At 41.3% G+C, this 144,179-nt stretch overlaps 1 protein-coding gene across 1 annotated transcript; it reads left to right on the forward strand.

The window, feature by feature from the left end:
- Positions 1-3,012: 3,012 nt before the first annotated feature.
- On the forward strand, positions 3,013-105,935 carry mrps5 (mitochondrial ribosomal protein S5). The gene is made up of 11 exons (XM_052024785.1): positions 3,013-3,239; positions 16,993-17,136; positions 29,950-30,075; positions 31,886-32,119; positions 52,369-52,403; positions 89,927-90,017; positions 98,410-98,456; positions 100,440-100,497; positions 101,876-101,938; positions 103,360-103,496; positions 105,426-105,935. Exons 1-11 carry the CDS (start codon positions 3,200-3,202, stop codon positions 105,648-105,650), a joined length of 1,200 nt encoding a protein of 399 aa, XP_051880745.1. The 5' UTR covers positions 3,013-3,199; the 3' UTR covers positions 105,651-105,935.
- Positions 105,936-144,179: the final 38,244 nt, after the last annotated feature.

The raw sequence follows: 144,179 nt of genomic DNA on the forward strand, positions 1-144,179 counted from the left end.
CATGCAGACTTTCCAAGATAATGGGCCTTGTGTTGCCATGGAGAATCTACAGGCCTTGAGGTGATAGGTAATAAGCATTCAAAATGTGAATAATTTACTAAATGTTAAAACTTTGTTTTACTTGCAACAAAATATGACTGTGTTTAAACTAATTCAGTTTCCTTTTAATGGGATTGCTACAAGGCTTTAAAAGTTGGATTAAAAGTAAACAAGATCATTTTCGTTTGAAGGAATTCCAGGAAAGATGTTTACATGATTCATGTGAGATCATTAAACTGTAATAACTAAAAATCATAATGAGGATTTTGCCACCAGAGGAAACTTGATTTTGTAATCTGTGAAAAGAAAATATTTTCAATAAATATGATTTTACAAAGCAATCAGTCTTTGTCAATAGCTTTCATCCATGCTGTCCCAACTAGAATTATACATTTCAATCAGCTCCTGTTCAAGTCTATAATTATAGCATGATGCTTCATTTACTAAGTTTGTCTGGTTTGGACTATGTAGCTAAAACACACTGCTCTGCTTGAGTATGGAAGCCATGGAAATACAAGTCTTGAAAGGGAGATAAATGTTGTTCCTAATGACTATTTTATTTGCTATCACACTGGAAAAGTAAAGTAGATGTTTAAAAAGATTAAGTGTGAATTTAAAAATAAAAGTACAGTGATTCTCCTAAAACTGTTCTTTACCTTTGGAGAGTTGGGGCCATTTTTACCATGTTTTTGAGGCTGCCTTCATCAGGACTACCTCAAGAGGCAATAAAACCAGGAGGACATTACTGCTGATAGCTATGTTTTACATGCACCAGACTTGGGAATACTTCAAAACATGAATCACCCAGATATCTGAATGCTGACATGTTTCAATCTTTTACTATTTAAAAAGTACCCTGCCATTCTATTCTTGCTAGCCAAGTGGATGATGTCACATTTCTCCCTACCCATACATTTAGTGCATCTACATCCTTCTGAAGCCTCTCTGGATCCTCCTCATAGTTCACATGGCCACTTAGCTTTAAATCAGCAAACTTGGCAATAATGCAATTGATAATCTCATCCAAATCTTTGATACAGATAAAGAACAGCTGGGGGCCCAGTACCAGTCCCTGCAGTACCTCACCAGTCACACCCTCCCAAACTGAAATTGTATTCTCTTTCCAGTCCACTAACCAATCCTCAATCCACACCAGTTCATTACCCAACTACCATACAGACTAATTTTATTTAATAAAATCTTAAGTGACACATTATCAAAGACCTGCTGAAGGCCCAAGTACACTGCATCAACAAGGTCCATCCTTGTCTATAATTCTTGAATTCATTTTTTCAGGACTAGAACATTCCTGACAAGGCCAGCATTTATTGTCCATTCCTAATTGCCCCAGCTAAAACTATTCAAATCTCTGACCTGAAACATTAATTCTATTTTGCTTTCCATAGATGCTGCCTGACCTGCTGAGTGTTTCCAGTATTCTCCATTTTTTTTATTAAACAGGATGCTGGGGAAACTCAGCAGGACAGGCGGCATTCATGGAGGGAAATGGACAATGTTTCGGGCTGAGACCCTTCATCTGGACTGAAAGATACGAGGGGAGATGGTCAGTATAAAGAGGTGAGGGGAAGAGCTGGCAAGCAAGAATTAGAATTTGATTTATCACTGACTTGTACATCGTGAAGTTTGTTGTTTTGCGGCAGCAGTACAATATAAAGACAAAATTACTATAAATTACAAAATAAATAGTGCAAAAAAAAAGTAGAGGTGGATCCGGGTGAGGAGGGGTGACTGGCAGAGGGAGGAGAGAAGTGTGGAAATACTGACAGAATCTGGGAGGTGATAGCTGGCAGTTAAGGATCAACCACATTGCTGGCGGTCCAGAGTCATAAATAGACCAGACTAGACAAGGATGGCATTGGGTTTTTACAATGATCTAGTAGCCTTACTAGATCGTCATTACTAAGATTCGTAATCGTAATCGTCATTACTAAGATTAATTGTAATTGAACTCGGGTCTCTGGATTGTTTGTCCAGGCTTTTGGATTACTAGTCTAGCAACTTAACCACTCCACCACAACTAACATGGAGACACAAGAAATTCTGCAGATGCTGGAATCTGGAGCAATACACAAAAAGTGCGGGAGGAACTCAGCAGGTCAGGCAGCATCTATGGAAGGAAATAAACAGTCAACGTTTTGGTACAAGACCCTTCATCAGGACTGGAAAGGAAGAGGACAGGAGCACTAACGCCAGGCTAATTGATCCTGATCTATAACTCCCAATTTTCTCTCTCCCTTTTCTTAAGTAGCAAGGTTACATTTGCTATCTCTAAACATGAGGGAGATATTTTACAATTGACATAATTTTGGAATATGAAAACTTTCTTTGCTGCCTCCTTCAAAATCCTCGGTTGTAGGTCATCAGGTCCTGGGGGTTTATTGGCTTTCAGTCCCAATAATTATTTTACTAACAACAAAATGCTAGATGAACCCAGCAGGTCAGGCAGCATCCGTGGAGGGAAATGGACAGTCAACATTTCGGATCAATGCCGCTTCATCTGGACTAAAAGATAGAGGGGAGATAGCCACTGTAAAAAGGTAGAGGGAGGGATGGAGCAAGAGCTGGCAAGCGACAGGTGGATCCAGGTGAGGAGGGGTGACTACCAGATGGAGGAGGGAAGAGTGGAAATACTGACAGAGGCTGAGAGGTGATGGGTGGAGGCAACAAAGGGCTGCAGATGATGGAATCTGATAGGAGAGGAAGGTGAATGCTCAGTCATTTCCTTATTCCCCAATATAATTTCTCCTGTCTCAGTTTGCAATTGCATTATTAACTTTAACTATTTTTTTTCATATTTGCATATCTATTGATGCTCTTGATATCTGTTTTGTGCTTCTATCCTATTCTCCTATTGTAATTTTCCTTTGCTAAATCATTGAAAATAACTTCATCAGACATTTATTCACAGGCACTGCGCCTTTAAGTAGCTCTGGGACTAGCCAGCAGGTCCCGGCATGGAGGTGGCTCCATAACTGCCGGAACAGAATTCACTTTTATTTTTAACGTGAACTTTAGATTTGCGAACGTTATTTGATGTTATTGTGTGACTAAGTGAACGGTGTAAGAGGGAAGGTAGGAGCGGTCCGGCTGAGCGTTGATCCGAGAGCGGGAGCTGCGGGTCCTCGGCCTCCGGCGGGACATGGCGGCGGTGGCGGCGCGGGGCCTGTGGAGAGGCTGCGGTGAGTGAAGGGGGGGGGGGGCGGTGAGTGAAGGGGGGGAGGGGTGAGTGAAGGAGGGGGGGGTGAGTGAAGGAGGGGGGGGTGTGAGTGAAGGAGGGGGGAGGGGGTGAGTGAAGGGGGCGGTGAGTGAAGGGGGGAGGGGTGCGAAGGGGGGTGAGTGAGTGAGGGGGAGGGGGTGAGTGAAGGGGGGGTGAGTGAAGGGGTGAGTGAAGGAGGGGGGGGTGAGTGAAGGAGGGGGGAGGGGGTGAGTGAAGGAGACGAGGGGTGAGTGAAGGAGGGGGAGGGGTGTGAGTGAAGGGGGGTGAGGGGGAGGAAGAGTGTGAAGTGGGGGAGGGGGGTGAGTGGAGGGGGGTGAGTGGAGGAGGGGGTGAGTGAAGGAGGGGGGAGGGGGTGAGGGGAGGGGGGAGGGAGCCGGTGAGTGAAGGAGGAGGAGAGGGGGGGGGATGGGGAAGAGAGGGGGATGGGGAGGTGAGGGGGCGAGAGGGGAGGGAGTGAGGGGCGAGAGGGGGAGGGTGTGAGGGGAGGGGGAGGGAGGCGGAAAGAGGGGGAGGGAGGGAGAGAGGAGGGGGTTAGAGAAAGGGAGGGGAGAGAGGGAAGAGAAAGGGAGAGGAGGGGGAGAAAGAGGGATGGGGTGAGAGGGAGGGGAGAGTGAAGGTGAAAGGGAGGGAGAGAGAAAGGGAGGGGGAAAGTGAAGGGGGTTAGAAAGGAGACAGAAAGGGAGGGGGTAGAGGAGGAGAAAGAAGGGGAGACGAATTAGAGGGTAGGGAGAGAGAGTGGTGTGTCAAGAGGGAGAGGAGATAAGGGTGTAGTGAGAGGGTGAGGTAGTGAGATGGTAGTGGGGAGAGAGACGGGAATGAGTGAGTGAGGAGAGGATGGAGGTGGGAGGGAGGAGAGTGAAGAGGAGGAGATGGGGAAGGAAAGTGAATGAAAGTGGAGAAAGGAATGTGAGAGGCAGAGAATGAATGTAGTGTGGGGAGGGGTTAGAGGTGTAGGCAAGAGATGGAAAGCAGAGGCTGGGGAAAGGAATATAGGAGGCTGGGGCTGCGGAGAGGAGTTGAGGGTTGGGACATGATCTTCTCTGACACTGGAAGCCATGTGCCGGTGACCCACACTTGTGGTCCTATGTCTGTGACCCAAACACCAGCATACACTTGCCTTTGATTGACATGCTCCTGACTTAGATGTCCATGATGTGGATTTAGGCTCTCACATAGCAGACTCCTGTGTTCCAGGCACTTGTGGCATTGACTGGTATGCTCATGTCCCAGATGCTGGTGGTCACAAGCCAGTGGCCTGGCAACCTGATGCTGGTGGCTGAGTAACAGGATCATTGACTGGTGCCATGTGCATGAAACTACAAGAAAGAGGGTGTGAGAGGGTTGCTGTGCTGCCTTGGATTTTAGGGTGATGGATGAAAGTGAATGCACACAAATCTTGCACTAAAGACTTCCCATCCTTGGGATCATCTTACAGAATCTATTCTGCAGCTTCTCTCAGATCTTTGATTCTGTTTTTCCTGGAGTACTACATTCAGATTAGTCCTTGCTATCAGAATTTTGTTTAGTTTTAGCAACTTGTCTTCTCACTTCTAAAATTTAATCCGTATCAATTCTTATGCCTTTGCTTTTTAAAATTTTAATATACCTTCTCAATGTACATTGCCATTATTAAATTTCATGTGTTAATCATCTATCCATTTTTACTATTCTGTCCTTTTAACTGTTCATTCTATTTTTTGTGACAGTTGTAAATTATGTTGTCATCTTTTGATGTGCATGCATGAGGTATTCAAGAAGTGCACCAGGGATAAGCCAGGAAATTACCAGCCTGTCAGTCTAAACTCAGTGGTAGGGAAATTATTTGGAAAAAAATTCTGATTGTCAGGAGTATTCTGATGGTTTTAAAAGGCGGGGATTAATCAAAGATAATCAGCATGGCTTTGTTAGGGGCAGATCTGGTTTACCCAATTTGACTGTATTTTTTTGTAGAGAACAAAATGTATTGATCAGGGCCTGTTTCTCCAGAGTTACAGAATAACTCTGTAACTCCATGACCTTAGAACTGACTACTTGGCCCTTCGGGCCTGTATCTTCTCTTTTAAGGATTGGCCATTTTAATTCTGCACTCAAACCTTGCCTCAAATCTTGTAGATTTATTCTTTCCACCTGTATTTGTTCTCTTGCCTTTTGAAGATTCCTATAGAATCTACTTGCTTAACTTTTACAGATGGCACATTCCAGACTTGACAACCCTCTGGCGGGGGAGGAATAAAAATTTCTCCCTTTCAGATGTACTTTTCATTTCATGTTGCTGATCTGCACAATAAAATAGAAACAAAGCATTGGGCTCCTCAGCTTCATTTCCTTATTAATGATCCGTGTGACTTTCTTCCCTCCTTTCTTCATCTCCCTCTGTCAAGGTATTGTATTCTCTTCTCCCTAATGTGCTTACCTAGATTCTTCTTAATTGAATCTGCCTTATTTGTGTCACGCTGCTCCAGGTGGTAGCATGTTCCATATTCTCAGCTCTCTCGGTAAAGAAGTTTTCCCTGAGTACTCATTGCATTTATTAATACTTCATATTTTTGCCCAGTTTGAACCCCATAAGACCACAGCACATAATTTTAAAGACTTTTATCAGGCCACCTCCCATCCTCTTCCTAGACAATAAAATTCTACCCCATTCAGTCCTGCAAAATCTAATTTCAAGGAGTGATAATTTGCTTTCACTTATTCCTAGACGTCATCTATGAAGGTCTGTTCTGTTTAGTATGTACGCATTGACTTAATGAGCATAATTTGCCATGAGCTCAGTTATTCAGCACAAAAAGATAATAACAGTTTGGAACACACTTACCCCAAAGGCTTGTTGTGCTGAATTACTAGGAGCTTTTAAAAGTATGCTCAGTAGTAAAGTCAGGGTAAAGTTTCTGGGTGTTGCAACAAATGCAAGAAAATGTTGAAGTCCAAGCTAGATGTGATTTAATTCCCCTCCCCATTCTCCTCCTCTCCCCTCATGATGTTCTTACTCAGAGTCATCCTGTCCAGTTGCTCTCTCCCATCTTGGACCTTTTATTCCCTCTGCCAGTCCAAAGCTGAAGTGTACAATCTGCAGTTCATTTGCCACAATTTCTTTCTTTAATTATTATCACCTTGGTGACCCTTCGAGTGCAGCAGGTTCATGTCAATGTAAATGATCCTCAGCAATCTTGTATATTTTTATTCTTTTACCCTCGTATTCTCTGGCTTTGTCTTAAATCCATCTATGCTGTTCATAGCAGTCGCTCTTTGTAGTACATATTACTTCTAAATTCCTTGATTAGTGTCTGTCTTAAATTTATGGCTCTTACTTTAGGTCATCTTTTAACTTGATTCTCAAACATCTTATTCTTGCACCTTCTCCAATGCAGTTTTGTCATTTTTATAATACCATAAATCATAAAGACCCTAATTTTATTTGTGTTTGGCATAACCTCAGTTTTTCAATTCAATCCCTCTATCAATGATCCTCTTTTAATGAACTTATTAACCTTCTCCATATTCCTAAATTGCTTTATCTCAATGACTGTTTAATACTTTCAGATGTTTTGAAAGGGATGTGTAAGGCTCTATACAAATGCAAATGTTTTTGGTTTTTCAAGGAATGTGGTCTTTATATTCCTATATTCTCTCTATTCCTACTAAAATATACTACCTCACATTTATCTATAATGGTTAATTTCTGAATTATACAGATATTCTGCTATATTTTGTTGCAGTCTTAAGTATTAACTGCACCCTTTCAATTTGTCATGCACAGATTTTGAAATTGTACTTAAATCCCTGAGTCAAAATTGTTTATATAAATGGTCAACAACAGTGGTCCCAGCACTAATCCTTCCTGCCATTTGCCAAGCTGAGTAATCACCCTTAAACCCAACATTCTGTGTTTTGCTAACTTGCTATCAATCCTGCTACTTAACCCCTAAAAGCACTTAGTCTGACCATAGCCTTCAATCTACTTTGGTATATTATCAAAGTCTTTTTTGGAAATCCAGATAATCATGTCTACCACTTTATCTTTGCTGTTATTTCCTCAAAAGAATTTAATAGTTGGCCAAGCATACCTTTGCCTTTCAAAATTCTTGCTGCTCTTTTCCTACTGTAAACCTAACAGGTCTTTACTCCTTGTAGTTGGTCTATCTCCATTTTTATGTGTGAACGTCACGATTAGTTCACCACTAGCCTCTGGCACTGTCCCTTTTTCAATTGTAATTGTTTTATGCTAATAGTTTAGATTAGGGGACTGTGTAGAATATATCCAGGTTAGCTACTGATACAAAAGCTGCAAAGCAACTAAGGGATATAGTGAAGAGGCAAGATGGAGCCAGATGAAGATATTGTACAGAAATGTGGTTATCCATATTAGTAGGAATATTAGAACAATAGAATATTTTTGAATAGTGAGAGACTGGGGAAATTCTGGTACTCAGATAAACTTGGATGACCTTTTATACATCAAAATTTCCATGCACTTTTGGAAAGCAATTCTCAAATCAAAATTATTTCAGGAGGATTGGAAATTGGGTATAAAGGAGTTTTACCACACTTATTTTGGATTTGGTGAGATCATATCTACAATACCATTTATGGTTTTGATCTCCTTGTATGAGACAGATATAATTGGCTTAAAGAATTATAGCAGCACAGGAAGAAGCCATGGATTGCATCCATGCCAGCTCTTTGTAGAACAATCCATTCAGACGATTTCTCCCATTCTTTAACCCTACTAATTGTTTTCTTCATGTTTAACCTCTGGAAGTGTTGCTGTGATTGAAGGGGCTACAGTTTGTCACTGGAGCGTGGTGACTCGTTGCAAGCTGCTCTTCGCAAATCTACTCATTACTTCTATTATGTAAGAAGATGAGAAAGGGCGGGGAACCTGTTAGCTTAGTGTCAATGGTGGGGAGTGTGCTGATGTCTATAATGAAGGATGTGACAAATAGAATATGTTGAAAAGAATAATAGAATTGAGCAGAGTCAGCTTGTATTTATGAAAGGAAAATCATGTGACTAATCCACTGGTGATCTTTCGAGTGAATAAGTAGATAAGGGGGGGGGAACTGGTGGATGGGGGTGTATTTGGAATTTGGTTGTATTTTCAAGCAGATTCCACATTGGAGATCAGTTGACAAAGTTACAGCACATGGAGTTGGGGATAATATATACTAACATGTATTGTGCGTTGGCTATCAGTGTGTAAAGTGTGGGAATAAATTGATTGTTCTTAGGTTGGCAGGCTGTGACTAGGGAAGGTACCACAGGGGTCAGTACTTGGACCCAGCTATTAGATATCTGTATCAATGATTTGGTCTGCAGTGCCCAAACCTGTATTTTAAAATGGTTAAACCATACAGCACAAAACAGGCCCTTCAGCCCACCATACAGGCCCTTCGGCCCACCATAACATTGTGTTCTGATGGAAGGTCTTCAACTCAAAATGTTAACTCTTTTCTCTTTCTACAGATGCTGCTTTACTGGCTTCGTTCTTCCAGCATTTCTGATTTTATTTTCAACATAACCTTGCTTTTTTTTTATTCTGCATTTCTGTTAATGAATCCCAAGATACCCCATGCTTTATTCTTGCATTCTTAACCTGTCTTCACACTTCCAAAGATAAATTATGCACATACATCCAGGTCTCTCTGTTCTTGTATATCCTATAGAACTTTGTCGTAGCTTTATATATTTTTCTTTGCTGAAATGCATCATTTCAGATTTTTCAGTGTTAACTTTCATTTGCCACCTGACTGTCCATCCTGCCAGACTTTCCATGTCCTCATAAATAATTTTCCACCACACTGTTCACCACATCTTTAAACTTTGTGTCTTCACAACTTTTGAAATTTTGTCCCTATATACCTATTTTATCCATATTATTACCTTTATCAAAGTTACTAACAAATACCTCAAACAAAAAAAGCAGTGTTTCTGGCACTAACCCCAGAGGAACCCTGCTGGTGTACCATTCTCCAGTCTGAAAAACAACCACTTATCACAACTGCTGACCTTAAGCCAATTTGCCAAGATGCTACCATTGAGCCTTTTGTTCCATGAGGATATAGTGTGCTAACCAGCCTTTTAGCTGGGGCTGTTTCATATGTCTTCTGAAAACCTGCATGGATGAAATCTACAGCAGTCAATTTGTGAACCTTCTCTTTATTTCATCAGAAAAATTCAGTTACGTTAGTCCAACAAATGTCTGTTACTATTCCTTTTATTTATTGAAAACTCTAACTGCCAATTGATTTATTCCCTGATTAATGTTTCTTGATTGAATTGAATTCTGAGATAGGAGGGATTATTGTATGGAAAGGTTTGAGTAGATGTAGCCTGTGTTCCAGAGACTTTAGAAGGAGAGTTGATTAGCTGACGTATAAAATCCTTAAGAGGCATAAGCATTGCAGAGAATAGGAGAGTGTTTTCCCTTGACTTGGCTTAGAAGAATGAGGAGGTCACAGGGGACTGAGATTAGGAGAAATTTCTTTACTCTGAAACTTAGTGAATCTAGAATTTTCCACTCCAGAAGGCTTTGAATGCTCAAAGTGTTGTTGATAATCTTTAAGATCAAAATCTCTTCAGAGTTGTTCAATCAAATGAAAAGGAATTGGTCATATTGTCTTTTAAGACTGTGGAATATACAGAAGTAAAGAACCATTGAAAATTTCCTGGCAGCAGTGAACCTTTCCTGCTTGCCAATCCCCAGCTCAGTTGGTGCATACTTATCTGAAGCAGATGGAAAGGCTTTGGGGTGTTAGGAGGTGAGACTCTTGTTGTAGGATACCCAGCCTGTGATCTGCTCTTAGAGCCATTGTATGTATGTGGCTGGTCCAGATGCGTTCCTAGTCACTGGTCATTCCCAGGATATTGATGGTGGGAGATTTGCTGATGGCAATGCCATTGAATGTCAAGGGTAGGTGGTTAGACTCTGATACATTTGTCACAGGAATGCTACTTGCCACTTAAGATAACTTACCTTTATTAGTCAAATGTACATCGAAGCACACAGTGAAATGCATCCTTTTTGTGTAGAGTGTTCTGGGGACAGCCCTCAAGTGTTGCCACGCTTCCGGCGCCAACATAGCGTGCCCACAACTTCCTAACCCATACGTCTTTGGAATGTGGGAGGAAACTGGAGCACCCAGAGGAAACCCACACAGACATGGGGAGAACATACAAGCTCCTTACAGACAGCGGCCAGAATTGAACCCAGGTCACTGGCACTGTAAAGCATTATGCTAACTGCTACACTATCGTGCCTTGTTAGGTTTTGCTGCGTTAAGGCATTGACTGCTTTGTTTGCTGAGGTGTTGCAAGTGGAGTTGATCATTGTGCAATCATCAGCGAACATTTCCACTTCTGACTTTATAATGGAAGGATTGTCATTGATGAAACAGCAGAAGATGGTTGGCTCTAGGACACTTCCCTGAGGAACTTCTACAGTGATGTCCTGGGACTGGAATGATCAATCTCCAACAACCACAACCATCTTTGTGTTTTGGAGGTGTGACTCCACCCATTGGAGTATTTTACCTTGATGGGCACTGATTTCAGTTTTACCAGGGTTCCTTGATGCAACACTCAGTCAATGCTGCCTTGATGTTAAGGGCAGTGACTCTTGCCTCACCTCTGGGACTTGTCCCTTTAACAATGCTTAGAACAAGGTATTGATGAAGTCTGATGCCATGTACAACATCGTGGGCCGAAGGAACTGTTCCTGTGCTGTACTGTTCTATGTTCTAAGTCTGAGCAATACCAAACCCAAAATGGGCATCAGCAAGCAGGTTATTGGTGAGTAACTGCCGCTACGAGCTCTTCTGTCACTTGCTGATGATTAAGAGCAGGCTGATTGGGCAGAAATTAGTCGTTGGACTAATCTTTTTGTAAACAGAAGATTCCTCAGCAACTTTTCACATTGTCAAATAGATGCTAGCATTGTAACTTGTGAAACACGTTAGCTGGAGGTGTAGCTAGTTCTGGAGCGCAAGAGTTCAGTACTACAGTTGGGGTATCGTCTGATCTTGTAGCTATTGCTGTATTCAATGCTGTCAGCCATTTCATTTCTTAATAGCATGTGGAGTGAATCCAATGAGATGAAAAGTGGTCTTTGTGAAGGTGAAGATTTCAGGAGTTTGTGATGTTGGTTGAGAGAGAAATATTATCAAGAAGAACCATCAGTGCTATTTCATTTCGTTCCAATGCAAAAATTCTGTGAAGTCTACGTGGACCTGCTTCTCAGCTGTAGTAAGGGTCAGCTTTTTACTCCACTATTAATGCTTGTTGAATAGGTGAGTTAGTTCTTACCCAATAGATTTTTTCAATGTCAAATTAAAACAATTTTCTTCAAAGGTCAGTTGAGGCATCCTTAAGCAGCATGAACACTCCTTTCTTTGCATGGAAATATAGCACAGATAACCAAAAAGCAGTTTCAGCTTTCCTCTCATTTTTACACGACCTTTGCTGCCCCTGTAGGTGTGAACAATAGCAGAAGGCATTTGCCATTGCAAATTCGCAGCAAAGCCTCATCCCACAGGCACAAAACATTTGTTCAAAATATTTTTGAGAAGCTTAAATAATTGCACAGACTACTTTGCATTGATTTTGTTATTTAAAAATAATTTATGCATAAATGCTAAGATATTGAATATTCTACCTTTTTTTGATAATTTAAATGTATTCTGAACTTTATTCATGGAGTTTTTTTGCCAGCTCTTATGGGGTAGGTGAAGCTCATTTTCAAAGGTTTATTCTGCTTGAGATGTCTCCCATCAGAATAGCCAGCTGACTTTCAAGTTACAGTTCTATTGTTGTTTTAGTTACAATTTATATTGTGAGCATCTGTTCAGTGCTGCTCGTGGCGACACACAATGATAAATAAACCTAGACCTGGTGAGCATGTTGCAAGAAAAATTCCCACATGCTGTATAAATATTGCATCTGTTGGGTTGATCTGTAACTCACTATGCCACAACTCTTTCTCCTAACTATATTAAATCAAAGATAAGGACTTGCCCCACCCTGGTTAGTGAACGAAAAGAGAGATTAGAAAGAGATAAGTTATATGCCTCTTGAATTCATCACAGCATATGTGTTTTATCTGCCTGTAAGACTGACATTGAATTAATGAGCATCGAGTATATTTCAGGCATTCTGATACCATACTAGATAAAATGATCTTGGTAATAAAATATACCACATCCTATTGAGGCAAAACTCTCCACATTTGCAGATAAGCTATTTTATTATCTGTGTTCCTGGGAAAAATTAAACCTGTTTTTTTTGACATCCTCACCATGACCTATTTTATCTGAAAGATTAAATATAGTAACGTATGTAGCTAATGAGAGACTGTTTATTCGTGTGTTGTTTGGATTGTGGTGTCACTTGTATTGATTTAAACATTTTCTAAACACCTGCCAAAAATCTGTTAGTGAAATACAGGATCCCTCATGCTTAAGGCAGCCAACGGCATAAGTAGAGCACTTCAGAGGACATGAAGAGTTAGCCACAAAATATGGGCTGCAGTAGCACAATACTGAGATACAGTATGTAGTGGTGACTTATTCCCTTCAAGGTAAATCAATGGACCAAGATCCATCAGTTTTTCTTCTCTCAGTTCTAGTTTCTTCAAAATAGTCATTTATCACATTGCTCATTTGGGTTTTAAGTTTATATTGGGATACAAATCCGGTCCCATGACTTCTCATTATTTAACTTCTGTGTATGCACTATTTAAATTTAGATTTGAACTAATAACCCCCACTAGTCTAGTACTGTGATTGCTGTGGTGAAGTCTGCATTTATGTTCACACTAATTTGTTATTAAATATTTATATTTCAGAAACTTAATGGCCAAACCTCTGCAGTAAAAATAAGGTATCACTGGATGGCCATTCTTTAAATATTCACTAAAACAAATTGACATTAATGGTTTGCTATTTATTTTTTCTGCTCTCTAACCACTTTAATGTCTCTGTCCACACATCTCGTAAAATTGGCAGACTTGGACCCAGGTGGGACCTTATGCTGGACAGCTCTTTGCAACCCTATACTTGAACATGGAGCTCAACTTGAAAGTTGCAGGCAGATCAAAAGAATCTGCATTCTGATGACTCGGCCCCTCATTTTTCTTTCATGCCAGCACTTGCTATTCCCTGCTCTTTCACTCCTTGTCTCTTGTGACTAAAGGCAAATAATAAAAGGGAAAGAAAGGAATGTAACCTAGGGAAAGGATTAATAGATTAGTAGAAACAAGGACAGATTAGTAGATTCTTCTTGTAAAAGGATAATAAAAATGGGAAGCAGAAGCAAGAAAGTAAATGACACCGAAATACATTGATTAAAAGAAGGAACAGCACTTGGGTAATTGAAATGGGCATGTAGCGATCCACGGTTGTTCTTGCGGTTGGGGTGAAATCTCATGAGGTAGACAAACTGGCAGCACAGTCAACCTTGGCAACCACGCAGTCATAATCCAAAAATCAACGCACCACCGGCAGCACTTGTGAACCAGTCTGATCTCAGACTATGAGGCTCAAATCGTGTTTCCAAATGTGTATTGCTGATAAAACTTCTGAGGGATTAATTTGATACCTCAGTCATAAGCATAACAGCATCATTCTATCATCCCAAGTAATCTGTAAAGAGCAGTGCCCCATGAGTAACAGCACAGAAGACTGGCTGTTGATGTAGCATCAGGGATGATAACTATGCCATCAACTAGTATGGGGAAAAATGCTGATTACAAGCGAGGTTGGAAGTTCATGGATAAATTAAATGCTCTTGTGATATTGTTCAAACTTGTAGTCTGTTTAAATGTCACAGTTTATAATTTCTGAATGTCTGAATAAAATTGGTCATCTCAATCCTTCCCTCGCACTGGTTTCTCTAAACAACCTCATAACAACAATCCAGCTTTGGTCATTGAAAGTCAGATTTTCGATAATGGATCTTAACAGTATAAATTGCAAAAAATATATTCCAAAGTGTTAACTATGTTAATGCAAAATTAACATTTTAATTTATTGTAACTTGTGTTAAGATAATTTTATTTTTTGCAAATGTCAAAGATCTTTTTGCAATCCTATGTTGTCTTGATTATTTTACAAAGAAGCTCATCATTGTATCATTGATACATAGTCTATTTTTCATTCTGCACTGGACCCATCTTGTATAATGGTGTAAGATAGTATTGAACTGCTTTCCAGATTCCCACAGTGCTTGCCTGCCACAGTTGGTGCTTGCTTGCTAGCATTTGTCAGAGATATTTCTAAATTTCTAAAAATTTGAAAGTATGTACCTTAATGTTCAACAATGGATGAGTTATTTTCTTGGAGACATTAGTGAAAGATGTCCATTTATTGCTTTCCCTTGTGTGTGGATTTCTGGACAATGATATGCAGAACTCAGAAATGAGGCTACATTAGCTCGCTAGGCCAACTCTTCTGCCTTTTTAAGTAAATATATTGAGGTTAAAATAGTAAAAGAACCAAACAAATAAGCTGAAGGATGTTTTTGTAGAAACAAACCAACAGGTCAAAGATTCAGATAATAAACCAAAATGAGTCAATCTGAAAATCAGTGGTAAGCACAGCAGATCTCATTATCTGACCCTGGAAGTAATTTCTGCAGAATATAACTGAATAAAAGATGTTCCATTTATTGAAAGCTGTATCATTTCAGCACCTACCATCATTACTGTACATTGTTATTAACTGAATAAATAGCTCTTGTGGGCTCCCTTGGCCTGTAAGGAAACCATTAGAAATTTCATATCATCACTGCATGGCAGTACAGGCTTGAAGAGCTAAGTGGCCTAATCCTTAAGGTCTGAACTAAATTGCTGAATAAACTTCAAAAAAACTGCAGCTGAGTTGCAACAAGACAGACAAAAATTGTGCCAAAGTAATATTTACTTTTATTAATTGCAGTATAAAGTCAGATATATTTGCTTCTGGGAGGGAAAATGCTTAAACTACACAAATGCTTTTTGTACCTTTTTTTAAAAAAAATTATCCTATTATGCTGATAGCCCATATTCAACTGGCTCATTTTGCCCTGCAGGGACACCGACCTCTATCTTGTCCATTCCCTCGATTTGGGACAGGTTCCTTTAGATTGGAAAATAGCAAATGTATTCCCTTTATTCAAAAAGGGAGGCAGAACGCAGCAAGCTAGTGGCCAGGTAGCTTATCACTCATAGAGAAAATGTTAGAAGTAGTTATTAAATATGTTACGGCAGAGCACTTAGAAAAATTCGAGGTAATTAGATGAAAGTCAGCATAATTTTCTGAACACACAATTATGTATGACCAATTTATTGGAGTTCTTTGAAAATGAAGGTCAGAGTCTCTCGTAACAGAAATGAGTCAGTTTTTATGTTGGGCTTTACTAATCCTGTTCGTTTGCTACTTTGACAGAATGCATGCCCTAAATATTAACATAAATAAAACCTCAAATATCACTAGAAAGCAGTCACATTGCATTAATTTTGGCTTTCTATTCTATCGCCTGTCATTAGTAACATAGGAAATAGAAGCAAGAATAGGCAGTTTGATCCCTTATGCCTGCTTCACCAAATACCTGATCTTACTCCTGCAATAACCACATATCCCTTTATTCCCTTAAAAACTATTAATCTATGGATCAGTAACTGAGCCTCTACAACCTGGGCAGAGGATTCCAAAGATTCACTACCAATGGGCGAAGAGATTTGTTTTCATCCCTGTGCTGAATGTTGACCACTTATTTTGAGACAGTAATGCTGGTTCCAGACACTCTTGCCAGGGGAAGCATCATCCCTACATCTACTCTTGTCAAGGCCAATATGAATGTCGTACATTTTAATGAAATCCCCTTTCATTATTCTAAACTTGAGGGTGTTTAGGCCCAGCTTGCTTAACCTGTCCTCATAAGTCAAGCCTGTCATTCCAGAGAATCAGTCTGAAGTATTAATGTGGTGAATTGTTGCTGGCCCAATGCAGAACCTTGTGGGACAGTATTAGTCACAATCTGCTAATTAAAGTGCCTGCCAACTATTCCTTCACTCTGTTTCTTGCTGCTCAGCTAATTTCCTAGCCTGATCAATAATTTGTCTTCAGTTCCATCATTGAGTTTCATCATTAGCTAAAAATCTCTTATGAGGGAACTTTAATGAATTTTCTGGAAATCCATATTGGTAGAATCTACTGTCACTCCTCTGTTCACTAATTTTAGTTACTCTTAAATATTCGATCAGGTTTGTCAGCCATGATCTGGCTCTCTGATCAACTACAAAAGTTCAAAGAGGTAATCACTCTACCTTTTGATCATAGTATTTTCCTGTTCACATTAGGTGAACTGGACTGCAAAACCCTCACTCTTACCCCTTCATCTTTCTTAATAGAAAATGATATGCATGATATTTCAATCTTGAGGAAAACTTTCTGAGGCAAGAGAACTTTGAAAGATTATAGTTGGGGTGATGTTCTCACGTACTTCCACGAAAACATTGGCACAGATTCATATTCAGTACCTAGGTGCCACTGGCATTCCATAGCAATCCATCACCTGGGGATTTGTCAGCCCTTAGTGCTCTCTTTTTGTTATTTTGTTTGTCAACTTTGCTAGATTATTTCCCAAGGCTTCTTTTGTATTTTATACTTGCCACTAATGTGTCATTTTATTGTTGTTTCTTATTTGTCTTTCATAGAATTGGCTTTTTCCACTCTTTGCAGGAAGCATTTTTGCGAGCACTGCCTGGAATCGGACTGGCTGGCCTTTTCTCCACTGTACCTCAGCCCTGCAGACTGGATTATCCACATCCACACCACTCCCTTCTGTGCTCCATCAGTATAGGCACAGCAGTTTCTTTAACAAATGTAAGTTTGCTCTTCTGGTTCTAAAAGTGACCTGAAGCATTTTCATTTTTGTGTCATTTTGTTTTAAGATATTGAGGTGTTCAAGCTCTCTAAGTTATAACCACTCCACTATTGAACAGCACATGTTTTTTTTGATTAGTTATTGAGCAACTTTTGTAATAGCATTTTCACGTGAAGCTGAAAAGCAGGTGTTGTGCATGTACTTTGAAATATTGTAGCCTCAGTTCATTCTGGCTAACCTGATATAGTCTGATTTATGGTGTGCTGATACTCAGCATGCACAATGGTTTGAGCATCTTGTTGAATCATAAATTCTTAATGCTGAAGGCTTTTCAATCTGACTCTACCATCTGTGCTGTATGCCATGGGCGGAAGAAGTCTTTGAGAAGAGAGGCAAAGAAGTTTAACATGTCCACAGAGGACAAGGTTCTTTTACTTTTAAACATTTAGGGATAATTTTATTTTTGCCAAAAAATAATTTTGTTGGCACTTAAGGATTTATTAAAACTATGCAATGGACCTCATAAGTTTGGGTTTGTCAAGAATGCATATTTGGATTCTGAGCCTTAACAGATCTGAACAGCTCACTGTGTGGGCACTTACTATCACACGCCCATATCTACATCAGCATTCCCTGAGGATATAACATGGAATCACAGAAGATTTATGACATAGAAGGAGGCTATTCAGCCCGTTGTGTTTGTGCCAGCTTACTCCCACTTTCTGGCACTTGGTCTGTAGCCCTGCAGGTCACAGCCCTTCAGGTTTCTTCCAAGTATGTTTTAAATATGATGAAGGATTTTGTCTCCACCATCCTTTCAGGCATTGACCGCCAGATCTCTACCACCCCTTGTGTGAATTTTTTTCTCATATTTTATATTTCCCTTGCAGCACAGGAGGAGGCCATTCAGCCCTTTGAGTGTAAGCTAGCTCTCAGACCATTCCAGTCAATCCCATTTCCCCACTTACTTTCCTGTAACCTATCCTCTGCCACATGTCCGTCAACTCCACCTTGATTCTCCTACCACCATCCTCACTAGGCATAATTTGCAGTAGCCTACCAAAGAGCAAGTCCTAGGAATATGCGAGCAAAATGGAGCAAACAAGGAAACCCAGGCTGTCAGAGAGGAACGTACATACTCCATAGAGACAACACCCATGATCAGAATCAAACATGGGTGCTGGAGCTGTGAGATAACAGCTCTACCTGAGCACTGCTGTGCCACATCTCCCTCTAATCCTCCTACCATTTACTTTTAATTTATACTCCCTGGCTTTTAACTCCCCTGAAAGGGATAATAGTCCTTCTTACTTAAGCTAGCTATGCCCCTTATAATTTAGTACATCCCAAATAAGTCTTCCCACAACCTCCAAAGAGAATAACCATTTCTTTTTGAAAAGGAGAAAAAAATGCATCAGTGGAGAGAGAAATATAGTTGATGTTTCAAGTTGTTAACCTTTCATCAGAACTGAGTAAAGTTAGAAATCAAACCCATTTTAACTTGTAGAGGAGGGTCATGCCTGTGATAGGATGGAGACCAAAGGAGACTGAATGAAACAGGTGGTGCTGGTGCCAGCTGAGAGTAGTCGGTAGGCTTGTTAATGACAAATGACCTGTTCGAGAAAAGATGCAGATAGAAAGAGGAATGAAAATTGAGGATTAGAGAGCTTATCCAATCCAATATAAGCATCCAGTCTCTCCTTGTGGCTAGAATTTTTGAGTGCTGACAATATCCATGTTAGTCTCCTTTGCACCTACTCCAGTACATTATTCATCCTTCCTGTATGGCGATGACTAAGGCCATGTGCAGAATTCAAGCTATGGACTAATTAGTATTGTTGAAGCATAACCTTCTGCAACAACCCTCCCTCCTACCATACCCCCACCCCAACCACTGCCACCAATGCTTTAGTGCATAAAGGATACACTCACTTATGCCCTTTACCTACCCATCCTGCGACCTTCACAGATCTGCGGACATAACTCCAAAATCCCTTCATCTTCGACCTGAAACCTTAGCTCTGTTTCTCTTCCCACAGATGCGTCCTGAACAGCTGACTATTTCCAGTGCCTTCTGTTTTTATTTCAGATTTCCAGCATCTGCATTTTTTTTATTTTGATTTTCACTCCAAGGTCTCTCTGTTCTTTCAAGCCAGTCAATAGTCTGCTATTTACTGTTTATTCCCGTGCCCATTTGGACCTTTCCAAATGTCTTAAGCTTCTCTGGGTCAAATTCCATTTGCCATTTTTCTGCCCAAATAATCAGACTATCGATGTCTTCCCAGTCCAGATGAAGGGTCTCGACCCAAAACGTAAACTGTCCATTTCCCTCCATAGATGTTTCCTGACCTGCTGAGTTCCTACAGCAGTTTGTATGTTGCGTATGTCTTCCCATAGTTTGTTCTCCTCCTTATGTAAATCTTATTCCCAATGTTTGCAACAGTTGCAAACATTGGCTTTCACTGAGAGCATTTCTTTGCTCTTGATGCAGGATAAACTCAGTGAGGTTTGAGTCATTACACATCTTCATTCCACATTCAAGGTGAGACGTATAAAGTAGGTATGAAGGGAGTCGTGTAATTCAATCAGTGCAGCTTCCTTCAAGAAAAGAAAAAGTACACACAGAAATTTCACATTGCTGGGGAACCTAAACAAATCCTCCTCTATTTCCATCTATTTCATCTCAGCAAAGGTCCTCACAGATTTCTCCTCAGTAGAAATTGATTGCATTAGCAGAACCTCTTGCCTGCTAAGACAGGAATTTCAGAGAGTTGCCATACAGAGTAGCCAATCAAACCTACTGTGATATTTCTTATCCTTTCTCCTCTGAAGTTGGCTCATCGTAAAGTCCAAAAAAAGATCAGGTATTCAAATTCCTGAATGTTTCCTCCAAAATATTTAAGGTGTCATTACTGAGGTTTACTTGCCAGTTGCTTTATCTTACTACTGATTTGCACCCAGCTTTGGGCTTTCCTTAAAATAATATCCTTTAAACGGATACTTTAATTTGGCAAAGAAAACTTGATTTTTTGAAATATATTTTATCCTTCCATGGAAAACTGAAAAGAGAAAGTTAGAAAAGAGAAAAATCAGAATGGAGTACAGAAAAATCAAACGCAAATGTAAGGTTACTAGATTCTAAAAGGACAATGAGCGTCAGGGCATTGTACTGTATCTGAATGTCATAGTATTCAAAACAAGGTCAGTGAACTTGTGGCATGCATCAGTACAAAAGGGGTATGATTTAGTGGCCATTACAGAAACGTGATTGCAAGGTGGAGATGATTGGGAATTAAATATCTAAGGGTATCAGGTAATACTGAAGGATAGGCAGGAAGGTAAGGGAGGTGGGGTAGCACTCTTAATTCAGAATGAAATCAGGGCGATAGTGAGAGATGATATAAGACCTAGGGAGCAGAATGTTGAGTCCATCTGGGTAGAAATTAGTGATAGTAAAAGGAAAAAAAGTCACTGGGGGGAGTTGTCTATAGGCCACCGAATAATAACATTACAGTGGCACAGGCAATAAACCAAGAAATGTTTGATGCATGTAAGAATGGAATGGCAGTTGTCATGGGGGACTTTAACTTCTACATAGATTGGGTGAATCAAGTTGGTCAAGGCAGTCTTGAGGAGGACTTCATGGAATGCATCCGTGATAGCTTTCCTGAACAGCATGTTAGTGAGCCTACAAGGGAAAATGCAATCTTAGATCTGGTTCTGTGAAATGAGACAGATAAAATTACTAGTCTTGTAGTTGGGGATCCTCTTGGAAAGAGTGATCATAGTATGATTGAATTCCTCATACAAATGGAGGCTGCAATAGTTCGATCTGAAACCAGTGTATTAGGCCTAAACAAGGGAGACTACTACAGGATGAGGGAGGAGTTGGCTAGCGTAGACTGGGAACACAGTTTATATGGTGGACAGTTGAGGAGCAGTGGAAGATTTTCGAAGAGATTTTTCACAGTGCACAACAAAAGTATATTCCAGTTAGAAGCAAGGACAGTAAGGGTGGGGAGAGCCAGCCTTGGATAACTAAGGAAGTAAAAGAAGGCATCAAGCTAAAAGCTCATGCATACAAAGTCGCCAGGAGCAATGGGAAACTGGAAGATTGGGAAAACTTTAAAAAGCAACAAAGAACCACTAAGCAAGCAATAAGGAAAGGGAAGAAAGGTTATGAAAATAAACTTGCACAAAATAAAAACATATAGTAAAAGTTTTTATAATTATATGAAGTGGAAAAGGGTGGCTAAAGTGAATGTAGGTCCCTTGGAAGATGAGAAGGGGGAATTAATATTGGGTAATGTGGAAATGGCCAAGGCCTTGAATGACAATTTTGTGTTGGAGTTCATGGTGGAGGACGCGTTTAACATGCCAAAGAGAGATGTTATGGATGCGATGGGAGGTGAGGACCTCGATACAATCACTATCACTAAAGAGGTAGTGATGAGCAAACTAGTGGCCCTATAGGTAGACAAGTCCCCTGGTCCTGATGGGATGCATCCCAGGGTACTGAAGGAAATGGCAGAAGTTATAGTAGAGGCGTTTGTGATAATTTTCCAAAATTCTCTGGACTCTGGGCAGGTCCCGGTGGATTGGAAGACAGCAAATGTCACGCCACTGTTTAAAAAAGGATATAGGCAAAAGGCTGGTAACTATAGGTCAGTTAGCTTAACATCTGTAGTCGGGAAAATGCTTGAAGCTATCATTAAGGAAGAAATAGCGAGACATCTGGATAGAAGTGGTTCCATCAGGCAGACACAGCATGGATTCAGGAAGGGCAGGTCCTGTTTGACAAACTTACTGAAGTTCTTTGAGGATATAATGAACGCAGTGGATAGAGGGGAAGAGGTGGATGTTGTATACTTGGATTTCCAGAAGGCATTTGATAAGGTGCCACATAAAAGACTTATCCATAAGATAAGGATGCATGGAGTTGGGGGTAATGTATCAGCATGGATAGAGGATTGGTTAATCAATAGAAGGCAGAGAGTTGGGATTAATGGGTGTTCCTCTGGTTGGCAATCAGTGATGAACAGGGCGCCGCAGGGGTCGGTGCTGGGCCCGCAACTGTTCACGATATACATTAACGATTTGGAAGAGGGGACCGAGTGTAGCGTATCTAAATTTGCTGATGATACTAAATTGACTGGAAAAGCAAATTGTGCAGAGGATGCGGAGAGTCTGCAGAGAGATATAAATAGGTTAAATGAGTGGGCAAGGGTCTGGCAGATGGAGTACAGCATTGGTAAGTGCAAGGTCATCCACTTTGGAAGGAAAAATAGAAGATCAGATTATTATTTAAATGGTGACAGATTGCAGTATGCTGTTGTGCAGAGGTACTTGGGAGTGTTTGTGCATGAATCGCAAAAAGTTGGTTTGCAGGTGCAACAGGTTATCAAGAAGGCAAATGGAATGTTGGCCTTCGTTGCTAGAGGGATTGAATTTAAGAGCAGGGTTATGCTGCAACTGTACAGGGTACTGATGAGGCCACACCTGGAGTACTACGTGCAGTTCTGGTCTCCTTACTTGAGAAAAGATGTACTGGCTTTAGAGACAGTGCAGAGGAGGTTCATCGGGTTGATTCTGGAGATGAGGGGGTTACCCTATGAGGAGAGATTGAGTCGCCTGGGACTGTACTCACTGGAATTCAGAAGAAGAGAGGGGATCTTATAGAAACATATAAAATTATCAAAGGGATATATAAGATAGAGGCAGGAAGGTTGCTTCCACTGGTAGGTGAGACTAGAACTAGGGGACATAGCCTCAAGATTCGGGGGAATAGATTTAGGAGGGAATGAGGAGAAACTGCTTTTCCCAGAGAGTAGTTAATCTGTGGAATTCTCTGCCCAGGGAAGCAGTAGAGGCTACCTCATTAAATATATTAAGACACAGTTAGATAGATTTTTGCACAGTAGTGGAGTTAAGGGTTATGGGGAAAAGGCAAGTAGGTGGATCTGAGTCCACAGCCACATCAGCCATGATCTTATTAAATGGCGGAGCAAGCTCGACGGGCCGGATGGCCCACTCCTGCTCCTATTTCTTATGTTGATAAGGAAATTATGTATTATGTAGTATGATGAGCCACTTTCTTCAGGATTCATTAATTACATTAACTCTACAGTTACTGTTGTACAAATTGTGGAAGTGAGGAGCTACTAACTTCAGACCTGTGAAGACTCCTGATTATATTTATGGAAATATTATTGACCTATGTTCATGAAATCCATATTTTAACTCGGTTGTCACTAAAAAGTTGCAGTTTGGCTGTACAGCCTTCTGGGAAAAAATGATGACCTTATTGTGGAAGGCATTAGGGGTGTGACAATATTTTTAAAAATCACAAAATCCCAGGAGGGTACAGCTCAGAAGGAGGCTGTTTGGCCAATCCTGCTCATAGGATCAAGAGTTGACTATGTTGCTGCTAGTCTGAAGTCTCAAATAGGTTATGTAGTCAAGGTAACAAATTTCCTACATCCTAGAGGGCATGAATGAGCTGGATCTGGTGTTTTCATGGTCACATTACTATCTTTTTAATTCATAGATTTATTTAATTAAGTGACTGATCTTAAAGACCAGAGCTGCAGTAATGGGATTTGAACATATCTGGTGATCATTGATCAAGGCCATGATTATTACTTTGACAGTAATAAGCAGGATGCTGTTACACCTCATATCTTTTAGTCATTCTATAAAGAGGACTGTCACAAGGCTGAGACTGTGATCTATGAACCTGTTAATTGATGTGCTTAAATAACAGCAAAAGATCAGCACAGAAAATTAAATACAATTACAGTGTACAAGTTACAACTCCTCAACGTATTGGGATGAGTGTTCTTATAAGTTATCTAGCAATATTGAACCTGCAGCAGTATCCATAGTACAGAACTAATGCATGAGGTTGAGTGCATGCCCCAGAGCCTTCACTTGCTCATCACAAAACAGACTGAAATATGCTTGGACAGGAAGAACTGCTGAGCAGACCAAAAGTTCTCAGATATTTCATTTTCAATTAGCACTTTCAAAACAGCCTAGTGAACATGCCAATCACAGGAAACCTGCCTTCCCTCCTACACCCTTTGGCAGGTTGGCAGTTAGCTGTATCACTCCTCTTTGCCTTTGAAAGCGACTTCCCAAACATTGATAATTTTGTTTTCTGACTGGGCATAAAAATGTCACTGATCTCACTCGGTCATTGGATAATGGTATCAATTTGAGTGTTAACTTTCTGAACCTTTATGATATTTTAGCACCAATCAAAAGTGATGCCCTTTCAAATTTTAGTAATTTAAAAGGTAAGTATATGAATAATCTTATGACACTAATTTATCATCCTAGGGCCTCTTAAAGGTGCAAAACATGCTGCTTGCTTTGAATACATAACTGATTCTTTAGGGCTACAAAAAATTTACTGCAACTGCTTACACACGAATGAATAAAAGCCTTTTCCACCATTTAATAGGATCATAGTGATCCACATTAACTCATTTTTTCTACTATACACCTTCACTCTCTAGAGTTGAGAATCTATCTACTTCTGCCTTTAAAATATTCAAAGCTTCCACTGACACAATGGTGCAGCAGTTGGAGCAGCTGCCTCACAACTCCAGGGACCCTAGTTCGATCCTGATCTCGGGTTCTATCAATGTGGAGTTTGCACTTGTTCGGTGTGGTCGCAAATGTTTCCTCTGGATGCTCTGGTTTCCACCCTCATCCCAAAGAGGTGTTGGGAGGATAATTGGCTACTGTAATTTACTCCTTGGTATTGGTTAATGACAAAAAACTTCAGAGTAGAAGGGCGTGTGAGAGAAAGAATAAATTGCAAGAGTACAGTGAAATAAGCGGAGGGGGAATGGAAATAATGGGTAAGGAGAGGGAAAATGGGATAATTGGGATTGCTCCCCTATGAGGCAGCATGGACCTAATGGGTTGAATGGTTTCCCCTGTGTTATTTCTAAGAATAAGATTTCATTCAGCATACCTGTAGAAAATCATGATGTATTCCAGTATTAATTGTCATTGCCCTTTGAGGAAGAGAGTTCCAAAGATTCCCAACCCCGTTAGAGGGTTCTGAAAGGACAAATAAATGCCTCATCTCCACCTTAAATTGGTGACCCCTTACTTTGACTTACATTGACTTCTAGTTCTAGGTTCTCCCAAAGGGTGACAGATACTCTCTAGATCCATCCCTGCAGGATCTTGTGACACTTCAATTACTCTTCTGAACTCCCAATAAGTGTGCCTAACCTGTCTAACCTTTCCTCGGAAGGCACACCTTGGAAGTCTAAAAGCCAGGTGCAGCAATGAATATCTTTTGTTCATCCCTCCAATCTTCAGAAATATTCACCCAATTTCCCTTTAAGTTTTTGCGCATCGTCTTCTAGGAAGCTACCCCTCCACCACCCTCTGAGCAAAGTGCTTCTATTGTCAACCTTGTGGTAGCATTCTCACCTCTTCAATTAGAAGGGCACAAAATCTTGTCCTGCTTCGCCTCTTATAATACTACATTGAACTTTCAATATGAATTGAGGGAATGCTGAGTCATTGGAGTTGCTACCTTTAGATGTGATAGTAACCTGAAATTCTATCTCCCAAGTATGTCAAAGTTTCTATGGCACCATCTGAAGAAGCACAAGGTCTGCCCAACCACTTAAGCTTTGAACCAACACCGTTAAACCAGATTACCTGCCCACTTATTCCACAGTTGCCGGTTGAATTTGCTGTGTTCAAATTGGCAGATACATTTCCCTACACCAGGCCAGTAAGTGTATTTGAAAGGAACTTATTTGGCTGTGAAGTGATTTAGAATATCATGAGAGTGTGAAAAGTATTATCTAAATCAAGTTCTTTCCTTGTCTTTTTGTTTTGTTCGTGGCCATCCTGAGCATATCATCATGGTGCAATTCATCAGTTTAGTGAATGGTTGATGGATGAATACCTTCACCTAAAATTGGAAAAAAGGGCCAGCATTTGCATCATGTTGTATTGCCATTGATGGGGAGAATCTGACGATGTAAGTTTTGTGAGCAGCAGTTACATGAATCTGAAATTGAGTGCTCTGAGTCTTTGATAGAAGAAGATAAACACATTAAGACTCCAGCATTTTTATTTTCTCTGATGTACAGTGTCTTTATTTCTCCCTGGATATATTGCTTCTGATGGAAACCAATTGTGTTTCTTTCAAAATTATTGGTTGACAACTCCAGAATATTTGTTGTTCAATATAAACAAAATTTTTATCCCTTCATTCTTTCTACCCTTGCGGATTCCTGAGCTGAAAGCCCATACCCTGCAGAAAGTTCCACCCTCTCAAAGAAATCCAGTTGTTTAAATATATATGAACTTTATTTCTAAATTTTTAAGACATGAATTTTATGGGTAAAATAAATTAAATTTTGGAATATGTTATATGGAGGAAATGAATTCTGCCCTGCAAACTGTTAATATTCTTTATGAAAATCTGTGTTGTTATCCTGGGAGGCATTTGATTAACATTCACAAATGTGGTCTATTCAACATCTTGGTTCAACCTCCGTCTTTTCTGAAAGACCATCTGAATTCATTTAAACTGTACCATTGTTACTAAATAATGATAGGCGTACTGAAGGATGGACTTAGAGTGTTAGAAATGTCATAACACAGTTGGTATTTGAATTTGGATGCATCTGAATGAAATACCACTGTGTATATATTAATTCCTTAAATGCTATATTTCTTTTTACAAAAGTACAAACGTTAAAAATTTTATTTTAAGTTTCTTTTCTTTGGGAATGTAAGATTTTTGAATAAGAAGACCCAGAACCAGGCAACATGATATATAACATCACAGACCTGTTTAGGGGCACAGTTGCATCATTTCAACAGCCTGTTTGTCCCTTACCTCAGGATTTTTATTGTATTTAACAAATGAAACTTCAAAGAAAATGGGGTGAGGGTGAGAGTGAGAGCACCCAGTAATTTTTTTTTCTCCCTTGTTGCTTGTGATAGTGTCCAGGGAATGAATCATTAATGATTGGAGACTCCAGTCTTTCAATCCTGGAGGATTGGAAGCGCTATTCAGGGCAATGCAGAAAGGGGTAAAAGAGGCAGGAAAGAATTGGGGTGAAGGATTAGGAAAGTCAGTTCAGCTACAGGAATACTTCTGTTATAGAGTCATACCACACAAAAACAGGCCTTTCAGCCCGTCATTTCCATGTCGACTATCACATCCACATTCATACATATCCCATTTTTCAGTATTTGGCCTGTATCCTTTTATGCCTTCGTGATTCAAGTGATAAATATCGTGAGCATCTCTGGCTCCACCACCCCCTCAGCCAGTTAGTTCCACATTTCAAACACCCTCTGGCTGAAAAATTCTTCTGCAGATCCCCTCTTAACTTCCCGTCATTTACCTTAGAATGTATGCCCCTAGTTTTAGACACCTCTCCTAAGTGGAAGCATTTTTCACTATCTACTCTACGCCCCTCATAATTTTGTATGACCTCAATCAGATACCTCCTCAGCCTTTCCTACTCGAAGGAAAACAAATCCAGCCTCATGCAGGCAACATCCTGGCAAATCTCCTCCACCCCCTCTCCTGTGCAATTATGTCCTCTCTGTAGTTTGGTTACCAGAACTGCACAAGATTTCCCAGCTGTGGCCTGACTGATGTTTAGTTGTGTCATAACCTCCCTGTTGTGTTCTATGACCCAGCTAATGAAGGCAAGTATCCTGTATGCCTTCATAACTATCTTATTTACCCATGTTCCAGACTTGACAGTGCATGTACTGTATTGACATAAAGCTTAAATAAATCCCAATCTGACGCACATTTTTTAAATAAAGTTTTCATTAAACAAGATTACTGATTTAGTTCCTAATGTTTCTTCTGATTTTCCAGTAATCTGGAGTCAAGTAGCGACATTCAATATAAAACCCACAGAAGGAAGTAATTAGTCTCCTAACTAATGTCTGGAAGAGACAGGGAGATTGTTACACCAAGGCTCAGCAACACAATTCGAGCCACTTCAGGATTTGGTTAAAGGTCAGTAGCTTGAAAATGGGCTACTTCTCCATTCAGACATACAGCAACTTACTAGTGGGATGAGCACTGTCAATGAAATGTACTTGATTTTCAAAAATAACTGAGTTCTCAGTAGGGAACAAGATTATTTGACAGGGAGAAAAAATCAACTCTGGGCTTCCCGCTTTGCCACCAGATAATTGGCACCAGACCTAATTTAACAATGTGACCTGATGTTCCTGAGCTGCAACGGAACTGTACTGGAAGTGTTAGCTTGCTTGATTTGCTGGATCACCCCGTTTAAATAGAATAAGCCGATTCTTCGATTTATTTAAACTGGTGTTATATGTGAGTTACCAGGAAACTTCTTCCCCCATTCCCTTCCTAGCTCTGCTCATCCCCTTTGGGTGTCGAAGTGTTGGGCATGGAGGGTTTGGCTCAGACTTTGGGGGCACTTGCCAACTTGCGGATTGTTTATTCATCCAGCCAAATTTCTTGGTAGTGGAGCCCCAATAGGAACAACATCCATTCCTAATCATAGGGAATCGTAGAAAGGACAAAAGGAGATCATTGAATCACGGCTACTGATGCTTTTGATAGGATTTGTCCCAAGTATCCTCCAGCACTGCAAATCCCATTTGGTGGTGGATAGGATCAAGATTAGGATTAAACAGACCATCTTTGAATTGGGAGGCTGTGACCAGTGACGTGCTGAGGCCTCAGAGGTTCACCATCTATATTAGTAATTAAGATGAGGGTGTCGTGAGTAATGTGTCCAGATTTGCTGATGATACAAAGCTGGATGGCTGTGCAGGTTCTTAGGAGGGTCCACATTAGTATCAGGTAGACGTGGAGAGGTTATATAAATGATCGAGGACGTGGCAGTTTAATAATCTGCAGCCCTTTGTTGTCTCCACCAATCATCTCCCAGCCTCTATCACTATCTCCACCCTTCCCTTCCCCACCTGACTCCATCTGCCAATCAACCCCTCCTCACCTGGATCCACCTATCACTTGCCGGCTCTTGCCCCACTCACCTCTTTACACTGGCTTTCTCCCCTCTACTCTCAGTCCAGATGAAGGGTTGTGACCTGAAATCTCGACTCTCCATTTCCCTCTACGGATGCTGCCTGACCTGCTGAGTTCTCCAGCAGTTTATTTTTTTATGTCAGATGGCATGCAATTAGTTGCTTTTAGAAATATGAACAGAACTATTATGAAAGGAAACTTTTGGCCAATATGACACCACATAATGATGAATATTGCTACTTTGGAGATCACAAGAGACTGCAGATGCTAGAATCTGGAACCAAAAAAATGAACTGCTGGAGGAACTCGGCGGGTCGAGCAGCATCTGTAGTGGCAAAGGGATGGTTGACGTATTCCCTTTACCTCCACAGATGCTACTTGACCCACTGAATTCCTCCAGCAGTTTTTTTTTGCTACTTTAGCAATAAAAAATGTATGATATGTCATAAAGAGTCCATCATTTTATTTCCTTTACACTGTCTACAATAAGACCACCTGAAACTCTGTTGGGTCATAAACACTGATGAATTGTCCAATTCCTATCCATATAGTCACACATCAAATCGGACACCGAGTTATTTATGTCTTAAGCTCTTGAGTCCCCTTATTGCTAATATTTTGCACAACTTCTGTATGGAGAGAGAGAGGGTGGAATTTTAAAAATGATCTGAGTGAAGTGTTATTTCCAATCTGACACTACTAAAGATAGAGTGAATCAATTTCAAATGATACTTTTGTGGTATTCTTCACATTGAAAATATTTTTGTCTCAACAGTGACAGCAGATGAATTATGGCGGGGCGTACTAGCAGAATCTGGTGCCGGAGCACGAAAGGGGAGGGGTAAACGAACTAAGAGGAAGATAAAAAAAGATTTGAACAGAGGACAGATGGTTGGTGAAGGTAAGTGACAATAACATTTAATGCAGTTTAAAATTTGTGAAACCCCATTCCAATAAAGGTAATTCAGCACAACAATACTTCTCCACATCTTCATTCCAGTTGCTGGGTTTAATGTCATTTGAATATTATCGGTATTGGTTTATTATTGTCACTTGTACCGAGGTACAGTGAAAAGCTTGTCTTACAAACCAATCGTACAGGTTAATTCATTACACGGTGCAGTTACATTGGGTTAGTACAGAGTGCATTGATGTAGTACAGGTAAAAACAGTAACAGTACAGAGTAAAATATCACAGTTACAGAGAAAGTGCAGTGCAATAAGGTGCAAAGTCACAACAAGGTAGATCATGAGGTCATAGTCCATCTCATTGAATAAAGGAACCGTTCAGTAGTCTTATCACAGTGGGGTAGAAGCTGTCCTTAAGTCTGGTGGTACGTGCTCTCAGGCTCCTGTATCTTCTACCCGATGGAAGGGGAGAGAAGAGAGAATGTCCCAGGTGGGTGGGGTCTTTGATTATGCTGGCTGCTTCACCAAGACAACAAGAGGTAAAGACAGAGTCCAAGGAGGGGAGGCTGGTGTCTGTGATGCACTGGGCTGCGTCCACAACTCTCTGCAGTTTCTTGCGGTCCTGGGTAGAGCAGTTGCCGTACCAAGCCGTGATACATCCAGATAGGATGCTTTCTATGGTGCATTGGTAAAAGTTGGTGAGAGTCAAAGGGGACAAACCAAATTTCTTTAGCCTCCTGAGGAAGTAGAGGCACTGGTGAGCTTTCTTGGCCGTGGCATCTACGTGATTTGACCAGGACAGACTGTTGGTGATGTTCACTCGCAGGAACTTGAAGCTCTCGACCCTCTGGACCTCAGCACCATTGATGTAGACAGGTACATGTACACCACCCCCTTTCCTGAAGTCAATGATCAGCTCTTTTGTTTTGTTGACATTGAAGGAAAGGTTGTTGTCATGACATCATTCCACTAAGCTCTCTATCTCCTTCCTGTACTCGGACTCATCGCTGTTTGAGATACGGCCTACAACGGTGGTATCATCTACAAACTTGTAGATGGAGTTAGAGCAGAATCTGGCCACGCAGTCATGAGTGTATAGGTAGCTTTCTGTGCTATTTGCAGCATATATGACAAAGGGGAATAGTTACATAGTGGTTCAGTTTCTCATAACCTAGAAGCCTGGACCACAGATCTGAAGAGATGGCTATGTCACAGAATGGCAATATTAACTGAAGTAAAATTTCTTTATTTTTAATCTAAATTCACTTCAATAAGTTATTAATTCCACCAAGTTAGGGGTGAAGAATAGAAGGTAAAAGGAGATGTAAACCTCATCATTTGGTTACTTGTGGAAGTGAAAGAAAGACTAGTGTGAAAGATTTTTTAAAAATGCTGGAAATACTCAGCAGGCAAATGAGCACTTGTGGAGAAAGAAATAGAGTTAACATTTCAGACTGATGACCTTTCCAGAAAACAGGTTTATAAATCAAACATTATAAGTTAAGGAGAAGGTGCTGCCTGATCTGAGTATTTCGGGAAAATTTTTCCTTTATTTCAGATTCCCAGCATCTGCAGTTTTCTTTTCAACAGGTGTGAGAAAATGGGAAATAGAATGGTGTAGTACTAACAGCTTTGCAATTTGAATGATTTATGCTCCTTACTGGGGAATGTAATTTCCAGAGGGAGTATAGTATGGGAGTACATGACTTGAATTTCCTATGTTTAGAGTGTTCTGCTGATGTATAGATGTTATTAACCTTGGCTGAACGCGTTTTAAGCAGATCTCTTGAATTGTTTTTTAGGACGAGCTGGCTTCCTCTGGCCTGGATTAAACGCTCCTGTTGTGAAAAGTGGAACCATTCAATCAATCGGAAAGCGTGACCAAAAGCAGCAGGAAGACCTGCAGGCACAAGCCCTTCGACAGCAGGAGGAATGGGACAAGAAAAGGAAGATGAAAGTTAAAAGAGAAAGAGGCTGGACTGGTAGCTCCTGGGGTGGCATCAGCCTGGGTCCCCCTGACCCTGGTCCTAATGGAGGTAGGGGAAAGTTCCTCTAACCAGTAAGCTCAAGCAAATGCTTCCAAAGTATAGAAAAATAGTTCACAGCACTGAATTCTCTACAATTGTTGTTTGCTATAATGTACATTACTTCTTCATCGGTAAGCTGCACCTTCCATGTGTCCTTAACCCAGAAGTGAAGTGTTTCATTTAACAACTGTGTAGCTTTTTAGGATCTACTAGCCTGTATTAATGGAGTTCCTGTATCACTCAAGGCTGAGCATTTACCTTGGGTGAATAGTTCTGAGTTCAATAATCCACTGCTCTAGCTGCCAAGACATTTCAGCTTTCAAGTTGATTGCCAGAGAAAATAAGTTTCTTTTGTTGAGGAGAAGCTTTAACTGCAATGATTGTTATCATAGAACATCTACAGCTCAAAGGGAAGCCAGTTAGTCCATTGGGTCTGTGTTGGCTCCTAGTAGATTAATTTCATCAATTCTCTTGCGCTGTTTTTCCCTGTAGCCCTACTCATTATTTTCTTACAGGTGTCTATCCAATTGACTTTTGAAATCCCTAATTGATTCTGTTTCTTTTTAAGGGATGTGCGCTTTGCAAGCTGAGCCAGCATTTAATTGCCTGTCCCTAGTTGCCCTGGAGAAGGCGGTGGTGAGCCGCTTTCTCAAACCGCTGCAGTCCTTGAGGTGTGGGAATACCCACATTTCTGTTAGGGAGGGAGTTGTAGGATTTTGACCCTGTGACAGTGAGATAGATTTCCAAGTCAGGTTGATGTATGGCTTGGTGGTGTTCCCTTGTTTTTGCTGGCCTTGTCCTTCTAGCTGGTAGAGGTTGTGATTTGGAAGGTGCTGTTTCAGGAGGCTTGGTGAGTTGCTGCAGTGCATCCTGTAGATGGTACAAACTGCTGCTACTGCACATCGGTGGTGGAGTGAGTGAATGGTTGTGGCTGGGGTGCCTGTCAAGCAAGTTGCTGTGTCCTGTATGGTGTCAAGCTTCTTGAGTGCTGTTGAAGTCACAAGATTCTGCTCTTGTAGACTGTGTGTTCTGGACTATAACTGCTTTATGTTTAAAATCATTTGGTGTAGGTGGGCCAATACCAGATAAGGCTTTTGTAACTGTGAACACCAGGTGACTGCTTCAAGGTGAAATTAGCACTGGTTGAATCAATAATCCATATTTGAATAGATGTGGAACTTGAAACGTGTGAAATATTTGCAATGATTTCTCCATGGAGAGCTGAAGTAAATAGAGTATTCTCTGGAATCTTCAACCACTTTGCTGAAGTTTACACAAGCCAAATAATTTGAAATTGGAAGTTCCATTCACTGCCTCTATACTGTCTAAGACTGCACATTTTTCATTGGCCTGTATGCCTTTTGCTCTACTGAAAACGCTTTACTTTCACCTGAATCACTGCTTGATTGGAAATCATCCTGTTCAGTCTTTATTCCTTGCCCTTGCATCACCCCTGCAGTTTGCACTATGATGTTCAATTTTTAGGATGTCAGGAGATTATTATTAAAGCAGAGTGCCAGACTCCTTTCTTATAGTGTGCTGTGGTTCCCTTTTGGCTCAAGTGCAGGAGTGCATTTTACTTTGATCAGGAGCTCTTAGCACACAGCAGATTCAAGCCTTGAATGCAGTCAAAGGCACAAAATTTACTACTTGCACTGTGGGGCATTGTTGGCAGCAGAAGCACCATTTCAGCAGCTTTTAACCAAGTAAAACTACTGTTGCTGGTGTGGTAGCCTGTAGCTAAATAGGGCATGTGTATATGCTTTCAAAAAAATAGGAAATGAAATTTATCTTTGATTGTAGTTCGAAATGGGCAAAAGTGACAGATTTCATGCAAAGGAAAATCATGCAAGCTGCAAAATAGGGTGCCAATTCACTCATCTGCTGAAGTAAGTTTCTCAACAGTAGAACTTGTAACATTAATCTAGTGATGCTGTAGGAATATTTACGGTTAGCTTGGCAGGGATTGAAGTTTGAATCAGTACAATAAATCTGAACTAGGCTTAATGAAATTTGAGTAGGTGGGAGCTGTTTCACATAGGAACTGAATCACTGAACTGCAGCAGTAAGTTTTGTTAAACGTTTTTTTTCTGACTTCATTTATTTTATTATTGGCATTGCACTGGTCAGCTCTGTTGATCTTTTCCTACGGAGGGGAAGTTATATACTTCTTACCTCTCTATTTACAGAGACATAGTACAGCACAGCACAGGAGCAGGCCCTTCAGCCCACAATGTCTGTGCCGACCGTGATGCCAAATTAAACTAAACCTATATCCCTGCACATAATCTATGTCCCTCCATTCCCTGTTGACATTGTGTAGGTTTTTGGTTTTGCAGATAGCCCACATGTAATTTCTCTTTAAATTGTTTGCACACGGTGCTTGAAGGTGGGTGAACTATTTTCATACTTCCATATTCTTTATAATTATACATCTGAAAATTTATTGGCATTTATTAAAATTGTATCTTTCAATAACTTTTGAACATTGTTGAATGATGTGCTTCTTGTGTATAGATTGTCCTTCAGCTGGGGACCTATACTATGCAGGATTTCTATCCTCTAAGTGAAGTAATGTTGGTAGTAATGTAACAGTCTCTCAAATGCCTCTACAATTCTCAAGTTGAAGGCCCCTTTTCCATCACTCGTGCACCTAGTGAAAATCCAGATCATAAGTTGCACCCGTGCTTCTGGGGGGAGAAAAAGCTTATTTTCACATCCTCCCAAAAACATATTATAATGTGGTATCTTCCCAAAGTGGGGTTTGAACACTTGGAATTGTTGGTGCAGATTACAATTAGCGTAACCTTCAACTTCAGAAGACCCCATTGAATTGAAATTCCCTGTGTTAAGATTGAACTCCTGTCCCCAGATTGGTTGGGCAGCCTTCTAGATACTAAATTACTATGTCACCCTGTCTCAGTTTCTTTTATTGCCTCCCAAACATAATCGCTTACAGGGAACAGTTACAGTAAGTACCACATTGCTGGTCTGATATCATATAAGCCAAGCCTGGAAATGTTCCCCAACGGATTTTTAAAACAATCCAGGAGATCCATTTAATTGTTTTAATTTTAATTCCTCAACTGCTCCTGTGGGATTCACACTAATGTCTTGCAATTGCAGTTCAGGCCTCTAGATTCTAGCCACCATAGTACTGTATACTGAAAAAGGATGATCTCAATTCTGACTGCCCTTTTTGTTAGATGATATTCAGTACTCCCAATTGAGACTTTTCTCTATAACTGTCTCTTCAACTCGACTTTTGGCCACCTGTCCTAGTTTTCCCATTTGTCTGATTCAGGCTCCTGTGAAGTGCCTTGGGACCCTCACTATATTGAAGATATGCATTAATGTCCTAGTTTACTTGCATAGTCAGCATTTCAGTTACAAAGAGTAGAACAGCTTCAACTCTGTACGTAGCCAGCTTGTCAGTGTGATACAGGGACGTGTACAGAATTTTAAATTCGCCAGCTTTTGAAGGAGCAGGTGAATGTGCCTTTAATGTAATCAGGTGAACATCTGCAGGGGTGTTCATGACCTCATCAGATTAACTGAGGGATGGAGGGGTAGATGAGTGGAGGAGACACTCATGCTGTTCCTCCTTGCTGCACACCCCTGTTGCCGTACTAATAAAATTGGTACAGTATTTACTTTCCTAATGTTACTTGCAGTTTTATTAAATAGATCTTTTTGTTATATTTAGAACTTGTATCACACTTACTATTGTTTCTCATTAGATTTCTCGTAACTCGCAAGATTCAAAATAGATTCACAGTTTAAAATATCCTAGAATTAGCTTTGTCCTTGTTTTTTAAATTTTAATCTTACATAGCTTTAGGCATTTCCTGCATCATATCAGTCCCAAAATATTTGTCATGTGAAGGATGAGCTAAATTGAATTCCATCTTCCAAAGACTAAACAAGAAAGAAAACCTAAGGGGTTTCATTTTAACACAAAATGCATCCCATCTGTAGAATTGTTAAAAAAATATAATTTATTAACAGTTTCACACGCATGGTAATTCACCCTTGCAAAGGTGTGATTAATTTAGTTGCCTCAGCATTATTATCCAGGTTTGTATGATGTGCTCTACTTTAGTGAAAGCTGTTGCTCTGCCTTTAATTTGCTTCTACAGAAGCAGGTACACTCAAAACATTGGAGCAGGTCTTTTCCTCAGCCTCCAGCACTTGCCCGTATTTCTTTTCAGAATCCCCAAAGTCTGCTACCAGTAGAGGCTTGAGCCAGCAGCAGTATCTAATGTTATGCCAGCAGTGAATTGGGGAACTTTCCACTGGAGGGAAATCTAGCTGGTCACCATGGTCCAAGGGCAGGCAGTCAGCAAGTTCAATATTAGTGAAAGATCTGCCCTATAAGTCTTCAGAAGAGTAAAATATGCTTTTAAAGTGAAAATATTTCCCATGTTTCTTCTAAAGTAAGGCAGTTTGTAGATACTTTGGCTTACCTTTTGTGTCTATAAATACCAATGCAAACAGATTCAATATTGTTTTTTACCCCACATCTTAACATGCACCAAGTTTCATTCTCCTATCACTCTATCCTCACTGACCTAAATTAATAACAACTCGATTTAAAAATTCTCATCTTGTTTCCAGATCCATGGCCTAGCTCCTCTCTATCTCCCGTAATCTCCACCAGTATTACAACCTTCCGTGGTCTCCATGCTCCATCAGTTCTGGACTACTGCATATCCTTCATCAATCTATGGCTTCCATGGCTTCAACTCTGAAATCCCATTCCCAAATTTTTCCAAGTCTCTCTAACCCTTCTGCTTTCTACATCCACCTGCTCCTGAGAAATGACTTTAGACACTACACAAGTTATAACATGCTATAACTGTGTCAGTTGTTGTTGGTTTGCCACCTTTGTTGTCAGTTCCTGACTTGAGATTTTCTCTACACTTCCTTTGTTAGTAGAAAATTTGCTTAACTTAAGCTTAATTTTTGTTTGAAAGGTATACATTTCTTCAGAAACAAAAATGCAGCCCAAAAATTCCCACAATAAAAAAAAAACTGAATAAGATAGAAATACAACTTTAGCCTTGATGAGTTTGCATTAGAAAATGGGGATAGGAATAGTTTGTTCTCTCTGACACAATTCTACATAAAATTACATTAGCCAATGTAATATGGCAAATGCAGCATGAGGAATCACATCATTGAACATCCCAATTCACATCCCATTAATGGTATTCGTAGGAATAATGAAACACCTAATACTTACACATTTGGCACAGAAGGAAGCCATTTGGCCAATTGTGCCCCTGCTGGCTTCCAAGAGCATCCATTTAACCTAATTTCCCCTCTCCTTATTTCCCTAGAGCCCTGCCATCATCTCCCCTTTAATTATTTTGCCAGTTACTTACACCGAGGTGAAATTGACACTACAGACAAACTTCTGGAGTAACACAGCTGGTCAAGCAGCATCTGTGGCAGTAAATGGACAGTCGATGTTCTGGGTCAAGACATCAACTGTCCGTTTCTCTCCACAGATGCTGCCTGACCTGAGTTCCTCCAGCAGTTCATCTGTGGCTGCAGATTTCAGCATCTGCCATCTCTTTTGTCTCCAGTCTGGAGATTTACACTGGCCATTTTAAACCACCTGCATGTCTCTGGGATGTGGGAGGAAGCCAGAGCATCTGGCAGAATGTGGTCACAGGGAGAATGTGAGAACTCCACGTAGACAGCACCTAAGGTCAGGATCAAACCCAGATCCCTGGAGCTGTCGGACAGCAGCATTACAGCTGTACCAGCATGCCACTCCTTGCACCAGAGTATTGCAATACAGTATTTTGGGAGTCCATCAATATGTCTTTTTTTTAACTTATTCATTTTTCAGGTTGTGTGCATCAGTGGTAAAGGCCAGTGCTTATTGCACATCTCTAATTGCCCTTGAGAAGGTGGTGATGAACCATCTTCTTGAACCACTGTAGCTCTTCTGGTTTAGGTACTCCCACAGAGCAATTGTACAGCAAACTGTAGAATTGAGGCCCAACGCTGATGATAGACCAGTGACATACTTCCAATTGAGGGTTTGCAACTGGTTGGGGAACCTACAGATAGTGGTGTACCCATCTGCTTACTGCCCTTGTCCTCCTTGATGGTAGAGGTTGCAGGTGTAGAAGGTACATTTTGCAGATGGTATGCTATGCTATGGTGTTGGGAGAAATGAATGTTTAGGGATGGGATGTCAGTTAAGCAGGCCGTTGATGTAATTGATTGTTTGCTATGATAGTTTGAGATAGTCTGGTACATTTGTCAAGCTTCCATTATGAAATGAGCATTTTGATGCATGGCACTGGCTTCACGATTGATTCCCTGGCCTCCTGGTCTTTGAATTCGTGTCATCCTTGCGTGCACTCGGTCTACCAAACAACGAGAGAGCAGAACATTTTGAAAGAGCAGCAAGGATGTCCACTTCCATCAAAATAGATACGTTTCAAAGTTGCTCTGAGGGAAAAATTGTATTAGCTGGAAGATATTGTAACAGATGCCTTGCCGGGTGCAGAATGCTTGTGAGTGACGATAACCTTTCAGAAGCAATGTTTACGCATAAGAGTTTTCTGCAAGATTCACTGATTCACAGTGGTAGAAGAACAGTTTTTACTTGGATGATTTCACGTGAGACTATTTGGTTCTTGACCTGTAAAGTTGGATTTAAACTGGTGAATTTTTTTGATTGATATCTTTGTAATGGATAACTTAAGAGTTATGTTAGCTTGAGTCAAGCCAGTCAAAATAAAAGTTGTCAATGCTCATCTCCAGGTGGCACATTTCATTGTAAAAAGTACAAAAGCAAAAGAGATTTGTAATTGAACCTTTAGTTGAACATTTACAAGCACTTCGCAGTTACAAGAGTAATTATACTCCATTATGTGGTAAGTCTATTCAGACTACTAACCTTTGTGCTGTTATGAAAGGTGCAGCTAATCAGGCTGTGCGTGACCAATGCCCTGAGATGTGCTTGATTAGCAAATTTTGCAGGCTGAAATTGTTTTCAGTTTATTGTACTTATTTTCAATGCAACTAATGTTCTCAGTGTTCTAAGCTTGAGTCGGAGTACAGGAAGGAGATAACGAATCTAGTGGAATGGTGTCATAACAACCTTTCCCTCAATGTGAGCAAAACAAAAGAACTGGTCATTGACTACAGGAAGCCCAGGCAGTGCACACGCTCCTGGTTACATCAATGGTGCTGAGGTGGAGGTGGTTGAGAGCTTCAAGTTCCTAGGAGTAAACATCAGCAATTGCCTGTCCTGGTCCAACCACACAGATACCATGGCCAAGAAAGCGCACCAGCGCCTCTACTTCCTCACGAGGCTAAAGAAATTCGGCATGTCCTCGCTGACCCTCACCAATTTTTATAGATGCATTCTGGCTTGGTATGGCAAGTGCCCTGCCCGAGACCACAAGAAACTGCAGAGAGTTGTGGACACAGCTCAGCACATCACGAAAACCAGCCTTCCCTCTATGGACTCTGTCTATATTTTTCACTGCCTCGCTAAAGCAACCAACATGATCAAAGACCCCTCCCACCCCAGACATTCTCTCTTCTTCCCCCTCCTATCGGGCAGAAAATACAAAAGCCTGAAAGCATGTACAATCAGGCCCAAGGACAGCTTCTTATAAGACTCTTGTACGATACAAGGGAATTTTGACCTCACAATCTACCTCATCATGACCTTGTACCTTATTGTCTGCCTTTCTCTGTAATTTGTAACACCATATACTGTATTCTATTATTGATTTTTCCCTTGAGCTACCTGGATGATCTGTATGGATGGCATGCAAAACACAGTTTTTCACTGTACCTTGGTTCATGTGACAATAATAAATCGATTTACCAATTTAGTCAATATAACTTGGTCCAATTTGTTAAAAAATTGACTTTGGGAGTTTTACCATGTGATTAAGTTGATTCAGAAATAATGATAAGGTATTGAACTAGGTAAATCATACTGTGGCATTTTGTTTTGTTTTCATTGTCACTTTTGGGCTTGGTTCTGCTTAAATGTCTTTTTAACAAGTAGATTATAAAGTGCATTGTTTTCAGATGAAAAAATAGTGGCCACACACTTGGTGAACACAAGTGATTATCTTGGTAACCAGGTCTATCCTTTGTGTCCTAAGAGAAGCCTCAGGCTCCTCATTCTGGCATACTGATTGTTGAGGTTTGCCTCCTTTTTGTTGCATTAGATTCTTTAAATAGTTTAAACAGATTAATCATGTCAAAGACAAGTTATTTTTCTACTTTCTAGGTAAGGCACAGTTGCAAATCTGGCATCCACATACTTGTGTCAGTTCACCAGAAACACTGCAGATTTTAGTCATTGTCATTCATAATTTTGTTTTACCTTCAAATTAATGCAAATTTGGAAAAAAAATTAATACAACTTCTAGCAAGCTGGTATATTTAATGCTGCTCAAAATTAGGAAGCTGTATACCATAATTACAGTCATAATCATGACATTTTCCGTAGTGTTGTGTGACCTTGAAATGGAATCTAGTCTTTTTTTAAAAAAACTCATTATCTGTGCCTAGCTTGACATGTTCCGTTGAGCATTGTGGAAAAATGAATTGTTTGGATGTAAGTTGCTGATTACTGCTCGTGTAATTGGAGCCTTTTGTTCCCCAAGACGACTTCAAATACTTTTAGCTCAATCTCTTCTATTTTTAGCAGTTTCAAAGACTCGGTGTAGATGTTCTTGAATATATGCCTCAAAAGCCTATTTTTTCATTGTATATCACCTCTTCCGTTTTAAGGAAAGACTTCACTGGGTTTCCATTCAAATTTTACCAGTGTAACCATTTTATAAGATACACCCTTCATTTTGCAAATGCGTTCAGAAACTGTCCCACATTCTCTACATATTTTCCAGAAGGTTGAATTTTACTGCATTCCTGAAATGTAATAAGTAAAATAGTTAAAACATTAAAAGACTATTTTTCTGAAGCTTTGAAATTTTAAGTCAGAGTGGCAATGTTATTGCCAAACGTAGAAACTTGAGATGAATAAATTATCTGGGACAGCTGATCTATATACTTAAATATTGCACCTTTACCTTACTGATTTGCTTTCTGCAAAAGAATAATTTTGTATGAGCAACCTTCCAGTATCTTTAAGTGGATTATCCATGTGGAAAACAAGTTATTTTTGCACCTTCTGGGTAAGCAGCAGTTACAATTTGGTGTAAATGTTGCTATAGCAGTTTGATAGTGGATTTGGAAATAATTGTAGTTTATAGTTTTGGTTTTACATTCTATTTAATGCAAAGTCAGCAAATATTTTTATAATTTTTGTTAAGTTGGTGTTTTTAATGCTACTCAGAATTAAAAACTTGCACACTGTTATTAGAGTTATAATCATTACAATTTCCAAAGTTTTGTCTGCCCTTGCAGATCGAATCAGGTTGTACAAAAATACAGGTGACCCCTGCGGTACAGCCATTTGAGTTGCAGAAATTCGCCCTTCCAGAATCCAAAAATTTGAGATGTGGAATAAAATTCACTCTCACGAAATATATGTGGGGTGGTGAAGGGGTAAGGAAGTAAATCAATCAACACAAGATGTATTTTTTTTCAACTTGCGTTTTTTAACGCATGCCCAGATGACACAGCTTCACGTTACGGAAAATCAGGGTACAGCCCGTTTTCTATGAACGCAACCTCCCTCTAATGCAGGGTCACATGTACCCTATTGTCCAGCTGACAAATTGCGTAAAAGAATGGATTGTCTAGATGTAACTTGCTGCTTACAGTTGCTACAATTTTTCCCTAAATGCTCTTTCTTTCCCTATTTTCTGCAGTTTCAAAAACTTAAGATAGTCATGTGAATTTGTTACTCAAAAGTCTGATTCTCATCACCTTTCACCCTGCCTTTTTAAAGAAGGATTTCATGGGGTTTCACTGAAATGTTTAATGCAGCGTAATCATTTAAAACTGAATTGAAAATATAAAGCCAGCGCAATGGAGTAGAAATATTGAAGCATTTTGAATGTGTAGATTATTCGGATGTTCAGAATACTACATTCAATTCAACTCTGATTTAAATAAAAATGTTTTAAATCTGTACATATAGGAAAAATAAATACTGTAAATGGGCCGAGGTATGAGTAATAATTTAGATATCTGAACCAGAAAGAAGACAATTAAAGTTAACCTCATCAAAGTACAGTATACCCTTGATAATTGATTTTTTTCATAGAACACAGAACAGTACAGCACAGGAACTGTGCGGACCATTATGCCAACCTAAACTATTCCCATCTGCCTGCATGTTGTCCATATCCCTCCATTCCCTGCCTGTTCATGTGCCTGTCTAAGTGCCTCTTAAACATTGCTATTGTATCTGCCTTTGCCACTTCTGGCAGCACATTCCAGGCACTTGCAACTCTTTGTGTAGAAACTAAACACTTGCCTAGTAAATCTCCTTTAAACATTCCCCCCCTCTCACCTTAAAGCTGCGCCTTCTAGTATTTGACATTTCCAGCCTGGGAAACAGACTCTGACTATCTACCCTACTGATGCCTCTCATTATTTTATAAACTTCTGTCAGGTCACCCCTCAGTCTCCAATGCTCCAGAGAAAACAATCCAAGTATGTCCAATCTCTCCTTGTGACTAATACTCTCTAATCCAGGCAACATCCTGCTGAACCTCTTCTGTACCCTCTCCAAAGCCTTCACATCCTTCCTGCAATGTGGCAACCAGAACTACACACAATACTCCAAATGCAGCCTAACCAAAGTTTTGTACAGCTGCAGCATGACTTCCTGACTTTTATACTGAACAATAGTTTCCTGGTTTGACCTTATTACCCTTCTTAAACAGAGGAACAACACTGGCTATTCTCCAGTCCTCTGGGATCTTGCCTGTAGCTAGAAAGGATACAGAGATTTTCGTCAAGGCCCCAGCAATTTTGCCTCTTTCTATAACCTGGGATAGATCCCATCAGGCCCTGGGGATTTATCCAACTTAATGTTCTTCAAGAGTCCCAACACCACCACCTCCTTGATATCAACATGCCCTGGAATAACAGCATGTCCAAACCTGATCTCGCTATCTCCATGTCTTTCTCCTTGATGAATACCAATTCATCAAGGAGAAAGTACCTGTTTATGACCTTGCCCACTTCCTCTGGCTCCAGGCATTATAGTTCCACTTCAAAAAAGGCTTGCATTTCCCAATATAAGCAATACAGGTGCTCACAGTAGGAATAATTGATAAAATCTGCTTTTTTTAAACTATGTAGTATATTTTTGTTCATCTTAGAAGAATTACTAAGATCGTAATGCTATGAATTATAAGACTTCATAATTGCAGTCCAGCTGCTTGGAACTCAAAAAGTTTATGCCAAAATAATAGCCGCCTCTATTGGTAAGCATGACAGGTCAGACAGTGAGCACCTCGTATTGTTTTAATTGAGGATCAGCATCTTGCACAGATACTGAAACCTACAACAATAAAGATCTTTGCATTTAGAGCAGATTGTGTGCAGAAGTTTATAAGATGTAGAAAAGTAAGTTCCAACTGTTTGTCTGCTGTTATGACTATTGAACAGTCCCCTAGTGTGATAAGGATGAACCCTTGACCTCATAATCTACCTCATTATGGCCTTGCACGTTATTGTCTGCCTGCACTGCACTGTCCTTGTAACTGTAACACTATATTCTGCATTCTGTTATTGGTTTCCTTTATACTATCTCAATGGACTGATGTGATGAAATGATTTGTATGGATGGCACGCAAAACAAAGTTTTTCACTGTACCTCGGTATATGTGACAATAATAAAACCAATTTACCAATTTTGCTATTGTAATATTGGCATCATCACAATGTCAGATGGCAACAAAACTTTGGAATTTTCCAGTATAGAAGATTTAACTCTGGAATCCTGCGGTTACTGCTGGTGATTCAGCCCTCTTCGAGAGGCTGCACAGTTTTGCAGTCCTCTGCACCATAATCAAGGAAAATTAGTCCAATTGAACTCTTGTAAATGCCCCGAAAATGAACTGTAAGCTTTTAATGTTGCACAAAATTGTTGCTGCCCCAAGCTTTTTGGCCCTGAAACAAACTAATTTTATATGGTTTTTAATTCTTTTCGATGTTTCATTAGTTCAGCTTCTGCTTTTCTTTGTACCTTCCAATATTTGGCACGTTTAAATATTGCATCTTTTTCCTTCCTGCTTTGCTGTCTGTAAGAATATTTTTAACATGTGGCTGCTCAGCATCTTGATGACATTATATGTCTAGGATTCCAGGGATCCCTTGTCCCAGCTTGAGACAGCAACAGTATCTTAAAGTGAGAAGCTCATGCTACAGAGACCACCAGATCTTTGTTGCCAACCATCTTCTAGATCAGCGGTGGATGCCACTGCTTTGCCCTGCAGTCCGCTTCATTGCATCAAATTCACCCTGGAAATCTATCTCAATTTAAATTTATTTAGCTAAATGTATAATGCTTTGAAAGAGCAACTTCCAGCAAATAAAACGATAAGAGACTAAGCTGCCAGGCAAGATAACAGAAACTTTAGAGATGTTCACAATGCATTTGGATATCAAAGGGAGAGAATTAGTGCATCAGAAGGATAAACTTCAATGGGTGGTATTTCCTTTTAGTCATCCTTGAATTTTACTTATGTTGTTAAGTGATATATTCCTTCATTAATATGAGAAATTTTCAGGAAACATTGTGACAGACTTCCTCTCATTGTCCTCTGGGTTATTTTCTAATTTGTTATGCTCTGAAAATTCTCAGTGCTTCAGGCTCAACATGGTTAATTATTCTGTATTTGAGTATGCATGCATCTTAAATCTGAAAACTTTTGCTGGGCTTTCACTAAAATTTAGTACGTAGTTATTGGATGTTGATATGTGATGAACTAGAAACCATAGTTAAGCTGTTAGGGGAAGCTCTAAGTATTTGGGCCTGGGGCATTCAGGTGGTCCATTGTTCAACTATCTGGGTTAATGTCCAGGCTGGGTGCTGATATTAAAGGTGCCCACTGACCGTTTGCCATTGATATCAGTATTGTGCTTTTACTGTACCTGGGGAGCCTTGTCCTTTGGAGTTTTCCACGTGCCTGGAGGTTGTGAAATTTTGGAAATTCATACAGAAAGAAGTAATTTGCACTAATTAATGAGGCCACTATTTTAAAGGATAGATTTTATGAAGCTTTTATGAACCTTTTTTGCAAACCTTAAATACCAGGAAGGCAAATATTCATTGGGAAATTTAATGCAGGTTCTGTCAGGACCCAGTGTTTTGCACATGTAATGAGTAGAGAATTTTGTCAAGTGCTGCTGTCCTATCATATCCTATCACTAAGCTTCACTTAGTGCGTGAAGCTTCCCATCAGGAGGAGAGTTTGTAAAATCTGCCTTTGCCAGTTTTAATTGATAATTGATTTATTATTGTCACATGCACCGAGATACAGTGGAAAGCTGGCAGGCACGGTAGCATAGTGGTTAGCATAATGCCTTATAGCGCCAGTGACCCGGGTTCAAATCCGGCCACTGTCTGTAAGGAGTTTGTACGTTCTCCCCATGTCTGTGTGGGTTTCCTCCGGGTGCTCCGGTTTCCTCCCACATTCCAAAGACGTACATGTTAGGAAGTTATGGGCATGCTATGTTGGTGCTGGAAGCGTGGCGACACTTGCGGGCTGCCCCCCAAAATCACTACGCAAAAGATGTATTTCACTGTGTGTTTCAATGTACATGTGACTAATAAAGATTTAATCTTATCTTATCTTAAAAGCTTTTGTTTGTATTCCATCAGGACAGATCATTCCATACATAAGTACATTGAGGTAGTACAAAGGGAAAAAAACAATGCAAAATATAGTGTTTCAATTACAGAGAAAATACAGTGCAAGTGGACAAATAAAGTGCAAGGGCCATGATGAGATAGATTGACAGACAGATCAGATTCATCTTTATTATATAAGAGGTCCATTCAAGAGTCTTATAACAGCAGGATAGAAGCTGGCCTTGAGCCTGGTGTGCATGTTTTCAAGCTTTTGTATCTTCTGCCCAAAGGAAGGGGGGAGAAGAGAGAGTGGCAGGGGTGGGAAGGGGTCCTTGATTATGTTGGCTGTTTCCCCGAGGCAGCAGGAAGTGTAGAGTCAATGGAAGGGAGGCTGGTTTTCGTGTAGGACTGATACTGAGATTCAGATGTCAGTGTTCCAGAGCTTAGTCAAAATTAGGTTAAGTGAGTCCTAATCTTGCTGTACTTGCATGACTAAACATGCCTAACCTTTGTGTTCACAAAGCCTATCGCAAATCCAACAGGAGAAACCTGATTCAAGATGTCTCAAAGTCCTATTCGTGATTCAGAATGTTCTAGTAAGGTTCTTTTGAAGCGTAGTTGTGACTAACCCAGTAAATACAGCAGCAAAGTTATCTGCAAAAAGGTTCCACAAAATAACAATGAAGTGTTGGAGGTGTTGAAGGACATATTGGTCAAGTCACACTGAAGAACTCGTATTCAAATAATGCCTTTAGATATTCCAATGTGAAGAACAAACCAGTCCTCCATTTAATGGTATATTTGTAAGGCATATATCCAAAATTCAATTCCCCTCAGTGCTCCATTGATGTGTCAGCCTAGCATATTTGTTGAATGTCTGTTTGGAACTCATTTGAATAATTTGCATTATAACCACTGCTAAGCCAATGTTGACATAGTGGGTTTTGGACATATAGTTTGTCTCCTTTCTGAGGAATAATTGAGAGAGGAGAGAAGCAAAATAATGATATGTAGGTATTATTTTAGTGCTTGAAGTAGCAAAGCGATTTGTTGAATCAACATTTGTATGTTATTATATTTGTGTATTTTTTTCTAAATAAATTATGAAAAAAGCATAGCATCTGGTTACTTGATCTTCATAAGTGTTCATAGTGAGTAGTAGGTATGGATTGTTTCTGTCTGCAGAGGAAAACAATTTAAAATTATTATACTGTGAATATTTCTGAAGAAAATACCTATTCCTTTGTTAATGTGTAATTTAAATCAGAGCTGTCTTAATTTATTAAAATGGCAAAAATGCAGTTTGGCACAGTATCAAGTGCATTTAATTATATGAGTATACATGATTAATTAAAAAACATGAGCCTCTTTAGTTTGGATTGAACATTATCTTTATTATCTTGATCATATGGCCATAAGGATTAGGAGCTGGAATAGCCCACGTGACTAGCTCAAGCTTGCTCCACCATTTAGTAAGATAATGACTGATCTTATTGTAACCTCAACTCTTCATCCCTGCCCATCAGCAGGAAGCTTTCAACCCTCTGATTATCAAGTATCTATCTATCTCTGCCTTAGACTATTCAGACTGCTTCCACAGCCCATTGAGGAAGGGAGCTCCAAAGGCTATCAAACCTCTGAGAACAAAGAACAATAGTTTTGCCTCACCTCTGTCTTAATTGGGTGACACCTCCACTCCCTCCATTTTTAAACATGTCTACTAGTTCAGGATTCCCCCACAAATGGAAACATTCTCTCCACATTCACCCTATCCCCTCAGATCCCTCAGGATCTTGCGTATTTCGATCAAATCACTCCTCTAAGTGGATACAAGCCTAGCCAGCCCAACCTTTCCTCATGTGACCTCTCTAGGTATTAAGCCAATCAAAAGAAACTGCAGATACTGGAATCTTAAATAAAAAGCGAAAATGCTGGAAACTCTCAGCAGGTCAGGCAGCATTTGTGCAAAGAGACACAAGAACAAACTGCTGGAGGAACTCAGTGGGTCAAACAGTGTCTGTGGGGGAAAGGAATTGTCAGCATCTCAGGTCAAGACTGGAGTCCTGAAGCAGGATGTCAAAAGTTGCTTTTCCCCCATGGATGCTGCTCAACCTGCCGAGTTCCTCCAGCGGTTTGTTTTTTTTTTGCTCCAGTCTCATGTGTCTCCATGAAAAGAGAAACAGATTTGAAATGTTAATTTTCTTCCCTTTCCACAGATGCTGTCTGACATGCTGAGTGTTTACAGCATTTTCTGCTTTTTTTTAGTCTGGTCAATCTTCTCTGAACTGCTTCCAACACTTTAACATCCTTCCTTAAGTAAGAAGACTTATACAACACAGTTTTCAAGATGTGGTCTCACCAATGCCCTATTTAACTAAAGCACAACCTCCCTGCTTTAGAATCAATTCCCCTCAGAATAAACAGTAACATTCTGTTAACTATCCCAATTACTTGCAGTACCAGCATACTAATCTGTGGAATTGATTGCCACAGAGGATCATGGAGGCCAAGTCATTGCGTGTATTTAAGGCAGAGATTGATAGGTTCTTGATTGGTAAGATGATTAAGAATTACAGGGAAAAGGCAAGAGAATGGGGCTGAAAAAAATCAGCCATGATTGAATGGTGCAGCAGACTCAGTGGGCCTGATGGCCTCATTCTGCTCCTATATCTTAAGATCAGTGGAAAGAGGAGCAGTTAAGATTTCAGGTCCAGGATCTTGTGTCAGAACTGGGAAAGAGGGAAAAAACAATTTGGTTTTCAATAGCAAAGAAGATTGGAAGGGATGGGTGGAACAAAGGGAATATCTCTGATAGGATGAGTCCAACCAGGTTAATGGGGGCAGTTACCAGCACATTATGCTTCTTTGTCTGCACACTGTTTTGTAAATAGTGAGGTTGTGGTACATGCCCATCAGGCTGGACAAGAGAATAAAAATAGATTGCCAAATGGCCAGTTCTCATACAGACAGAAAGAAAGAGCAAGTTACCTAAAGTTGGGGAATTTGATACCGAGTCTGGAAGATTGCAGTGTGCCTCGAGGAAGCTTAGGTGCTTTCCCCCGGCTTGCATTTTGCTTAGTCTTAACAGTGCAGGAGCCCACAGTGCACCATGGCTTCTCATGGCGAGGTCAGAGTGGGAGTTAGATGGTGAATTAAATCGGCAGGCAACTGGAAGCTCGGGGTCACTCCTGCGGACTGAACACAGGTGCTCCACAAGACGATCACCCAATGTGCATTTGTTTTCTCCAGTGTTGAGAGCTCACACTGTGAACACTGAACACAGTACACTAGATTGGAAGAAGTGCCAGTGAATCTCTACTTCACCTGGAAGCACTGTTTGGATCCCTGGATGATGGGGTGGGAAGGGAAGAGGTGAAAGGACAGGTGTTGCATGGAAAGCGCCATGAGATGGGGACTGGTTGGTGGGATAGAAGAGTAGACCAGGGATTCATGAGGGGAGGAGCCATCCCTTCAAAATGCTGAAAGGGATGGGGAGGGAAATATGTGTCTAGTGGTGGAATCTTGTTGCAGCTGACAGAAGTTGCAAAGGATGAATAGCCCTGGTATCCCACGTTTCCATGGCTCCTCAAGCATGTGTGATCCTTGAAAATACTAGAGAGCTAAAATACAGGGTCGTTAGCGAAGTACTGGAAGCAGCCACTTGGGTTCTCATACAGATATTTCCTTCCCCGACTGGTCAAAAGACACAGTATACTTCAGAGAAGGTCTTCTACTTCCCTGTTATCTGCTATATCCTCTGGAGACTACCATCAGAAGGGCATAGTTTATGCCTCAGTATAGCAGCACCAGCAGAATAAGACAGAACAGAAATGGGTGCCTCACCTCCCTGCAGTTCAGGTGAAGACTCCACTCATTGAATGAGATTTCAGGCATAGGGCAATCTGTGCAGGAATGCTTGCCATTGCTTGGACTTGGGATGATAAATGCCACCGTTGTGCCTTTGACTTGCACTTGTAAAGATGTTATTTTTGTGGCTGGTCTCATTAGGTTTCTGGTTACTGTTGATCTCCAGAGTGTTGATGGTGATGCTATTGAATATCAAGGGCTGTTGGGGTTTGGGTGGTTAGACAGAAGTGATTAAACCCTCACCTATAGGAGATGACAGTTGCCTGAAACTTGTATAGCATAAATATTTTTTGCCACTTATCTGTCCAAAACTGGATGTTGTCTTGCTTTATTTCATTCCAAACTCCTTATCTAAGAGATTGCAGATGCTGGAATCTGGAACAACAAACAGAATTCTGGAAGAACTCAGTGGGTCAGCTGAAGGGTCACGATCAGGGTCGTCAACTGTCCGTCCACAGATGCTGCCTGACCAGCTGAGTTCATCCAGCATTTTGTTCATTATCTGAGGTGGTGTGAATGGAATTGATCACTACAATCATCAGCAGACATCTCCACTTCTGATCTGATGCAAGTCTTCTTCAGAAGCAGCTGAAGATGGTTGAGCCTATGATGCTACCCTCAGAAAACTGCTGTGATGTTTTGGGCTGAGATGATCAACCTCCAATTACTACAGCCATGTTTCTTTGTACTAGATATTGGTAAATTAGTTTATTATTGTTGTCACATGTACCAAGGTACAGTGAAAAACTTAGTTTTGCATGCCATCTGTACAGATCATTTCATTACAACAGTGCATTGAGGTAGTACAAGGGAAAACAATAACAGAATGCAGCATGAAGTGTTACAGTTACAGAGAAAGTGCAGGCAGACAATAGGTGCAAGGCCATAATAAGGTAGACTGTGAGGTTAAGAGTCTATCTTAACGTACTAGGCAACTGTTCGAAGGTCTTATAACAGTGGGATGGAAGCTGTCCTTGAGCCTGGTGGTATGTGCTTTCAGGCTTTTGTATCTTCTGCCTGATTGGGGGGGGGGGGGGGGGGGAGAAGAGAGAATGTCCCGGTGGGTGGGGTCATTGATTATGCTGGCTGCTTTTACCAAGGCAGCGAGAAGTATAGACAGAGTCCATGGAGGGGATATATCCATAGAGATACGACTTAAGCCGGTGAAGATATTCTGAAACATTAACGCTTCCTCTCACCACAAGTGCTGCCTGACATGCTGGGTATCTCTGCATTGCAGTTTGCAGGTTTTTTTTTTGCTTTTCAATGGAGAGTTTAGAGTACTATTGACCTCCAATTTTATTTGGGCTCCTTGATGCCACGTGCTATCAAATGTCAGTTTAATAGTAAGATTCGGCACCTTGTTTGGAATCTGTGTCAAGTCTTAAAGTTGCCCTTTCTATGGCCGAAACTGCATTGTGATAGCCACACATTAAAGATAAGGGACAAGAAGCATCAGCATATTAGTTGGGATAACGTTAAATGCTTTAGCAGAAAAATAGTGCTAGGCTTAAATCTTATGAAATATTTGTTAACAGAAGTTTGTAAAAGGGTCATGAAAGCAAAGGAAATGTCTGAACAAACATCTACTTTGTTGCACTGTGCTCTTTACAGTTCAGCAAATGTTAACTCACCGTTGATTATGTTTTTTGCTGGATCAATATTGCATTAAAGTTTTATGATGATGGTTGTTAGTTATGGATTAGCACACAAAGGAAGAGAACTTTTGATCAATAACCTAGCAATCTGCTTCTTACTTTGACATAGTCTTGCTTTAATCCACTTCGAATGAACTAATCCCATTACCTTTCAAAGAGAAAAAAAATCCTTGGTAAAATATTGAACAAAGGATTCTACTTAAAATAAGCAGAAAAAGGTGTGGCAATGGATTCAGAAAATTTATTGGTTTTGTGTTTGGGAGAGGGGGAAGTGAGGATTAGAAACAATTCCTTGAATTTAAGTAAAACGAACTTCAAAAGAATAAGAAATGAATTAACCACAGTAAATTGTTGTGAACTGTTAAGCAGTAATATGAGAACAATTTTGTATGATACAAAAGCATGAGAGAAGCATGTCAGGAAAAAAATAAAACTGGCAAAAATATAAGTAATAGTGGAGGTCCAGAAACCTGAGAAAAACATGAAAAAAACAGAGACCAAAATATTAATAATATCAAAAGGACATTGAAAAGGAAATTTGCAAGAAATATCAAAATGAAGAGCAAAACTTATAAATATGTTAAAAGAGAGCAGTTAAAGGTAATGCAGACCATTAAAAATTAGAACAAGAAAGGTGAGAATGGAAAATCAAGAAATGATGCACTAATTAAATGAGTATTCACTGTGGAAAAGAACACAAAATTTCTATGGACAAGTTAACCTGAGAATAAGTTAAGATTTTGCAATTTGTAATTTAAAATAGATACAAATTTATAGGAGTTGGTTGTAATTATGTAATCGCATTTGTTTTATCATTTACAATGTCAGTTGATCATTTAGACCGTCAATGCAGAGAGACTGGGACTTCTCATAAGTTTCAGCAGTTTTAGTTTGGTGTTAAGTTCTTTGTTTTCACTGTGTTATCAAAATTCATGGAAGTGAAAGATTCTGCTTTTTATTTGCAGAAACGTATGAAGATTTTGACTCCAAGGTGATTGAGGTAAGATATTTTAAGTCATTATTTTTAAGTATTTTTTTTGCAAGTATTGTGTCAAAACAACAGTTTAAGCTGAAGGAGTTGTATCCATTTCATTTGTAATCTTGTATGCAGTAAATAACTGAAAATGAATCATGAGTGAGGATACTAATCTGAGACGAAAAATAACATGGGGGTAAAGGGGTATTGGGGCAGAAGGAGTGATTAATAGCAATACACTTTCAGCAGAAGGAGACCATTTCACTGCAAAGATGAGTTTTTCTCTCTGATAAGTATAAAGAACATTTATTTTGGAACAGTACAAGAAATTTAATTGAAATAAATTTGAACAGTCTAATTTAGTTTAATCGGTAACAGATAATAAATTGACGGGATTATGCAGAATGACACGAGGATAGCTATAAATGGAAAATGGTAACATTTTATGAATTTTGAAGTGAGGCACATTGTTAGAAACTCTTTTCCAGTCATTACTGGGAGGTTGGCGGCACTGGGAAGTCAGCGTCGCTTTCTTGTTGCCCATATCTAATTGTCCTTCTGAAGGCTGTGGTGATCTTCTGCCATGAACCACTGAAATCGGTCGGGTGAAGGTACAGCCACAGTACTGTTGGATAGAGCTTTCCAGCAATTAAGAAAGAATGGGCAATAAATATCCCAGTCTGGATAGTATAAAGCAACACAAAACGCTGAAGGCATTTGGTTGTCTTTTAGGGTCGAGACCCTTCATCTATCCAGATGAAGGATATTGGACTGGAAACGTTGACTGTCCATTTCCCTCCATACATGCTGCCTGACCAGCTGAGTTCCTCCAGCATCTTGTGAGTTGCTCCAGATTCCAGCATCTACAGTCTCTTGTGCCTCCAGAATAGTGTAAAGGCATTGTTTGTAATTGGAGTGCATGTTGTAGATGGTAGGGGGGGAGGCGTGAATGTTTCAAATGGTATATAGTTTGCCATTCGAATTAGCTGCATTGTTGGGGTTGGTGTCAATTTCTGTGTTGCTGGAGCTGGACTCACTGAGTCAACTAGAGAGCACTGTTTGATAGTTCAGATTTGTGCATTTAGATGGTGGAAAGGCACTAAGGTATTAGAGGTATGTCATTTCCCATGGGATACCCAGCTCTGACTTCCACTTGTAGTCATGGTATTTCTGTGGCAGGTTCAGTTGAGTTTCTGTCAGCATGCAGCAGACTCGTTAGATTAGAAGCACCATTGTTAGAGGTGATCAGAACTTTGCACTTGTATGACTGATGATGTTACCTGCCACTTGCCTATCCACACCAGAATGTCAATCAGGTCTTGTTGGATGCAGGAATGGGCAGCTTCATTTTGTGAGTTGTGAATGGAATTAAGCACTGTGGAATCGTTAGCGAACTATGCCATAGCTGACCTCATTATACAGTAAAGCAGTGTAATGATTAGGCCTAGGACATTGCTCCAAGTCACTCCTGCAACTATGTCCTGGGGTGTAGATGATTAAGCTTCAACAACCACTGTCATATTTTATATGGGGTACATCTCCATTCAGTGAGAAGTACAGTAAATAGTGATTTTGAAGACAAAGTGAAAAAAAGAAAGATCTATGGTTCAGCCAAGAAACCTCAAATTATATATCAACTTTTCTCCATGAAATTTTGTATGTAAAATGTGACATCATGTTGAAATGGCAAACTCATTAAAAGAGAAAGAGTTGCCACGATGACCCAGGCTTCAGTCTAGTCCTTAGGACAGGTTCTTGGCATGTGAAGAGTAGTGTGATTTATAGTTTGTGGGTACGGATATTGTGTCCAACTTTAGCTAACCCTGAATTGAGAGTCAACCATATTGATGGATCTGGATTCACGCATAACCCAGACTAAGAAGGATGTCAAATTTATTTTCTTGAAAGACGTTAATATCTACTATATCCTCTTTATCTATGTTTGGACTTTAGGGAAGTTCCAAGCTTGATCACATAGGGCCTTTTGACTTATTATGTATTGGTGCCAAAAAATTGCTTTCAGCTTCTTTGCCAGATCTGAACTCAGCCAGACTTAAAGGTAGTCAAAAACACTGTTGATGTCATTGCTTTAGAAATGCCTTGCACTCCTTTATTAACTGAACAGGACCTGGGTGGGTTGAAAATAGTAATTTCTTTTGCGCTTCAGAAGTGGTTGGCTTATATTCTTCTAAATACTCGGGCATAGATTCAAATAGCTTAGAGAAGTGGATGCTGTAAATTCCTTTGCAGCAAAACGGGCCACTTCTATTTTAATAAGAACCTTATCAGTTGCATAAGTGTCCTCTCTGCAAGACCATTTTTAGTGACATTGAAGAGGACAAGGCACAAGAGATAAAAGCTAGGCATGAAGTGATTTTAGCACTCACGCAGCAGGTTGTCCAATGTATGCTGATATGGAAAGTGTTTTCTATATACTCTTCTGTACAGCAGTGTGATGTATATCACTATCCAATTTTACATAATGCGGAGATGAAGTTCTGCTAATCTTTAACTATGCCCTTTCTTTTTTTAAGCTACCGGGGTCAGTTTTGTGCTGTGTGCATGATAGTAATGTGCCAAAACAACAGCACTATCACAAATTGCTAAAGTCACCAATGCAATAATTTCCTGCTTGGGATAAAAACTTTATCTTTTATGTGGTGGAGAATGTATTTTCATATTTTAATTTAGTATTATTCAAGCAATAGATTTATCGCAAGACTATACCAAAGATAACGTAACACGGTACTTTAAAATAATGCTGAATTTGCACTTCATTTCCTTTAGCACCCATTATAATGGGCATCCTGAAAAATTCAAAGATGATGAAGCTTATGAGAGACTTTGTAAAAAATTTGAAATGGTTAAAGTGCCTTTTCAGTACCGCGATTTATTAAACACTTTTTCAAAATTTTAGACATCTCAGTAATATTTTTGGCCCAGATTTTGCATTAGTAATGATGGAAAGCTGTTGGCGACAAGGGAAATAAATGAATCAGAATGAATTTAATATTTTTGTGATTCGTCTTGCTGAAAAATCTCCTGAAAATGTCACTTGTTGTTATATGAGGTCTAAGTGTGTCTTTAAATGCATGCCAACCCATAATGACCGCTTAGCAAACTCCCTGGCCCTTCAGGACTAATTTTCTGCATGTGTGTTGTACTTCCACAAGAATATTTCAAAGTAAGGAATTTTTAAAGTGTTTTTGGAAGATATTTATTTATAATGCTTTGGCTTCTGTCTTATCTGTATGACATGTTCCTGTCTTTATTTCTGCAAGATATTTAGAAGTTGTTCTTTTCGCTTTCTATAATGTTGCAAGTGATTGATAGCTTAGCCTGTTTGATAGCATGATGGTTTGAGGAGATGCCTGATAGCATCTAAAGTCTGAAAAGGGGAAGTTCTTGCCACGTAGACTGCTAAATGTCTGTGGGGAAACTTTCTTCGATGTCAGTTGCTTTGTTGGACCTTTGAGAATAAAATTGGGAATTGTTTTTGTTTTGCTTGAGGAAAATGGATTTTTGAAGATCCTCAAATGCAGAAAGGTTGCAGTGGAATTTGGAGCATAACTTTCTATAAACCAAGGACAATATCCTCAGCCTCATCAAGAAATTAATTGCAGTGCTTTTTTGTTAATTTGGATCCAATGTGATAAATAGGCACAGGAGCACTTGTCATTAACAAATTCACTATTGCCCTCATCTGACAAGTGTGTTGCCTTTTTCTAAGAGAGTTGAGCAAAATCAGTTAATGTGCTCCTCACATGTACCAAACAGGTGGCAGGTTTATGTCTATGGTGAACATTTTCATGTACCTTACCAATGAATAACAGAACTTGGATGCCTGGTATCATGGTGCTGATACATTCCTCACAAGTATTATCACTACGACAGAAGCCATAGAACTGACTCCATTAAGATTTCCCAGTTTTGTAGTTTCCCAGTTTTACAAAATTAATTTTCTAGGAATAAACACGAGATCTGCAGTTAAAAAAATCCAAAACAGCAGGCACAGTAAAAATAAACATGCAGGCCATCAAAATGACATTTATGAAAAAAACATTTTGTTTTTGGAAGAGTAAATGGAAAATTTTAATTTGTAACTTTACTTTTGTTTTAAATATAACAGAATTTAAGTAAACATTTTGCTAGGCATGCAGCACTTCTGATTTAAGATTGATCCACTTAAAATGAATGTTTTCTGTGTAAAACCAGCAATGTGTTTTATGGAGTGACTGAGCCTTCACAACGTCCTGGGTAGAAAAATTTGAGCAAAGATTTTCTTTTTCTCTCTCATCTCAGTCTTGAATATCTGACCTCTTATTTTGAGACTCTGACCTCCCAATTCTATATGTGCCAGCCAGGGCAAATATCATTCTCGTTTCTCCCTGTTCAGCCCCATTAGAATGTTGTACGTTTCAGTGGTGATCGTTTCTCGTTCTTCTAAATTTATAGTCCTAGTTGTCTTGATCTCTCCTCATAATACCAATCTGCCATCCCATCAATCTGCTGAATTGGACTAACTTGATCACAAATATATTCTTGCTTGGGTGGAGAGACCAGAGTTGTACACGTTATTCCAGATGTGATCTCACCAGGTCTCTATCAAATTGAAGTAAAACATCTCTGCTCTTGTCCTCAAATCCTCCGGCAATGGAGGCCTTCCTAATGATTTGCTGTATCTGCATGCTGATTCGTTCACAAGGGCACCCAGGTCCCTCTGAACAGCACCACCTTTAAAAATCTCACCACTTAAAAAATACTCTTCTATTTGTTTTATACCAAAGATGATGGCTTCCTATTTTTTCTAATTATGTTCCATTTGCCATGTTCTCATCCATTCACCTTGCCTATCTATGTCCCCTTGAAGCCTCTCTGCATCCTCTTCATAGTACATGCTGGGCAGAGGCATGATATATAAATCTGCTCTTATTCAATGGACTTCAATATTGTTTCATGGAAGTGTGAGCATTTGTTTAAAAAATGAAATGCACTGAACATTCATTTTCCTTCATTGTAGTTCTCCAATAAAATTATTTCTTAGATCTCATATTGCCTACCAGGCCATGTTTAATTTACTGCAGTCTGCAGTCCCTCAAGTCTTCACAATATTTCTCTAAAACTAATATATCCATCTATGTTGTGACAAAGTGTCCAAAACTGCAATATTCTAAATATGCTCCATTTGCTTGAGCATACACGCTGACCTAAAAAAAATCCTTGTTGTTGTCTTGTGGATAGTTTAAAAGGGAAAAGGACATTTACTCTATTTCCCTTAACAGTTAGAATATGCATCCTTCATAATCTATAGTTAGTTAATCAACTGAGTTTGCAGATAAAGCTGGCATACCTCAGGATTGTAACATTACAGTCTATGCATTGAACTTAATTGGTTGCATTCCACAGGTGAGAGTTGTATATCTACATCAACAGAAAGATTAAGGTGCTGACAGCTTAATGAATTAAAGAAGATGCACTTCTAAAGGATCGTTAGTGGCTCAGTGAAGGAACAGCTTTCGGTATATAAATGCCTGATTCAGAGTCTGAAATATGTGCTACATATACCTTCAATGAGCACCAGAGATTGGTATTTCTCTTCCATTTTGTACTGAACATACCCTTAATTAAATTAAAAGCTTGTGTTGCGGGAGGTGGAAGATGGGAGTCTGCTGGTGGATAGTAAATGTGCCTAAGTTGCCTCACAGACAAAAGAGAGGTCCCATTCTAACAAGCATAGTTGGCAGAGCACTCTATCTCTCCAGAACACTGTATCCATTTCCCAGTTATCCCTTCAATGATTTCCCAGTCCACTTTGTCCATTTCTATTTTCCTGCTTTTTACTCAATATAATAACGTGAGCTGTTGAAAAGTAAGTTGAGCCATTCTAACAGTAAATATATGTAACAATTTCTACCTTAAGTGACTGTTTTACCCGTATACAATGCTAACTAAAACATCTCAAGAAACAAGAGAATTTTCAGTCAGACAAAAAAGCCATAGAATAACTTAATAACTGCTGGATAGTTAAAAATTCTCGACCCCTTTCTCCCTCCCTGCACCACAGCAATCTAACGATGCAACCATATTTTGTGATTGTCAGTCCCCTCAGACCTGATTAAATAATAAGAATTAACAAGATACAGCAACTCAAGTTATCCATGAGAAATTTTATTTAATGTCATTTTAGCAAACTTTTGGGATCTGACTTGGAATCACCTACTTGCTGAGTTACCTCATCTGCTATCCTGTTTTAGCATACTTGATGGTGTTTGCACTCTTGGGATTAGTTGTTTGTATTCCTGGGATTAGCTGTTTATCCAGGTGTCTCAGTAATAGTAGTTTTTATTTAAATCCTTTTTCGTCATAGAGATTTTTTTTCAATGGACAATAACTTTGGTCTTAGTTCCTTATGGAGCAGAGCTTGATTTTTAGCTCAAAACATCAAGTACATAATTGCATAAGTTTCTGCATGTTTTAAAACTTTTTATTACTTCATGAAAGGCATGAAAAATTTTATTTTCCGGTTAGTGTTACCCAATACTTATCTTTCTAGTCTACAGAGGAGTACACACTTCCGCCTTTGCCGAATCTTACTTATTGGATGTTATGTTCTATTGAAATTTCTGATTGTATTTGGAATGACTGATTTTCACTGAATGTTTTACTGTGAATTCCAGGGAAAAAGTATTCACTGGTCTGAAAATAAATAAATGGAAAATGCAAAATAGTTTAAAGGTTTTGAAGGATTCCAAAAGCAGTGAAGGCCAATGAGCTATTTTTGTTTTCCTTTTGAAACCATTGCACTTAAATGGCCACAATTTTTCCCATGGCAGAAGGCAAACTGCAGCGTTAGATGTTTGCTGTACAGCCCAATTAGGTTTTGTTACTGCTGCCTGAGGTTCTGACTGCTGCATTAATTTTTGGTGGCAATAAACTGTACAGTCATAGGAATAGTTCTTGGCCATTCAGTCCCCGGAGCCTATTCCAGCACTTTATTAGATGGTGGCTAATCTCTACTTTAAATCCACCATTTTTCTGTATCCCTTGGTATCTCTACCTGATACAAATCTCTTAATCTCAGTCTTGAAATTTTCAATTGACTCAGCACCTAGTCTTCTGGAAGTGAGTGTTCCAGATTTCCACTATCATTTGAGTATATATTAAAAAAATAATTGATTTTGCTATTCTATGCTTTAAATTTCCATTTCCTCAATGTTATCTTAGTGCATATCAATTAAATTCTATCTCTCCATAGGTAAGGGAACCATTTTCTATCTATTGCTTAGGTTGGTAAAGAAGGCATACAATATGCTTGCCTTCATCAGTCAGGGCATTGAGTATAAAAGTTGACAAGTTATGTTGCAGCTGTATAAAACTTTGGTTAGGTCACATTTGGAGTATTGTGTGCAGTTCTGATCGCCACACTATGGGAATGATGTGGAGGGTTTGGAGAGGGTACAGAAGAGATTCACCAGGATGTTGCCTGGATTATTAGACTGTATTAGCTATAAGGAGGGGTTGGACAAACTTGGATTGTTTTTTCTGGCGTGTCAGAGGCTCGGGGCAATCTGATGTAAGTATATAAAGTTATGTGAAGTGCAGATAGGGTAGATAGAGTCTTTTTCCCAGGGTAGAAATGTCAAGATACTAAAGGGCTTAGCTTTAATGTGAAATGGGGAAAGGTTAAAGGAGATGTGTGAGCAAGTTTTTTTCACATGGAGAGTGGTAGGCGCCTGGAATGCTTTGCCAGAGGAGTTGGTAGAAGTACATACAACACTAGTGTTTAAGAGGCATTTAGACAGTCAGAAAGTAGAAGGATGCAGCCCATGTGCTAGATGGGATTAGTTAGATTAGCATCAAGGTCACCGCAGACGTGCTGGGCTAAAGGGCCTGTTCCTGTGCCCATTCGATGTTCTATGTTCCAACCACCTGAGCCTGTTTTAAATTGTAAGTGGGTGCGGTACATTGATGGTTGTCTGCAGTTCATAATTTCTGGGTGCCCAAGATGAACCACTACCAGGTTTTTTTCAGGTGTTTTTTTGGCCACTCAAGGAAGTCCACAAGGAATGAAAGAGGATCAGGGGTCTGGCACTACACTTTTTTATTCGTTTTTCAATGAGAAATGAGTGAACTCTGGGTACAATTCAGAAAGAAATCATCCTGCTATATTTCCAAATATTTTTGAAAATAAAAAATAGCCATTTTGCTTAAATACTTAAAATGCTTTACAATCACAGTAATAAAAATTTGGACAACTATGAACTATGTTTATATGAGTACATTCTAGTATTCTCTCTTGTCTCAGAAGTGTAATCGATTTATTGAGACCATGACTTTCACTCCAGTTAGCCATAGTACAGCTCCTCAAGGAGTACAAATCTAACAGGGTCCCCTGCATCCACCAAGGCAGAATGATAGTACTTTATTATAATCTAAAAATGACAAAATATGAAGTCATGCATCCAAGTGGAAGTAAATTTCAATCTCTCACAACAGTAGATGTTCTCAAACGAGATGAACAAAAACGAAGTAGTAGCACTTCTAATATCCATGATGATCGCAAATAAACAATAAAGGGTTGTTTTGGATTAAAGTGTGGGGAAACCTTTACTAAGACATCACATCTTCAATATTTGGAAGTTCTTCTCTGAGCTTGCAACTTTTTGCAGCAAGCCTATCCCCAGAGTTATGAATTGCTCAGACACAACTGGTTGATGACAATTGAATTTTGGACATGTAAGTAAGTACAATACTATTACTTATGTATGATGAGGGAACGAAGAGCAATTAGGATATTCCCAGTAGCATTGTTGTGCTGTTCATTATTTCATTGTTGTAGGAGGTGGTTGTTAAGGAAATATTTCCTCCATTGGGATTAGCACGTGAAATTCATTTTTGCATATTCGGCATAAGGGGCAGTCTATCTGATTGTTAAATCTTGCTGCAACAAGGTTGCAATGTTTTCCAAGGCCTGGCTATATGTATAAAACACCAACATAGTTGACTATTAACTGCATGGAACATACAACATTCTTGCTGAGTTTGACAGAGCAGACAGAAGGTTGCTGTTTTCCCCAGCTGGGGTTTTGAACCAAAGGTTCTGTCACTCAGAGCAGAGATGAGAAGAAATTTCTTCCCTGAGAGGGTGGCGAATCTTCGTCGTTCTCAACCCATTAGAGTTCTAGAGGCTGAGTCGCTGAGCATATCCAAGGCAGAGAACAATGGATTTTTGCTTATTAAGGGAATCGAGCAATGTGAAGTTAGTGCAAGAAAGTGGCACTGAGATAACAGATCAGCCATGATCTTTTTTAACAGCGTGGAGGCTCAAGGGGTCAAGAGGCTTTTTTTCTGTTTCTGTTTGTTATCCCTTTAAGTACAAAGTATTTCCTTTGTACAGAGCTGGTGGTGAGAGCTGAATGATTCAGCCACTGACATCACTCAGAACCGTAGAAGGCTTGATGATAATTATATTGGACAAGTTGGACCCTTCCTGGTTCACCAAGAACTTCTTTCTTGAATGTTTTGTGTTGACACACTTAGAAAATAGAACAAAATGATTACTTGAAGGGAAAGAGAAGAATGAAACTAATCTTTTTTCAGAACTAGTCTGCTGGTGCTGTAATTGTTTCAAGATGATATACAGCTGTAAAATGAAGGCCCTCCATTGAACTGTTTTGCACCAGGTAGTTACTCTCCCACTCATTCATTCACTCCACTGCTGACTCTAATGCAGGCCTGGAGAAAATCTTATTTCATATCAAAGAGACTATATTTTTAAGTTGTTATTGAAATCAAAAAGGAAATTATTTTGCCCAGCTTCTCATTTCCCATAGAAGCTTAATAAAAATGCAGTGAGTTTGACAGGATTTGGTTCACGCAAGGATCATCTCATGTGTAAGGGGAAAAAAGTTAATTCATTACAGATGAAAGGCTTGATTTACTTATTTTTTAGGTCAATAAAAGCAAATTACTGATGGAGGCCGTTTTCAAAGAATATCCCAGCTTGGTGTAGCGATTATAGCACCAGTGATCCAGGTTCAATTCCAGCTCTTGTCTGTAAGGAGTTTGTACGTTCTCCCCGTGTCTGCGTGGGTTTCCTCCGGGTGCTCCGGTTTCCCCCCACATTCCAAAGACGTACGGGTTAGGAAGTTGTGGGCGTGTTTTGTTGGTGCCGGAAGCGTGGCGACACTTGCGGGCTGCCCCCAGAACACTACGCAGAAGATGCATTTCACTGTGTGTTTCGATGTACATGTGACTAATAACGGTATCTTATCTTATTGCTCTCCTCTATGGAAGAATGCTTCATAGAATTATAGAAAATGTATAGCATAGAAGGAGGCCATTCAGCCTATCATGTCCTTGATGGTCAAATTAGAGCTCTTCAGCTAATGCCAATTCCAGCACCTAGTGCGTGGCCCACAGTTCAGAACTAAAATTGATTTTAGACTGGCTGAGAATGAAGCTTTGCAAATATTACTACAATTACACTTGAGTATCACCACATTTAAGGAATTGAACCGGATTTAATTTGATGATGCATTTTAGTCATTTCCATCAATCTTGAGTAACCCTGTAGGATTATTGGGGCAGAAACTGGGAAGAACATAGGCAAAAAAGGCAGGTTATAATATTTGAGATTCATGCTTTTATTCTGCATAATCCTCTTGGAGATTTTAGTAGGGAGTCACAAAGCACTGTCCTGTGCCACATTGTTGCTACACTGTTTTTCTGTTCTGAAATGGTTTCTCTGAAATGGCCATTTCAGGGAGATCAACACAGAGACCAAAAATACTTAAAAGCTGAAGAACAAACAGTAGCAGTGGTGATCTACATGAAAATTCATAAAAGATGAAAATGTATTTGCACTGATTTAAGTGCATGCAAAAATGGAAGCCTCATTGAAGCCAAAATCAGAAAAGTAGTTAATAAGTGTATTTTTAGATAAATGGTTGCTGTGTCGGGAATTGCAAGTGCCACCTGTTAACAGGTAACACACAGACCCTTTGGATCATTGACTGTTGGTCCATGCAAATATAACACTCCATTAAACAGAAAGATTGTACAGCTGACATGTTTGAATCATGAAGAATCTTCTGGAAAATAACAACTTCTTACAGTGTTCACACTTTAATTGTTATTTTTTAATAAATGCTTTTTGGGTAGCTGCATTTAAAATTAAACAATTGAATCTCCCCTAGCATTGCTCTTAGTCTGGCACTTCTGCTTTCTCTTTCTTTCTTTCTTCCTTTTTTTCTCTCTTCCTTTCCCTCTCTGCTTTGCTGCATTTTGTTCTTTTATGTTGCTCCCACAAAGCTGTGAAAACAATCTTGTCACTGCATCATTTCTCAAATTCAGAAGGGTTGATTGCTGCAAAATAATTATCTGGGAGAGGATTGAGCCCATATTCTGGGAGAAAATAAGCAGAGTATGGTTGCTGCATGGAGATTGGTCCCCAGTGACCAAGTGATTATACACTAAGAGTCACTCAGAGATAATTCATAGAGATTGTTAAATTGTCCAATCTTTTCTAGTGTGCAAGAAGACCACAGGCTGGGAGTGGAAAGTGTTACCTAACATTCCCACCATGTGAATGAATAAGCGAGAGCACAACACTTTACATTTAACAATGCTGCCTATCTCTGGTCCCCCACCATTGCCATTCTAGGATCACTGTTGAGCAGAAACTCAACCAGACTAAATGTCTTGGCTACTGGAGCACGTCTGCATCTGACCTCAATACCTAACTCCCTAAATCTTTGCCACCACATAAAATTAAAGAGTGTGATGGGTCCCCATCCATTTTACTTGGACAGAGAAAGCTGCAGCAACGGACAAAACACTCGACACTTTCCAGATCAAAGCAGTCTGTTTGATCAGTGCATCTTCCACCAGATCTCATTACCAGTCCCTCCAGCTGTAATGTGCAGTATAGCAACTTGGCGAAACGTGTTCTTTGCTGTATGGATCAATGTTGCATGCTCTGTCTGTAAAGGCATGGTTTGCAGCTGCATGACTACATCACCCCCCTATGTATATGTTTCAGTTGTAATATGTGCGTTTGTGTGTGCTCCCTTTAAACTCGCCAGGGCCTTGTTTCCCATGCTCCCTTTAAATTCACCGGGGCCTTGTTTCCCATACTCTCTTTATACTCACCGGCGCCCTATTTCCAGTGCTTCCTTTAAACTCAGTGGGTTTTGTTTCCCATGCTCTCTTTTATGCTCACTGAAATTTTTTATTGTACTGCTGTGCAACACCTACAAGTGAACCAAGGATGGGCTGGGATATTAATTGGGATAACACCCAACGGTCCAGAAAATATGCCAGTTTGGCACCACCAGTCCTGAGGGAGCCAATTATCAGAGTTTTGTGTGAAATAGATTAAAATTTGACTGCTAAGTTTAATAACTGGGGTTATTCAAAGCAATGTTCCATAATGGTTATTGAATGGGTGTAGAAGTCTATCTGGGCTAAAAGACAATTTAAATACTTGGAAACTGTGGTGAATATGAAAACACTGCAATTAGTGTCAGGATGTGGAAAGAATGTTGGTAAAAGTGACTTTCCAAGTTGGGGGCCACAGAACACAGATAACATGGTTCCCATGGTGAGCGTTTGATGCATGTGAGGAATTTTGCAAAGGGTTCTGAAAGGTCAGTCAGATAAAGGAAATGCTTCACATTTCCTACCAACTTTTGGCAACTTGCCATTTTCTATCTACTCTCACCATTGTAATGGTAGATTTGTACAACTTTTTTTTATTTTGGCAAAAATTAGCATTTAGATCACCTTTTAAAATTCTCATTGAAGACTAAAGATGTAAGAAGTGCATCATTTGTGATGAAGATTCTCTAACACTCTGAGAGAGATTGGGAACTCTTATGTGAGAATTGCCTCTAGCCAGATACAAAATGTCACCATATGAAAACAGTTCAGATTATAAGGCTTAGTCAGGATGGGTCTAATTCCTCACTGTTAGTTTTGGCCTAATGGTAACATTCCTGTCATTTAGGTGGTCTGCTTAAAGTCTCATCCAAAGAGGGTATCTGACGATACAGCAAGTGCTCAGTACAGCACTGAAATATCAGTGATGGATTTTGTGCTTATGAGCTGTCTGAAGTGGCATGTGAACCTACAACCTTCTGATTCAGAGTGCTGCTGCTTTACCCTCCATCTCTTTATTATGTATTTGAAGGTCACTTTCACATTTTAAGTAAAGTGTGTAAAAATTGATCAGTTTCATTCTGCTGAAATATTATAATGAAGATGTTAGCAGTATGCAGTAGCACTTTTTGAATCCAAAAGATACGACTGAGTAGAAGAAGAGAGATTACTTAGAAGCAAATATACCACAGAGGTCTTTCCAAAACCTATATGTTCTTGTAAGGTTCTGTGTAACTGCATTAGAATTTCAATTATCAGTGTGTTTCATCCTAAGGTTTTATGATTTTTAAGAACAGCTGGAAATAGTTTAATAATTGCTTGAGGAAAAGCAGGCTAGCATCTATATTAATGTTACATTTAGAATATGCATAGTGCCCTGTTATATAAAGAAGGCGTTTAATGGAAGTGAGAGCTATAAATGACCTAATTCATTCCCCTGCTGTGCTAAATCGGTCAGAGCCCCCAAAGATCGCAGTGCTTTACATGGTTATGATGATTAAACTCTCAACGATTACTTTGGGGGCTTGTCCTGTGGTAATTCTGTACCTTGCATCATTACTAAAAGAGGCATGGCTATTGTGTGGATAAAAAAGTATTCATTAAATAATGCCATGTTACAGCTAATGTATGTAAATAAGTAATACTTTATTAAATCAAGAGAGATTTCTTTACTCGGAGGACAGTTAGATTGTGGCCATCGCCGCCACAAGAAATGAATGACAACTAGCTTAGATGCTTTGTTTCCAAATTGAAACAAAGGAAACTGCTGTAAAGCTGAGCTGAGGTAAATGGATTACGAAGAGTGTCATGTGAAGTATAATCACCACTATAGACTGGATTGGTCAAGTAACATGTCCCAGTGCTGTATTTGCAATCTAATTAATCCCTCTTTTACATTAGATTCCAATTACGTACTGTTACTTTAAGAAGCACAAATTAGATTTCTTCAATATAATTGAATGACACAATGGGGATTGTGGCATATATTTGGAGCAAAATGCAGCAGATGCTAGAATGCTGAAACAAAAACAGAATGCTGGAAGCACTCAGTGGGAGACAACAGAATTTCAATGCCAAATACAATTTGTTTTGTCAAAAGCCCCTATGGTTTTGTGTTTTTCTTCACATCAAGTGCTATCCAAATACATGTTAGGAAGGCAAAAAATACTGGATTTGAGTACAGTGCAGGAAATGCTTTCTTCATATTATATATTTACCTCTCTAGGTGTTAACCAAAATAAAACACACCGACAGATGATGTAGTTCTTTTCTTGATTAGAAATAAATGAGAAAAGTTATAAACTGGGTAAAGAAGGCATCGGAGAGCCAGCTGAGTTTTTAACAACAGCTTGACCAGATTTCTGAATTCAGATGTGCATGGTTGAATTTTAATTCTCATTCTTGAGATTATTATGATTCTAGGTTACCAGTCCAGTAACATAATCATTGTGCTACCAAACATCTATTTCATATGCACAGATTAAAGGACTGTTAAATCTGTTTCCTTTTTATATTATCATTAATGTATTTACAAAGCAACTGACAGACTACAACTGTAACAACATAATTTAACACAATTCCGTTGTAAAGTGCTTAGCAGGATGAGGAATAGCAGGTGGAAGGTGAAGAATCTTTTAATGTAATGTGTTCTGTAACCCAAAGAGGACTGTGGATGCTCAGTTGTTGATTGCATTCAAGACTAGAATTGACAGATGTTGATACTTAATGGAACCGGGGGTAGTGCTGGTGTAGGAATAACTTATTGAATGGTGGAGAAGGCCCAAAGAGACAAATGGTCTCCTGCTGTTCCTATTTCTTATGTTATCTTTCAGAATGTTGGAAGTAGCTTAATAAGTTTGTTTTTACGATTAGGAAGCATTATTAGACAGTGTAGATCAGTAGTGTGGTATGATTCAGAATATAGTAATAGCATCAATTTCAGTTAACAGCTGCAGAAATTAAAATTGTAAAAATAATGACAGTATTTAGAAATCTCCGTATAGCTTTGTACTGGGTTAAAACTAAAATCTATGGTATTAACGCACAAATTATATTGCTTTAGGTTTCATATCTGTCTATCAACATTGCACAAAAGTTCAGCAGTTGTTACTCAATTCAGTAGCAATGCAGTGTAATAAAATAATGCTTTGATGTACCAGTGGCACAGTTTGCTGTTTTGAGAGAGTTTTAGTGAATCATATAAACTCTGCAGTACAGGTAGTTTGATAGTTACGTTACTAAGAAACACAGATCTTGAAAGCATAGATTTAAACAGCTTTTCCTGAACGCAATGGTAGTATAAACAATGCGGCCCTCATAATGCAAATAGTGTTCCTTAATCCATCAATTATAACCAATTCACGTTATGGAAACACGTTATAGCAGAACTACCTGTGGTGTAAAGATGTGATTACAGTCGTGCAACATCAGTGATCTTGAGAGTTCTTTTTAAATGAAGTGCATCAAACATTTACAAGTAGGCAGCATTCATTCATTATTCCTCAGACTTTTTCCTGATGCTCAATAATCATGTTCCATCTTATCTGAGTGATATATTAAAATGATGAATTTGTTTGAATCTTACAATACTTGTTGCAAGTTATTAAACACTGGGGTAAAGAATGAGCAGTATTTGCTTTTGCAGTCTTGGCCTCAGAAATAAGAAATTATGGGTGATGCTGTTTATTCTAAATGAGCAATAACAAGCAGTACAATGGCTATACCCTTTACAATAACAAGGATCGGTGGTAAATGAACAACTGAATTGTCTCTGCTGCTGAATGCAGACCCTTTTTATGAATGTAGTCTTCTGTAGGCATGTTCTGCTCCATACATTCATTATCAGAATTATTTGATGTAGTCTCATGAATTACACCTTATTCTGAATGTCACATACAAAGCTTGGCGAGTAGCTTTCTTTCTGCAATCAGCAATTTATCTGCAGCATTTTCTCTGCCTCTCTGCCACCATTTGCACAGTTCAAACCGAGAGCATTCATAGATTCAGCTGTAGCCATAACTGCTTGACTGATTTGTCAAGCTATGGTTGAATTGTGTGAAAAAGAATACCTTTACCTGAAGAGCATTCTGTCTTCTCTGAGCTGATCAAGCTTGACAGGAAGCTGATCAATATTGCCCCCTAGGGGAAACCTGTGCAAATGTTAGTCAAAATGAAATTCAATTCTTACAATATTTTTCTATTGCAGACAAAAATATTTCATTTTGTTTCAATTGAATCATGCATTGCTCTGTCTATTCTCTTTTGTTATAGTTCACTCTTTTATCTACTTGGTGTTTTCAGAGTATCTCCTCTGCAGTATTGCCCAACCTATTGCATCACGCCTCTGAATTCAGGAGATATTTATGTAACTCAATTTTGAGGTAAACCTGGATTGTTACCTCCAGGTATTAGTTAATCCCTATTGTATACTAGTTTTTGATGACACCATTAATTTAAAAGAGCAAAACTGTGCATGTATTTTCATGTTTCTTTGAAATGAGGGATTTTGTCAACTAAAAGAGTAGCATACATAAGGTGTAGGCAGCAAGGATCAGATAGGGCTCATGAGAAATATAGGACAGCAAGGAAGGAACTTAAGGGGCTGAGGAGAGCAAGAAGGGGACATGAAAAGGCCTTGGTGAGTAGGGTTAAGGAAAATCCCAAGGCTCTCTTCACTTATGTGAAGAGCAGAAAGATGACTGGAGTAAATGTAGGACCGATTAGAGACAAAGGTGGGAGGATGTGCCTGGAAGCTGTGGAAGTGGGTGAGGTTCTCAGTGAATACTTCTCTTCAGTATTCACCAAGGAGAGGGGCCTTGATGACGCTGAGGACAGTGTTGGTAAGGTTAATGTTCTAGAGCATGTAGATATCAAGAGAGAGGATGTATTGGAGCTGTTAGAAAATATTAGGACAGATAAGTCCCCGGGGCCTGACGGAATATTCCCCAGGCTGCTCCACGAGGCGAGGGAGGAGATTGCTGAACCGCTGGCTAGGATCTTTGAGTCCTCGTTGTCCACGGGAATGGTACCGGAGGATTGGAAGGTGGCAAATGTTGTCCCCTTATTTAAAAAAAGTAGTAGGGATAGTCCAGGGAAGTACCATTCCCGTGGACAACGAGGACTCAAAGATCCTAGCCAGTGGTTCAGCAATCTCCTCCCTCGCCTCGCGGAGCAGCCTGGGGAATATTCCGTCAGTCCCCAGGGACTTATCTGTCCTAATATTTTCTAACAGCTCCAATACATCCTCTCTCTTGATATCTACATGCTCTAGAACATTAAGCCTTGCGTCTGTGGTGGGCAAGCTGTTGGAAAGGATTCTTAGAGATAGGATCTATGAGCATTTAGAGAATCATGGTCTGATTAGGGACAGCCAGCATGGCTTTGTGAAGGGCAGATAGTGTCTCACAAGCCTGATAGGATTCTTTGAGGAGGTGGCCAGGAAGATTGATGAGGATAGTGTAGTAGATGTGGTCTACATGGATCTTAGTAAGGCGTTTGACAAGGTTCCACATGGTAGGCTTCTTCAGAAGGTCAGAGGCCATGGGATCCAGGGAGGCTTGGCCATGTGGATTCAGAATTGGCTTGCCTGTAGAGGGTTGTGGGGGAGGGAGTGCATTCAGATTGGAGGGCTGTGACTAGCGATGACCCACAAGGATCAGTTCTGGGACCTCTACTTTTCATGATATTTATTAATGACTTGGATGAGGGGGTAGAAGGGTGGATTGGCAAGTTTGCAGACAACACAAAGGTCACTGGCATTGTGGATAGTGTGGAGGACTGCCGAAGATTGCAGAGGGATATTGATAGAATGCAGAGCTGGGCTGAGAAGTGACAGATGAAGTTTGATCCGACCTGGAGAAGTGTGAGGTGGTACGCTTTGGAAGGACAAACTCCAAGGCGGAGTACAAAGTTAATGGCAGGATTATGGGTAGTGGGGAGAAGCAGAGGGATCTGTGGGTTCATATCCACAGATCACTGAAAGTTGCCTCACAGGTGGATAGGGTAGTTAAGAAAGCTTATGGGATCGAGTTTAAGAGCCGCGAGGTAATGATGCAGCTCTACAAAACTCTGGTTAGACCACACTTGGAGTACTGTGTCCAGTTCTGGTATAGGAAGGATGTGGAAGCATTGGAAAGGGTGCAGAGGAGATTTACCAGGATGCTGCCTGGTTTGGAGAGCATGGATTATGAGGAGAGACTAAGGGAGCTGGGGCTTTACTCTTTGGAGAGAAGGAGGATGAGGGGAGATGTGATAGAGGTATACAAAATATTAAGAGGAATAGATAGAGTAGACAGCCAGCACCTCTTTCCCAGGGCACCAATGCTCAATACAAGAGGGCATGGCTTTAAAGTAATGGGTGGGAAGTTCAAGGGAGATATCAGAGGGAGGTTTTTTGCCCAGAGAGTGGTTGGGGCATGGAATGTGCTGCCTGGGGTGGTGGTGGAGGCAGGTACGTTGGTCAAATTCAAGAGATTGTTAGATAAGCATTTGGAGGAATTTAAAGTAGGGGGACATGTGGGAGGAAGGGGTTAGATAGTCTTAGGCGAGGTTTAAAGGTCGGCACAACATTGTGGGCCGAAGGGCCTGTATTGTGCTGTGCTGTTCTATGGTTCTATATCCTGCCCCTTTATTTCCTAGGGCACATATAATTCCTAAATGTGTGTGGAACAGAATATTACACTATAATTTGCATGGAAAAATGAATTGTTTCTTTTCACAAAGTCTGGAGTACTCTTAATGTATGTGGAATTATATATTGTAGCTAATCCAGCTAAGGTATTTCTCGTACCCTAACATATTTAATTGGAGGGAAGTGTATATTGTGCCCTAATCTAGATGAAGAATGCACATTACTCTCACGCAAGGTCTCGACCCAAAACATCAACCATCCCTTTGTCTCCACAGATGCTGCTTGACCCACTGAGTTTCTCCAGCAGTTTATTTTTGCTTCAGATTCCAATATCTGTAGTCCCTTGTGTTTACATGTTACTCTAACCTAGATAAAGGGTATCTTGTACCCTGTTTAGTGTGTTAGCTATATTGTTCTTTGATTATAGGGTATATTGCACCCTCATGTGCATTGCACTCTAATTTGCATGTTGTAAACTCATCTGGGTGTGGGATGGTAGATGTAGGAAGGTAATTTGTATTGGAACCTGTATGAAGAATATAGTAACCTAATCTACATGAAGTTTATATAATAACTTATTATGTGTGGAATGATATATTGAACTCTGTGGAATGTGAAAAATGAGAATTAGTTAACGTGATAATGAACTGGCATGCCTGCTGCTGTTCTGATTTATTTGTGAGTCAGTTTTATTACTCACATGTAAATTAATGGACCTGGCATGAAGATTTTTAAATTTCTTTAAGTAAACTACGTATTTAGTTGGGAAAATAACTGCATTTGTTAGAAATCTTGAACAAAAATGGTGAACCCTGGAACTACTCCAAAGGTGAGGCAGCATCTGTGGAGAGACAGAGTTAACTTGTCAGATGAATGACCTTTCATCAGAACTAGGAAAAGTTATAAATCAAACACGTTTTAAGTTGCAGAGAAGCAGGCTGTGGGGTGGGGGGGAACAAATGGGCCATCTGTGATGGGTGGAGTCCAAGTAAGACAGAGTGACACACGTGGCTGAGAGAGGAAGCAAAGGTTTATTAATTACAGCTGATCTGCACAGATATGGCCACTGGGTAAGGCCAAGCTGAGGTTTAACTTCTATGCTCCACAGTTGAATAGATCTGCCCAACATCCATTACTTATTGGCTACTCCAGTAAAGTACCAGCAAAAAGATCTGAGATTGGATCCTCAACTTGTTTCTCATATGTGTGGAGTAATCTTTTCAGTGTATTTCGGAGGTCAGATCTAAGCACATTACACACATTGCTTCTCTACAAAAAACTTGTGTAGATCCTTTAATATATCAAATTCCTTGTGTTGTTTCAATGAATGTAAGAGGAAAAGATTTGGGCAAATGAATGAAAAGTTTGGTTGATGAAACAGAAATTGAGGATCTGGAGGGAGTTGATGAGAATGTGGAGAGACAACACACAACAGCAAAGATGGGGATGTTAAAATATGCTATGACTGCACCTGACTTCTCGGCAAACTCAGAGAAAATTGTATTGGATTTAGTTCATTTTTAACACGCCCTCTGATTAATTTTGTATACCGTTCAGCTTTCTGTTGATTAATGATCATAAACGCAATTATTTATCAGTTTATCCTTCTTGATGATCCAGTAAACTCAGCTCCTGTCCATCTTACAGAGTGTAATAGACTGCAGCAAAAGCAGTATTCCAACCAACAATTTGGATGATATTGTAAACCAGTAGAATAAAACCCAGATTTGGAATGCCTCACATTTCTTTCCCACAACTATTTTGTTATTATTTATGAAGTTATGTCTTGCCGTCTATGTGCGAAATGAAACTAGTTTCCTTTGTTTCATAACTTCCTTCGTGTCCCTGATGTTGCCCTTGAACTTGCTGTCAGCAGCAAAGTTTGCAGAAAGATCCCTACAAAGATCTGGCAATCTCTGTGGTAAGAACCTCCCCTTTCCTGAAGCCAGCTGCTGTCAAGTTTCAATACAAGTAGCCTCTAGCAATCAGCAGCTATGATGTTATCAATCACATTCAAGATTTCTCACAGCCAATAGACCCAGAAGCAAAATGCGCAATTTTTAATTAACATTTTAAACACTGCAGAGACCTAAATTAAGAAATGGTTATGCACATGTGATTAAAGTAGTTGATGAGCTATCCTGAACCTTAAAATAAATTAATACCTCACATTTTGAATTATTCATATGAGAAACCTATAATGCACATATATCATTTTTTTAGGGCCAGATAGTTTTAAGTATTAATTATTACGCCTCAGCATATCATCCCATCCTAGGGTGGGAGAACTGTCAGAAAGGATTGTACTAAATGGGTCTACTTTCAAAGGAGTTTATAAGAGTGAGATGGTCCCATTGAAAGATTCAGGAAGACCTTGACGAGATGAATAATGAGAGATTGTCCAGAGAGTCTAGAATTAGGGAACATAGCCTCACCCTAGATAGAATTGGGGTCAAAAGGAATTTCTGGAAAACAGGCTGTGGATCTGTGAAAATCTGGACCTCAAGAGTTCATAAGGCTGAAATGGATACATTTTTGAAACTCAGAGATCTGAAAATTGGGCAGGAAAGTGGCAGAATATGAGCCATGATCTCGCAGAATGGTGGGGCAGGAGCAGGCTCACGAAGCGTACTACTGCTCTTATTTCTTTTGCTCTTAAAACCCATTGTGACCTTGTGTATTCAGAATTAAAACTTGTAGGGTATTTTAGAGTGAGACTAGCTTACAAATAGCTTAACTGTATATCTTTTCCAATAATTTCCCTTGGTTGCAATGGCAAAGGCTCAGCTTGTGGACCTATGCTGAAACATTTTCAGTAACTTCAGGATTCCTTCTTTGTACTCAACATTTGCAGAAATCCCAAAGATGGGAAAAAACATTCTCATATAGTTGAAGTAATGACAACCACTGAGTTCGCTGCCATTATCTTCACGTGCTCTAGGCCTTTGTGTTCTGTAGCAGTATATGATGCCCAAGCTTGCTTGGAAAGTTTATAAGGAAGCAATGATAAGTTAAGATGACTTGTTGCAATTGGTGGAACTTAAAACCAGATATAAAGAGATATAGAATTATGTGGAAAATCAATCATGCCTTTGAAAAAACATAGCAGCAGATTATTTGAAAAGCGGCAAATTGTTAGACCACGAGTTTACGCACTTGTGTTCACAGGTGAGATTCCCAATATTGTCATGTTGTTAGCCATGTGTCATCACACTTTATTAGATTTTAATCTTTCAGTATTTGATCCCTTACAAGTATTGTTTCTCTTGGATTTGTTGCACAATAAGGATTGTGTCCATTGTGCCACTTGATGGCTGTAATCAGCAGATAATTATTATGCTCAGACTTGTCTCCTTTCATGAAAATGGACACAATTACAACTTCTCTGTGATCTCCATGTATGCTCTCCTCTTCCCACATGACAGAATGAATTCATGCCAGTAGAACTTCTCCGCCTTGTAGAGATTTTATCTGCTCCAGAGACCTTGTTGCTTTCCAGCTGTTGGATGGGTCTTTCTTGCACTTGAGATTTTGGTGGATAATACATTGTAGGATAGAGTCAGAGATGTGCGCATCAAAGAAAGCACCCTTGCTGAAGAAATTTTCAAACTGCTGTCTACCGCCTTGCAGTCCTGGAGCTTTCCTCCATTCTTGGCTGCAGGGTACTGATTGAAGTGACCTTTCTTTGCGGGATCTTCAAGTCTCTCTATATTGTTTTTCTAGCAGCAGTGTTTTTCTTGCCATTGCTATTTTTGAGTCAGCTTGATGGAGCTAACAGAACAAATTAGGCAGTTGTTGATCTATCAGTCATCAGCTCCAAATATGGACACCCTTCTGATTCCTTGCTTGGCTGATGATGTAGTTTAACTGATGCCAGTGCCTCGATCAACATTGCAGCCATGAGGCTTTGTACTTGTGTCTCCGACAAAATAGTTTTGATTGACCACATTTCAAGCCATTCATTAGGAGATCCATTGGCTTCTCCTACTCTTTTCCTGTCGGTTGAACCTTTCCAGAGGTTTTAGTCCTTTCCATTTCTGGCAACAAAGGCAAATCAGCTCAGTGCCCATTGGAATTGCCCAAGTCAGAGATTGCTGATCATAGAACATAGAACACTACAGCACAGTACAGGCCCTTCAGCCCACAATGTTGTGCCAACATTTTATCCTGCTCTAAGATGGAATGTTGGATTGCAGTTCCTCTTTGATCTTGCCCATTACTTCTAGGGTTGGGTATATAAGCTATGCGGGTTCCTTGATGGAGTGTGCTATGGGGTCATATTTATTTTTCTCACTGATCACTCAAATACCAAACTAGATTTTCCTTGATGGCAAAACCATGTCACAGTTGCAGCATCTGTTCCAGGTTGTCTTTGCAGAAGAAAGTATATCTGCACCTTGTCCCTCGAGCTGTCTTTCTCCCATCTGTTTTGCTTCAATCAGGATGGCAATGACAATATTATTCCCTTATTTGTTATATACAGTATATGCCTGTAAATAAATGAGGAAACAGAAATGTTTGTTTATTTAAAATGGATAAATATTTTACATTAACAGCAACCAAATCCAGTTCTAGAATTCAATGCATCTGAACTGACCAGAGAGCGGGGCGATAACCTCCATATCCTTCCTGCTAACCAGTGCTCAGATAAACACCAGAGCTGACTGAACTTGCTTGGAGGGAGGTAGTCCAAGTGCTGTGTACGTTGGAAAATGGTGGTGACTCACTGCCATGGTTGCTCGGTGAAGTGGCTTGGAATCGGGTAGATGGATACACGAGGATCAGAAGGTTGGCGGACCAACAAGTGTTCTGCTGAGCCGGTTGCCGTCCCACCCAAAATACAGACAAATATCACTGTTTGGTGAAAATCAAAAAAAAACTGCAGGTGCTAGAAACCTGAAATCAAAAGAGAAGTGCCCTCTGTCAGAACGTTTTATTACTGCTGTTTGGTGAAAAGGATGTTTTGTCTCAGTATTTGGTATTAGATTACAAGAGGATGTCAATGTTTTCAGGAGTCCCCTGTATAAAATACTTCAGAAATTACTAATGCAGTCAACTGTGTTTCCACTGGATCAAACAGTGGTAGATTGCTGATCTCCTCCAACCTTTTTTTTAAATTATTTAGCAGGATATGGACATCACTGGCAAGGCTAGCATTTGTTAATAGCCCTCAAACTGAAGAGACAGTACATTGGTGGATCTATAGACACACACACACGGGTCAGCCTAGGTAAAGACAGCAGATATTCTTCCCTGAAGGGCGTTGGTGAACCAGATGGGTTTTTATGAAATCCAGTCATTTCATAATTACCAGTCTTGTCTTTTAATTCCAATTAATTTTTTAATCCGTGGAATTTAAATTCTCCAGCTGCTGTAGTGGGATCCGAACTCATGACTAGATGATTGGTCCAGATATCTGCTTGCCTGTAGCTTAACCACATTGCTACTATATTTGTTCTCATATAATGATAGATCAATAGGGTTAGAGTGCAGGGGATAATTGGACTGAGAGTGAAAGCTCCATTGCCGGAGAGTAAGAGGCTTAGATGTGAGAAGTGGTATGGTTTGGGGGAAGATGGTGGGAAACAATTTTGACCTCCTGAGGGACTTCACTCCTAGCATTTATCTGAAGTAGAACACTAGGTATCAAGCACTCAATCAGCAATGTCAGACTAGTTTAGGAAGAATTCCTGACGTAAGTTTGCATCCACAGCCTCTGACTCAGAGTTCAAAATGTTAAAAATTGACCACAATTGGTATGACAAGAAAAAACAAAAACAAAAGTAAAAAAAAGCATGGAAAATTAAATGAAGCACAAGCCAAGGGAGTGCTTTATATGTATGTGACAGTGAGTTTCATTATGCTTTACTGAGAAGACAGCAGGTGGAAGAAGGTTTAAGATTAAAACACAATATAAGCCCTGGTGACATATGATAGTGCTGGTTTTGTTTCTCCCTACTACTATTCAAAGGGTTGTTTATGATTGCATCTCTGTTACTGATTAGAATTTCTGCTTCTGTTACACACTTGTAGCTTTGATACTTGCAGAGATATGGGAAGAAGGGGGGAGAGGGAGAAAGAGAGCGGGGGGCGCGCGTTATGAGACTAGCACAGAATTGTTGATGGGAATATGAGGAGAATAACATGGGATTAGTGTTGGATAAATGTAAATAGGTGGGCCTAGTGTCTTGTTTCTCTGCTGTGTGAGTCGATGATCTATGGTCTCTACAACATCCCACCTTTGGTACCAAAGACCCGAACTTCAGAACTAGCTGCATCTTTGTGTAACCTCTGTGGAAAGAGAAACAGTTAACATTTCAGACCCTTTGTTAGAAATGAGAAAGGGAAAAGCAAGTTATTCTAGATGGCAGTGAAAGTGGGATGTGGGGGGTGGAGGTAAAGGGTGGAACAAAGAAAATTTCTTTGATGGGGTGAAATAAGTCAAGAGGGCATTAAGCTCTTTTGTCTGTGTGATGTTGAAAGTCCAGACATGCCCAGCAGGCTAGAATGTACAAATGAAAGAAAAAGGAGAAGAGGGATGGCAAGCAAAAACAGTCAGTCCTGATGCAAATAGAAAGAAAGCAGATTATCTAAAGTTGGAGAATTCGATATAGAGTCCTGCAGGCTGCAAATGCCCGAGTGACAAATGAGTTTTTGTTTCTTACGTTGGGCCTCGTCGTAAGAATGCAGGAGGCAGCAGACAGAAAGAACAGAGTGGGTGTGGAATTGTGAATTAAGATGGCAGGCACCTGGAAGTTACCTAACCTTCCACCTGCTTGCCTTTATATATTGGCCTTGGCACTGGGTCTTTTTCAAAATGATGCCATGGCATCATTTACAGCCACCTGAGCTTTAGTTTGATGCCTCACCTGAGAAACATCACCACTTTCAGCACTGCACAAGATTTTATGTCAAATATTGGAATGGGACTTGGAGTCATAGAGTCATACAGCTTGGAAACAGGCCCTTTCGGCCCAACTGGTCCATGCTGACCAAGATTCCCATCTAAGCTAGTCCCTTTTGCCAACAGTTGGCCCATATCCTTTGCTATCCATGCCCCTGTCCAAGTTTCATTTAAATGTTGTTAATGTACCTGCCTCAGCCACCTTCTGGCAGCTCATTCCATGTACTGACCGCCCTCTGGGTGAAAAAGTTGCCTTTCGGGTTCCTATTAAATCTCTCCCCTCTCACCCTAAACCCATGCCCTCTAGTTCTTGATTCCCCAGCCCTGTGCGCATTCACCCTCTCGATGCCCCTCATGATTTTATACACCAAAACTTGATGGCTCAGAGGCAAGAGTACTATTAATTGAGAGACGTTTGACACAACAGTGCCAGGCAATGTATGCAAAAATAGAAAATGCTCAGCAGGTCATAGATGCTGCCTAAAGTGCTGAGTGTTTACAACATTTTCTGTTTTTGTTTCGAGCAACTATAGTTTTTTTTATTTTCAGGCAGTGTATAGCTGGTTTATTGCAGTTAAGAGGAAGTCTTTATAGCATTCTTTTCCTGTGTTGTTCCTTGATGGAAATAGTTCACTTTTAATTCTGTAACCTCCATCTGAAACATGCAGCCAGCTGAAGGTGGGGAAGATTGTGCTGATTCAGCTATCGCTAATTTGTTGTGGTGAATTATGAATGGCCTCCATTCTTAGTCTTTTGCTACAGCCAAGAGGCTAAAAGAAAGAATTGTGTGGCGGCAGGTGTACATGATAGAATCTGAATATTTGCCAGCGTTTGCTCAAAATTCTTGATCGTGGGCCATGAAGTCAGCTTTCAGATCTCAGCTCAGAAAATCTTGTTGTATTTGTTACTTGCAGGTGGTGCTTTTTTCTACAGTTTCATTTTTTAAGACAAAAAATCTCTGAAAACACTTGGGAAATCCTTATGGTTGCCTTTTGAATACATTCTTTTCAATTGGCAGCAGATTTAAGATTTTCAAAGTAGTAGTTACTTGGTCAGCACATTAGAGTCAGTGAGATACAACATGGAAATGGCCCTTTGCCCCACAGAATGTGAAGTAAAATTGCTTGCAGAGCATTCAGAAGTAGTGCAATTATCATTTATGCCTGTCACCATCTTTGATTAAAAATAGATTGTTTCATGCATAAAGGAGCATCTCAAGCAATTAAGCTGAATATGATAAAAGCTAAAGATGCTTAATCAAATATGTCTTGGATGTCAGGAGTTCAAGCTGATGTTTGAGTTTTCTACACTAATAATACAGGCATTTTAATCTATAATGTAAGAAAAGATTTGCACATGTTGTACTTGTCATAAACCAAATCAGCTTGCACAAAATATGCCTTACAAGTGCAGTTACATAGACATGTTATTGCAACATCTATTTTGTGTATTGCAACATCTCACAAAAGGTATTAAGATGAATCACAAAAACATTTGTATGTGGTATGGAATTTATTCTAAGGATTCCTTGTATGGTAATAAGATGAAGGAGCTGATGAATTTAGAATAAACCCAGAAGGCACTGGAAATGCTCAGATCTTCAGCACCTGTAATCTTTTGATTCTCAATTCAAAGATGAATTTAGATCTTGCCTGACAAAAGTCCCTTATTTCTTTGAACCAAACAGTTTAATATATTGTGTCAGTTCTAATTGTGGTTTGGTTTTCAGATACATTGTACAAACGAACCTGGAGTATTGTGTGCAGTTCTGGTTGCAATACTATAGGAAGGATGTGGTTAAGCTAGAGAGGGTGCAGATAAAGTACACAGGGATGTTGCTGTAACTGGATGGCTTCAGTTATAAGGAGAGACTGAATAGGCTGGGACTGTTTTCCCTGAAGTGTAGGAGGCTGAAGGGTGACCTTATAGAGGCTTATGAAAATCGTGAGAGACATAGATAAGATGGATGAGCACTGTTTTTTTTCCCCCAAGGGAGGGCAGTCTAAAACTAGAGGACATAGGTTTAAGGTGAGAGGAGAAAGGATTAAAGGGGATATGAGATGCAAGTTTTTCACATGATGCATGCTGGTGATATGGAATGAGCTCCCAGAAGAATTGGTAGAGGTGGGTACAATTAAAACATTTAAAAGACATTTGGACAGGTTCATGGATAGGAAAGGTTTGGAGGGATATGGGCCAAATGCAGGCAAATGGGACAAACTCAGGAGGGCATCTTGGGCAGTGTGGACAAGTTGGGCCGAAGGGCCTGTTTCTGTGCTGTATAACTCTGTGATTCTAAAAAGCTTTTGGTTAAACTGGAGTCTACTTTAGATCATGAGGCTGTTAAGAAAATGCTCTGATGCATGACCGAAGAGAAGCTGAGAGGAGGTGCTTGAGTTAGTACTTGGACGTCCTTCAGCAAAGGTTGTTTTGACCAAAAGTCTCTTGTTGAATTTGCTCCCATACTAAAATAAGGAACTCGGTGGAAACAGAAGATGCCAGAAATTGGATTTACCCCTGAAATTAATTGGCAATTGTTTAAGTTTAAAGTGTTGCACATTGGTCAAATTTGATAAGTCATGTTCATCATGAAGAGGCAATTTTCTGAAGCTGATAGGAGGCTGACAGAAATTGTCAGAATGATGGGTATCCACAGACGTTGTGTAAAGATATATAGGGCATTAAACTTCAAATACTCTGTGTAGGTATGGTCAACACAATACAAAAAAAAGACATGACATTAGATAAAAAGCTGCATTAACAATATCATCATTGTATAAAACTAAACTGGAAATTAAATAGGAGGAGGCAACAGTTCAGATGCGACTAGAGACAGAAAGTTAAGGTTCAATTTTATCCTTTCATCAGGACGAGTTCTGAAAAATGGCCACTGAAACATTAATTCCTCCTTCCTCTCTCCACAGATGCTACCCCACCTGAATATTTTCAGAATTTGCTATGTTAATTACAGAAAATAGGCACTGGAAAAGATGCAGAAAATGGCAATTGATTTCATTTAGATAAAAAGTTGTTGAGGAAGGACCTCGCTAAAATATGAAAAATAGGTAAACATAGAATTATATCTATTTAGACTTTTTTCCTGAGTAATCAAAAACTAACTCCATAACCTTCTACCTGATTCTGCTTCAAATATTTTCTTGACTTTTCCTTATTAGTTGAACTGTTTGACACAACCACTGTCATGTCAAAAAATTTGTTTTTCCCATAATCCTTTCTGTAATTAAATTCTCTCATTGGAATCTTCACATCCAAAGGAGGTAGAGTCATGGAATCATACAACAGAACCAGGTCCTTCGGCCCAACTGGTCCATGCCAACCAAGAAGCCAACCTAAGATAGTCCTATTTGCCTGCATTTGGCTCATATCTCTCTAAACCTTCATATCCATGTACTTGTCCAAGTGTCTTTTAAATGGTGTTAATGTACCTGCCTCAACCATTTCTAGGATGTACATTCACCCTATCTATGCCCCTCATGAATTTTTACACCTCTATATGATCAGCCGTCATTCTCCTACGCGCCAAAGAACAAAGTCCTGGCCTGCTCAACCTCTCTCTATAACTCAGTCCCTTGAGTCCTGGCAACATCCTCGTAAATCTTTTCTGTACTCTTTTCAGCATAATGTCATGTTTCCTTTGGCAGGGTGACCAAAACTGAACACAATGCTCCAAATGTGGCCATACCAACATCCTGTATATAATGTTCTATCTTCTGTACTCACTGCCCTGATTGATGAAGGCCAACATGCCAAAAGCCTTCTTCACCATGTCTACCTGTGATGCGACTTTCAGGGAACCGTATACTTATACTCTTGGATCCCCCTGTTCTACAACATTCCCCAGGGCCTGATCATTCACTGTGAAAGTTCTACCCTGATATGTCTTCCCAAAATGTAACACCTCACATTTATCTGAATTAAACTCCATTTGCCATTCCTCGGCCCACTTTCCCAGCTGATTAATATTCTGCTGTAATTCTTGATAACCTTCTTCACTGTCTGTGACACCACCTATTTTAGTGTCATCTGCAAACTTGCTAACCATGCCTTGTACATTCTCATACAAATCATTGATATAGATGACAAATGACAGTGAGCCTAGCACTGACCCCTGAGGCACACCACTAGTCACAGACCTCCAGACTGAAAAATGACCTTCCACCATCACCCTCTGCTTCCTACCATCAAGCCAGTTATGTATCCAGTAGTCTTTCCCTGGTTTAATTGGGCCTTGTGCCTGTCTGTTATAGCAAAAGAATTGATCCTTGTACCAATAAAATTGAATCTTCTGTCTGTCTTCTTTCCGAACGAGTAGTCTATCTTACTGAAGAATTGTACAGCCCTTCTCATGGTTTGGCCAAACACTAAATTGATACGGGAAATATCAAATCTGATGACTTAGAACCATAGAGCCATAGAACCATACAGCACAAAACAGGCCCTTCGGCCCACCGTGTCGTGCCGTCCATCAGACCACCCTCACACTACCTAACCCCTTCCTCCCGCATATCCCTCTATCTCACGTTCCTCCATATGCCTATCCAACAAGCTCTTGAACCTGTTCAATGTATCTGCCTCCACCACCACCCCAGGCAGTGCATTCCATGCACCAATCACTCTTTGGGTGAAAAACCTCCCTCTAACATCTCCTCTGAACCTCCCACCCATAACCTTAAAGCCATGCCCTCTTGTCTTGAGCATTGGTGCCCTGGGAAGGAGGCGCTGACTGTCTACTCTATCTATTCCTCTCAATATCTTATATACCTCTATCATGTCTCCTCTCATCCTCCTCCTTTCCAGTGAATAAAGCCCTAGCACCTTAAGCCTCTCCTCATATTCAATACTCTCCAATCCAGGCAGCATCCTGGTAAATCTCCTCTGCACCCTCTCCAATGCCTCCACATCCTTCCTATAATGAGGCGACCAGAACTGAACACAGTACTCTATAAGTGTGGCCTAACTAGAGTTTTGTAAAGCTGTATCATAACCTTGTGGCTCTTAAACTCAATCCCGCGACTTATGAAAGCCAACATCCCATTGGCCTTCTTAACTGCTCTTTCCACCTGTGAGGCAACTTTCAATGAACTGTGAATATGAACCCCCAGATCCCTCTGCTCCTCCACACTGCCAAGTACCTTGCCGTATACCCTGTACTCTGCCCTGGAGTTTGTCCTTCCAAAGTGTACCACCTCACACTTCTCCGGATTGAACTCCATCTGCCACTTGTCAGCCCAGCTCTGCATCCTATCAATATCCCTCTGTAAGCTCCGACAGCCCTCCACACTATCCACAACACCGCCTATCTTAGTGTCGTCCGCAAACTTACTAACCCAGCCCTCCACCCCCTCATCTAAGTCATCTATAAATATCACAAAAAGTAGAGGTCCCAGAACCGATCCCTGCGGGACACCACTAGTCACTGCCTTCCAATCCGAGGGCACTCCTTCCACCACAACCCTCTGCTTTCTACATGCGAGCCAATTCCTAATCCACACAGCCAAGCTTCCTTGGATCCCTTAGCCTCTGACCTTCTGAAGAAGCCTACCATGAGGAACCTTATCAAACGCCTTACTAAAATCCATGTAAACCACATCCACCACACTGCCCTCATCAATCTTCCTGGTCACCTGCTCAAAGAACTCTATCAGGCTTGTGAGGCAAGATCTTCCCTTCACAAAGCCATGCTGGCTGTCCCTAATCAGTCCATGATTCTCAAGGTGTTCATAAATCCTATCCCTTAGAATCCTTTCTAACAGCTTACCCACCACAGACGTGAGACTCACCGGTCTATAATTCCCTGGCCTATCCCTATTACCTTTTTTGAACAAGGGGACCACATTCGCAACCCTCCAATCCTCCGGCACCACCCCCATAGACAACGAGGACTCAAAGATCCTTACCAGCGGTTCAGCAATCTCCTCCCTAGCCTCTTGAAGCAGCCTGGGGAAAATCCCGTCAGGCCCCGGAGATTTATCTGTCTTAATATTATTTAACAACTTCAACACATCCTCTCTCTTGATATCAACAACCTCGAGAACATTACCCCTACCAGCACTCCCTTCCGCATCATCAAGACCCCTCTCCCTGGTGAATACCGAAGAGAAGTACTCATTCAGAACTTCTCCCACTTCCGCCACCTCCAGGCAAATTCTCCCACCTTTGTCCTTAATCGGACCTACCTTCACCCTAGCCATCCTCCTACCCTTCACGTACTTGAAAAAGGCCTTGGGATTTTCCTTAACCCTACTAGCGAAAGCCTTTTCATGTCCCCTTCTAGCTCTCCTCAGCCCTTTCTTAAGTTCCTTCCTCGCTACCCTATATTCCTCACGGGCCCTGTCTGAACCTTGCTGCTTATACCTCACGTATGCTACCTTCTTCTCCCTAACAAGTCGTTCCACCTCTCTCGTCACCCACGGTTCCTTCACCCTGCCATTCCTTCTCTGCCTCACCGGGACATATTTATCCCTAACAGCCTGCATAAGATCCCTGAATATCGACCACATCCCCATGGTACATTTTCCTTCAAAAAGGACATCCCAATTTACACTCCCAAGTTCTCTCCTTATAGCCTCGTAGTTAGCCCTTCCCCAATTGAAAAACCTCTTGTCCTCTCTGCACCTGTCCCTGTCCATGACAATTTTAAAGGTTATGGAGCAATGGTCACTGTCCCCCAAATGCTCACCCACCAATAGATCCTTCACCTGTCCCGGTTCATTTCCTAAAACTAGATCTAACATGGCATTCCCTCTAGTCGGCCCGTCAACATACTGCGTCAGGAATCCCTCCTGGACACACTTAACAAATTCTGTCCCATCTAAACCTTTGGCACTAAGCAGGTTCCAGTCTATATTTGGGAAGTTGAAGTCTCCCATTATAATAACCCTGTTATTTCTGCTTCTCTCCAAACACTGCCTGCCAATCTGCTCCTCTGTATCTCTACTGCTACCGGGGGGCCTATAGAATACTCCTAGTAGAGTAACTGTTCCTTTCTTGTTCCTTAACTCCACCCATACGGACTCTAGAGATGATCCTTCTACAACATCCATCTTTTCCACAGCCGTAACAGTGTCCCTGACCAGTATCGCCACCCCTCCACCTCTTCTCCCCCCTTCCCTATCCCACTTAAAACACCGAAAACCAGGAATATTCAATATCCACTCCTCTCCTGACATCAGCCACATCTCAGTAATAGCCACGATATCATAGTCCCCCATACTTGTCCAAGCCCTCAGTTCATCCCCCTTATTCCTGACACTTCTTGCATTTAAGTAAACACACTTCAGTCCATCTACCTTACTACTTTTACAGCCTGTATTCTGCTTCTCCTTCCCCAAAGCCTCTCTACCTGTTTGATCTAACTTTTCCCCATTCCCTTCTTCCTCTGACCTACTCCTCCGGTTCCCTTCCCCCTCACAAACTAGTTTAAACCCTCCTGTACCACCCTAGCAAATCTCGCCGCAAGGATATTGGCCCCCTTCTGGTTCGGGTGTAACCCGTCCTCTCTGTACAGGTCCCACCTTCCCGAGAAGAGATCCCAATGATCCAGAAATCTAAAACCCTCCCTCCTGCACCAACTTCTCAGCCACACATTTATCTGCCACCTCCTCCTATTCCTACCTTCACTATCACGTGGCACTGGCAGCAATCCCGGGATTGCTACCCTTGAGGTCCTGTTCCTCAATTTTCTGCCTAGCTCCCTGAACTCACTCTTCAGGACCTTATCCCCCTTCCTACCTATGTCATTGGTGCCAATATGGACCACAACTTCTGGCTGCTCTCCCTCCCACTCAAGAATTCTGTGGACCCAATCAGTGACATCCCGGACCTTGGCACCTGGGAGGCAACATACCATCCGGGATTCATGCTCACTGCCACAGAACCTCCTGTCTGTTTCCCTGACTATCAAGTCCCCTATCACTACCGCATGTCTCTTTCCCACCCTTCCCTTCTGAGCAGCAGTACCAGTCCCAGTGCCAGAGACCTGGTAACTGCAGCTAGGCCCCTGCAGGTCATCCCCCTCAACAGCTTCCAAGGCAGAAAACTTGATTGCCAACGTGAAATACATCTTCCTCTTTCCTACAGTTAGTGTTGTCAACTATCTGCACAACAACCGCTGCCAAGAGAGAGGTCTGTGCATACTGCAGTTTATTGAAAAGAAAACACGTGCGACGTGTACCTTGCGCATCTTAGCTACTGTGTTGCCTGTGGAATCTGTCAGCTCATAAATTCAACCTTGTACTTTCTCCCAATTATTCCTGAATGATCTGGAGTGAATGAGATGACTGATCTTATCATGGCTGCAGAGTCCTTGAATTGGCTGGGAAAATGTGAGAACTCCTTTGTGGTTACTGCAACTTGCAGTAAAAGGCAGCTTTAGTACACTGCCCATTATAACAGCTGCATGCAACTAAATTCCAAGTAAATTTTGTAATTAGCTTATTGCAAGCAAGTCTGAGTAAAGAACATTTGCTTCTGGAAGGGGAGGCACTGTCTCCTGAACCCTGGCAATTAGCACTTTAGTACGTGTTAGAAGTGGTACATTTGCTTAGTGAAGTACATTGGTAATGGCTATAGCTCTAACCTAGTAAGAGCAGTAACAAACAATCTGCTGGAGCAACTTAGTGGATCGAGCAGCATCATAGGGGGAAAGGAATTCTCGATGTTTCAGGTCAAAACCCTGCATCAAATGCATCCACTCTAGTAGACTAGATCTTTCTATTGCTGAATGTCTGTGTACCAGATGATGGCGTTGCTGCTGTCTGCTGACGTATCTTGTCTCATTCCTCTCCACACGAATCTCCACTCTTCCATACCAAACAAGGTCTTATGGTCTTATTTCATGCAGAACCGCCATCTGAAAACATGGGCGCTGTCCTTCTACATTCCTCACATTTTTGGAAAGAAGCCATTGCTGTTTCCCAGTTTATTATCACTGACATATGTCATGAAATTTGTTATTTTGCGACAGCAGTACAGTGCAAGACATAAATTACTATAAGTTACAAAAATAAATCAATAGTGCAATAGAGGAATAACGAGTTTGGGTTCATGGACCATTCAGAAATCTGATGGCGGAGGGCAAGAAGCTGTTCCTGAATCATTGAGTTTGGGTCTTCAGGCTCCTGTACCTCCTCCTTGATGGTAGTAACATGAAGAAGGCATGTCTCAGATGGTGAGAGTCCATAGCGATGGGTGCCACCACCTTGAAGCACTGCCTCTTGAAGATGTCCTCAGTGGCAGGGAGGATTGTGCCCATAATGGAGCTGGCTGAGTCTACAACTTCTTTCAACCCTGCAGATTGGAGCCTCCACACCAGACGGTGATGCAACCAGTCAGAATGCTCTCCACCATACATCTGTAGAAGTTTGCAAATGTCTTTGACATACCAAATTTCCTCAAACTCCTAGCGTGGCTTCTTAGTGATTGCATCAATGTGTTGGGCCCAAGGTAGATCCTCTGAGATGTTTACACCCAGGAACTTGAAGCTGCTCACCCTTTCCACCGCTGACCCCTCAATGAGGACTGGTGTGTGTTCTCCTGACCTCCCCCTCCTGAAGTCCACAATCAATTCCTTTGTCTTGCTGACATTGAGTGCGAGGTCATTGTTGCGACACCACTCAACCAGCCGATCTGTCTCACTCCTGTACGCCTCCTCATCACCATCTGAGGTTCTACCAACAACAGTGGTGTCATCGGTGAATTTATAGATGATGTTTGAGCTGTGTCTAGCCACACAGTCATGGGTGTAGAGAGAGTAGAACAGTGGGCTAAGCACGCATCCTTGAGGTGCGCCTGTGTTGATAGTCAGCGAGGAGGAGATGTTATGACCGATACGCACTGACTGGTCTCCCGATAAGGAAGTCAATGATCCAGTTACAGAGGGAGGTACAGAGGCCCAGGTTTTGGAGCTTGTTGATTAGTACCGAGGGGATGACGGTGTTGAATGCCAAGCTGTAATCGATAAACAGCAGCCTGACGTATGTTTGCTGTTGTCCAAGTGCTCCAAAGCCGAGAGGAGAGCCAATGAGATTGCATCACTGTAGACCTGTTGTGGCAGTAGGCAAATTGCAGCAGGTCCAGGTCCTTGCTCCATTTTAGTATGCCACCTCTTCAGGCTGCAATAGGCCTTTAAATCCCACAGCAGTACACTGGTTTGGTTCCTCCCCAATGAATGATCTCCCAATCGGATCGAATTCTCATGCTTAGATTGTGTCCCATTTATTGAATTTGGTGACATCAGGAGATACAAAAATGCAGGGTCATTCTTCCATTTGAGACTTTCTCAAGAGGAAAATATTTCTTGCAGTTCATTATAATGAATATATATTGTCTCACCAACCTGATTGGCATTTTTTTTCTTAACAGTTCATAGGAGTTAATGAATGAATCTTAATGTAACCTATTTAAAAGCAAAGTTGACAGCTAAAATTGCTGCCTGTGCATGTTTTGTCTGATTCATGTGTTTCGTGAAAATTGATCCAGCAACTGATTAATATTATCAGTTTCTGGATCAATTTTCACTAAACACATGAGGAACAGGAATTGGTAGATTTAAAAAACACAGAACATCTGAAGAACTCAGCAGTCAAGCAGCATCTGTGGAGGCAAAAGATGTAAATTGATGTTGTAGGTCAAGGCCTTGCATCAGGACTATGAAGAATCTTTTCTCTTCATTGGTAATTTTAAGACTAGCTTTGGCAAAGCTATTGCAATTTCATGTCTTGATTGAACTTTTATAACAAAGTTAAAATGTAATGGTTATGAATTTGATGATTGGATGACTTCACTTAAATGCAGAATAGCCTGATAGTACTTACATGTTAAAAGAAAGTTAGTACAATATCTTTGGAGAAGTAAATTTTGTTGGGTCCCCTTCTGCTCATTTAGTTATATGCAAGATGTGGTCACACTTTATTTTCATAATAGTTCTCTGTAAAATTATGCAAGTTGTGTTTTTTAAAAAAAAATTCTAACACCAAAACTAATTACTCCCAAGTGTTGCAACAACATAATTTTTATCAATTACATAAACTCTAACTTTGGCATTATATTAAAGTTTTTTGTTCTTCAATTACATCACCTCTTCACCTACCAAACCCAACACCTCTGAATCTGTGTTTTTATCATCATCATCCATTAATACTGTTGGACACATGTCTGCTCTGACTTTTAAATCTGGTTCGGTTTTAGAACAGAAATGTCCTCTTGTATATCTGCATTTAGGCAATGCTTCCCACCAAGATGACTGGTTTCCTTTCTCATGCCACATGGAACTTTCAACTTAGAATATTGCTGATATGTATGATGGCTATTCTTGCATTACTTCTGACACATTCTTTCTTACTATTGATGTGGAAGGAGGCTATTCGGCCCATCAAATCCATGCCAGCTCACAGCAAAGCAATCCCATTGGTGGCATTCCTTCTCCTTATTTCCCTATAGCCCTGAAACTTATCCTCTCTCACATGCTCATTAACTGCCCTTTTGATTCTTTTACCACTTACCTTTGTCAAGGAATGAGTTACTGCAGTCAATTAACCTATCAGTACATCTTTGGCACGTGGGAGGAAACCAGAGTACCCAGCAGAAAACCACATGGTCACAGAGAGAATGTGCAAGCCCCACACAGACAGCACCTAAGACAGGATCAGAGCCAGGTCCTTGAAACTGTGAGGCAGCATTGCTAATTGCCACACTGCAGTACTGTCAGAGAGGGCACAGAAGCAGATCTATCAGATAATGGTTTCTTAAAATGTGGGCCTTTGTTAGTTTAGTTTTAGACTAAAACAAAAGTGTTTTCTCTTTTCTGATATGTAACTTGTTCTTGTCTGACAGGTTAAAAGTGTCTTCAACATGACGGCTAAAGAAGGGAGGAAGAGATCAATCAGTGCTCTGGTCGTGGTTGGAAATGGAAATGGGGCTGCAGGTGAGTGTTGAAACAAAATAACCCGTCAATAAAACATGAAATGCTGGACAGGTGGGTCAACCCTGGTTGGTGTGGGCCTGGTGGGATGAATGGCCATTTCCCACGCTGTATGATGCCATGACTCAACTACTAACACTCAAAAGCCTTCCCTCCATCTACCAGGCATAAGTCAGGACTGTGATAGAATACTCTCCACCTACCTGGTTGAGAGTATTTCCAACAACACTCAAGAACCTCCACACTATTCAAACAAAGCAGTCCATTTAAACGATACCCTATCCAACACCCTGAACGTTCATTCCCTCCATGAGCAACAAACATTCTGCTGGAGGAGCTCAGATGCTAAAGAATCGTCGATGTTTTGTCGGAATTCCTGATGCAGGATTTGGACAGGGTTCCTATCTGTAAAGAGTGTGGAAACCGAGTCAGTCAGGGCTTTCAAATGGCAAGTTGATGGGCTCTTGAAAACTAATTTACGGGGAAGGATCAAGTAAAGCGACTGATGGGATTGCTTTACTAAAATTTGATGGGTCAAATGGCTCTTGTGCTGTTACGATTCTTTGGCTCTCGTGCCAGTTCTCCATTGCTCTGGAAATGTTTATGCCACAAATGCAACAAACCCCAAATAATTAATGTTCGGTACTTATGAAAGTGCAGTAGTTATCTGATTAAAATTACTGTAACAGTTGAAGCCTGATTAATATATATCTAGTTTTCCAGAATATTTTATACTTCAATTAGGATTTCTCCTATCTCCAATGGAAAATATTTGGACTACCATTCTTCCTACATCCTATTAAACTGAACAGCTAATTCAGCGAAAACAAAGGCAACAGAAAATGCTTGAAAATATATTTCACACTGAAGTAATTATGCTTCATTCCCACATCTGGGTAAAACTCAATACTGTGTGTGAGATTAACATTAGGACCATAAAGGCCCACTTAGCACATGTAGGCAATTTATTCCACAGACCATTTACTATCCAATGCTGCATGGATTTGTTTTCTTGATCTATTTAAGATCTGGATGGAAAATTTTGAAGTTATCGACTGGCTTCAAAAGGTAATTTCCAGAGAGCTCTAATTTTATCCAAATCTATCCAAAACATCTATATTCTTCCACCTTAATAAGTTATTTTCCATGTCATATTTCCAATGTTTCAATGCCTATCGTTACTTTTTTAACCCACAAAGTATATTTTTTGATTTCAGTTTCACAATTTATCACGTTATCATTGGAACCTGCAACCTCCAAAGACATTTAAAAGACATTTAGATAAGTACATGGATAGGAAGGTTTAGTGGGATATGGGCAAACAAGGGCAAATAGAACTAGTTTGGGTGGGTACCTTGGTCACCATGGATGAGGTGGGCCGAAGGGCCTGTTTCCGTGCCGTATAACTCGACGACTAGTCCAGCGTCATGAATACTACGTAATGGGTAAGCAAGTAGATTTGTTCAGCCCAAGAATGTGAGAATCAGATCAGGTTTATTATCACTGACTTATTTGATGTGAAGTGTGTTGTTTTGTGGCAGCAGTTCAGTGCAAAGACATAAAAATTACTATAAATTACAAAATAAATAAATAGTGCAAAAAAGAAAGTGAGCAAGGGAGAGATGGATTTGGAATCAGAGGCAAATGAATATTGAGATTCAACAGGTCAGGCAGGAACATTGGAGAGAGAAACAGTTCAGTTTCAGATCAGTGATCTATCATCAAATCTCTGGACTCTCCCAATGTAACTGGTGGGTAATGGCAGTAAGTTTACACTCTGCTGTTCTCATGCTGGATTGTAGTCGTGAAGTCACCAGCAAGGAGTAATCAGTGAGATTAGGACCTTGCGTTCACACAGGAATTTGGTAGCACATACACTAAATATTTTACAGCATCTTCTGGTTTATCAGTGTTCTTCATTACCTGAAATCCTGGTGTTGTAGCTTTGCAAACGTAGAGTCATGATCAGAAATGGGATGTAAATCATACATGGTGCAATTGGCCTGCCATGAATTACATTTAAAAAAAATTAGATTAGATAGAGTTACTTTTTTGCCAACTTTTTTACAATTTGCTTTAAAGTTTAAGATAGGAATAGGCCATGTAGCCCTCAAGCCTGCTCTGCTATTCAGTAAGATTTGGCTGATTTGACTTTGTGTTCAATTCTAATTTACTTCCTGTTCCCTATAATCTGTATAGTTCAAAAATCTGTTCATCTCATCCTTGAATATCTTCAATAACATCCATGACTCTCTGGGGTAGAAAATTCCAAGGATTCACAACCTTCTAAGAGAAGAAATTCTACCACATTGCATTCTTAAATGGTTAACCCCTTATTCTGAAACTATGCCCCCTAGTTCTAGATTCTGAAATGAGGGAAAACATCTCAGCATCCTGATTGTGAACCCCACACAGAATCCTACATTTCAATATGATCACTTCTTCTAAACTCCAGTAAGTGTAGAGCAACACACAAAATGCTGGAGGAACTCAGCAGGTCAGGCAGCATCTATGGATGGGAATGGACAGTTGACATTTTTGGGTCAAAACCTTTCATTGGACTGAGAGATAAAGGGGAGACAGCCAGTATAAAAAACAAGTGGAGGGAAGGGGTGGGGCAAGAGCTGACAGGCAATAGGTAGATCCGGGTGAGGGCGGGGATGACAGGCGGTTGGAGGAGGAGAGAGTGGGAATAGCACCAGAAGCTGGAAGGTGATAGGCAGAAGTGACAAAGGGCTGAATGTGATAGGAGACCAAGGTAGAGCATGGGATAAAGGGTGGGAGGTGGGGAAGGCAGATGGGGAGTAGTGGGGTAGGGGAACCAGTGGGAAGAATGTGTTGTTGATGAAGAGATACAGAGGGTGGAGGAAGGGAAAGAGACATGGTGATGGGGGGGGGCAGGTAGATCAGGAATAGAGAGACACAGGGAGCAATTACTGGAAGTTGGAGAATCCTGTGTCTCCAATGAGTATAGGTCCAACCTGTTCAATTGTTCTTCACAGGACGGCCCCTTCTTCCCAGGGATCAACCTTGTGCATTTTCTCTGAATTCCTCTAATGCAAGTACGTCCTTACTTAAATAAGGAGATCAAACTGTATGCAACACTCTAAGTGCGATCTTACAACACCATGTATGAATTCCCTACCTTTATAGTTCTTCCCCCATAACAATAAAAGTCATCGTCTTATTTACCTTCCTAATTACTTGCTGTGCCTGCATGCTGGCTTTCTTTGTTTTGTGTAGCAGGGCACCCAGGCCCCTCGGTGTGGCAGCACTCCGCAGCCTCTACATTTAAGCAGTATTCTGCTTTTCTTTTTACCAAAGTAGATTACCTCAGAATTTCACACATTATACTTCACCTACCAAGTCTGTTCCCACTCACTTAACCTATCTATATCCCTTTGCAGACTACTTATGCCATCTCCCGAACTTGCTTTCCCACGTTACACTCAAGCCCTTCACCTCTCATTGGTATAAGCAAGAAATAGTTGACTTTCAACATTGATTCCTGTGGTGCACCACTAATTCAACATGCCAACCTGAAAATGACCTAGTTATCCTGAGTCTCTGTTTTCTGTTAGTTAGCTAATGTTCTAGGCATGCGAATATATTATCCCCAAAGCTCTTGTGTACTATCTTTTAGTATGGCACTTTATCAGGGGCCTTGTAGGATGCCAGGTAAGCTACATCTACACTGCTTCCCTATTATCCACCTCCCTCATTCCATTCTCAAAGAAATTAACAAATTTTTTTGATATGATCTCCCTTCATGAAGCCATGTTGGTTCTGTTTGTGTCCTACTACTGCCAGTTCCTTAATTTCACAATAACTGGCCTATTATTATCAGCTTTCTGTCTCTTTCATTTCTTGAATGGAGGTGTTATATTGAAGTTTCAAATCTGCTGGGACCTCTCCAGAATCCAGGGAACTTTGGAAGATCACAACCAATGCATCCACCATCTCTGCATTCACTTCTTTAAGACTCTAGGATGCAAGCCATCAGATTTAGAAGGTGTCAGCCATTAGTTTTCGAGTGCTAATTGCTCCTTCCATCCTCCCTTTTTTTCACTATTACTGACATGCTTTCAGCATCTGCCACCATGAAGATCAATACAAAATATTTATGCAAAGTCTCCTGCTTTTCTTTATTTCCCATATTAATTTCCCAGTCTCATCATCCTAGATATTTTATTTTAGAATAGAAGGATTATTCGTATTGGAAGGATAAAGAAAGTCACTAGAGAGCAGCTGTAGCCATTTAATCAAGCCTCAATACCGCCATTACAGCATTTGAGCACCAAGAGCATGATGTTGTAAGTAATAAATAGACCCTGTCTGCATGCTTGGGGTCTTTGCCCATTTCCAAGTACTTATAAAAACAATAGTTAAAATAAAGTCAAGGCAATTTATAAAGGAACTGATTAGACACTAAGTGTTTGAAAGTATGAAGAAATTGGATAAGGTGGAAAGTTTTAAGGAAAACAGGTCCAGAATGCAGGACCATAATGGATGAAAGCTCTGCTAATGATGGCAGAAGAGGGTGCAGAGTGGAGTGAACAAATGGTAGACCTGGCTATGGAATGTACAAGCTGGGATACAATCGATGGGGTTGCAGAAATGAATTGGAGCATCGGAGTGAAAGTATTTGCAAATGAGAACAAAATTGTTGCAGAAGTACTTTTGTAAACAGGTCTCCATTTCCAGTGTCCAGGACATGCAGTGGTTATGTGCAGCAGTTCAGTGATAAATGCGTAAGATGTTTTTCCCAGGTAACAACAGGGTTCTGTTCCTGTGAACTGTTTGTAAACTGGATGGTTCACCAGTCAGAAGTGCAGCCGCAAACCAAGTTCCCACACGACAGAAGATGCCTGGAGAACAGCAGCAGCCAGCAAATCCATCCACTCATTTATATGTATGGGCTGTACATAAGTCGGGTGTTCATAACCTGGGGAAGACTTGTACTGTGATGGGAGCATGGGCCCTGGTGAAGTTGATAATTCCTGCAGCACTTCTGCCGTCTATTGTTTATGCTACTTTTTACTTTCTATGTGCGGTTCTTTTAAACAAATATAAAATGTTTTTATTTGAAGTGGGTGTTTAGTTGATTATACTGATTTATGTGATTTATCAGTGGCTAAACAGACTGAAATTTGAATCATTAATGCTTAATAGAGACTGCCTTTGTGGTTGGTGAAAAGCATCAAGCATTTGAGCAAGCAAACGCTCTATTTCATATTACAAAAACATAATGAATTCAATTTCACTTATTTTCTTCTTTAAAAAAAAGACCAAAGAAGAGCTCAGGAAACAGGAAGCAAAACTTAACTGAGAATACAAGGAAATATAGTTTTCTGATGGCTGATGAGATTGTGCTTAAATTGAGTTAAACACCACAAAGACATAAGCAGAGAACAAACTGCTGGAGGAACTCAGCAGGTCAGGTAGCATCTATGAAGGCAAAGGGATGGTCAACATTTTGGGTTGAGACCGTGCGTCAGGACATGATGAAGGGTTTTAACCCAAAACATCAACTAACCCTTTGCCTCCACAGTTTATCTTTTATTTGATCCAGATTCCAGCATCTGCAGTCTCCCCATGTGACCACAAGATACCAGTCTGTGTAATCACAGTTTCATGTTTATAAAGAAAAACCCATGTTAAATTTTATAACTAAAGTGAGGCAGAAATATTGCTTAGGAAGTCAAATGATGCAGAAAAATAAAAGTCAAGAAATACTTTAATATAATTTAGATTTTATGACATACTTTTAACCTAAATCATTACAGAACATACTCGTACAAATTATTAGACACTTGAATTAATTGTAACTTGGAGTCACTTTGGGCTGGGATTTTCTCCCTCTGCCGCGTTGGATGTAAACCCAATGTTGGGTTTCTGCCACAGAAATGGTATGATAATATTTGCCTTCTGTTCACGGTGATAGGTCATACCTATCCACTGCACCCTTATTCCCTTGCATATAAGTGGCAGTCAATGCGATGAAGCAACCGCATTTCCCTTAATTAATATCCGGTTGCAAGCAGTAGGATAAAGTGCCTCCGTCAAAAGGCCACAGCTTTGGACTACTCAATACAGATAAGAAGTTACATAAAGGCCACAAGTGGGGCTTGCTAAGCAATATTACTTAAATATTTGCACATTCTTTCCTAAAAACAATCCTTGGAAGTTTTTCCTATTTTTTTTTCACTTTTCCGTTTTTAAGAACTTGTAAAGGGTTTTTGGTATTCCTTGAATCTGGTAACACCATGGGTTATGGGAATCCATGGAATTTCTCTGGGATTCCTCCCTTCCCTCTACTTGGGAAATTGTGAAGGAAACTGTCATGACTGGTCAAAATAAATAGTTGGATGCATATAACCCACCAAGGTGAGACACAAGGGAAGTGTTATTAATTAAAGAAAAGCTAATTAGGGGACACATGAGGAGTACATGAACATCTTTCCTGCCAAAGTGAAGAATTTATATTTTTCACATTATACTCTATTTGCCAGATCTTTGTCCATTCACTTAATCCATCTGTATCCCTCCATATCCTCTTGTCTTCTTCACAACATATACATGTCATCAGTAAATTTGCCAAGTAATACCCCATCTCATGATTTCCTTAATGTCTAAAAATCTGATCTTTTTATTGAATATACTCAGTAACTGAACCTCCACAGCTCTCGTTAAGGTTTTACTACCCTTTAAGTGAAGAAATTTTTTCTGGCCATTTTCTTGAATGGCCAACCCCTTATTTTGAGACTCTGGTTCCTAGTTCTAGTCACCTCATCTAGGGGAAACATCAACTCCACATCTACTCTCTTAAGACCCTTAAGAATTTTGTATGGTTCAATGGGATTATCTCTCAGTCTTCTAAACTCTACAAACCCCATCTGGTTAATTTCTCCTCGTACAACAAACTCGCCGTTCCATGAATCATTCTGGTGAATCTTCACTGCATTCTCCCTATCAAGGTGTGCCCTTGGGGTAGGGAGACCAGACCTGTTAATAACATTCCAGATACTGTCTTTCCAGCCCCTTGTATGATTGGTGCTTTACTCTTGTACTCAAATTCTCCAGCAATAAAGGGCATCATATTATTTGCAATCCTAATTACTTACTGTACTTGCATGTTAACATAGGAACACAGAAAATAAGATTGGGAGTATGCCATTTGCTATTTCAAGCCCGCTGTACAACACAATCATGGCTGATCATCTATTCCAATACCACATACCAGATCTCTTCCCACTAGAAATTCCCTACCCCATCTCCAGCCCGTCCACTGAAGTTTCCCAGCTGATTGATCGGTTCTTTTTGCGGAAAGTGACCTTTGATTGTCTTCCCGTTCAAACTGTTTCAGATTCTTCGCCATTTTCTGAAGGGTGTCTGTTTTATTTTACACCCTGCAAAGTGGCCTTTGGCTATTGCTTTGGCATTTGGTAGAATTAATTTCCATTGCCTCAGGGTGGTGGTCTTCTTTTCCCAATCCTTGGTCAACTTTTCACCCATCTTGTGGGTAGTTTAGATTCTTGTATGAAATTTTGATGATTTGTGTGCAAGGTCACATTATGGGTAGTAAAGTTGTAAAAGCAAACTGCTGGAGGAACTCAGTGAGATGGGTAGCATCTGTGGAGAGAAAGGAATGGTCAACATTTCGGGTCAAGACCCTGCATCACCTCTCGATCCATTTTCACATTATGGGTAGTGAAGTTGTAAAAAGAAAGGAAGTTTTATAAAAATATGAAGTTATATAAAAAAAAACAACAGCAATGACTGTTGAAGCCATCACTAAAAATTAGGATTGCCGATCCTCTATATTCCTGGAGTCTCTAGGTATTGAAGATTAATCTCCTGTGAGCAATGCTTAAGAAAAGTCCTAGGGGCATTTGGAAGCATAACTTTTTTCTGAATATTTTGAATACATAGAATAGTACAGCACAGGACAGGCCCTTCGGCCCACGATGTTGTGCTGAACTAATTAAACCGATAACTAATAAATCTAATATATGTTAAATCTAATATATTGAAGCTGGAGAGAAACACTTTAATTTACTGCTGAGATTCATCTAATTGTGTGATGAAGAGAATTTTAATCTTTTCCATTTAGGGTGGCAAGATAGGGCATCATTAGGATGGACTTGGTGGGTAGCCATTGGCTGCAGAGAGGAGTTAGGGCAGTTGGGGAAGAAAATCACCTGAAGAACACTCCACAAATGCATAAAACCAGAGTTGGCAATCTTGCTCTATTTGAACAATAAGCAATTAAATACAATGATTGGCCTTTTGACATGTTTTCATTCTTAATTGAAAACTGCTTTCTCACCTCATTATCTCTAGGTCCTAATGAGTCAGTTAAACTAATCTGCTGATATTGATGTTTCTTTTTCAGGTTTTGCATTAGGCAAAGCACCTGACAGAACAACAGCACTCCGAAAGGTAGGTCGTTATCATTATAATTTTAATGGGATGGTTTGGGTCAGGAATTCACAAGTGTGTATTTTTGAATATGGATGTGAAAAGGGGAAATGCACATGTAGTGACACAAGAGACTGAAGACACTGGAATCCGGAGCAAGAACAAACTGCTGGAAGAACTCAACAGGTCAGATAGCATCTGTGGAAGCAAAGGAATGGTCGACATTTTGGATCGAGACCTGATGCAGGGTCTTGACCCAAAATGTTGACCATTCCTTTCTCTCCACAGATGCTACCCGTCCCACTGAGTTCCTCCAGCAGTTTGCTTTTTACTGCAAGTACAGTTTAGGAGAAGAAGGAAAATAAAGTTTAAATACTCCATATAATTGCACATCTTTCTTCCCTTTCCAGTGAAAACTTTACTGTTTTGTTACCAGACATGCTCTCTTAGCCTGGTAAAAGCAGTGAGTATTGATGCCAGGGAAGAATGAAGGCATGTGGCTCAAGTGCAAACTCCACTACTACATGAGGATGGTGGTGGTTGTGAACATGGCTTGAAGAGTCAAAACTAAAGTATAATAAGGTGTCTTTTGCTCCAATGTGCCTGCACACTATTTATTTGGTCCTATTCCCCTTCTCCTGTAGCCCTGTAAATTCTTCTACAAATCATTATCACATTTCCTTTAAAAAGTTGCAATTGAATCTGCTCCTACCAACATGAATGATCACAATAGCCTGCTGTATATTTAAGAATGATGCTTGTTTTTGCTCTTTTACATTGGAGCATTTATAACAGTAGAAGTGTTCAAATGCGGGTTCAATTGTAACATTTAAGAGAGGTGTGGATAGGTACATGGATGGGAGGGGTTTGGAGGGATATGGTCTGAGTGCAGGTAGATGGGACTAGGCAGAAGATCAGGTCGGCATGGACTAGATGGGCTGAAGGGCCTGTTTCTTTGCTGTAGTACTCTATGACTCTGACTCTTAACTCTTGCCTACTGCAAAAGTTCAGGAAGACGGTGCTCTGCTTTCTCAGGGACATTTAGAGATGCTAACCTTGCCAGTGACAGTTACATTCTGAACGACTTTTTACAGTAACACTTTCCATTAATTTACAATAGTATTTATGTATATTTTTTTACCTTATTAATTTCCTCTGAATTCGTATTTGTAATAATATTGAACAAACCTTAATCAAACTGCAGCAGGTTAATTCTTGCATACTATGTTACATTTGTTTATTCCTGTTTTGTTAGTTGGTGCCCAAATATAGGTCTAGAAAGTAGTAATATATTTGTTTCCAATCCAGAATAAACCATGGAACAGTTGCAAGGGGTGCTCAGAGGTTTGGCTAGGCTGTTAATCCTTTATGATACTCTATCTTTGCAGGAAAATGCCATCAAAACAGCATTAAGTCTCCTTCAGCCACTGCTGGGAGCTATGCCCCCAAGGGTTTTGTGCACTGTGAATGAAAATAAAAAAGACTTCAGATTATGGAAATCTGAAATAAAAACAAAATGCTCAAAACACTTAGCATCTGTGGAAAGAGAACCAGAGGTTCTCATTTCAGAATTGCTGTGATGAAGGGTCCCAGACGTAAACACTAACAGTTTCTCTTTCCACAGATGCTACCTAACCTGCTGGTCGTTTTTGTCTTTGTGGACGTGTGACTGTACTTTAGGTTCCTCCACAAATGCCATGATCACAGCTCTGCAGTCAATTCAGATGAGAATGGCAGGGTGATTTGGTTTCCATTAATTATCCCAATTTAGATTACTGCTATGCATCTCTTCCCCTTGTACTGGCTGCTCCAAGAATAGGCAAACAATAATAGATGTTGATTGCTCAGCAGTAGTAGAACTCATTACTACTGGAATTGAATTGGGCTGCTTTAAATCACAAGCTACGTAATTTGCTTCAGTAATAAACATAGTAAGTTTTATTCTTGACCAGCTGTTTTACTAAACCTTTCAATTCTACTTACAATAGCTTGTTTTGTTTATAGGCAAAGAACAGAGCCATCCACTACTTGTACTTCATAGAGCGGTACAACGATCACACCAGTAAGTATCCATTGTTCTTCATTCCATACTCTGCTCTAGGAGTAGAGCACTGACGTTATATCCTGAATAACCATATGTCTAGTCGACATACAAGAATGTCATGACAACATGATAGATAGATGGATGGTCTGCCATCTCAGCATTCAAAATAATTGCAATTATTTGCAGTAATACATTGAACCAGTGTGCTTTTTCTATAGTTAGCTAAACAAATACCTTAAAACCAGCATATGCTATCACACAAATAAAAGCAGGAGCATTGTTCTCACTGCGTGAAAATGTCCATAGTGCTACGTTACTCTGAGCAATTTCAGAACTTAGTAGGACCAACATAATCCAATGAAAAAAGCAGGAAATTGATTACTATACAGGAGGGAACCCATAGAACTTGAATCATTCTGCCTGTTCCATTGTTTTTTCCTGGGCTTTTTCCTTTTCATGTCTAAACTTGACAGTATATGCAAAGTTTCTGCAAATATATCTTTGTCGAGATTTGCCTATTGAGATGAAGATCCTGATGCTTTAAAAAACACTAAAATTAATAGCATAATAAACGGAGAATAAATATGAACTGGCCAAGACTGGCTGGTTTTCAAGCCCATCACAATACAACTGAGCCTCATGTCTCCTAGCAAACTTCCACTATTTTTATCCATGTAATTACATAGTCAAAGAAAAAGCCTGTGACAGTTTAGAAGGAAAGATTGAGAAAATTCTAACAAATGTTTTATAAAGGTATCCTGTAACCTCCCTGCTCTTGTTTTCTTTGCCCCAGCTGATGAAGACAAGCATCCTGTATACCTTCTTCACCACTCTGTCTTTCTGTGCTGCCATCTTTCACAGATCCTTGGATTTGTACCGAGGTCCTTCTGTTCAATATTCACTGAGACCTTATTAGCTTTATTAGTCCTCCCAACGAACTTCACCTCAGGATTAAATTCCATCTGCCACTGCTGTGTCAATTTTACTAATTCATCAATATAATTCCGTAGCCTAAGACTACCCTACTATCAACAACGCCACCAATTTTCATGCATACTTACCAATCACACCTCCAACAATCACATCCAAATCATTAATGTATAAACAGACAGTAAGGGTCCCTGCACTAATTTCTGTGGCACACCACTGATCCCAGACTTCCAATCACAAAAAATCCTCCACCATCGCCCTTTCTCGGTCCTGAACCAATAAGCTTGCTTCTTGCTTTACAGATGTTGATAAGCTGACAATGGGGTTTCAGAATTTTCTGTTATGATTTCAAATTCCTGTCAGATGCCATTTAATCATAATTGCAATTTATATTTCAGTAATGTTAGAAAAATGAGTAGTAAAATATATAGCATTACCAATCAAAATGTATTTTGTCTCAATGCAGTTTATCATGATATAACATCGAAATTTAAACGAACAACTATAAAAATGAAGAAGCAGAACTACGGTAAGCAAATGTATAAAAGCTGATGTATGTAATTAGATACTTGACACTAATTGATAAATCCCGATCACATGGGAGGGGAAAATCATTACAACATTGGGAGGCACAGTGGCTCAGCTAGTGGAGCTGCTGCCTCAATCCCATCTTCCAGTGCTGTCTGTGTGGAGTTTGCAGATTCTCCCTGTGACTGCATGGGTTTCCTCCCTCTCATGTCCCAAAGACATGCAAGTTTCCACTGTAAGTTGACCGTAATGTGTAGGTGAGTGGTAGAATATGGGGGGAGTTGATGGGAATATGGGGAGAATAAAATGAATTAGGGTAGGATTAGTGTAAATGCATGCTTGATGGTCAGCACAGAGTCAGTGAGCCGAAGGTTCTTTTTCCGTGTTGTATCTTTCTATTACTTCATAACACTTCAGTAAACAGGGTCTTGACGCAGTTAATCATGAGTGAGGTCATTTTCTGGTCAATGGGAAAGTATTGTTTAAGCGTTCACATGTTGCTGGTAATTTCCTTTACAAATTATTATGCCATAAGGAGAACTGGAAGATATTCTGCAAATTTATGTGTGATCTCATTTATTTTGTCTATTTACTGACATAATTTAAAGCTATTTTGTACAGCCGCTTATCTGCCTTTCAAAACTACTGTCACCAATTACTATGCTCCAAGTATTCTCCTTTCTACTGTCCTCTCAAATTCTATACCATCTTCCATTTTTCCCAAAGCCACCAACTCCATAGTCTCTATTCTGTGTTTGAATATCCACTGACTGCTTTCCACCCAGCCTTCAACCCCACACAATCATAGTTAAAGGAAACTGCACCATAGTGGTTATATGACTGACTTGGTCATCCTGAGGCCCCAACCAGTGATTGGGAATTGTGAGTTCAAATCCTATCGTAGTGGCTGTGGAATTGAAATTCGATTAATTAAATAAATCTTGAATTAAAAGCCCAAGTACCAGTGACCATGAAATTTAATTTTCTGAATGGTTTAATTATACCAGTTAAATAACAGGCAACATTCTTTGAATTGTGGTTCAGTAATATGTGTTAATATTAATATGGTGTGTTTGAGATACATCAGTATTTCATTAAATGGTGTTAGTTATTTTTTAAGATCAATATGTAACGAGGCCTTGCTGAAAGTTTACAGACATTTAATATCTACTTAAAACCTTTGAATCCAACAGATCAGTAATTTAATCTTGTTGTCATAGTCATAGAGTTATACAGCACGGAAACAGGCCCTTCGGCCCAACTTGTCCATGCTGACCAATATGTCTATCTGAGATAGTCCCAATTGCCTGCATTTGGCCCATATCCCTCTCAACCTTTCCTATCCATCTCATGTTGCCTTGGGTGTTGTTTCAGTAGTTTTAATCCATATATGTACTGTTTCAAATATATTTTTTACCTCAGGGTATGGACTACATTGTCATCGAGCTATCATTACAATATGCAAATTAATTGGAATCAAGGACATGTATGCCAAGGTTACTGGATCAACAAATCTATTGAATATTACTAGATCCCTTTTCCAAGGATTATCAAAGCAGGTAAAAGCCATTTTAAAAGCCAAGTCTTTTCTCATTGGTTGAATACTATATCTTAGATGTGTGAATAACTTTAATCAAGCTTCAGATTTCTATTGATGTAAGCATGTATTACATCAGTCTGAATTTCACATTTAAAATATATTTATTTTTGTAGTTCTCTGGAACTCATTTGGTAAAGTCAACTTTCAACTATGTCAGAGGAACCTTTTCCTGAACTAGCTAATCCCAGTTGCAGCATTGAATGGTGTTAAATCTTAATAGTAGGGATGTAATAATAGACATCACTAGACCTGGACTGGGGAAAGCGAAGTTAGCCTGGCTCCTGCTTCTGACTTCTCCTGTACTTCAAAAGACACATGCGGATCTTGGGCAAGAAAAGTTCACACTTGGTTTTGACGTCCCTGCTGCCGTCCCCAGTATTTGAATCCTCTGCTAACCAATTACTTCTTGTGCTTACACGAGGAGCGGCAGCTTGGGAGGATGCCAGTGTGATTGTTGTCTGTAGACCCTACCACAGAAAACAAAAGAAGTATGTGGGAAAAAAATAAACAAGATTTTCTTTCTTAAAATAAAGCATGTACTGTAACCTTTGGCTTTGTGCATCTTTGCAGGTGAGAGCTGATCTGATGTTAGGCCTGAGCTGATACCTCTTTACAGCTGGCATCATGCTGCGGAAGAGGAGGGTTGTAGGTAAAAAGAAAGTCAGGCTGGCATTTCACATGAAAGCAGATAAAGCATAGAGAATTCACAATCCTCCGTCATGAGAGGATTTTGTAGAGATCTTCTTCCTTGTGCCCCTGGGTAAAATCGTTTCAAAATAGTTTCAGACACTTGATGGACGTGTTGATAAATGATCCTTGGAGAGTTGCTTCATCTCTTGGCCTTTCATCTTTAATCTTTAGTCCAGATGAAGGGTCTTGACGTGAAACATCGACTGTCCATTTCTCCCCACAGATGCTGCCTGACCCGCTGAGTTCCTCCAGCAGTTTGTTTTTTTTGCTCCATATTCTAGTGTCTGAAGTCTCTTGTGTGTCCACTTTAATCCCATATTGTATTTATCCTTACAATATAGAAGGAGCCTATTTGGCCATCAAGTCTTTGTCGCTTACGTAGTAATACCATTCCCTCACTAGTTTTCCCTGTAACCTGTTCTCTCCACCTCCCCATCAGTTCTGCAACTCACCTACACACTAGGGGCGACACACCAATTCGCACATCTTTGGGACATGGGAGGAAACCAGACCACCCAGAGGAAACCCACGCAGTCACAGGGAGAACTCCACACAGACAGGATTGAACCCAAGTCATTGCAGCTGTGAGGCAGCAGCACTTCTGGACCTTTTAACACTTGAAATGAATGAGCAAATTATTTTATCTTGTTGCCACTAATTGTAAATTTGTACCAGAGTAGTCACTATTCTTTATTCCCCATCTCTGAGCTAAAGAAATTGCAATAAAACTGTTAGCGTTAAATATTGGCTGTAGATTTGGTAATTAGTGTATTATAGTCACATACACTGAGATACAGTGAAAAGTTGTTGTTTGCGTGCCATCCAGACATTTCCTTCCTAACATAAGTACGTCGAGGTAGTACAAAGGTAAAAGCAATAACAGAGTGCAGTATATAGTGTTACAGTTACAGAGAAGGTATAGTGCAGGTAGACATATAAAGTGCTAGGCCCTTGTCGAGGTAGATTGAGAGATCAAGAGTGCATCTTTTTCATTCAAGAGTCTTATAACAGTGGGATAGAAGCCGTCCTTGAGCCTGGTGGTATGTGTTCTCAAGCTTATTTATCTTCTGCCTGATGGAAGGGGGGAGAAGAGAGAATGACTGGGATGGGAGGGGCTTTTGAATATGTTGGCTGCTTTCCTGAGATGTGATAGGTTGTATGATCATGCTGATTATATTTCCTCCCTTCAATCCAATAGGAGACTCACAATGACTTGGCTGACAGGAAGGGGTTGCATGTAGTGGAGTTTCGCAGCGAATGTGGGCCTTTACCCATAATTGTGGCCTCCCCACGTGGCGCGGTCCGGAATGTGCCAGAACCCGAAGATGAAATTCCCGACATCAAGTTGGATTGGGGTGAAGTGAAAGCAGCGCAGGGCATGAAACGGTCCATCTGGGCAAACGTCAAGCGTACAATATGGTGACCATCTGGTATTTGACAAGAAGGTGTTGTTGAAGCAATCTTGCTTACCAAATATGCAAAGAAAACTGCAGGTCCTAGCTGGAACACAGAAGCTTTCTGCAGTGCTTGCAGCAACATAACATTGCATCCTCTCTCCTGATTGTAGTTTATGTGAAAAAAAATTATCAGTTAACTTAACTTACCAATTTTGTTGTGATTTCTTTACAAGGGGGAGTGGAGCACCATAGACTATGGTGCATATAATGTTGTCCATCGCCTTAACGCAAATAAAATACCTTTTATTTAATTTCATAGAATCCTGCATTATTCATTCTGTCCAATTTTGTAGAATTTAGTAATAACACAAAATTAATTTTGTGTATCTGACAGAGAAGTTAAGCATTTGCACACTCCATACGTCATCGAAATTATATTTCACTGCATCCACCACTGAAGAAAAAGTTTGAGGGAGAAACCTAAATCCACATCATGTTTTAATTCATAACGAATGTTGGTTCTGGGAGAAAGTAGCAGAGAGATGTTGCCTTTAGATATGAGATAGAACAGAGTGTGGCTTAGAGCATTCTGTTTAAGTATCTGGACTGTTTATCCGAGGACATGAGTTTTAATCCCACCACGGCAGCTGAGAATTTTAATAAATGATACAAGTCCCACAATTAGTAAAACAAAACTACTGATCGTTGTTAAAACCCCACATGGTTCATTGATGTCCTCTATCCCCACCAATGTGACTGACTTTTAATGCCCCTGAAATTACCAAGCACGCTAATTCAAGAGGCAGTTAAAGATGGACATTAAGTGTTGGCCCTGTCCATGTCACCCGTATCCCATGAACAAAATAACGATGCGACAGTGCCTCTTATCTGCCTATTGCTGACTAATAATGTCACATTCTATTTTAAGAGCACTTGCGTGCTGGTCTGCAGAGATTCATTATAAATGGCTTATAATTGCCCTGTTCTGGAGCCACCAATGTACTTTATTTATGTTTTATAAATTTTATGCAGTGTGTGCGTTCTTCGTGGAATCTAAAATTCCTGACAGTGTTTCCAATATCAACACCATTAAGTAAACATTAAGATGATTGATGTGCTTTGACTAGTAAGTGGGTGAATGGAAGGTTACCCAGTTTTAAATGGAGTGTTGTGACTGTTTTAATTAAAGTGCTAAAGAAATGCATTGGTATATAGTGTTTGCTAAAATAACTAACTAGTTTGTGTTTGAAGGTATAGTTAAAAGTACCATAAAGTTAAGGACTAAAGCTTCTCAGTATCATAATGGAATTAATAATCTATGACTTCCATGTAACCATAGAATCAAAGAAGGAGGACAATCAGCCCACTCTTCTGTCTATAAGGATTATCTAATTAGTCCCACTCCCCTTCAGACATGAAATGTTTTCTTTTCTAAGCCTACATCTAATTCCCTTTAGAGAATTAATATTGAATCTGCATCCTCCTCTATTTCAGATCATCATAATTCTAAAACAGCTTCTTCCCATTCGCCATCAGATTTCTGAGCGTTCTGTGAACCAATGAACACTACCTCATTATTATTCCTTTTTTTTTGCACTATTTACTTACTTTTGTAATCGATAGTAATTTTATGTCTTTGCAGTGTACTGCTGCCACAAAAGAACAAATTTCATGACATGTAAGTCAGTGATAATAATTCTGATTCTAATACAGATTTTTAAAAGAGGTTCTCTTCATTTACCTTTGTTCTTTTCCTAGATAGCTTAACGCTGTGTTCTTTGTTTACCAGTCCTCTTGCCAGAAACCAGGATGGTTGTCTGACACCTCTGAAATCAAGCTTTCTAGTTCCTACCCATTAGAAAGTGTAGGCAGTTTACATAAGTAAACTCAAATTGCAGCGTTCTATAATGCAATATAGTGCATAATACATTCCAGGAAATATGATCTGAAACTCAAGCCATTTTGCAATTATGATGCAACCAGATAACACAAGCTACTTAGTCATTTAGAAAAAGTTGTTTCACATTTTGGGTACCAGACTTTGGCTAAGTTGAGCAGTTCTGCTGTGCAATCTGCAGAGCAGAAGGAATTGACATACATTGCAAAATATTACAACTTGCTTGTAGTGAAAGCTCTCCACATTAATTTTCAGTTCTTTCTAGACATGCAGTGGAACGAGCTCCAGAGATAAATGGATAGCAGGCATCCAATTTCTGGAGTATTTCCTACCAGCCTCTGCAGTAAAGCAATCTCTTTGAAACAAAAAGTCCACATTCAAATACAGATTGAAGTGGAATTTTCCAGAAGTTATGCAATTCATTTCAAATTCCCTAAACTGATTCTCAGCCAGGCCATTTTTCAGGAGAATGGAGCAGCCATCTAAAATAGACTTCGGGTACATTTCTTCCTGATTTTCACAAAATGCAGCTAAAGATTAAATGGCAGTGCAGATTAAATGAACATTTTCAAATGTATAGAAAAGATTTGTGCTCATGTAGCACTATTCATGACCTCTTAATGTGCCAAAGACTGTTAAAGTTAACGGTGTAGCCATTAGTTGAAGGTTTTCAAAACTCCAGGAAGATACCAGCAGATCAGAAAACTGCAGATATGACTCCATTGTTCAAGAATGGAGGAAGACAGAGCAGGTAACTGTAGGCCTGTTAATTTAATATCTGTTGTTGGCTGGAGTCCTTAATCAAAGAAAACTAGCTCATCATTTGGTGAAGTTGAATGTAATCAAACCAAGTCAATGTGGTTTTATGAAAGGCAAATCACATTCAACAAATGTGCCACAGGGTTCTTCAAGGATCTGACAAGCAGAGTTGATAGTAAGGAACCTGTAGATATGTATTTGGATTTCTAGAAGAAATTTGACAAGAAGCAACATAAAAGGCTGATGCACAGGATAAGACCTCATGGTAGTGGGAGAAGGGTGTTAGCATGGATTGAAGATTGGTTATCACAGAAGACAGAAAGTCAGGACTTTCAGATTTATTTCATGAAGGAAAGATGTGACTAGTGGAGTTACACAAGGATAAGTTCTTGACCCTCAATTATTTATGTCTTATATTAATGACTTGGAGGAGAGGATAGAGTGCAAGGTATCTGAGTTTGCAGATGACATGAAAATAGGAGGGCATGCAGTGATGCAGATGTTTGGACAGGATATAGGTGTATTGAGTGAATGGGTGAAAACTTAGCGAATTGAGCTTATTGTGGGAAAGTAAATTGGTTTATTATTGTCACATACACTGAGGTACAGTGAAAAATTTTGTTTTGCATGCCATCCATACAGGCAATTTTATCACATCAGTACGTCAAGGTAGTACAAGAGAAAATCAATAACAGAATGCAGAATAAAGTGTTACAGTTACAGAGAAAGTGCAGTGCAGGCAGACAATATGGTGCAAGGCCATAATGAGGTAGATTGTGAAGACGTCCATTCAATAGTCTTATAACAGCAGGATAAAAGCTGTCCTTGAGCTTGGTGGTACACGCTTTAAGGCTTTTGTATCTTCTGCCCGATGGGAGGGGGGAGAAGAGCAGATGTTGGGGTGGGAGAGGTCTTGCTATACCGAGGCAGCGGGAAGTATAGACAAAGTCCATGGAGTGGAGGCTGGTTCATGTGCTGAGCTGTGTCCACAACCGTCTGCAGTTCCTTGCAGTTTCGGATAGAGCAGTTGCCATACAAAGCCATGAGGCATCCAGATGGGATGCTTTCTGTGGTGCATCTTTAAAAATTGGTGAGGGTCAACAGGGATATGCTGAATTTCTTTAGCCTCCTGAGGAAGTAGAGCCACTGGTGCACTTTCTTGGTCATGGCGTCTACGTGGTTGGACCAGGACAGGCTATTGGTGATGTTTGCACCTAGGAACTTGAAGCTCTCAACCATTTCCACTTCAACACCATTGATGTAAAGAGGAGTGTGTCCACCACCCCGCTTCCTCAATTCAATGACCAGCTCTTTTGTTTTGCAGATATTGAGGGAAAGGTTGTTGTCAGGATGCCATGCCACTAGGTTTTCTATCTCCTTCCTGTACTTATTATTTGAGATTCGAGGCCATGCACTTTGATAACAGGAGTCTAAAGGCAGACTATTATCTAAATGGAGGAAGATTGCAGATGGAACATAGAACAGTACAGGTTAGGAACGGGCCCTTCAGCCCATGATGTATGTGCCGACCATGATGCCAATTTAGATTAATCCCATCTGCCTACATGTGGTCTATATCCTTCCATTCCCTGCCTGTCATGTGCCTGTCTAAATTGATGAGTGAAGTACAGAGCGATCTAGGTGTTCTTGAGCACAAATCTACAGGCAGGTGCAACAAGTGGTTAGGAAGGCAAATGGTATCTTGGCCTTTATTGCAAGAGGGTTGAAGTTTAGAAATAGGGCAGTATTATTACAATTGTACTGGGAGATGGTGATGCCATATCTGGAGTACTGTGCAGAGTGTTGGTTCCCCCTATTTATAAGAGGATATACCAGCTTCGGAGACAGTCCAAAAATGATTACTTAGGCTAATTCCTGGACTGAAAGGATTGACCCTGGGATAAGAGTGGTTCATGAAATTGGATCTGTATTCTTTGGAGTTTAGAAGAATGAGGGGTGATCCTATTGAAGGTAAGATTCTTGGGGGGGGGGGAGGATAACAAGTTGTTTCCACTAGTGGGAGAGCCTTGAACCAACATAGTCACAAGATTAAGGGTTGGTCATTTAAAACTGAGATGTGTGGGGACAACTTGCAGAGGGCGGTAAATCTCTGGAGCAGTCTACTCCAGAGGGTTCTGAATGCAAGGGAATTAGAAGGGAAAGTGGATAAATTTTTGAAATATCAGGGAATCGAGGATTATGTGGAACTTAAAGAGAGGAGAAGGTGAGATTGAACAGTGGGACAGACTTTGGGTTTGAGAGGCTGAGTGGCCTACTCCTGCTCCTATTATGTTCTTAATTACTTTTATTTTGTGGTCACTATTGTAATGTAGGAAATCCATTTCCCAATTTGCACAGCGAGGTTCAACACAGTAATGAAAGAAATGAACAAACCTTCTGCTTTAGGTATTGTATGTTAAATTTGCAAGTAATTGCCTGTCATATTGTGAGTTATTTCCAAACCCAGAGAGCAAACTGCAAACAATATGGATGAGATGATCCATATTGAGATAACATGAAAATGTCAGTACTCATCACACATGACACTGCCCCACAGATATTTGGTGAACAGAATGCTGTGCTCTTAAAGCTGGCGTATCAGACACTTCTTCAAAATACTGGATCTTTCTAATGTAAAATTTGTTCAATGTAGGTGCCTGTGTATTTCACAAAGATTGAGAAGCTTTACCTTGCGGGGATCACCAGAAAAAAAACACTTCAACTTCACAACAAGCCTTTTTTTTTGTTCAGTAGACCTTAGATTTTTAACCTCCCATGACCCCTTTTTGTCCAAGAAAATTGTCTCAAAATGCCTTCCAGTTAATGAGCATTCAGCTTTCCTGCTTTTGTGCAGTTCTGGTTGAAGCAGTTGCGGGTCACTGGAAGCTAGACTTCATCACAGACAAGGATCATCATGATGTTCATTGATGGCTGACTGCTTGACACCTTAATTGTAGGCTGAAGAGCCCCATGGCTGCTTTGCACTTTGCTGGTTGGAAACATTTAGAGATTGCACATAACTCACTGTGCAAAAACCTCTCAATGTAATGTAACTCCATTTGCTTTTGGTTTCAAATTGTATTGCCATTTTATAAAAAGGAAAAAAAAACTTGCATTTAGAGTTATCATTTTCAATCTTCATGATGCCCTAAAGCACTTTACCGCCGGTGCAGTATTTTTGAAGTATAGTCACCATTGCCGGAAGTGCAGAATTTAATTGGCATGGTCCTACAAAGAGTAATGAAATAAATATGCCAGTGTTTTAGATGTTGGTTGGGGATAAATATTAGCCACACATCAGGAAATCTCCCCTGTTCATTTTTTGAATAATACAGTGGGATTGGAGTGTGGTGTTCAGTTCTGATCCCTGCATTATAGGGAGTATGTGAGGGTGTTAGAGTCCAGCAAAGATTTGCAAGAATGCTTGCTGGGACAAGGGACTACTGTTACAAGGATAGGGACTGTTTGAAGAGAAGGCTGAGAGAAAGTTTGATACAGGATATAAAACGAACTTGACCAATGGATTATAGGAATGGGCTGTTCCCTTTTGGTGATGGCCCAACATACAGTATGTTTGAGGAACAGTATTTTATCTTTGGTAGAGGTGTGTTGCAGCCTTCTGGAGTTGATATTGAATTCTACAGGTAACTCGCTTTCTCAGTTTTTAGTACAACTGGCCTGTCTGCCATTGGTAATATTGGCTCAGTTTTCCTTTCTCCATTAGCACCACCTGACCTGCTGTGTATTTCCTACAGCTTTGCAATTCACAATTTTTAAGTTCCTTTTGTTTGCGTCCTCTCTCTCTCTACCTGACCTCATTAACCTATCAACCAGTGACTTCTTCAACAGCCTATCCCCATGGCAACCCTGGCCTCACCCTGCAGATGCTGAAAATCTGAAATAAAACCAGACGGTGCTTGAAAGACTCAACGGGTCAGTCAGCAGCTGTGGTCAAGGTTAAGGACCCTTTGTCAGAACTGGAAAAGAGAGAACCAAGTGGCAGGGACTGAGAGAAGGGTAGATGGAGCAAAGAGAATGTCTTAGTTTTGACGCTGTGAAGCAACAAATACTTGCTGTGATGTGGTTATACTGACTGTCCTGGCAAATCCATAGTTTTAAATGCGGTACACAACTTTAACGTATTTGGGGATGACAAGAATGGCTCATGTTGGTGTGTATTTGGAGGAGCAGTGAGGTCAGGGAAGGGTCGGTGGAAAATATCTTCAATTTACGGTGATAGGAGGCAGAGGGGTATGGGCAATGGTTGTTTTTCTGAATGGAAGTGTAACAAATGGTGTACCGCAGGGATCGTCACTGGGACCTTTTGTTTGTAATATGTACAAATGACTTGGATGAAAATGTAGGTGGGCATCTCCACGCTGGTGACCGTGAATTTTTTATGGGCAGGCACAGTAGTGTAGCAGTTAGCGTAAAGCTATTACAGCACCAGTGACCCGGGTTCGATTCCGGCCACTGTCTGTAGGGAGTTTGTGCATCCTCCCCGTCACTGCATGGGTTTCCTCCGGGTGCTCCGGTTTCCTCCCACATTCCAAAGACGTATGGGTTAGGAAGTTGTGGGCATGCTATATTGGCGCTGGAAGCGTGGTGACACTTGCGGGCTGCCCCCAGAACACTCCACGCAAAAAGATGTATTTCACTGTGTGTTTTGATGTACATGTGACTAATAAAGATATAAAGATAAAGGAAGTTTGCAGTGGGGTCATAGATAGTGAAGAAGGTTGAGGATACAGCGGGACATAGACCTTCCAGAAAGTTGGGCAGAGCAGTGGCAGATGAAACTTAATCCAGACAAGTGCAAGGTAATGCACTTTGGGGAGTCAAATTCTGATAGGACATATGGAGTAAATGGCAGGGACCACTGATGTACAGAGGGACCTTGAGGTGCAAGTCCATAGCTCACTGAAAGTGGTGATACTAGTGGTAAAGAAGAAGGCATTTGGTATGCTTGCCTACAAGGGCCAGGGCATTGAGAATAAGGATTGGGACATCATGCTGCAGCTGTGCAAAACATTGGTTAGACCACAGTTAAGAGTATTGATGTATGATTCTGATTGCCACACTACAGGAAGGATGTGGTAGCAACATAGAGAATGCAGAAATGATTCACCAGGATGGACGACTGTAGTTAAAGGGAGAGACTGGACAGGATGGGTTTATTCTCACTGGAGCCTGTAGAACTTTATAAATTTATGAGGGGCAGAGATAGGATTGATTATCAGAGCCCTTTCCCCAGATCAGGGGAGTCTAGAACTAGAAGGCACAGGTTTAAGGTGAGAGGGGAGAAATTTAAAGGAGATTTGAGGGATAAGTTTTTCACAGAAGGTGGCGGCTGTCTGGAGCAAGCTGCCAGAGGAAGTGGTAGGTGCAGACGGGTAGTTAGATAGGAAAGGCATAGAGGGGTACAAGCCTAATGTGGGTAAATGGGATTCGCATAGATGGGCATCACAGTCGGCTTTGATAAGGTGGGTCAAAAGGATTCTATGATTATGCTGATTAGGAGCAGTGAATTTAATAAACAATACTGGATGTAGAATTTATAATTATTGTACATATAGAATCACAGTCAGAGAGCGATGTAGCAGAGAAAAAGGCCCGTTGGCCCACCGAGTCCCTACTGACCATCAAGCACCCATTTACACTAATCCTACATTAACCCCATTTTTATTCTCCCTACATTTTCATCAACTCCCCCCAGTTTCTACCACTCACCCACACACTAGGGGCAACTTACAGCGGCCAATTAACCTACGTCTTTGGGACGTGGGAGGAAACCGGAGCATCCGGAGGAAACCCATGCGGCCACAGGGAGAACGTGCAAACTCCATACATTCGGCACCCTAGGTCAGGATTGGACCCAGGTCTCTGGCGCTGTGAGGTAGCAGCTCTACTAGCTGTACCACTGTGCTGCTCTTTGCTTGGTGGGGGAAGAAATGCACCATTTTTCTGTCACCATAAATAGCCAGGCAGGATGTGATTTGAACTGATGTAGCTGGGAATGAATGTCAGATATTCTTGAAGCAAATTGGAATGCAGAAGGTGAAGGAGCAAGGTAAAGATCTCACAGCTGATAGCACGGCCCATGTCCTTGTGAAGTGAATTGAAGTAATATTGGAAATCTGAAATACACCAAACTTAACTTCCTATTGTTGTCCAATGACTGATATTGAGGAAACGAACAGGATGTGGTTTGAGATAAAATGATAGGGTGAATTAGAGATTTTTAACTGTGCATTAAATGTACATAATACCATGCACATGTTTTAATTTACGAAATAAAAGATACAGTGAAAATCTAATTTATAGTGGATACTTGAGGAGAAGCTACGACAAAGTATTTAAAAAAATCAAATTATGGATTTCTTATCAGGAAAGTATCCCTCCGGAACTAAATTGGAAGGCTCAGTGGTTGACATTGCAGAGAGAAATTCAGATAATTGATGCTTATTCACCCAGCAAATGTGGAAAATTGGGAGCTGAAGTGAAAATGATTGAAATGTGTATCTACGACTAGCACCAAGTCATATTCAACTCCTTCACTAAAACATACAAGAGAAAGGGTGTAACACTTAACATTTACAAAGGTCCTCTATCAACTCTGCCCTCGGATAATAACTCTACAGCCAGACCCTGAAAATGTGCACCACTTCCCATATCTCGGGTGCTAGTTCTCAATGAAGGCGGATATTGATGATGAAACTCACCGTCACCTCTGGTGAACCAGCATAGCCTCTGAATATTTGAAGATTAAGATCTTGAACCCATCACTAAGCTCATGGTCACCTGTGCAGCAGTGATCCCTGTTCTCCTGTACACTTCAGATACATGCACTAACTACAATGGTCTCCACAGTGGGGTCCTCAAAGCATGGATTCACCACCAATTGCTATCACTGCAAAATTCTACAAGTTCACTGGCAGGATAAGCAAAAGAATGTCAAGGCCAATATCCCCAGCACTGATGCTCTGTAAAGCTGTTACTTGTCCTGTGTGTTGACTCCCAGAACAGAGGAGACATATTACAGGCAGCAGGTGCAAAACACTGAAGTGGAAGAAGTGCAAGCAAACTGCTGCTTCACCTTGAACCAAGGGCCATGGGTAATGGCCCAGAAAGCGTAGTTGAGGCTTTATATCCAATCAGCCATGATCTTATTGGATGATGGAGCAGGCCTAAGGATCCAAATGCCTATCCTGCTCCTATTCCTTATTTCCTAATGCATGGATGTGAGTCAGAGAGACAGTGTTATGGACCCTGCTGCACACTGTGTTGGGCTGCACACTGTGACGGGGTCCACCTCCGTACCTTTGTGCCAGCAGCTCTAGATCCACAGAGGAACCGGAAGGAAAATCATGGACTGTGCAACTCACAGTGTGTCGCTGAGTTTCTTTTTATACTTTAGTTTCATTTGGAATTGAATTACACAGCACACAAAATGTGGTGTTCTGCAATCCAATTTTTCAGCAAGCATTTATAAAGGTATTTATAAAGATGCTGGAAAACAACATGTCACTGCACTTTATCAAGAATCATGTGGTTAATCGCAAGTGGTGCATTAATCAGATACAACTGCCAACTGTTCACTTTCATTTGCATGTTCTAAAATTTATTGTCCCCAAATTTATGTAGAGTTTTGCTCATCCAGCATTGAGCCACTCCCACAATAGCTACAAATAACTTCCGATGTAACTTCAAACCAAGCTCGCTATCATTCTTCACCTCCCCTGTCCTCTCTGCAGCTTTCGGAAAGGTCAATCTCAACATCTCTCCTTTAACTGCTCTCCTTCACTGTCCAGCTCTGTGGCAGAGCCATTGCTCAGTGTATTGGTATTGGTATTGGTTTATTATTGTCACTTGTACTGAGGTACAGTGAAAAACTTGTCTTGCATACCGATCGTACAGGTCAATTCATTACACAGTGCAGTTACATTGAGTTAGTACAGTGCATTGAGGTGGTACAGGTAAAAACAATAACAGTACAGAGTAAAGTGTCACAGCTACAGAGAAAGTGCAGTGCAATAAGGTGCAAGGTCACAACAAGGTAGATTGTGAGATCAGAGTCCATCTCATCATATAAGGGAACCGTTCAATAGTCTTATCACAGTGGGGTAGAAGCTGTCCTTAAGCCTGGTGGTATGTGCCCTCAGGCTCCTGTATCTTCTACCCGATGGAAGGGGAGAGAAGAGAGAATATCCCAGGTGGGTGGGGTCTTTGATTATGCTGGTTGCTACACCAAGAAAGTAAGAGGTAAAGAAAGAGTCCAAGGAGGGGAGGCTGCTTTCTGTGACGCATTGGGCTGTGTCCACAACTCTCTGCAGTTTCTTACAGTCCTGGGCAGAGCAGTTGCTGTACCAAGCCATGATACATCCAGATAGGATGCTTTCTATAGTGCATCGGTAAAAGTTGGTGAGTGTCAAAGGGGACAAACCAAATTTCTTTAGCCTCCTGAGGAAGTAGAGGCGCTGGTGAGCTTTCTTGGCCGTGGCATCTACATGATTCGACCAGGACAGGCTGTTGGTGATGTTCACTCCCAGGAACTTGAAGCTCTCAACCCTCTCAACCTCAGCACCATTGATGTAGACAGGTGAATGTACACCGCCCCCTTTCTTGAAGTCAATGACCAGCTCTTTTGTTTTGAAATTGAGGGAAAGGTTGTTGTCATGGCACCATTCCACTAAGCTCTCTATCTCCTTCCTGTACTCTGACTCATCATTGTTTGAGATACGGCCTACAATGGTGGTATCATCTGCAAACTTGTAGATGGAGTTAGAGCAGAATCTGGCCACACAGTCATGAGTGTATAGGAAGTAGAGTAGAGGGCTGAGTCCCCTCAGTTGGCTCTGAGGGGCAAACCACATCACTTACATGCCTGACACAAGAGTCCCGAAAGGGAAGTCTACCCTTGAGTTCCACCACAGTAAGAATTACTGGGGGTGGGGTGGGGGGGGAGGGGGGGTCGAAATCGGAGAAAATGATTCAAGGACGTTCTCAAAGCCTTCTGGAAAAGTGTTAAACATCCTCATTGACTTGTGAGAATCCCTGGCCAATAGAAAAGCAGAAAATCTGTCATCCAGACAGATCATTCCATACATAAGTGCATCGAGGTAGTACAAAAGAAAAAAAACGGAATGCAGGATAGAGTGTTACAGAAACAGAAAATGCAGTGCAGGTAGACAAATGAAGTGCAAGGGCCATGATAAGGAATATTGAGAGATCTTTGACTAATGAACCTCATTTCCATTCAGGAGCTCACTGAAGCCCAGCATAAACAGCGGAAGGAATGCACCACCCCTCAAACGATACGTCCACTTGATTAAGCATCTTCTGCCCCACCTCTGCAGTTTCCAGGGGCTGGGGGTGGGGAGAGGGAAGCAGGAGAAGAAGGGGAAGGCAAAGATGCTTTAACACAAGAACACCAAAACTCAAAAGTGGGACAGCGAAGGATTAAGTAAACTTCTGAAGTGTTGTCATCAAGGCAAGGTAAGGCATCTTTATTAGTCACATGTACATGCAAACACACAGTGAAATGCATCTTTTGCGTAGAGTGTTCTGGGGACAGCCCGCAAGTGTCGCCACGCTTCCGACACCAACATACCATGCCCACAACTACCTAACCCGTACGTCTTTGGAATGTGGGAGGAAACCGGAGCACCCGGAGGAATCAAACAACTTTATTTGGGAAGGCCACTCACAGAAAGGACAAAAACTTCATCTACATCCCACATAACTTGCAGCAATCTGCTTTGACTTGATTGTATCTGGGGAAAACATTTCCTAAACATGCAACTTCCAACAGAGTCACAGCACTGAGCAGCACACACCATCGCTATGTAAACAGGTCTCTGCTCAAGGATCTCCATTATTTGTTTCTGGTTCATGAGCTTTAGCCCTAAAGAAAAGTTATGTCTTGTTCAGTAAACTCGGACAAGCTGAGTGAAAACCCCTGTTGTAGTCAGGCAAGGTCACTAATCACAAACAGTACAAGAATGAGGAGTCAGTGATGTGTGTCAGCACAGGAGTTAGCACCATTAAAAGGCCAAGGGTGCTTTTTAATCTGTTCATGCCAACAGAACACTAGCACGTGAGCAAAATTTTATCTAAACCAACAGCAGGTTGCACCTGTTCTCTCCTGAACCATGAACCTTTGTAGATTTACTCCAAGTAAACAGTGAATGGTTTCTCCTGAAATATCAGTATGTCTCCTATTACTTGGGTTCAACCAGAAAACTTGGTACCCACTTCATTCTCCCTGATCTTCACCCAACAGAAGATGGATAATCCTTCCCCACTTGTTCGTGTTCAATCTACCCTCATTGACAGTGCCATTTGATGATTCCGTCCAAAGGAAAGTTTCAAGAAAATTGAGGTGACCCTGCATTGTTTAACTTTCAACCTGGAGCAGAGCCATTCCTCTTCCCTCCAGAAGGCTCCCGCTGGACAGAAGACCTGGAAACACTAGTTACACCATAGCACTTTCTCCCTCTTCCTATTGCTACGTTGAGTTATTTGTAGCTGAAAACAACATAACCCTACTGCCTCCCTGTCCAACGGATCACTCTTTCCTTAAAGGAGATCTAAACTGATGTTACTGGTTTGAATCTGCACCCTTTCGCCTTACTCCCATAGTGTGCTGGTTTAACTTTACACCTTCCAATATGCATCACTATAAGATCAATTCTCAGATGTCTTTAATCCAGGTTGAGGTGTCTAACATTCAAGCCATAGCTCAGCCCTCTGACAACCATGGCCATTCTCCTTTGCACAAGGTATGACTCCAGCCATTGGAGGGTTTTCTCCTTGATGACCATTGACCATTTTTACCAGAGCCCCTTGGTACCGCACTTGGTCAAATCCTGCTCTGATGTCAGGGACAGTCACTCTCAACGCACCTCTGGAATTCAGCTCTTCGGCCCATGTTTGGACCGAGGCCTCAATGAGGTCCCAAGCCAAGTGGTTCTGGCGAAACCCAAACTGGACATTGGTGAGCAAGATATTGTTGACTAAATGCCACCTGATTGCACTATTGGTGGCACCTTCGGTCAGTTTGAGAATAGACTAATAGATAATTAGCTGGATTGAATTCATCCCACTTTTTGTGGACAGAACATACCTGAGCAGTTTCCCACATTGTCATGTAGATGTAGATTCCACAACAATTCCACATTGTAGATGCTCATGTTGTGACTGCACTGGAACAGCTAGTTCTGGTGTGCTGGTCATCAACAAGGATGCTACCTGGAGACACCAGGGACTGCAGATGTCGAAATCTGGAACAACACACAATCTGCTGGAGGAACCCAGCAGGTCGAGCAACATCTGTAGGGGTGGGGTGTTGTGTGAAAAAGGTTCTTTTGGGATCTTAAATATGGAGGACTCTGGACACAGGCTTTGGATCTTAAAAATAGTTTAATTGCAAAGGCAAACGTGGGAACAGAATGAATGGGAACGAATGTACACTCGCACACACACAGACAGGAGATCACAAAAGTAAGGGAAATCACGAGGGTGAGATAGATACACACACACACACACACACATACACACACACACAATAAACAAGTTACAACTTATCAAGGGATAAACACTTCAATGACTGAACACCTTGACCCAGACGAGCATTGGCTCTAACACTCCCTGGAATCTGACTAAGACGCTCCCAAACCTCGTGGTGGTGCACACTCTTACCAATGGTCTCTGCAGCGTTGTTTCACTATTCCTGGGGCATTCAAGAGAGAGAGTCAGGAATGTGCAGCACTCTTTATAGTGCTGGAAGGCTGGGTGGAGCCCGGCCAGGTAACTCAGACAGGCCAATTGCTTTGGGGGGTCAAGGACAAACGTGTTTACCAAGGCCAATGGTCAGGCAGGTTCAGGAACAAAGGTGCTTTCCAAGGCCAATTCCCTATGCCCACACCTGATGGGTGGGGTGGAGCCAAACCTTAATTGACAGTGGTGTCACTTCCGATCCGATAAGCAATGCTGTCCTCCGACCAGAGGGGCCAGTGTTGTTACTGTCACATGACAGCTATGTGCTCACATACTACATGGGGAGGAGAAAAGGATTTGTCGACGTCTTGGGTCGAAACCCTGATTCAGAGTGTTATCTGGTTCCATAGACTTTGTTGTATCCAGTGCTCTCAATGATGTGTGATATCTTGAGGAGTGAATCAGACTGATAGGAGACCAGCTTCTGTGAAGGTGAGACCTGAGGAGGAAGTTGAGGTAGATCAGCCACTCAGCATTTGTGGCTGAATGTGGCTGCGAATGCTTCTGCCTTGTCTTTAACACTTATGTTCTGGATCACATCATCATTAAAGAATATTCTTGGATTTTCCTCTTCCCTTTAACTGTTTAATTGTCCACCACCATTTTATGACTGGGTACAGCAGGACTGTAGAGGTTTGATCTAACCCGTTGGTTATAGGATCACTCGGTCCCATTTATTGCATTGTTGTTATTGGTGTTTAGCATGAATGCAGTCCTGTGCAGCTGTTTCATTGAACTACTGCCTCATCAGTTGTTAGCAGCCCCTAAGTACTGCTCCCAGAATGTTATCCCTGAACCAGGGCTGATTACCTGACTTGCCTGTGGCGGTAGAGTGAGGGAAATGCCAGGCCATGAGGTTACAGACTGTGGTGGTGAACATTTCTGCTGCTGGTGATCCACAGATTCTCACAGATGCCCTGTTCTGAACTGGCAGAGCTGTTCTGAATCTACCCCCAGTAGTGGCACACAACACAATGGAGAGTGTCCTTGGTATGGAGCCAGGACATTAACTTCAGTATTCACTCCTACCAATGCTTTCATGGACAGATGCATCTGCCCAGTAGACTGATGAGGTCTACCCCTTGTGTTGGTCACTCACCACCTACCGCAGACCCAGTCTGGCAGCCCTGTCCTTCAGGACACGGCCAGCTCAGTCAGTGATGGTGCAACCAAACCGCTCCTGATGATGGACACTGAAGTTCCCACCCAGAGTACGTTCTGTGCCCTTGAGATTCTCAGCACTTTTTCCTACATGGAGATGCACTGAAGATGAATGGTGATCGATAGGTGGTTTGCATGCCTATATTCAACCTGATGCTTTGAAACTTCATGAGGCCTGGAGCCAGTGCTGCGGATTCCCAAGACCACTCACTCTCACCTGTATACCACTGTGACTGCTATCTCTGGTGGGTCTGGCTGCTGGTGGGACAGGGCATACTCAGGGAATGTGATGGAGGAGTCTGGCACATTGTCTGTAAGGGACGATCCTGTGAGTACAATTACGCCGGACTATTGCTTGACTCACCCACTTTAGCCACAGTCCCCAGATGATAGTGAGGAGGACATTGCAAGGCCACCTGGGCTGGGATTGACTGCCTTAACCAAAGTCAGCACCCTGATCAATGCCTGATCTTATTCTTTTTCAATGGTAAAACTCCAGTTGAATACCTTGCGAGGTTATTTATGGGGGCATTTAACAGTCAACCACATGGAAGGAAGTGGGGTGGAGGGAGGAGTTTGGAATTGGACCCAGAGTCAACTATAGACCAGAGCAGATACCAATGGCAGGTTTCCTTCCCTGATGGACATTAATGAGCCAAATATACCTTTATATCAATCCCATAGTTTTGCCGTCATCATTACTAATGACTTCTTTTGTTAAATTCCTGATGAGGGATGGCAGATGAAATTTGAGCTGACAAATGGTGAAATAGGCATTATAAACTGGAGGGAAAATTCTAAAACCAGTACGAGAACATACATGGGCATAGTCACTGAAAGTGGCGAGGCATTTGAGAAAATGGATTAAAAAAAGCGATGAGATTTTCAGTTTATGAGTCAATGGGACAAATTGCCTCCTTCGGCACTGTAACCATTCTGTGGTTGTCGGAATTTAAATTCCTCAGCTGGCATGGCGAGGTTTTAACTCTGGATTGTTAGCCCAGGGTTCTTGCTAACTCATCTGGTAGCATAACCATTGTACCACCACTGTACTCTATGACAGGAAAATGGTTGTCTTAATCCTTCTCCCACCATCTTCATTTCAACTCAACAGCATAAACTTTCATCACACCTGTTTATCTAGCTTTCCCTTAAACATCAAATAAGAAACCTTCCTAGGAGCTTTAGCAACAGCCTTCTCCACTTCTGAATATGTTTGCATTGTCAAAAAGTGTGGGACATTGTTGACAATATTAACGTTTTCCTATACTCTTTAACATTGTCCCACACAACTCCTGCCAGCCCTGCTCTCTGACCCAGCAGGTGAGTATGGAATAACTGTTTCAAGAACAGCATTAGCAACTCGATCTCCTGAGCTGTCCTGTTACCCAACCATGAGGCCCTGGGAAGTAGCAAGGCCTTGTGAGATGGAACACTTGGGAGGACCTCACTGCAGCGATCCAGGTTCAGTCTTGACCTCATTGCTTCCTATGTGGAGCTTGCACATTCTCCCAGGGATAGGGTGGGTTTTCATCAGATTCTCCAGTTTCCTCCAACATCCCAAAGACATGTGGGTAGATAGAATAATTGACCACTGTAAGTTGCCTCTAGGGTGTAGGTGAGTGGTAAAATCTGGGAGTATTGATGGAGAGAAATAAAATGGGATTATTGACAGATTAATGTAGATGGGTGCTTGATGTTCAGCACAGACATACTGCCTGTTTCCGTGCTGTATGACGCTTTAACTCTTACCCTTCCACCAAGACCCTATCATCAATGTCCGAGGTCACCACTAATCCTGAGTTGAACTGTTGTTGGTGTTATCTGTTCTGGTCTATAGTTGACTCTGGGTCCAATTCCAAACTCCTCCCTCTACCCCACTTCCTTCCATGTGGTTGACTGTTAAATGCCCCCATAAATAACCTCACAAGCTATTCAGTTGGAGCTTTACCATTGAAAAAGAATAAAATCATGCATTGATCAGGGTACTGACTTTGGTTAAGGCAGTCAATCCCAGCCCAGATGGCCTTGCAAAGTCCTCCTCACTAACATCTGGGGACTGTGGCTAAAGTGGGTGAGTCAAGCAATAGTCTGGCGTAATTGTACTCACAGGATCATCCCTTACAGACAATGTGCCAGACTCCTCCATCACATATCCTGAGAAAGTAGGGAGAATAAAATGGGATTGGTGCGGGATTAGTGTAAATGGTTGCTTGATGCTCAGTGCAGATTCAGTGGTCCAAAGGCCTGTTTCCACACTGCGTGTCTCTATGACTCCATAATGTGCCCTACTCACAAAACTGATGAAAAAACTTTGACAAACAGCTAAGCCATGATGCCACACCTATCATCCTCTGACATTCAGAAACATTTGAAAACTATTTGAATACTACATGTATATAGCTCACTGACAGTGGCATCAAGTACATAGTTCGCTGAAAGTGGTGTCACAGGTAAACAGGGTGGTGAAGAAGGCGTTTGGCATGCTGGCCTTCATTAGTCAGGGCACTGAGTGTAGGAGTTGGGATGTTGTGTTGCAGTTGTACAGACGTTGGTGAGGCCACACTTGGAGCATTGTGTTCAGTTTTGTCACCCTGTTGTAGGAAAGACGTCATTAAGCTGGAAAGAGTGCAAAGAAGATTTACAAGGATGTTGCCAGGACTCAAGAGCCTGAGTTATAGGAAGAGGTGGGGCAGGCTAGGACTTTATTCATCGGAACGTAGGAGACTGAGGGGTGATGTTATTAGAGGAGTCCAGAATCATGAGGGGCAAAGATAGGGTGAATGCACTCTGTCTTTTTCCCAGGGAAAGAGAAACAAAAACTAGAGGCCTAGGTTTAAGATGAGAGGGGGAAAATTTAAAAGGGACCTGAGGGGCAACTTCTTCACACAGAGGGTGGTCCATATATGGAATGAGCTGCCCAGAAAGTAGTTGAGGCAGGTACAATAACAACATTTAAAAGACATTTGGATAAGTACATTGATAGGAAAGGTTTTGAGGGATATGGGCCAAATGCAGGCAAATGGGACTAGCTTAGATGGGCACCTTGGTCACCATGGATGAGTTGGGCCGAAGGGCTTGTTTCCATGCTGTATTATTCTATGACTATATAACTGCATTAAAAGCCAATCATACAGTTGAAACAAGAATGTAGTAGGGCTGTCTCACGCACCCTTAAGGCCCATTTATTTTGATTCATTGGCTGCCAGCATTTGATATCTAGGCTCCCATATGTTGAATCATCATTGGGAAAATACCACAGGAGAGCTATCGACCATGAGGGGCAGCTCAGCACAAATTCTGTGAATCTGATGAGAAGAGAAGGGAAACACAAATAAAACAGTCGGTTTGGAATATTAACTTGTGGTTTTCTGAGGCATGTATTTCAAATCCATTTCAGAAAGTTAATTGTTTGTATCAACACCCATGTGCTTTGCTAATGATGCTGACGCAGCAGAAGTCCATCGGGTAGATGTGTAGGGTTACATTTTCATAATGAGTTCTTCATAATTAAAGCTGAACAGCTGCACTGTGTGACTACTAATTGGTGTAATTTAAATGGGAGATTGTAATGCGTTACACATTTAAATAAACTCTTCTGAAACAAAAAGATATTCAGAGTTTTTTTTATTTTGATTAAGTTTTATTCAAAGAAAGCAATATTTAAACCTCTCCAAAATTTATCTCTGGAGAAATCAAAACAGAAAAGGTTGGAACCACTCAGCAGGCCAGGCCTCCTGTGGAGAGAAACAGAGTTAATGTTTCAGGTTAATGTCCTGAACACAGTTCTAATACTTTGGTTACTTCATTACAATCCGAAACTAGCTCTATTTCTCCCACCTCAGATGCTGCCTGACCTGCAGAGTGTTTCCAGCATTTTCTGTTTTATTTCATTTTTATATTCCCAGCAGCTTTTTGATTTTCTATTCCCTGGTGATGTTCAAAGGCACAGTCCCAGCGAGGATTCAATGAAGCTGCTTCACCCTAAGAATGTTTAGCAGTTGTTATTTTTTCTCATTCAAGGTAATATTGGTTACTTGGACCTTTAGTGCAGGCACGATAGTGTAGCGGTTAGTGTAACGCTATTACAGCACCAACAACCTGGGTTTGTCTTATTTCCACTCAAGTTTTGTGTGTTTTGAGGTGACTAATGGGGCCAATGTGGATCTGCAGATTCTGCCACAGATGAGGCAGAAGGTGCCTGACTGGACAAGAGCCCAGGTAATGAGATGGTGCACTCCACGTGCTACTTACGCTGGGCTTCTGTGTGCTTCTGATGGAGGGACTTGAGGTTCTCAGTGCCATCCCGAATTATCCCTCTCCAAATGGAGCAGCCATGCCCTAGGCGTTCCCATGAGTCGGCAAGGATGCTCCACATTTGGAGAGCATCCTTGAATTATTCCCTCAGTCCAGTAAGTGATTCTTTGCTGTGACTGAGTTCAGAGTAGAGTGTCTGCCTCAGTAGTCTGGAGTCAGGCAAGAAAACAGCATGGCCTGTCTACCAGAGTTTTGTACAGTTGTACACTTCTGTACATTTTTGGTAAGCCTGTTTTAAGAAAGATGTCGTTAAGCCTAAAAGATTGCAAAGAAGATTTACGAGAATGTTGCCAGGGCCTGCGTTATGGGGAGGAAGATTGAGCAGCTGGGACTTTATTCATTGGAAAGTAAGAGACCTTATAAAGATGTATAAAATCATGAGGGGCATAGATAGGGTGAACGCACAGAGTCTTTTTCCCAAGGAAAGGGAATCAAAAACTAGAGGGCATAGGTTTAAGGTGAGAGGGGAAATATTTAAAAGGGATCTGAGGGGCAACTTCTTCACGTAGAGGGTGGTGAGTATATGGAACAAGCTGCCAGAGGAAGTGGTTGAGGCAGGTACAGTAACAACATTTGAAAGATATTTGGATAAATACGTGGATGGGAGAGGGATACGGGTCAAACATCAGCAAATGGGTCTAGCTTAGGTGGGCACTTTGGTCGGCATGGACGAGTTGGCCCAAAGGACCTATTTCCGTGCTGATTCACTCTATGATTCTATGAGTTGGCTGAATGCAGTTCGGCCTTGATATTGGGACGCCACCTGGGAAAGGATGCCGACACTGGTTCATTTAATCCTCCCAAAGGATATTGTGGAAATAACATGTGGGCATCTCTTCTTCTTTGTGGTGCCTGCAGGAGGTAGTCCACTGAGAGTAGATGGTGAAGGTTTGTTCATTATAGCTCAGCTGTCTGAAGGAGGTGTCAATAGAGGAGAGAGAAAGAAACCAACCACTGAAAATGTGAGGGGCATTGTGGAATCTTTCTGTTCAGTCCACGAGCAGACTCTGAGCATCTTCTCCTCTGTCACTGGTCCACACTATCCTATACATTTCAAAGGTCGAGGAACTGTATCTCCTTTCGACTGACTAAACAGTGTCCAGCCAATGCAGATCAGAAACACTGACCCGTTGTTTTACAGTTGGAATTGATTCCGCTGCTTACATTTACACCCCCTCTACGCAAAGTGTCTCAACTATTTGCCTCTTGACATCCCCCTTCCCCATTATAAAAAATTCCGACTGAGTTCCCACCCCCAACCTATGGTTTTGCATAAACATTAATGACACACTTATGTATCTCATTAGTTAGGTTGGAGGCAGTGTCAGAGTCATACAGCACAGAAACAGGCCCTTCAGCCCACCATATCCATCCCGACCTTTTTGCTGACCTACACTAATCCCACTTGCCCGCATTAGAACCACAACCTGGAATGCTTTACCCTTTTAAGTATCTGTCTAGTTGTCTCTTAAACGTGGCGATTGTATCTGATTCTACCATCTCTTCTGGCAGTGCGTTCCAGATATCATCTCTGTGTAAAATGTCTTACCCTCAAATCCCCTTTAAAACTCCTTCCTCTCGCCTTAAATCTGTGCCCTCTTGTTTTTGATTCCCTACTATGGGAAAAAGATACTGTCTCTCTACCCTATCTATGCCTCTCATGATTTTAGATACCTCTATCAGGTCACTGCTCAGCACTCCAGGGAAGACGAGCCCAGTCTATCCAATCTCTCCCCATAACTAAAGTCCTCCAATCCAGGTAACATCCTGGTGAATCTCCTTGGCACTCGGTGTAAAACAAAAGATTTTGCTTTACTTAGTGTGAAGCTAGTTGCTGGCGTGTGTTATGTTAGTTCTTCGTCAAGAGACAAACTTCGCGTGGGTTTAACATCTGAATATTTTTATTGACCAACACCAGACAGCTGGCTTTCCCTCGCTTTTTACAGCCACTTCCTGGTCCCCCATGTGACCCCTTGCATTGCCTACTGGGAACTGTAGTTCTTTATTATAACTACATAATAACACATCTTCCCCCTTTAAAGAAAAACAAACACAAAGTATTTATAAACCTGCCAAGAACCCTTGTCCACTCAGCAGCTTTCAGTCAGTCTCTGAGGTGGTTTAATGGTCCTTTTTGGTCTGGTACTTGTTTTCGCAGGTGTGTTGCTTTCATTTGCTGCATTACTATTGGTGTTTCCCTGGGAACTCTGGTCCACATGTTCATTTTCTCCATATGCTGGCCCCTTTGGTGTACTGACAGGGGATGAGTCACAGCCATGGGTGGGAGCTTGTGGTCATAGATCCACGCGGTTCCTCCTCAGGAGGTGTCCCTTGCTCCGTCTGGTTCTGGTATGAACGTGGATTTACTTCCTCTTGCACAACTCCTTGCATGGACCATGTGCCAGAATCATGATCTCGGATTCGCACTTGATCCCCAGGCTTCAAGACTGGGAGGCTTTTCGCTGTCTTGTCGTGATTCTGTTTCTGTTTTTCTTTCCCTTCCTCTTTAGCCTGTTTGACCTTGTGTGCTCCTTCAGGTGTCAACAGGTTTTCATGTATTGGAAGGTTAGTGCGTATGTGTCAACCCATCAGCATTTGGGCTGGTGAAAGGCCATTCTGCAGTGGCGCACTTCTGTAAATCATTAGACTTCTGTGGAAATCCTTTCGTCCATCTTGCGCTTTCTTCATGAGACCCTTCACCACCTTAACTGAACTCTCTGCTAGGCCATTAGATTTTGGGTGATGTGGGCTTGAGGTTACATGTCAAAACCCCCAAACATTGGCAAAGGATTCAAATTCACAGCTTGAAAATTGTGGACCATTGTCTGATACTACTTCACATGGAACTCCATGCCTCGCAAACACAGCTTTCAGGAACGTGATAACTGCTTTGCTGGACGTTGATTGCAGTGTCATAACCTCTGGGTAGTTGGAAAAGTAGTCTGTTACAACAATATGGTTCTTCCCATTACAGTCAAACAAATCCACTCCAACCTTGAAATACAGCCTGTCTGGTACAGGGTGTGGTGTAAGTGGTTCTGCTTGCTGCTTTGGTCTGTAGGTAAGGCATATTTCACATGAAGCAGTGGTCTGGCTGATGTCTTGGTTCATTCTTGACCAGTACATCACTTCACGTGCTCTACGTTTCCCTTTTTCCTCCCCAAGATGTGTATCTTCTGGAGCATCTCCTTGCGTAGTGACACTGGAATCACAAGCCTGTTCCCTTTGAAGACCATATCTTTCACTACTGACAGTTCAGCTCTGCATGCCCAATAATCCCGAATACACATTGGACAGTCATCCTTTGCTGCTGGTCATCCTTTCCGTATTGTATCATTGAGTACTTTCATTGTTTCATCCGCCTCTGCTGCTTTCCTAATCTGCTCTGTTCTATCCAGAGATACTGGAAGAGAGGTGACAATCATGTCAGCGTAGGCCCGTATATCTGCATTAACCTGTTGGTCACTCTTTTCTGTCTTGTCGACTGCTCAAGACAGCACATCAGCAGCAAACATATATTTTCCCAGTGTGTAGATCATCTTCACAACATATTTCTGGAGCCTTTTCAACATGCGCTGTTTATGGTCTATCTCCACTTCAATAGCTTGCCCATAGATGTACTGATGGAACCTTTCACATGCATATGTACTGGCGAGAAGCTCTTTCTCTATCTGTGCATAGTTGGCTTCTGCACTTGTTAAAGCCCTTGATGTATAGGTCACAGGTTGCCATGTGCCATCATGCTGCTGCAGTAGTACTGATCCAAGGCCATGCTGGGACACATCAGCTGATATCCTGATACATCTTTCTGGATCATAAAACTTCAGCATAGGCTCTTCAGTTAGGACCCTTTTCAACATCTGGAAACACTCTTCTTGCTCATGAAACCAAATCCATTCATTTTGTTGCTCAAGGAGCGACCTAAGTGGTGCTGACACTGTTGATAGTCGAGGGATGAACTTAGCCAGGTAAGTCACCATCCCTAAGAAACGTCTCACCTCCTCTTTGTTTTGGGGCCTCTCCATGTTTTCAATGGCTGATGTCTTTCTTGGGTCAGGCTTCACTTCCTCTTCAGATATGACATCTCCTATGAAGATCAGTGTCTTAACACCAAACTCACATTTCTCTTTATTTAATTTCAAATTGACATTCCTTTTCACGTCAAGCACTCGTCTCAGTCGAGTATCGTGCTCCTCCTTGGTGGACCCCAGACGATGATGTCACCCATCCTGGTCTCAGCACCAGGTATGCCCTCGAAAATCATGTAGATGGTTTTATGGTAGACTTCTGGTGCGGACAGGATCCCATATGGCAGCCGAAGAGAGCGATATCTTCCCTGTGGTGTGTTAAAACTACACAGTCTTGAACTTGCCTCATCAATCTTCATCTGCCAAAACCCAGACAATGCGTCAAACTTGCTAAACCATTTGGCACCTGGAAACCAGGAGATGATCTCCTCCCATGTTGGCAACTTAAAATGCTCTCTCTTAATGGCTTTATTGAGATCTCTTAGATCTAGACATAGCCGCAATGCTCCATTTTTCTTTTGCACAATGACCAGAGAACTCACCCAATCTGTTGGTTCTTCAATTTTCTGTATGACATTCATCCGTTCCACGCATGCTAGCTCTTGTTTAAGTTTATCTCCAAGTTGAAATGGAACTTTCCTGCATGCATGGACAGCAGGAGCCACGGCCTCACCTATGTGAATTTTGTGTACACCAGGTAAGCATCCAAGCCCCTCAAAGACATCTGCATACTCTTCCATGAGTGTCGTGTGGTCATCTCTGTCGTGTGAAGCTACTATGAAAACTCTTTTTGCTTGGTTGAGCTTTTCACATGCACTCAGACCTAATATTAGCTGTACTCTCTTTTCTACAATCAGTAACTGCCCCTTGTGCTTAAAGGTCACCATACGGCCCCCTTTTACTGTAACTTTCTCTCCAGTGTAGCCTGTCACTTTTAACTTTACAGGGTAAATCTTACTCTTTACTGAGAGAGTCTTATAATCATCCACGGATAACAGATTCACCTGAGCTCCGGTGTCAAGCTTGAATGGAATTACTGTCCCATTTACAGTTACTGGAACAATCCATTTTGTTTTACCAGCATCCACAGTCTGTACAGAATCCACAAAGAATTCCACCATTTCCTCATCAACTGTGTGCACCTTTTTCTTGTTAGCCCCAGCTTTGCAGCACTTTGTAAAGTGATTCTTCTTCGCACAGCTATTGCAGGACTTCCCATAAGCAGGACACATCTTTGGAATGTGTCTACCTCCACATCTGCTGCATTTGCTGTTTGAGCCTTCCTCTTTGCTTTGCTGTTGCTTTCTGAAATGCCTTGTGTGCTGCTTCTGTTTTCACAGCATGCACTGTTGTGTCTGCCCTGTGCAGCTCCTTAGCTTGTGCTCGTGTGGTTTCTGCTGACCTACACATATTCACTGCCTTTTCCAGGGTCAAATCTTTTTCACACAGGAGTTTTTCTCTGAGTCCATTATCTGGAATTCCACAAACTATTCTGTCTTTAACTAGTGAGTTTCTCAAATCTCCAAATTCACAAGACTTACTCAGTGTGTGAAGATCAGCTAAGTACTGGTTGAAACTAGCACCATGTTTCGGGTCACAGGAAAAGAATTTATAATCTCTCAAATGTGATGTTTTTACTTGGGATAAAATACTCCTCAATTTTTCTCATCAAAGTGCCCAACTCAAAAGCTGTCTCATCAATTTGAAAGCTGTAATAGATGTCCAAAGCATCTTCACCAATCACGTGCAGAAAAATAGACACTTTCAATTTTTCATCATTCCCTCCCGCTCCACTAGCATCCAAATATGTTGAATCGCTGTTTGAAGCGTTTCCGATTATCGGTTAGATTGCCAGTAAACTGTATAGGCGTGGGAGGACTTAGCTTATCTATAACTGGAACTCTCGGCCTCTCACCTGAATCTCTCTTGGCAAATCCGGTGACAGCTGAACTTCAGGAACAATGTGCTCCCTCACCACGTCAACCAGCTTTTTCTCCGTCTTATTACAGCTTTTCTTTCGTACTCACTGAGTCTCTTTCTCAATTGCACACAGTATTCATCTACTGTCCCTGTTCAGACCACACACCAACTTCTGACACCACGTTATGTTTGTTCTTCATCAAGAGACAAACTTTGCCTGGGTTTAACATCTGAACATTTTTATTAACCAACACCAGACAGCTTGCTTTCCCTCACTTTTTACAGCCACTTCCTGTTCCCCATGTGACCCCTTGCGTTGCCTACTGGGAACTGTAGTTCTTTATTGTAACTACATAATAACACAACATGGGGCACAAGTTCTGTCAATACATGGAAATGTCTTTAACAAGTCTATGCATGTGTCACTGTCGTAGTTCATCCTGGATTGGGACTGATGTCATTGCATCAGTGAGTTGTACTAAAGTGAATCCGATACATTTCCAGCTCTCTTCATCGGAATAATCACATCAAAATGTCTCCAGTGACTCCTCCATGAACTTGGCTCTAAGCCCACTGACTGACAAGACATCAGCGAGTTTTTCTAATAGATTTTATGGCACAGAGGGTGGCAAATTAATTTCAAAACTCTTACTTAAGGGGCTTGCAGCCCACAGCTGTGTAGCAGACTATTCTTTTTGGAAAGTAGGTATTAAATATGTGAGTGGATGTGATGAAGAAGATTGGAGCGAAAGAGGCTGAGGGGCGACCTGATGGAGATATATAAAATTATGAGGCAGAGATAGGGTAGATAGTTGGAGTCTTTTTCCCGTGGTAGAGGTGTCAAAAACAAGAGGACGCGGTTAAATGTGAGCAGGGGGAGTCTTAAAGGGGATTTGAGGGGTACATTTTTTTTGCACAGAGAGTGGTTGACATCTGGAACTCGCTGCCAGAGGAGGTGATGGAATCAGATACACACACTATGTTTAAGAGACATTTAGACGGACACTTAAATAGGCAAGGTATAGAAGGGTACAGACCTAATGTGGGCAAATGGGATTGTATAGTTGGACAAAATGGTTGGCACGGATGTGGTGAAAGGCCTGATTCTGTGCTGTATTACTCAATGACTCTCTGACCCTAAGATTATGTTAATGTGATCATTTATTATTGAAATGATGGACTCAAGCATATGGAACACAGAATAGTACAGCACAGTACGGGCCCTTCGGCCCTCAAAGTTGTGCCGACCTATATTAATCTTATCCACATTCAAAGTATTCCCCCTCTCTACTTCACCTCCCATAACCCTCTATTTCTCTTTCATCCATGTGCCTATCTAATAGTCTCTTAAATGACCCTGTTGTATCAGCCCCTACCCCCACCCCCAGCAGTGCATTCCAGGCACCCACCACTCTCTGTGTAAAAAAACCTATCTGTAGTTCCACTAGGGAACTTTCGGGATGTAATATTCTTATGAATTTCAAACTGAGATGGTAAGGTACTTGCACCTTGCACCACATTACTCAGTGTCTTATTCTCAGTAGGTCTGCAAAGTTACCCAGGTTCACCAACCACACGTTATTTGTGAGCACCTCAGCAACTACAGTTTGGTCATCAACGGAGACGGGATGTTCCTCTCTGTAAGTGAGGTGAAGTACGTGGTGAGTAAGCTTTCTGCCTGACGATGCATGGCGAAGGGAAGGTGCTCTCTACGTCTGGGCAGTGAGTCAGAAGAGGCAGCATAGGGTTGTTTGTCCATTGTGTAGAACACCCAGCCAAGCTAACACCATCCACTGGGCACCATCATCTGAGGCAAATTCCTACGTAATTTCCTCCTCTCCCACCCCCTACACACCCTCCCGTCACTGCGTTGACAGCACTGTAAAGTTTTGGTTCAATATCTTTTGCATTATGCGCCTTTCTGTGCAACAATGTGAGGTGCAGCACATATTCATAGGGATCATGCAGCACAGAAACAGGCCCTTTTTGCCCAATTTGTCCACGCCAGCTGTGATGCCCATCTTCACCAATCCCATACGCCTGCACTATCCTTCCACGCTTTTCCTTTCCAAGTACCCTGTCCCTTCGCCTTTTAAATGTTGTATTTGTAATCTGCCTCCACTGCCTCCTCTGGCAGCTCATTTCATGTTGATTCTTGTCCAACAGGTTAATGTTCTTCCCCCCATTGCTACAGCCCCCTTCTTGCAGATTCCCTTACCGTTCATCTGGGTGAGGGCAGTGGACCATGGAATAAAGGGAAGGAGGTGGGGAAGAGATAGGCAGGTCATGAGGGTGGGGGGAAGGATGGGCAGGTCATGAGGGTGGGGGGAAGGATGGGCAGGTGAAGAAGGAATCCGGTAGGAGAGGGCAGTGGACCATGGATTTTGCCCATCTTCAGCCCTTTGCCTCTTCTACCTATCACCTCTCAGCTTCTTAGTTCTCCCACCTCCCCCACCCACCCAACCTTCTCCCTCTCACCTATCCCCTGCCTGCATGTACTCCTGCCCCTCCCCTGACCTTCTTATTCTGGCTTCTGCCCTCTTCCTTTCCAGTCCCGATGAAGGGTCTCGACCCAAAACGTCGACTGTTTATTTCCCTCTATAAGTGAGTTTGGCTGAAGCCCTGAAATCATTCAACAATCCATTTCAATGGCCATGTTTTCCACCCTCACTTTATTCTCTTTTATTTTCTGCAGCCCCTTGGGTCCATTGGCCCTGAAACCTGACTGCCACAGCCGTGCAATGAGGCACATTAGTACTTGAGCAGCTACTGAGCCTCAGGAGGTGGATCCTGTGGCCCCACCTCCGAACTCCCACTCCCCATGGCCTCTTGAGAGTTGCTGCCACCAAGGCCTTTGATGATCAGTCATTTAAAAGAACTACTCAAATAATTTTAAATGTAAAAGAATCAAAATAATTAAACAATAATAAACTTAGTTAAAAGTAGACAACTGCTAGAAATTAATTAAAAACATTAAGATTATGTAAAATGAAAAAAAGCACTTTACCTTCACTGAGATACCAGAGATTGTGCGGATGCTGGAATCTGGAGCGACACACACAAAAAGTGCTAGAGGAAGTCAGCAAGTCAGGAAGCATCCGTGGAGAAAAGCAGGCGGTCAACATTTTGGTTCAGGACCCTTCTTCAGGACTGAAGATAGGAAAAGGGGAAGCCCGATATATAGGAGGGAAAAGCAGAGCAGTGTGATAGGTGGACAAAAGAGGGGAGGCGGGATGGGCACAGGATGGTGATAGGCAGATGCAGGTAAGAGGTGGTGATAGGCAGGTGTGGGGGAGGAGGGGAGAGCAGCTCCACCAGGGGATGGGACAAAGGTAAGGAGAGAAAGGGGAAAAAAGGGTATAAAAAGGAGAGACAGGCTAGGAAAGAAGAGAAGAAGCATGGTGGGGTGGGGTTGGGTGTCGTGGGGAAGGGGGGTGGGGACAGACCATTCCATACATAAGTACAAAAGGAAAAACAATAACAGAATGCAGGGTATAGTGTTATAGTTACAGGGAAAGTGCAGTGCAGTGCAGTGCAGGCAGATAAATAAAGTGCAAGGGCCACAACGAGGTAGATTGAGAGATCAAGAGTTCATCCCCTGTGTTGGTAGATGGTAGAATCTGAAGAAAGTTGATGGGAATGGGTTACAGTGAAAATTAGTGGGGGAAATGGGATTACAATGCAAGCCAGCATCGACTTGATGGACCGATTGGCCTTCTTCCATGTAGTATGGAAATACAGAGGTTAGCAACAAGCTGACCATGTTCACTGCAGTCTGCCAGCTGATCTTCATGAAACCCCCACCTAAAAATCAGTAAGTTCCAACCCAACAGTTTGAAATCACCACCTGACTTTATTATTGTCTTGACCCCTTTGCTAAACAAAATGCCTTCTTTTATTTCCTATTCCACACATGCAATGTAGCAAGTAAATGGGACATTTTCGAGAAGTCTATAGCTTCATCATGCATTGGAATTACAAAGCCATTGTTGTGCAGCCAATCAATATTTTGCAATGCCCTGTCTTCTAACATTTAATCAATGCATTGCCTGACAGCATCATTTAACATTGGTATTTTTTTCCAGTTGCTTGGCCTTCTGCTCTCGAAACATTTCCCTTGTGATTTCAGTGGCATACAGCATCATTAACTCCACAGAATCGATTGTGATTTCTTTAAATCTGCTTTAGCAATTTCAGCCGGTGAGTGGGGTGAGCTGGTGAGCTTTTTAATCAGTGGTGGTTGTAGATTTCACTCCTGCTTTAGGCACAAGCATGCCTTTAACCTTTTGTCCTTAGGGCAAACATTGCTTGACCTTGTATGTGTCATGCTTGGTAATTAAAACTAATTTGGAGGGGTGCAACGATTCATTGGAAAGCACTTGATCACAGATTACTTATGGAGGTGGGATGTCTCTCTGTTCTCAATGCAAAGAAAACTAAATTTAATCAGCTGTCTTTATATGGTACTTCAATGGTTAAATTACTGGACTAATGATTCAGAGGCTCTGGACTAACAATCTAGCAAATCCCACTATGGTAGCTGTAGAATTTAAATTCAGTTAATAATCTGGAATTTAAAAGAAAATAATCTGGAAAAATAAAAGAAAAACAGTTAGTCTTAATAATGATGGCTGTGTTATTGCTGGGTTGTTGTATAATCTGTCTGGTTGACTGATGCCTTTCAAAAGAAGAAATCTGCTGTACTTTCGAGGTTGGGCGAAAGGTGACTCCAGATCCAGCAACATAGCCGACTCTGAACTGGTTGAGGTGGTACAGAGGCACAGCTGGTAGAGCTGCTGCCTCCCAGCTCCGCTAACCCGGCTTCAATCCTGACCTCCAGTGTTGTCTGTGTGCAGGTTGGACATTGTACTCATGACCGTGTGGGTATCCTCCAGATAGTCCTGTTTCCTCTCACATCCCAATGACACGTGGGTTGGTAGGTTAATCTTCCACTGTAAGTTGTTCCTTGCCTGAAGGTAAGTAGTAGGATGGACTGGTGGGTTTGAGTTATAAGGAGAGACTGTATACACTGGGACTGTTTTCCCTGGAGCTGAGGGGTGACTTTATAGAGGTTTATAAAATCATGAGGGGCATGGATAACGTGGATGCTCACAGTCTTCTTCCCAGGATAGGGGAATCTAAAACTAGAGGGCAGAGGTTTAAAGTGAGAGGGGAAAGATTTGAAAGGGAACCGAGGGGGCAAGATTTTCACACAGTGGGTGGTGGGTATGTGGAACGAGCTGCCAGAGGAAGTAGAAGAGGCAGGTACAACTACAACATTTAAAAGACATTTGGACAGGTTCATGGATAGGAAAGGTTTGGAGAGATATGGGCCAAACGCAGGCAAATGGGATGAACAGAGGTAGGATTCTTGGTCAGCATGAACGAATTGGGCCAAGGGGCCTGTTTCCATGAATCAATGAATCCATGAATCTTTATGAATCCAGAATCTGTGTGGAGAATTAAATGGGATCAGTGTAGGATTAATGTAATCCTACATTACATGTAATGTAATCCTACATTACAAACAGGTTCATCTGAAGCTTGATGGTCAGCATGGACTCGGTGGGCCAAAGGGCCTGTCTCTGTGCTCTATAACTCTAAAGAAAGCCACTGTTCAGGGACAGTTAGGGATTGGCAATGAATGCTGCCCTTGCTTGTGGTACTGACATCCAGAAAAGTGAATGGAGTTATAGTTTTGTTGCATTTGTTCTTGCCACAGATCACAATTCCTTTGTGCTCTTCTGGCCCTGAGATTAAACTTGGCGAAGAAAGTGCTATATCAGCGTTCTCTGTACTTCATCCTGTTGAAGCTGATGGTCAGATTAAAAATGAAAGTCTGTGTTTATGGTGTGCACTTTCCTGGCACTGTGCAGTGTGGCATCTGGTGCTGCCAACACCGCAGTCACCCAGCCTTGTACCTCTCTCTCTGAAAAGTCCCTTCACCCAACCGAGCACACGTCCATGCCAGGCTGCCCGGATTACGGTGAGTAAAGGAACACTCCAGAGTTAAAGGAAGCCACTACTTTAAGCCCGGCAGCCGACGAGAGGCAGGAACTCCTGGCAAAACATTGGCCACCCATGAACAGCGCAGGTTCATCTGAAGTGCCCTGTGCCCAGGGATTGTCCTCTGGTGGCTGACTGCCACCCTGAGGCAGACCAGGTCCAAGACGTCGCCAGATGATTGACAACCTCAAAGTCAATTGTGTGGTCAACTCTTCTTGTGGGTCAAGGACCTGCAGTTTCAGTCCCTGTTTTCATCTCTTTACACTCCTCCTGCCTTGTGGAATCATCCCTCTAGCTATCTAACCTCTCCTGCTTAGAACTTGCCATATTTTTCTCTCCTCTCCTCTGCCCTAACCCTGCCTTATATAATTCCTGTTCATTAACTTCTGCCAGGTACAAGGAAAGGAACTCAATCCGAAGTATTCACTCGGTTTCTCCCCTCCATGGATGGCCTTCTGAATACCCGCAGCCTTTCTCTGTTTTATTTCGATATGATGCATCCTTTAACGGTGTCTCTTGGACTGGAGTAAAACTTCTGGAGGAACTCAGCGGGTTGGGCAGCATCCGACTGCCTTGGGCCCGTGGAGGGAAAAGGGCAGTCGACACTTCCAGTCGAGATCCTTCATTTGGACTGAAGGAAAGAGGGGAGATCGCCAGTATAAAGGGGTGAGGGGGAGGGGCAGAGCACGAGCTGGTAAGTAAGATCAGATCTCTTTAGCAGTCACATGTACATCGAAACACACAGTGAAATGCATCTTTTGTGTAGAGTGTTCTGGGGGCAGCCCACAAGTGTCGCTGCGCTTCTGGCGCCAACATAGCACGCCCACAACTTCCTAACCCGTACGTCTTTGGAATGTGGGAGGAAACCGGAGCACCCGGAGGAAGCACAGGGAGAACATACAAACTCCTTACAGACAGAGGCCGGAAATGGACCCGGGTCGTTGGTGCTGTAATAGCATTACGCTAACTGCTGCACTACCGCGCCTGCTAGGTGGATCCAGGTGAGGAGGGGTGATAGGCAGACAGAGGAGGGGAGAGTGTGAATAGTGACAGAGGCTGGGAGGTAATAGGTGGAAGCAACAAGGGGCTGCTGATGATGGTGCTGCCTGACCCACTGAGTTCCTCCAGCAGTTCATTTTTTTTGGTCCAGATTCGAACATCTCTTGTGTCATCACCATGCCTGGAACCTGGCTAGTGATGTACCAGCGGCGCTCGGAAGCACAGTCTGTCTGCAGCTTAACAGGCAGCCTTGTAAAGGCCAAGGCAGTGCAAGATTATAAAAGATAATTACCCAAATGTGACCCCGCCAGCATTCACTCAGTGGGCCAAATGTCATCCTTCTGAGGAATGTATAGCAGACGACTGCTTCCCCCAGCCCCACATTAAGACTGCAAGCAACGGCGGGCCACTGCTTGCTCATCCTGCACACTGCCTTATCTCTTCATCTGCCAACTGCTGCCTTGTGCCCACCTTCTCGTCCCTTCGACGTGTCCGCCAACCGCAACGTGATCCCTCCGCCAACCATGTCCTCCCCTCCCCGCCCCGTTCTGCCTTCTGCAAGGACCACGTCCTCTGTGACTTGCTGGTTCCCTCATTCCTCCCCCTCTCCATCCCTCCCCACCCCCCCCACCCAGGCACTTTCCCCTGTAACCGCAGGAGACGTAACACCTGTCCCTACACCTCCTCCCTCACCACCATTCAGGGACCTAAGCAGCCCTTCCAGGTGAAGCACTCGTCAACATGCACCTCTTCCAACTCTGGTTATTGCACTGGCTGCTCTCGAGGTGGCCTGCGCTACATCGGGGGGAACCAAGCACAGACTCGAAGACCGTTTCGCCAAGCGCCTGAGCTTTGCTTTCATTGGCTGTCTGCAGCTCCCGGTTGCTGGCCATTTTAATTCCCCTCCCCATTCCCACACTGACCTGTCTGTCCTCGGCCTCCTCCACTGCCAGGGTGAGGCCCAACTAAAGGAACAGCATCTCATATTCCGCCTGGGTGGTCTACAACCCAAACACTGGTATCTCCAGCTACAGATAACTTGCTCCCCCTCTGTCCCTTTCCTCTTCTCCTGGTCCACCCAGTTCCTCCTGGACACACACAAAGCCCCACCCCAGTCCCCCATCACCCTGTTTCTTTCCCCTCCTTCACCTAATCCATCTGCCCATTGTAGGTCCGGGGATGGCGGTGAGGGAGGAGGTGTGGGGAACAAGTGTGGCATCTCCTGCGGTTCCACAGGGAGGAGTAGGTGGGGAGGGACGAGTGGACCAGGGAGTCACAGAGAGAGAGCTCCCTGCAGAAAGTAGAACAGGGTCGGGAAGGGAAGATGAGACTGGTGGTGGGATCCCCTTGCAGCTGGCAGAAGTGGCGAAGAATGATGTGCTGGAAGTGGAGGCTAAAGTGGTGAAAGGTAAGGACAAGGGAACTTTATCCCTGTTCTCTCTGGGGAGGGGAGGAGAGATGATGAGATCAGACATCCAGTAAATGGAGGAAGTGCGGGTGAGGGCTCCATCAACTACAAGGGAGGGGAAGCCACGTTTCCTGAGAAAGGTGGACCTCCTAGATGACCTGGAATGGAAGGCCTCATCCTGAGAACAGAGCCAGTGGAGGCAGAGAAACTGAGAGAAAGGGATGGTGTCCTTACCAGAGACAGGATGCGAGGAGGCGTAGTCATGGTAGCTGTGGGAGTCAGTGAGTTTGTAGTAGATACTGATGGATAGTTTGTCTCCTGAGATGGAGACAGTGATCCAGAAGAGAGAGGGAAGAGTCAGAGATGGTCCAGGTGAATTTGAGGACAGGGTGGAAGTTAGTAGCAAAGGCAACCTCATATTTCACTTGGGTAGCCTACAACCCAATGGTAGGAACATTGAATTTTCCAACTTCAGGTAACCCACACCCACTTTTTTTCAGGTAGTGGATTATCGGAGTTATATGTAGCACTGCCACATAAACTTCCAGAATGCCAGTGGATAGGATAAAAGTGAATAAAGCCCACAGATTAAAGTGGCTTCATTCCCTTTTAAAGCCCATGCAATCGTCTTTACTTTGCTGAACCAGGCTGAGTAACAAAGATCTGAGCTGTTTTATTTCCACAGTGATGGGCACCTTTCTTTATTGCTTGAGATTTCAAAGAGATACTGAAACAAAAGAATTGTTGGAGACAGAAGAAAACTCAACTTCCATCTGGGGTCAGCTCCAACATCCTGACAACTGCAGATGCGGTGTTGACGGAGGCTGGAACCACCTCATTTTTTTCTTTAAATATCTCATTGTGCGCTTCATAGAAAGGGCAGAATATTTTTTAAAAAATGAAAGAATCTGTCTTCTAATTGTCATCGTTTAAATGTAAATTAAGAGATAATTATTATATTTCTTGTAACCTGCAAATATACTGCCTGCTTCATGAATATGTAACAAAATTGAATTTTGCATTATTAATAAAAATGTGTAAATATTTATGAGCTATTTTGTTGCCTAAGTTTACTTCTGTTATAATAAACTGAGAAAAAAATTCTCTCAGCAGTTAGCATGTCCTTGCACATAGACTTTGAATCTTATTAGCCCACCTGGGATCAATGTTCTGGCAGTGCAGATGATTTCTGCTACTGCATGAACTGCAACTCATCCAATTTGCCATGGTCTTCATCTTGTTCCACGCTAGATCCAGTCACTTCTCCTAATTCTACTCCACTGCCACGCTGAATTAAAGACCTCACACCAGTACATGTTCAACATCCCAGACCTCAGCCCATTGCCAAATCGATCTTCCGGTGTCTCCACACTGCCACCAGTGGTGGACCACCCTGCTTCTCACTCTTTGTAACTCCTTACCCGAGCCCTTTTGGTTATAGAGTCTTAGGGTTATATAACATGGAAACAGGCCCTTCAGCCCAACTGGTCCATGCTGACCAAGATGCCCCATCCAAGCTGGTCCCATTTGCCAGCATTTGGCCTATAACTTTCTAAACCTTTCCAACCCATATACCTGTCCAACTGTCTTTCAGAAGTTGTTTTTGTACCTGCCTGAACCACTTCCTCTGGCAGCTTGTGCCACATACGTGCCACCCTTTGTGTAAAACAGTTGCTGCTCAAATTCTTTTTATCACACTATGCAGAAAGCATCAAAAACTCTCCCCTCAACCATATTTCCAGTCTGCTAAACTATCACAATTAAATCATAGTCATTGAGTCATCTGGCAAGGAAATAGGCCTTTCTAGTCCATGCTGTCAATCAGGGACCCATTACGCTAATCTCATTTTATTCTCCTCACATCCATATTCAAGGTGTTGAGTTTTTTTTTCAAAATACCCAAACTTTGAACTGCTTTAGTAGTAATTGTATTTCTATGGCTATTCCAGTTGAGTTCAGGATTAGTGGCAACCTTAGACAATAATGATAGGGTCTTGTTGGAAGTGTGAAGTCAGCAAGTGTGAAGTCGTTGAGGGCGGCACGGTGGCATAGCGGTTAGCGTGACACTATTACAGCGCCAGCGACTCGGGTTCAATTCCTGCCGCAGTCTGTAAGGAGTTTGTACGTTCTCTCCGTGGATTTCCTCCGGGTGCTCTGGTTTCCTCCCCACATTCCAAAGATGTACGGGTTAGTAGGTTAACATGGGTGTAATTGGGCAGTGTGGGTTTGTTGGGCCGGAAGGGCCTGTTATTGTGCTGTATAAATAAAGTTTTTACGAAAAAGTCGAAGAGTCTCTACAGGCAGTATGTCTGCACCGACCATCGCCCACTCATTTACACTAATCCCATTGTATTCTTCCCATCCTTTCCCCCAGAGTCTATCACTCACCGATACACTAGGGACAATTTAGAGTGGCCAATTAACCTACTGACCCACACATCTTTGGGATGTGGGAGGAAACTGGAGCACTTGGGGGAAACCCACACAGTCACAGGGGGAACATGCAAAGTCCACTCAGGCAGTGTTGGAGGTCAGGATTGAACCTAGGTCGCTGGTGCTATGTGGCAGCAGGTCTTCTAGCTGCACTGCTGTGCTATTGTGCTCCCCTCAGTGAAGGTTTTATGCTTACTCTATGAAGCAGCAGCAATGTTAGTGGAGGTATAGAACTGCAAGGTAATGCTACATTTGTTGTTTATGTTCAAATGTGAATGACAATCACTTGGGTTTGGTATCATAGGACCGTTAGTGCCATCAGATCTGTGGAACATTGCAAATCAATATCCACAGGAGAAGAAGGGAAATAAATGCCCAGAAAAAAAGATCGTACATCTCACCTACAGCAAGCATGAAAGTTATGGTGACTTTTAATGATGAGAAGCGCATTAGAGAATTATGCTAATTAATATTCATTCTTACACTGGTAGGCTGGTCACGTAAACTGTTCCAAAATCCCACAGATGCTGGGAATCTGAAAACACTGCAAATGCTCAGCAGGTCAGACAGGAGCTTTAGAGAAATGTCAGGCAAAAAACAGCAGGTGCTGGAAATCTGAAACAAAAGCAGGAAGTGTTGGAAGCACCCAGCAGGAGTGGCAGCACCGTGACAAGGGAAGCAACATTAAATGGATTTTTTTAAAATACAACTCTCTCCTTCCTCTTCTTCGCTTTTCACTCCTTTCTCAGTTCTGACCAAGAGTCTTTGACCTGAAGCATTCACTCTGTTTCTCTTTCCACAGATAGCATCTGATCTGCAAAACCTTGCCAGCATTTTCCCTTCCACAAGGTATAAATCAGGGAGCAGCTCACAGAAGGGGAGTAGCCCTCACTGTCAAACAGTGCTGTGTTTATATAGGAAGGGGGTTTCCTCACACAGCCTGCTAGAATCCAAGTCAAGAGCAGCACACAAAGGAGCTGGAGGAACTCAGCAGGTCAGGCAGCATCTATGGAGGGAAATGAACAGTCGACATTTCAGGTCAAGACCCTTCATCAGGACAGCTCCAGGTTTCCAGCATCTGCAGTGTCTTGTGTTTCCACAATCCAAATCAATGTATCTTTCTAGGATTGCCTGTGTCAACATTAACAAGGAAGAATATAAACTTCAGTGGTAGCCGTGAGATACCCTCCATATCCTCTTATCTTAATACCAGTTGGACTGTCTGATATGTGCATGCTTAAATCACTGGTCAGATTTACTTCCAGGTTAAATAATATACAGATGTCCGCTCGTACAGAAACACAGAGTCAGCACAATGTCTTAAAAGCATTACTGTACACCAGCTGCCTGTAGAGTCAAACTCCATCTTCTTTTCCACCAGAAAATTGTTTTTGCATATGAAAGGCACTCTCTCCAATCAGTTTGAACTTCCCTTACCTGCAGGTAATTCTGTGCTCACACTGATGAAACTCACTCAGAGGCCAGGCAGAACACAGACAGGGTACAGCACCACTGCCTTGATGCTCTCTGCAAGACTGTGGAATTACCCCAAAGGTTTCATTCCACATAAAGAATGAGACCCTTCTTTATGAGACAGCCATCACAGTTTGCCACAGTGGTTCACCCCACACCAAGCCTTGCAACAATGAGATCATTTTAACTGTTTAATTTCCGCTGGAGCACCAATGAAGTTCTGGGCTCTCACCAGATTCCCAGCTCAGCACCACATATCTACATATACTGTATGTATAATGCTACAATGACCTCTTTTAGTGCAGATATCCCTAGTGTTCTCCTTCCTGTGAACACAACCTGAGTTATAACCAAGGTACCGTTATATTAACGAGAA

The sequence above is a fragment of the Pristis pectinata genome, chromosome 10 (assembly GCF_009764475.1).
Source record: "Pristis pectinata isolate sPriPec2 chromosome 10, sPriPec2.1.pri, whole genome shotgun sequence".
Taxonomy (NCBI): domain Eukaryota; kingdom Metazoa; phylum Chordata; class Chondrichthyes; order Rhinopristiformes; family Pristidae; genus Pristis; species Pristis pectinata.

Excerpts from the sequence above, each read along its gene's own strand:
- mrps5 (XM_052024785.1), top strand. The coding sequence starts at position 3,200 with ATGGCGGCGGTGGCGGCGCGGGGCCTGTGGAGAGGCTGCG. Across the intron at positions 17,137-29,949 it reads CAGCAGTTTCTTTAACAAAT|TGACAGCAGATGAATTATGG; the intron begins GTAAGTTTGCTC and ends TTGTCTCAACAG. Across the intron at positions 52,404-89,926 it reads TTGACTCCAAGGTGATTGAG|GTTAAAAGTGTCTTCAACAT; the intron begins GTAAGATATTTT and ends CTTGTCTGACAG.